General features: G+C 39.7%; 9 protein-coding genes across 17 annotated transcripts; 6 read left to right on the forward strand and 3 right to left on the reverse strand.

Annotated features, from left to right (window-relative positions):
* Positions 1-541: 541 nt before the first annotated feature.
* Positions 542-8,555, forward strand: amigo1 (adhesion molecule with Ig-like domain 1). Of its 2 annotated transcripts, none has more exons than XM_034695030.1 (2): positions 542-1,266; positions 2,370-8,555. In XM_034695030.1, the coding sequence occupies exon 2, from the start codon at positions 2,473-2,475 to the stop codon at positions 4,018-4,020; it is 1,548 nt and encodes a 515-aa protein (XP_034550921.1). In that variant the 5' UTR covers positions 542-1,266; positions 2,370-2,472; the 3' UTR covers positions 4,021-8,555. The 2 variants fall into 2 exon arrangements, with proteins under 2 accessions (XP_034550921.1, XP_034550922.1); XM_034695031.1 differs by lacking the exon at positions 542-1,266 and adding an exon at positions 1,612-1,826.
* Positions 8,556-10,543: 1,988 nt separating this feature from the next.
* atxn7l2b (ataxin 7-like 2b) lies at positions 10,544-15,908 on the reverse strand. The gene is given in 9 exon segments (XM_034696863.1): positions 10,544-11,718; positions 12,720-12,841; positions 13,282-13,453; positions 13,650-13,818; positions 14,310-14,554; positions 14,651-14,942; positions 15,060-15,095; positions 15,098-15,130; positions 15,764-15,908. Coding segments are annotated over 9 exon segments (1,809 nt in total). The 5' UTR covers positions 15,861-15,908; the 3' UTR covers positions 10,544-11,075.
* A 3,789-nt stretch (positions 15,909-19,697) lies between these two features.
* sypl2b (synaptophysin-like 2b) lies at positions 19,698-23,052 on the reverse strand. Its single transcript, XM_034695725.1, is given in 8 exon segments — positions 19,698-21,044; positions 21,137-21,325; positions 21,597-21,619; positions 21,622-21,681; positions 21,684-21,796; positions 21,911-22,029; positions 22,653-22,730; positions 22,864-23,052. Coding segments are annotated over 8 exon segments (756 nt in total). The 5' UTR covers positions 22,882-23,052; the 3' UTR covers positions 19,698-20,888.
* A 3,989-nt stretch (positions 23,053-27,041) lies between these two features.
* On the forward strand, positions 27,042-40,118 carry sort1b (sortilin 1b). Its single transcript, XM_034695727.1, is given in 30 exon segments — positions 27,042-27,727; positions 29,647-29,706; positions 29,825-29,898; positions 29,987-30,089; positions 30,229-30,292; positions 30,295-30,386; positions 30,719-30,783; positions 31,796-31,845; positions 32,319-32,332; positions 32,334-32,367; positions 32,370-32,393; positions 32,396-32,445; positions 32,832-32,868; positions 32,871-32,924; positions 32,927-32,974; positions 33,164-33,178; positions 33,181-33,318; positions 33,797-33,903; positions 34,179-34,281; positions 34,395-34,566; positions 34,964-35,154; positions 35,270-35,379; positions 35,381-35,460; positions 35,695-35,811; positions 36,474-36,493; positions 36,496-36,558; positions 36,561-36,580; positions 36,681-36,793; positions 36,936-37,065; positions 37,852-40,118. Coding segments are annotated over 30 exon segments (2,436 nt in total). The 5' UTR covers positions 27,042-27,454; the 3' UTR covers positions 37,867-40,118.
* Positions 40,119-42,903: 2,785 nt separating this feature from the next.
* ngrn (neugrin, neurite outgrowth associated) lies at positions 42,904-44,335 on the reverse strand. Its single transcript, XM_034695724.1, is given in 4 exon segments — positions 42,904-43,280; positions 43,283-43,590; positions 43,685-43,795; positions 43,890-44,335. Coding segments are annotated over 4 exon segments (894 nt in total). The 5' UTR covers positions 44,123-44,335; the 3' UTR covers positions 42,904-43,038.
* A 1,631-nt stretch (positions 44,336-45,966) lies between these two features.
* On the forward strand, positions 45,967-56,204 carry nfyal (nuclear transcription factor Y, alpha, like). Of its 4 annotated transcripts, none has more exons than XM_034696197.1 (9): positions 45,967-46,105; positions 46,889-47,000; positions 52,660-52,806; positions 53,011-53,142; positions 53,240-53,342; positions 53,459-53,610; positions 54,250-54,423; positions 54,962-55,072; positions 55,209-56,204. In XM_034696197.1, the coding sequence occupies exons 2-9, from the start codon at positions 46,920-46,922 to the stop codon at positions 55,272-55,274; spliced, it is 966 nt and encodes a 321-aa protein (XP_034552088.1). In that variant the 5' UTR covers positions 45,967-46,105; positions 46,889-46,919; the 3' UTR covers positions 55,275-56,204. The 4 variants fall into 4 exon arrangements, with proteins under 4 accessions (XP_034552088.1, XP_034552086.1, XP_034552089.1 ...); XM_034696195.1 differs by having other exon boundaries at positions 45,969-46,105; positions 53,459-53,628; XM_034696198.1 differs by having other exon boundaries at positions 46,101-46,682.
* A 1,010-nt stretch (positions 56,205-57,214) lies between these two features.
* Positions 57,215-77,108, forward strand: ahcyl1 (adenosylhomocysteinase-like 1). 4 transcript variants are annotated; one of them, XM_034696323.1, is made up of 17 exons: positions 57,215-57,927; positions 68,117-68,231; positions 69,903-70,046; positions 70,856-70,956; positions 71,131-71,233; positions 72,071-72,165; positions 72,284-72,390; positions 73,244-73,360; positions 73,469-73,532; positions 73,645-73,733; positions 73,917-73,987; positions 74,309-74,403; positions 74,971-75,069; positions 75,159-75,227; positions 75,320-75,398; positions 75,617-75,737; positions 75,844-77,108. In XM_034696323.1, exons 1-17 carry the CDS (start codon positions 57,736-57,738, stop codon positions 75,848-75,850), a joined length of 1,668 nt encoding a protein of 555 aa, XP_034552214.1. In that variant the 5' UTR covers positions 57,215-57,735; the 3' UTR covers positions 75,851-77,108. The 4 variants fall into 4 exon arrangements, 3 of the variants coding, with proteins under 3 accessions (XP_034552214.1, XP_034552216.1, XP_034552217.1); XM_034696326.1 differs by lacking the exon at positions 57,215-57,927 and adding an exon at positions 63,740-63,839; XR_004633062.1 differs by having other exon boundaries at positions 57,227-57,927; positions 75,320-75,737.
* A 409-nt stretch (positions 77,109-77,517) lies between these two features.
* Positions 77,518-81,121, forward strand: hspa1b (heat shock protein family A (Hsp70) member 1B). Its single transcript, XM_034696322.1, has 2 exons — positions 77,518-77,582; positions 78,550-81,121. Exon 2 carries the CDS (start codon positions 78,572-78,574, stop codon positions 80,492-80,494), a length of 1,923 nt encoding a protein of 640 aa, XP_034552213.1. The 5' UTR covers positions 77,518-77,582; positions 78,550-78,571; the 3' UTR covers positions 80,495-81,121.
* A 2,219-nt stretch (positions 81,122-83,340) lies between these two features.
* kcnc4 (potassium voltage-gated channel, Shaw-related subfamily, member 4) lies at positions 83,341-107,110 on the forward strand. 2 transcript variants are annotated; one of them, XR_004632905.1, is made up of 5 exons: positions 83,341-84,597; positions 99,525-100,452; positions 101,226-101,402; positions 101,682-101,756; positions 105,064-107,106. XR_004632905.1 is itself a non-coding variant. In XM_034695126.1 (4 exons), the coding sequence occupies exons 1-4, from the start codon at positions 83,980-83,982 to the stop codon at positions 105,129-105,131; spliced, it is 1,791 nt and encodes a 596-aa protein (XP_034551017.1). In that variant the 5' UTR covers positions 83,362-83,979; the 3' UTR covers positions 105,132-107,110. The 2 variants fall into 2 exon arrangements, 1 of the variants encoding a protein (XP_034551017.1); XM_034695126.1 differs by lacking the exon at positions 101,682-101,756 and having other exon boundaries at positions 83,362-84,597; positions 105,064-107,110.
* The last annotated feature ends 11,206 nt before the right edge of the window (positions 107,111-118,316 follow it).

Below are 118,316 nucleotides of genomic sequence, written 5' to 3' on the forward strand. Positions count from 1 at the left end.
CCTCATTTTGACAGATTTTTTTGAACTGCAACTGAATCACCAACCAATCAGTCACACATACACTGACAACAATAACCACATGTTTTACTCTTTGCACAGGGAGGATTAATCAGCCACAAATAGTCCAGTCAGATGTTACTGTGATGATGAAATGTGTCACTGCATACAGTATGTGGAACCACTCAGCCACATGTTAGCAAAATTGATGTCTTATTTTGGCACACACACAGACGAGAACTTCCAGCAGCTTTTCTCACCTAGACCTGCCAAATATTAGCTTTATTTAATGGACTCATAGTAAGTGGGGAAATGTTTCAGCTCATTACCTTTAATTAAAAGGTAGTATGCCCTCTTTATATTAGACCAAAAGGAGAAGTAATCTGTAGACATTATATTTCATTTAATTTCACATCACTTTAAAGTGACAATTTTAAGCTTTAGGACATGTTTTAAGAGAAGTAATATAATACAGTTTTATAGTTTAATGTGACACATTTAGGGGGTTAGGTAAAGGTCAAAAAGTCTGGGACGTTTAAATTTTCCCCGAGAGTGCAAATGTACCAATTTAACCATTTATGTATTTAGTTCATGACATAACCTTCAACGAACGCTTAGATGGTCGTTGTGTATTTATTTTGCGCTCTCGTGTTTTCTTTTTTAGGTAGTACATTTACGCAGCGCATGTTCGGTGCGCCCTTCTTGGCTAAACAGCGCCTTCTGGCTTTGAGCGCACTAACTCAGCCGAAAAAAACATACCATCCACTGCAGCAGCAGAAGGACTGCCGATAGACAGCAGCAGGCCAGTGAGGGGCCACAGGGAAACTCGTCAGCCACAGACCGATCTTTCCTTATTATCTCCACGACTGCTGCTGTGAGCAGACAGGAGCTGGAGCTGTTCAAACTGCGCCAATTATCTGAGAAGGACGGATGCGATGCTTTGTGGCCGTGTGTGTACCAAGCAACATGTCACATTAAAACGAAAAGGCTGACTGAAACATAGTCGAAAATCGGTTGTAGTTAAAAGGACATGCTCTCTGCTCTTTACGTAACCCCTTTTTGCGTAAATTAGCACTTGATGTCGCGTGGAGCTGGATTATTTTGGCGAGGATATAGCTCCGGTGCTCTCCATCCTCCCTGCTTCCGTTGTTGTCCTCAGCAGCAGCGGGCTCACAGACTCATTCAGACGGAGAATCTGAATGCAGGAGCATTGTAAACAGTCGAGGAGCTGTCTTAATGAAAGCCTGCATCGCTGAATCCCGCTCAAAGGTAGGAGTCTCCCTCCGGTTCTCTCTCCATCTCTACGCTCACGTTTCCATGATGTGCGCGTTTGTTTTCGGGCAGATTGGTGCAATGCATCGTTAGCACAGCTCTTCCTCATATGGACAGGGACATTTCAAAACATGACATAACTGAACATTTGCACGATTTCATATTTGGATTTGATTCATGTACTTGTTGGACTTTGGGTTTTAGTGTACAGTAATATTTTCATTATGCCTCTGAATGAAAAAGAGAGGGACAAAGAGGAGGAAATGGGGAGAGCAAAAAATTAAATGCATGTCCCCCAGAGTGTGACTGCACATGGGTTAGCGTGTGTACCGAGAGAGTGTTAGTTTTAAAGGAAGACGTGCACTGAGCAGAGCAGCATTAGAGATATTTTACTTAATACAGTATATGCATGAGGAAGCTGTGAGCAAAACATAATTATAGTGTTTACTGTTCGTGTTGACTCTGGGCAGTAAGAACGGTTCAATTTGCACACTATGATTATGACTTGGCTTATCGAGCAAATGGAGAAGATGCACACAGACATGCTGTGTATACACGTGAGGCTGTGGCTGCATGCTTCCTTATTTGCATATGAAGCTTTTACTTGCAAAATAAGATACGCTTGTGAAATGTGATCTATTTCTAGAGTCTAAAGTAGCAGTTACAAAAAGAACTACAGCATTAAAATACTAGTTAAAACAATGACTGTTTTTCTATTTACTAACATGTAAAAAATATCCTTGTAAGAAATATAATTAATGTATGTGTCATACTCATATTTATAACTGCATTTACAGAAATTAATGATGTAAAAATATTCAAAAGCATTTGAAATATCAGTTATCTTGTGGTTGCCAGTGTGGGAGGGACAGTAGATTCACGTGTTTTGAAATGTGGTGGTGGTAAGCTGGCACTTTCATTCACAGTATTTTTTGTTGGGGTTTTAGTACTATCCCTTTAAGACATGAATATGCAGAAGTATGTTTATCTGTTTATTTTCAAATCTATCTATCTATCTATCTATCTATCTATCTATCTATCTATCTATCTATCTATCTATCTGTAAATATATAAATTTCTTTTCATTGTCTTTGTTTCAGCTTTTCATCAGTGATGCCTGGGAATCCTGCAGCTGCTCTCCCATGCTGTTCTTTGAGAAAGGGATCGTAGTAAACCTCTCTGGGATTTAGAACAACTACTAGCATGTTGCAGCCCTCCACCAGAGCAGGTGACAACCTGTTGGAAGCAATACCTCACTGGAGTAAGCTTCAGAGATGGGCCCTCGCCTTCTCCCTCTGCATGGCTCTTCTCTGGCTCCCAGGGACAGCAGGATCCCCCCTGGGCTACCAAAAGACCTGCATCTGTGCCTCCAACATAGTGAGCTGCTCCAAGATGAATTTGAGCAGTGTCCCGACAGGTCTGCCACTCTACATGGCTGTGCTGGATGTCAGCTACAATAACATACAGCTGTTGAGATCTGAGTGGACCCCAAACAGCCTCCCAAAGCTCCATAACCTCCTGCTCAGCCATAATGGTCTCCATTTTCTGTCTTCGGAGGCGTTTGTATATGTGAAGTTCCTTCGCTACTTGGATCTGTCCTCAAACAACCTGACGCTTCTTGATGAATTTATCTTTGAGCCTTTGGTAAACCTTGAGGTCCTTCTGCTCTACAATAACCACATTTCCCAGATTGATCGCTCTGCTTTTGTAACCATGATCAACCTTCAGAAACTCTACCTAAGTCAGAACCAAATCTCCCGTTTCCCTCTAGAGCTGGTCAAAGAAAGATCCCGCCTGGAGAAACTTAGCCTCCTGGATGTGTCCTCCAACAAGATCAAGCTTCTACCCGTCGACGAGTTCCAGGTGCTGCCTGCCTGGATTAAAAACGGCCTCTACTTCCACGATAACCCCCTGCTGTGTCACTGTGACCTCTACACGCTCTTAGCCCATTGGTACATTCGAAAGTTCAACTCTGCATTGGACTTCAAAGACAACTACACATGCATTCTGCCCGGCCCACAAAAAATTACAGAGCGTGTTTTTGATCTAAGCGGCGAAAGCATGAACTGCAGCACGTTCAAGGAGAATGATGTAGAGGCTTTTCTGGAGCAACGGCTAATTCTTTACTGTGACACCAAACACAGGAAGATGTCAAAGACCTGGATGATGCCTGGCAATGTAATAGTGATGTCTGGGAGCAACCAGACAGCCAAAGTAACGAAAGAGGGGAATCTGCAGATTAATCCAGTGAGAGTAGAGGACTCTGGCACCTACACCTGCACTGCTATGAGTGAGGCCTTAAACGAGACCATCTACGTGGTGCTGAAGGTTCATAATATTACAATGCATGGGAATGGGGAGACCCTAAACACAGCGTACACCACATTAGTGGGCTGCCTGGTTAGTGTAGTGCTGGTGCTAGTGTACCTTTACATGACACCATGCCGCTGCTTCTGCTGCCCCAACAAAGGTAAAAACAGGGGTGAGGACAGCATCCACTCCTCCATGCTCAGCGTGACACCCACCCACGAGGACCCGGAGCTCAAGGCGGAGCTGAACCGGCACGTAGCGTTCATAGACTCAAAAGACCTACAGAGCCAGAACGGTAAGCTGAACCCAAATGGGGAGGAGGATGACGATGATGGAGATGACATGGATGCAGAGGCTGGTTCTCTTATGAAGGGGAAGAGGAAGAAGTCAGTAGCAGAGTCCATCAGCTCAGTCTTCTCAGACACCCCGATGGTGGCCTGAGAAAAGACAGGCAGAGACGATGGGTGTGACTGGATGTGAACAATACAACATGGACCATGTTTGGTTCATGTAGCCTGTGACTATGACTAAACTGAAAGAAAAGAAGGAAGGATTTTCATCTCTCTTTGCTGACAAGTGAAAATAAGGATCTCAAAGGGAATAAAATAACAAACTATGATGTTGTCTAAAATGACAACAAGCAAGACTTTTCCAGCATATTAATGTGTAGCACTTATCATTAATACTGTGAAGGAATGGCAGAGGACAGGAAAAGTGGTAACTACTGTAGTTTAACAAAGTAAAATGTAGATGACGTATTGTTAATATCAGCACTCAGGAAGTGATAAACAAACTGTTGAAGTGTGGAGAAATACATATGATAATAATGCACAGGTTTTAAGTAGATTTAAAAATAATTATTGAAACCATGGCTGGCTCATAATTGTATTTATATTACAATGACTAGATTAGACTGCATCTTACAACATTAGAACATAGATACTGAATTCCTCCTCAATCAAGGACTCAGACTTAGACAGCATGGCATTGACATGCTGCAAACACATCCTTACATCAAGCTTGAGTTGTCTATTAAAAACAGCATGTCACAAATCCACATTATGTGTTCCCGGGTTAGTTCCGTCTGACTGCTTAGCTGGTTCTTAGTTACACTGAAATATAATTTTTCAGGCTGATTGTTACTCAGATTTAAAGAGGTAGCTGTATTTTAAAATAAAAACATGGACAGTACAACAGCTCCCCCAGAGTGAAGGTGGAACTTTAGAGCTCCCCCTGGTGACTTGCTGCGGTATTGTAGTTTCATAAAGCCCACCTCCTCAATTTTAACAGATGGAAAATCTGACAAAATAGAAAATTAAAATACATGTCCAATACATTTTGCTCAAATATACATTCAGTCATAGCAGTTAGCTCTGTCCATGCAGATATGCGTATCACTTTTTCCAAAGAGTTTAGCTTTAATCAGTTATTTAATGTTTGAAAGAGTAAATGTGTCATCATTATTGACAGCTCTGTTGACAAATACAGGCTCCTGCTGCATTATTTACCAGATTAGGAGAGTAGAGAAGGAACTGCCGGAGAAAACAAACACAAGAGTTATTACATTTTCCATAGTCATGAGAATCTGCAAATCAACAGACAAAAATCAGTTTTTCTGTGGACTGGACTGACCTGAGGTATCTCTGACGTGTTATCAGTAAGTCTAATGTGTGTTTTGGTTAGCAGATGGGGATGTGACGTCAGTCCCACAGCTCCACCAGCCAGGCTGCTTCTGCGCATGCCTTGGCTCCAAAATACATCAAGAGTGCTACATGTCAACGTGTATTTAGGGGGTATGTTGGCCTCACTTTTTACAATCAGAGGAGAGAGAGAGATTCATGCATAAAAATATATAGTCAATAGTATTCCCATGGATATATAAGGGTGATATTTTTCTTACCCTCAATTTAAATATAGATGAGAAGAACAATAGTTAATCAGCTAAAAATCAGTCATTGTGTATCAAAGTAGTTTAACTGCTAGAGCCTTCCTCAAGCACTAAAGATATCTGTGTTGTCCTGACAGATGATGCACATATTGTCTAGCTTTAATATACAGATAGATACTAATGTCCTCACTAAATAAAATGGACTTGGTGTGTTGTAAAATGCCCCTTGCCCAAGAGTTTGAATTATTTCAGTCAAATTGGAGCATCATTAGCAGGAAGTTCAACAATAAGCTAGCACCAATGACTGCTTTAACTTTTATTTATCTTTCCTAGATTCAAAATAAGCACCTGGCATAAAATCTGCCAACAATTTTGATACATTAACAACAAAAAACATGAACCTATAGGTATTCCTAGGTTGTGTAAAGTTTAAAATCCTTGTGGTCAAATTGTAGTGTTAATAGCAAGAGGTAAATACCAAGCTAATGCTAAGTAATAGAGCTGTCATAATATCAGACCTGCAGGGGAAATAATGTTGAGTATTGTTCGAATGGAGAGCGCTGATGTTAGTTAGTCCTGCCGCTGTCTTTAGAGTCATTGCTGAATAATTGCAGATTCAATTTCAGATACAGGATGCCTCCTTTGCTGTGCACATTTCACTAACAAGGTTTTGAACAGAAGACTGTGTTTCTGCTCCAACAAGCAGAGATTTAATTGAACTGTGTGGTGTTAAACAACAAGGCTAGGTTGACATAAATGCTAATTGGATTTTTTTGATGGGTTGCAGCTTCCCTCTGTGTCTCTGTGAGGAAAGGTGTGTTATCACAGCCACACAATGCCATTCTCTTTGTACACAAACAACCTTGATTCAACCCAGATAGGTCTGCTTTGTTTGTGTTCCTCAGTCATTATGTGCCTGTCCTTATGAAGTTCAAAAGCAATCATTCAGCCAGGCCATGAATGTGATGCCCTTTAAATTGTCTGACATTTGTCTATGAGGGATACGCCTACAGCTTTTTATTGTACAATAGCTTTCCCACTAATACAGGTGGCTGGAAAGTAGAATGTGAAAATTTGGAAATGATAATGTTAGTTAACGTGCTTCTTAGTTTTCTAGAAAAGCACTTCTCAGTACCTAGAAAAATCAATAGTTGTCTAAAGATATATAAATTCTAAGTTTAATGTCCGTAGAGTTCTCAGACAATATGATGTACACCTTTCAGAGCGCAATGTGGTTTTTGAAATGTAATGTTATATTCATAGTTGTGGTGTGCACAACAGCATCTCTTGTGTGGGTGAAAAGAGGAAGTCACACTTATCAGAGAGGTTGGTGTGTGAATCATCCCATCCCTCACACATAGGAATACCAGGTGGAGAAAGAGAGCACAGCAAAAAATACCACAACATGCACTTAAATGAAGCCACATTCAGCACTACCCCAGACTGGCTGCAGTTGGTAGGAATCTGGTCTATTTTCATGGGATCCAGGCTCCAGGTTTTGCCCTATGGAATTGGTTTATACAAGCTGTTTCTCACTTTTTCATTCTGAGATCAATCTAAAACTCCTCTGATTTCACAGCCTGGCAACTCAAAGCCCCATGAGAAGCTACTGAATGCCATTAACCAAATATGAGACAGCTAAAAAGTCAGATCAAACACAGGTGTTAGGGGTGTGAGAGAGCACACATTGTACCGCCTGATTATCAAGGAATATTATGTTTGTTTATGAAGTCAGCCCGTATCAATAAAGTTAAATCTGCTGTGACTAATAGGGGGTCTTCTTCTGGTTGTGTCTGAAAATACAAGTTTCAGTGCTGTTCAAAGAAAAATAAATGCTTTGGGTCCTGACGTAGAGGATAAGCAAAGCATTGTTCTGTCCAAAGCAAATCTGCCTTCCTATATATATCTATATATACAGTATATATATATGTATTAAGACTCACTTTTCTGTGTTCAGTATTGATTAGTTGTGTTCGGCTATGTTCTACCAGTGTACTGACTGTATTCTTGTATAATCTAAAATGTTGTTGATCATTTTGAATTTTGTCTGCAGCTGTGCTACTGTTAGCTGTTTCCAACTTTTAGTCTTGACATAAATGTTTATTTTTTAAGCAGGTTGGGGTTTAGTTTTCTATTGAAATCGGATGTATTTCACACTTGATTCTGCTACAGAGTTAAGTTCAACAAAAGAATAACTACATATACGTATATTAAGATGTTTGAAAGAAAACTGCATGGGAACACTACCAGTTTTGGAGCTTGATGGGTCTTGATGGGCAGTGAGTATGTAGCCTGCAGTTACTTTCAGTCAGTATTTGACTTTGCTTATTAAGCCATAAAGAATTCAGGAGAAAAGACATCAATTGAGGTTATTAGGTTGTTGGCTATGGGTGAGTTTCACAATGAATAATTAACAACAATTAAAGCAACAGTTTTCTGTTTATAAAAGGCTGGAGGGTATTTTTACAAAAGCAAATACAACACAGTAAAAGCAAGAGCTGTTGATAGCCACGATTGAAATCCTGGAACACGACAGGGCTTTGAAAAGATCTGAAAACAGAGGGTAATTTAATCTCAGGAGTTATGACAGTTGTAGGTTTTAAAGTGATATAAAAACTTCATACTTGCATTTTCAAGCAACATCAATAAGACAAAACCTCTGGTTTTTAGATCTGTGCAGTTCACAGGCTCTTTGCTATTTGCAGTAATGGATCATTAACTGTTGTCTTAATGATCAGTTCAGGGAAGGGAGTGGTGTATCACTGCCGGCAAACATCTTTCTCCATTTGTCTCACTATGAAGTAGCAAATTACAGGAAAACATCCTTGAGGCGGCGGGGCTAAAGGCCCTCCACACATGAGAGCTTTTATCTGCATTAAAAGCTCAGAGTTTATTGACCACTGCTCTGGAGAGGAGCTGGTTGGTCATATTGCCATAACCTCTGAACGGTCTTGCAGCTAAAGTGGAATGGCTTTGCATGGTATGCTATAGAGCTTCTCAGACTGCAGGAGAGGTGACACCCTGTAAGCATTAAAGGTTAAGAACACTGATTTATCATGTGACTAAATAAAGATCAAGATTTACACTTTGGGCTGTCTTCATTATTTCTGCTGTCTTTTATTTTAAGAAATCATCTGTGATAGTGAAATACTTCATAAACGTTTTGACTAATATCTAATGAACTGTGCAAAGGACATTTGCTAAAGTCATTTTGACTAATACAAGCAGATAATATAGTAAATAAAGTGGAATATTCAGGACAAAAGCATGTTTCTTTGATTAGTAACAGACTGCAGTTTTTATCAAGGACCCTTATGTCAAGTCTGATGTACACTGATTTAAAATCACATATCAACTTCCTATTAGTAATAATTATCACTTCCTGGCACAGCCTTGAAATATCTGTGTTGATTCACAATAACTGTCACTTGACCATAATACAACTGAATAAATGGGTTTTGTGCTTGTATAACAGGATAGAGATGGTTGAAGGTCCTCAACATGGGCTTATTTTTGGAGAAGAGCATCTTGATGTTTTAGCATCATCTAGTGGTCAAATTAACTAATGTACTACTGCAGTTAACTCAACTCAACTCAAACTTTATTTATAGAGCAAGTTTAAAACATCCGGACGTTGACCAAAGTGCTGTACAGATCAAAAGCAGCACAAATAACAAACATAACATACAATACAATACTAAAATACATGCAAATATGTAATAAAATAAGATAGAATAAAATAAATTCAAATTTATTTAAGATTATGCCAGATGTCCACTCAACCTTGATTAAAAGCCAGGGAGAAGAGGTGACACTTAAGACAGGATTTAAAAACCTCAATTGATCCCGCAGAGAGGATATGTTGGGGCAGGTTGTCCCAGAGCCGCGGGGCCGCCGCCACAAAGGCTCGGTCACCTTTGGTTTTAAGCCTCGTTTTGGGAGTGTTACAATGTTACAATGTTACAATGTTACAATGTCATTTAGCAGACGCTTTTATCCAAAGTGACTTACATACGAAAACAAGTACAACACAAGCAAAGATCTAGACAAGAGGAAACAAGATCAGTAAGAGTAACACAGTGCTTTAAGTCAATTTGGGTGCAGGTACTGCCAAGCAGAGTAAAGGCAATGCACACAAGTAAGTAAGGAATTTCTTTTTTTTTTTTTTTATAAAATAAGGAACATCTACAATGAAGCAACCAAACAATTTAATACCTTCCATTATCATCATCAACTATTAACATCACCACAATAATGACTAAAGTACAAAGTGCTGGGTCACTCCAGAGCTGAACACAGATTCCCAGAGTAGAGCAGGACAGTGCGAGTCAACTGTAGCTGGTAGACATGATCTGCCATGTGGGACAACAGTGGAGAACAGTCTAGCTAAGTGCATAGTGCTTCCTAAAGAGCTGGGTCTTTAGCTGTCTTTTGAAAGTAGAGAGGGACCCTGCAGATCGAATGGAGTTGGACAATTCATTCCACCATTTAGGGGCAACAGAAGAGAAGAGGACCAACAACGACTGACTCAACGATCTCAGTGTTCTGAAAAAAAAAACTGTCTTTAACAAGTGAGCTTACCTGTTGATCAAATTACAGCCTGTCATCAAATATTACACCAAGATTCTTGACTGAAGACCGGATGTTTGGTGTAAGGGGGCCCAGAAAACCAGCTGGAAACATGACTGGACCACATCCAAACATTATGACTTCTGTCTTATTTTCATTTAAGTGCAGAAAGTTTGCAGCCATCCAGGACTTAATGACGTTCTGGCAGTCTAGCAATATTCTGACAGCTTCATTGGATCTTGAGGTTAAAGGTAGGTAGATCTGGACATCATCAGCAGAACAGTGAAAGGAAATGTTAAACGTTGACATTCACATTTGTTATTAATCATTGAGGCATTAGTAACCATATGACTTGATAGTGTGTAGTTTCAATCTGAGAAAACTAAAAGGCTTTCAAGTCAACCCTTTTCATGTTGATATCAGGTAAAGAGGTGATGAGTAGTCGCATCAAAACTGCATTTCTGTAGTCCTTTTTGTTTAACAGTAAAATAACAGAAGACACCGGGCTAAATGGATTCAAACCTTTTTTATTAACTCTCCATGAAATTGCTCAATTTTAGCAGCACAATAAAAAGAGTGAGGTATGTTTTTATTTTATACACAGGTTTTAAACTGAAACATTTATTCATGTAGAAAAATAGTCATTTTTACAAAATAACATCCATACAGTACCAAAGAGACAAATATTTATTCCTGATGTCTGTGCATAAGAATATAACAACAATCAAATGTGAACAGAAACATACACACACACCACACTCATTCACACTCAGCTGCCAACAGCTGTAGTCTGCAGACGGCCTCGTCTCCAAGATGTTTTTCCAAGGCCAGCCTCTTTGTAAGCTGTGAAGATGAGAGGTAAACAACAACTGTCATTTATTCACTGCTGTAAAAAAAAATAACCACTGACAATAAGGTGAAGATCAAGAAACTGTGTTGTGTCATTCTTGTCTTGTAAAGGGAAGGATCAACATCTTCAAAAACACTGTGATAGTATGCATCCTTCTGTGTGCTGTGGCCTGCTAGCCGACTCAAGTCTTCAGCAGTCGGATCTTCTCTCCCGGCCCCAAGCAAGCACATTTCTGTTACTCTCTCCCTTCAATGCGAGGATGTTGGAGCGGGGAGGTGAGGACAAGCGCTGACACTTGGAAGTTCTGGAAATTGGCGAGCTATGGGGCTTTGACTCTTTACTGCCTTTCTGCTTTTGGGCAGGACCGATGCGGTCACAGTCCATCACCTTCTGCTGAATCCCTGGGGGCTTCCTTCTGCTGCTGGGAGATTGAAGAGGAGGACATGACTTCTTTACATGTGAGAAGGAACCGTTTACTTGTCTTTTAGGGGAGGGGACGTGTGGCTGGTCCTTCTCATGATCCCTGATGAATTTTGAGGACTTGTCTTTGCTGTTTGTATCATGCGTTAGCTCCGCCCCCCTCAGCTGAGCCTTGCTGTGTCGCCCAAGAGGACTGCTGCAGGGATGGCCAGGACTACGAGTGGCAGGGGTGGTTGAAGGCTGTTTGGTCCTATTAGCAAAGTTCTCACTGCTTTTGGTTACCAGTGAGGTAGAATCGAGCCTGAGGGTGTGTGAGGATTTGGGGAGTCTGGTGCCAGTCCTGACAGGTGATCCTGCAGTTAGAGGGGCGTGATGACATGCACCAAGACCTGATGATACTTGAGGCATTTTCCTGTTGAAGGAAAAACATGAAGCTGTTTAGAAGTCATGTATCCCATTCTAATCAAATCAAATATTAATTAATGAGAAATATGTTCATTTTGGTGGTTTAGCTAATTTTGTTGAGACCGGGTTTAAGCAGCAGGTCTTCCCAAACATGACTGCAGCTTTTATCACTCAGCTGTGTGAAATACTTGATTTTGACTGATTGATCATGGCATCCCAAGGTCTGCTATCTCTCTGTACCGAACTGAAGAGCAGACTGTTGATATGGATGCTGCTCTGGAGGACTAGCTGTGATTATATCAATGTACAGAAAGAAGTCTTTCTAACTTGACATCAGTCTGTTTACTATGTAGGAAAAGAAGGGGAGGGAAAAGATCAAAGTCAGATGACACAAATGCAGGGCAACAAAGGAAGAATATCCAAAATAGAAGACAGCACATGTAGTAAAAACCTAACAGAACACAGGATACGACGATGTGATGCATCAGTGTTTAGGGACTTAGAAATGGAGAAGAAAATCTCAGACTCTGACAGGGGTGAGACAGAATGACTTATTTAGGTGCTGCGCTGCTCATGCTGCTCTGCTCACTTTGTTTCACTTCACCATCAGTGGTAATGTGCAGTTTAATGTGAGTAATAACAGCTAGCCTTGATCATTTTACAAAGGCTACAGAGTCAACTGTTACTATGGATGCAGCAAACACTGCGAGTCGGACAGACCATTTTTTAATTGGAGATGATTATTTCTTCATCTATGTGGCTTTATTAGATAGAACATCTGAAGACAGGAAATGTGGCGTGCAGAGAGTGGGGAAAGACAAATGAAAATGCAGCAAATAGTCGTGGTTAGGACTCAAACCAGACCGGATGTTGCAACGAGGTCTATAGACTCTGTACATAGGGTGCGTGTTTAAACAACTAGGCCAGAGGTGCCCAACAGGGGATTTTTTTTTTTAACCTGCTGTATGCAAATAGGTAATAACACTGCTTTGCGAGTCTGATACTCACTTCCACAGGTGTGTGCTGACATGGTGCTCCAACATAGCACTGAGGGCAAACTGCACGTGGTGCCATCGCCTGTCGAAAGTGAAGATGCTGCAACCCAAAGTGCGGCATCCAAAAGTGCAAAGCTACAGAAGACAAATGGTTTCAGAAACACAGGCACTCACATGTCCTCCCAAGAGGTGGGACTTTACATGTCTGAAAACAGGGAATTCATAGTCAAATGAGTGATCACTATCTTTTCTATTTTCATTGAAAAGAAAACTAACCTTGTGTCTCTCACTCAATTGGTACACCAAATTAATTAAAGTTACTTTTACTTTTCTTATTGCACTGGTCGCTGGTTTGACTCCAGGGCACCATGACCTTTTGCTACATGTCCTCCATTCGCTACCCCCTCTCTTCCAGTCTCTCTACAGTTTTCCTATCTAATAAAAAGCAAAACTGCCTGAAACAATGACATATAGTGACACACACATGTTTTTTACAGGTCCAAAGAGGACAGAAGAGACTAATCTCAATCTACAGGTTGCTGTGCTGCTGAACTTCTGTTCATTTCTACACTCACCCCTAGAGGTTTGGGATGCCAGGGTGTGGCAGGCAGGTCTGTGGCTTCCTCCTGATCGTCAGCTTCATCCTCATCACTTGAGGGCAGAGTTTGATTGAAGGGATAAGGAGGCTGCACCTCCACCTCCATTGTGCCGTCTCCTTCTTCCCCAGGGAAACTTTCTGATGGACCCCTGGACCAGTTAACAACACAAAAGCAGGAGTTAATGTGTGGAGAAAGACCCACATTAACATACAGCTGTTACCATCTAGATGATAATCTTCTACATTTGCATTCATACTATGTATTCTTCATATGATAAAAAAGTCCTCATATTACCACTTTCATTGTCCCTCATGAATCAAAATGGTGATGAAAATGTTTTATACCTGAAAATGTGACAGCTGCTGTTGAGCTTGTATTTACTGCCCTGAGTTGTTTTTTCTTTCAAATGTTGCGGTTTGTCCTTTGTTTTCACAGAGAGCTGCTCCATACTTTGTCCTGCAGAGGAAGCTCTTGGATTCTCTGATGTTTTCTTCTGCAGTGGATAGAATCGGTCTGCATCAAAAAATGGCAAAGGGAAAAAACAGATGCATTACATCCAATCTAAAACACATACTTTCTTAAAACTCATAACTCTGCCAGTAGTAAACCAAACAGAAATACTGGTAATAATTTTCAATTTAGATAACATTTCATGTCAAGGCAGTAAAACTTTACTTTGCAGTCAAGCTCCCGGCTGCATAGCTTCTTCCTTTCTGGATCAAGACCGTCGCTGTGTTTGTTCAGGTCAAATTCTTCTCTATGGGAAACAAAGCAAACACAGAAGTCAGTAAGCAGCAGCAGGACACAGAAAGCCACAACCATCCAAGCTGATGGAAAGATACAGACTACCATATGGAACTTTTCCCAAAACAAGTTTATGATCTCGTCAAATGATAATGCAAATACTGTATACCAAACCCAAACTAACACACACAATGTTTCAGGGCTCTTGGTAGAAAAGAGACAGGACAAAACAGCAGCTGGAAGAACAGATGTTTGCTCACCATGGCTGTTTTGGTAAATCTGGCTGTAGGTTCTTGTTCCCCGCAGAGGACTCTGAGTCTGACTGGACTGTCCAGCTGTGGGCTTCTGTGTAGAGAGTTTCTCTGGCGGAGATGTGGAGGGGGGACAGTGGCCAGGGGGCAGAGGTCCTGTGTGCCAAGGGGGAACCCTAGGGCGAGGCTTGGAGGGGGAGTGAAGATGGAGGGGAGGAGGGGTCTCCTGAGGGGATTTCTCTACTTGAGAAGAACTGCAGAGGTAGAAAAAGAAGTTCAGTTTAAAAATGTTCTATTCAATTTAGACAATTAAGGCACAACTCAAGTATAAAAACATCCTGAAACAGCACCTCTCTTTGTCCTTGGTAGGTCTGTTTCGTTGGACTGGAAATGGTTTTGAGATGCAGGCACTTGCATCTGTCTGCTTCTTGGTAGAGACGGAAAGATCGGAAGTAGAGTGGCCAGGGCAAGGTTGAGGCTGAGAGGCCAAATCAGATGGAGGGCCACACATGTTAGTGAGAAGACCATGCCGCCTTTCGCAGTGCTTCTCAAAGGCTTGAGGCTTCACCACCTGCCCACAGTGACTGCACACCACCAGGTATATATCATCGTGAGCTGGACAGTGACCATATATGTGCATGTCTGCAAAGGAAAATATTAAGTAGATTTATAGAGAAATACATTTCATGGGGGATCAACCTAAGATGATACTAAATGCACTCAGAGATTTTGCTTTTCTTGGGTCGCCCTTGTCTTCACCTTCTTTCATGAGGGTCATGGTTTCAAGCTGGTCCTCCCATGCTTGCTGCTGTCTTCATTATTAGAACTAGCTGCATGTAGAGCAAAAACAACAAGTATTATACACCGAGATGGCCTTCCTGTAGCCTTTAAAAAGACGCCTCTGGAATGCTTTGCTGATAAAAAATACGGAACACTTTGTTCACTTCTGTCTGTCGGCGTTTTGTCGACTTCTAAATTTACAATTTCAGGTTTTTTCCAACACACACGTGCTTTCTTATCCTTTCCTGTCTGGTAAACACAACCTTATTAACTGGTTCTGTGTGAGATGTTGGCCAGTAAAGTCTGCTGTTGGCAAACAGAACAAATCCTTCTTCTGTGTTGTTGTTGTGTTTGTGTGACAGAAGCTGGCGGGCTTATGCTAACGGCGCTTGAGCACAGGTAAACAGCTGTTCTTGTAGTAAATGATTTATTGAGCTTCTGTATTATAAAATACACAACAAACAATCACGTTTTTTTTAAAAAGGACTTCTTATACACTATTTTATTTCATTTATTTTTTCAGTTTACATCCTAAGCAAACTCACCCTGCACTAGGACCCAGTGGGTCTTTTGTTTGGGTCCTGCTTCATGCCGCTCTGAGTAACGTTCACGGATAAATAAATCACATATCATTAACATTATCTTGTAGTAAAACCAGGTGAAGGGCAGGGGATGCGACTCACCGTCAGATGGAAAAATATTTACTCCATCTACCCAACAACTCCAGTTTAATCCGACAAAATCGTCGAGATTAGGATTTGGCCGATCCACAGCGGCCATTGCTGCTTCTGCGCGTTCATGACACCGCGCGGGCACGCGCGAAACATGCGCGCCACCGAGCTCGCTCCGTTATACATCTCGTGTCGTGTACAAACAACACTTTATTTTTAACTAGGTATTTAATGATTGCAACACTGTCCTTAATTACAACTGAAGCATACGACCTCTGTCAACAGTTTGCTCAGTTTGTTAGCACCATCAGAAGCTGTTTATATTATAGGAATTTCCCAGTGGTGGACAGTAAAAAATTAAATTTACTTGAGTTCTGTACTTGAGTACATTTTTGTGTATCTGTACTTTACTTGAGTATTATTATTGGGGTCAACTTATTACTTTTACTCCACTACATTCAGAAGACAGTTACTGTACGTTTTACTCCACTGCATTTATCCCAATGCTCTAGTTACTCACTACTTTTGCTTTGAAGTCAGCTCATGAATTTCCTTCTCTTTTCTGAAATCTGATCCCTAGTAAAATGTGTTTGTCTAGTTCTATTTGTCTCAGTGGTTTAGACATACCTGTATATTGTGCTTCTCCACGGTTGAACGTGGAGCAAACACAGAGCAGATTTAATTCAGATCAGGCAGTTCATTTAGAGGTGGTAATGATGGCTATAATTCTCCACCTGAGCACCCATGGTCATATCTTTAGCCCGTGTTAGAGGTTTTTGAAATGAAGAAGGATACGTATCATTTGAAATGTTCTCCCTGTTCCCCACTCTGCCCAAACACACAAAAATTCACAGTCCAACCTGAGAAAGCGTGTTGAGCTACATAACATTTGTTTCATTCCAGAAGAACATTTCAAAGTAAGTTGTCTGTGCTTGGAGTAACTTAGTGTATGTTTTATTCCATGGTATAGTTTTTAGAGATTTCAAGTAATGGTTTCTAAATAAACATGATGTAACCGAATGTACTCCTATGTATTCTTGACTGCATATGTTTTGTGAAAATACAACGTTTTGAGTTTTTTTAAGAAGTACTTTGAATACTTAAGTATTTTTAAAAGCAAGTACTTCAGTACTTTAACTCAAGTAATAATTGAATAAACAACTTTCACTTGTATTTGAGTAATATTTGACCTGGAGTATCTATAGTTTGACTAAAGTAATGAAGATGTGTACTTGGTCCACCACTGGATGTCCCTCGTTTTCATTAGTTCAGACTTAAACCAGGGTTTGGTTTAGTCATTGTAAGATTCATTGAGGTAGCTCAACTATTTTTAATATACGATTGACCTTCTGGAAAGTTGAAGATCGAACAATACAAGTTTCTGTCCTAAAAGTAAAAACTAGCCATTACACAATAGTCACACAGATTCCCCACTAACCCCTTAGTTTAAAGACTAGACACATAAAGACACTAAAAAGACTCAAACTATTGGACATAAATAAATTAGTTATATTAGCCTTCAGATACCAATTACTGTTTATACTTCTGTCAATACTGTTACTCATGTATAATGTGTTTATATTTCTACTGGAGGATATACTTAGAGTGTATTATATCAGTTTCTTACTCCCTGTTGCTTTTTCTGAGCACAATGTTTTGCAGTAGCACTACGAACACCTGCTCTGTTTCCACCTGCACTGCCTACTGTGACTGCAGCAGCTCTTCATACTACACTTATCTTCAATCAATCAATCAATCAATCTTTATTTGTGTAGCGCCAATCACAACAAACATTATCTCAGGACGCTTTTACAAACAAAGGAGGTCTAGACCACTCTATGTCAAATTATGAACAGAGACCCAACTTCAAGACAGGGTAAGACTCGTCTGACCCCACCTTAATCCATCATGAGCATTGCACATCGCAGTATTTAGCTAGTTACAGTGGCGAGGAAAAACTTCCTTTTTAACAGGCAGAAACCTCAGGCAGAACCAGACTCATGTTAGACAGCCATCATGCCTCGACTGAGTTGGGACTGGAAAGACAGATAGAGGGGAGTAAGAGAGAGAGGTGATAGTGATGAGACGAGTAGTAGAAGCTGTTGCCACTGAAGTCCAGTACGTCAGTATCAGCTGGAGTCCAGAACGTCTGCAGCAGGAGGACGTCTACGGCAGCTCAGAGGAATCTACGAGACAATGGAGCTCAGGGACTCCAGAAAGGTCTATGGTTAGTAATTTTAATAGGACAGGCAGAGTTAAAGTAAGTGATGAAGGGGTTGGGGGGAAGGGGGTGAGCTAGGATCCCAGTGTGTTAGTGTGCCACTTCCCCTGGTAGTCTAGGCCTATAGCAGCATAACAAAAGCTGGTCCAAGCCTGAGCCAGCTTTAATTATAGCTTTATCAAAAAGGAAGGTTTTAAGCCTACTCTTAAAAGTAGAGAGGGTGTCTGCCTCCCAGACCTTGACTGGTAGATGATTCCAAAGGAGAGGGGCCTGGTTACTAAAGGTTCTACCTCCCATACTACTTTTAGAGATTTTAGGTACAACTAGCAAGCCTGCATGTTGGGAGCGTAGTGTTCTAGAAGGGTAATAGGGCACTATGAGCTCTTTATGATACGAGGGTGCCTGATTTTTAAGGGCTTTGTAGGTTAAAAGAAGGATTTTAAATTCTATTCTATATTTTATTGGGAGCCAGTGAAGAGAAGCCAACACAGGAGAGATGTGCTCTCTCTTCCTAGTTCCGGTCAATACTCGAGCTGCGGCGTTTTGAACTAGCTGAAGAGTCTAGAGACTTATTGGGGCAGCCTGATAAGAGGGAGCTAACCTGGAAGTAACAAATGCATGGACTAGTTTTTCTGCGTAACATCTTGGCATATTCAAATATACTTCTAACTGTTGTATTATACATTATAATTATGCATAACATTACATTACTTTGTGCTACTATTGCAGCTTGTGTGAGATGTTAAAGTGTATTTAGTGCTTCCACTTGTACATTGTGCAATAACAACAAAATCTACTCAAGACTGAAATTTTGATTATTAGTGTTTTAGGGCGTACTTAATGGTGTTGTTCTATCTTCCTTTGTTTTTGTAAAATAGAATGTGGACATTGAGGTCCTTTGAACAACTTTTTTATTTTGGTTCAGAAATAGGGATTCTATTATTGCCTTGTGTTCCAGTACCCTGACTACTTTTCAAATTGAGCAGCATTATGGATATTTGTGTTAAAAAAATTATCCTCATAATGAAATTGATTACACTGTAACTCTTCCCAATATTACAAAGCTCAAGGCAATGTAACCACATTCCAGCAGTGATGTAAAGATCTAAATAGTAAATTTGTCATTCTTATTCATCAGGTAAAACTGTTTTGTTGATCAGCAGTTGGGTTCTAGCAATCGTGTGTAAAAAAAAAAAGGATGACATTGAAAATCAATATGATTTTCAGCCCAACTTTTAAATACGCAATGTATGTAAGGCATTAAAGCTTAACAAATTTTAAGAATGTAAAGTAAGCTCAACAGCAGCCTCACAGTTAAACTGAGGTACAAGAAGAATGGATCAGGCACTGATGTTTTACAGCTGATTCACTGACAGACCAGCGCATTGTGTAAGTGACCTGCGTGTGACTGCACTGGTGAGGGTCAGGAGGTTCATCTAAAGCCTGTTGGTGCGTGTGTAATTTTGCCAGGGAGGGGCAGATTGTCTGCCACCTACTGATTGACATCTGTATTGAATGTATATGTGATATATCTTTAAGGCTGGCATTGGTTTCTGAATGCCCCACAAGACAAATTATTTAACCACATACATCAGCTTCTCAAAGGAACTAACAGTAGGTGTGATAGTGGTGTCAGTGACATTGTGCGCTTGTCCAATTAAAAAAAACACTAGTGAGCTGCAAACAATGAAACAATGAGGCATTAATCAGACACACAACAACTGATCCAGTAATGGATTTAATGCTGCACAGCATTTTATGTCCAAGCAATATCTTCCTGGTCTTTCAAAGGAACTTCAGTCTCATCTATGTGACATTTATCAACACAGTGTTTGATCCTGCGTAAAACTGTGAACCAAGCAGGGCTGTATTGAAGAAGGAAATAATAATGATGCAAGTAACAGAGGAAAACAGCTTGCCTTTAACAACAGTAACTGAGGCAGGTTTTTTTTTTAAAGACAATTGATGGTGCAATCAGTTAATAACAGGTAACAGATCAGTCAATTATAACAGCAACTATAAATTGTAACAACACTATTTAGCAGATAGAACATTTGGCGTCGAGGACCTTGTTTGGGTTTTGTCTTTCATTAATTAAACATATCAACAAGGCAGAGGAAAAAAAAAAACCGTCCTCAATGGGGAAAACATCACAATTTTCTACCTCAGAAGTGTTATGTGTTTAAATGTTACAATCATAAGAGGTGTTCTAAGCAGATATGCCATTACATTCAATATACTATTCAGCTGCTAGGTCACAATGGTGGCTTAAAGTTAAAGAGTGAGATGAAGAGATGTAAAATGACACAAAAGGCACAATAAGAACTTACAGCCATTATAAGTAATCTCATAAAGGCAACTAAATGTAATTGTTAACTATTTGCCATTTCATTTGTAACACAAAATTCTGATGCCTACAGGTGTTTAAGGATGGAACTGAAATGTGATTGTACTTGTGTTAATAATGGTTTTCTTTGAGTTTTTATATAACCAGGTATTTTATTATTCATAAACTGAATGGCCCTGAGGTACATTTTTTATAAATAGCTAATTCAGAAGGGATGTTTTGTGCAGATATATTTTTGGCTGTAAACAGGTTGACAAAGTAATGCTTCATTATGATTAATCACAAAAAAAATACTAAATCCACATCTGTCTTACATATGAGCTACTTGACAGGTATTTTTTGTTACCAGGGTTAAAAAAAGTCTTAGGGCTTTTTCAACTACTACAGTTTCCAGTAGTTGTTTGACTACTAACAACTCGTTTTTACTTTCCAAATGGATTGACGTCAACACAGCACTAAATATAAAAGATTACAGAGCAAAAAGGAGCCCTTGGTTTTGAAAATATAAATTCATAACCTTAAGTATTTTTCTTTGAATAATTAGTACCAAAATGACTCAATTAATAACACTACTTGTTAGACTTTAGAAATGAGGAAGCATTTACGATGGTCCGACTCCCCCCTACCGCGTCTGCTGGTTGGTCGGCTGATTTGTGGAAAGGTGTTTCCTTGTAAATGAACCAACAGTTTCCACCCCACAGGATGAGGTTAAGAAAACCAAAGATCTATCACAAAATAAGACAGAAGTCAAAATCCCAGGCTGTTTGCATGCACAAGATTTTCATGTCAGAAAGAGACTCATTTTCACACAACTTACCACAGAGGCATTTAGACGGCCCATGGAGGGACAGCACCTGGGGTGCACTTGTTGGGATCCTGGCAAACCGCCGAGAAGGGTTACTATGGTTGAAGGACTTGTGGCCCACTTCACATCCGATAAGCCTTTAGCCCACGCAGAGGAGGATGCCAACCACAGGAAGGCAAAGGCCCCAGTTATCAACAGGTCCTTTGAGAAAAAACATGAGCAGTAAAAGTAAAGCTATTGAACTAGCTAGTACAGTTTAGACACACGCTCTTCAATGTTCCACTTACACAACTGATAAATGCACTCGGACCCTAGAAAGATTTTAGGATGAAGTGACTCCCAGCTGATGCCAGATGTAACATTTTAAACTCAGAAAATTAATTTTAAATTGCCTGCTCTTATAAAATTCCATTCATATCAGTGTTGTCAGTCCTGAATTTTACAGCTGGGAAACATGTTTATGTAAACATACCACAATGGGGCCACGACTAGATCTCTATATATGTGCTGGTAGCCTAAGTAGAGGACCAGTGTAGCAGTACAGTAGAGAAGGCCAACACTCCAATACAGACGAAAAACTGTGCAGAGGATGTGTGGTCTCCAGTCAGGTAGGCAACACTGGTGGTACTTGTATTGCTGCATTCAGGAATATTATATGGGTGCTGCATCAACCTGTGTAAACACAGATAAGACATTTTTAATTTATGCAATCCTAAAAGTAAACATATGTTCCTGCTCACTGTTAACAGGGTGTGAGCATGTCTCTGTTTGCTCACACAGACACACCTGAACGGGTAATTAAACTCTGCATGTATTTCTTGACTGTCCCGCCCAAGACACTGGATAAGGATGCTGGTTGTGCCGCTGTAACCTCCTGTTGTAGCAAAGGCAAATATGGCAAACACCTGCAGCCACAGACACAAGATAAGAGGACACAGTTAGGACAGAGGACAGAGGGCTGAGTAAACCATCACACATGCACACTTCCTTTTATTTCATGAAACACATTAGACAGGAAATCCTTGTCATACTCACAGGATGTCTTCACTGTGAAAGGTGTGCAAAGCTAACACAAGTATCACATCCTTAAGGCAGCACTCTTAAGAAGGTTAAACTTCTTGCTACTGAGAATACAGAGTTTAATCTTCAAGTGGAAGACAACACAGTGATATATGTTTGCAAGTGAAAGCTATAACATATGGCGTTATTGTCTTTCAAGTATTTTTCTTCATTGCAAGACAGAAGTATCACTTTAACCGAGCTAACTCGAGTTAATGTGTTAATAGGTCAACATTTAAATGTGCTTATCTGACAGAAATATCTCGACTGATAAACTAGTGTGCATAACGTGTTTGAAACGGTGTTACAGCTCACAGGATGAGTCGCATAGCTTAAACAGGCGTGCAGTGGGTCACAAGACAAGCAGCAGAATCAATTTGAAAGGTATTTCTGCTACCAGGGATGGAAAGCTCACGTAGATGTTACCCCGCCATTGACCATATGGTAAAAAAATTTGAAAGAAACATACCCATTCTAGCACACGAATGAAGGCCAAAGGCTCCTTTAAAGGCCCCAAGTCCAGAGTGAAGCCCGAGTTGAGCACTTTCTGTAGAGAAATACAAGTGCAACATGTAAAATGACGCCGTTATACAGAGAAACAAGTCACAACTGATAGGTGTGTTTGGTATTAGTATGCGCCATTGACCGTTCTTTCACTCTTCGTGTCAGCGCCATTATACCTGTGCGACGGATTCCATGGTTAGTCCGGAGGAAACACACCGCTGGTATCGATTATTTGTCTCCGAACTGAGCTTAACTCTTCTTTGGTGCTCCTCTTCTTCGGGCTTGTCAAACTTTCTCAAACTTCAGAGACTCGTAGTAGGAAAAACGTGATCCGTGACGTCACGACGTTGATAGGGGCGCTGCTGCTGGGACAGAGAATTTACAACAGCCGCTCCTCGTTTACACCTAAGTGTGTTTGGACCACTCAGTAGCTACTTTCTGTACAACTTGGATAAGTAATATAAAGTACTTGTTTATTATTGCAGTATGTAGTTTGTTATGGTTCGTATACAATTGCGTTTTCTTGCAGTTTTATGGAAAGGCTTCAATATTTAATTCATTTTTTTTGGAGACGGAGAACAATAACAGGACAGATTCGCTCATTCTTTAACTCCTACTTGCCCTGGAGTCCAGAGCATTTCCATAACGAGCGACTGGCTTGACCGCAGTGAGAATTTTCCATTTGAAGAGTTCATTTGCAAAAACAGTTCACTTACTTTTGAAAAATTTTAAGAATATTTCAAAACACATTTTTTTCTAATACTAGCTTTTGGTAGGATCAATCAACTGAGGTTGGGTGGCTTCTACTTAGTCAAAATTACTTTACTAATCAGAGATATCTTGAAAATGTAACTTTATTAGGAATCTAATCAAAAAAATGTGTTTTTTGAAAATGTATAAAAACGGAGTTAGCTGTTTTTGCAAATTAACCCTCATTTACAAATTAAATTATCCCCACAACAAATGTCTCCCCGTCGAACAATCAAGATATTTAATATTCAAAAGCAAAGCTCTGTTCATTGATGGTTTGGTTAGAAAATATATTTGTTGATGAAAAAATATTTTAAAAATGGCATGTGTTCACTTGAATAGAAGTCCTCAAGAAATATGGGATTAGATTGACTCCAAAAGAGTTTGCAATAGTCTTTGAATATTTTTTGTGATAGATTATGGAAGAAGTCAATAAATGCACCCACAATCATATCAAAAGACTTGCCAGGTCCACAATTCCTCTGCTAAGTAATTCTGGGATTTCCGATTTGAAAATATGAATTGGAAATGAGTATAGAATATGCATTCTTTCAAAGTGATGTTTCACCAACAAAAAAAGAAGAAGTTGTATTTTAAATCATAAATGTATAACTTTCTCATTTAGGCCTATTTTCTGAATGTTTATGAAGGAAATTTTTGGCTGGAGTATCTGTTCAATACACTAACTTGCCTGAGTATTGAGCTACAATTAAGAAAAATAGCTTATATTTTTATGAAAAGAGAAATGTTCATTGTAGAAACTGTTTGTTTGAATCTGTTCATTTAAAATAGAAGATTATTCACAAATGCAAATGAACTGGGAAAACCCCCACATACAGCGTTTTAAAAGAAATGAGATATGTGGACTTAAGAACTGTAGCTCTTCAAACCTTATACATTATAGGGATATTGTTCTATTATATCATAGTTATTTTGTGATACATGATACCTCTTTGTTTAAATGTTTTATTCAGTTTTGTTTTATTTCTGTTTGTTCAATTTAGTTGTGTGAATGTTTATTATGTATTGTTGTTATGAGTTTAATTTTTGTTTCTTTTGTGTTTTGTTGGTTATCAAGATTTGGTATACTTTCTGAATAGATATTCGACTTGAAATTAGAAATAACTTAGACTGACATTTAAGAAAAACCCCACTTTGTTTACAAGAGCAGAAGTATTTTACATGGAACAGTCAAAAGACTGTGGAGGTGAGTTTCAGAGTCTAACAACCTCTGTTTTGCCTTAGGCCGGTTAATTGTTTTTTCTGGCCATGAGTATATTTGCAGAAAAAAACAACATGAACAATAAGGATGGTAACTACTGAAAAGAAGAGAAAAATACACATTTTTCAAAAGATGAAATGTCACAATTTTATTTTAAATTGCAACTTGCTAATCTTTTTTATTTTTTTACTGAACTGTTCAAATCTAACAAACTTCACTTTTATAATATTGTGGGGGTTGTCTTAATAATATATTAAATGGTGACAAATTGTGATTCCCTTTTAATTTTTACCAGTTGTTAGTCTAAATGCCAATAAGTGCACCAGGAATCATTGTGCAGTAATGGTAATAGCCTATCACTAGAGGTCGTCATTTCCACAGTCACTGATAGTAAACTAACCAGCCAAGCATTGGCAGAGTAACCTATTTATGCACAGCAAACCATGTTTCCCATGACTGTCACCAGTGTAGGCTGATCTCATTCACACACATGCCCTCAATGTAATTCTTTCAGTTTAGTATGGTGGGAATGCTTGTTAATGAGTATGCAGAGGAATTTTGGTTACACTTTGGGCCGTGCCTATAATTTTGTACCTTCTCTTCATGTGGTTGAAAGCAGAAAGTTTTTTTTTTTTTTTTTTTGGAAAGGCGGATTTCTTTCTTAACTGGGAACATCTCGAAGGAATAAATGTGGCTTTGTTCTCCCCTTTGATAGTGGACTGGGCTGCCATGGGGGAGGGCTGCTACTTCTTTGTACAGTCCATTTGTGGTGGAATGCTGCACTACAGATCAAATTGTTTAGCTTTCTCAGTGAATCTTGGAATTTAGGAAAACTCATGCAAAATGTAATAACCATATGAGAGATTCTTGATCTAAAAAGGCAGATTTGAACATGGCTAAGTTGTGAGTTCCAAGTGCAAGAGTTTTTAAACTATGAAACTTGCTCCACAGCTTTTTATTTTTGGTAGAGATCATGTGTCACCTTTAATTGTTGTAGACCCTCTAGGTTGTCAAACAGGTCAGACTACACTAAACAGTCAACATGAGACTAATCAAATATCCAGCAAGTCGATCTGATCAGTTCCTCCTCCCTTCTAACACAGTTTCAGTTACCAAGCCAGCATGACAAAGCTACCATTTCCCACCATGAATAACTGGAGTTTTTTCAGGAGAAGATGAGGAAAAACTAAAAATGCATATTTCTGTATTCAGTCCAAGTGTTTGCAGGTTGAATTTGGTCAGTCTAGCCCATGGCAGCTATGATTATGGAGATTTTTTCCCCTGCAACACATGACCAGTAGTCATGGGTTTGTTGTGACCCACTGCCCCATCACATGAATACGTTTAATCAAGACACCAATATGACCCATTTTAACCAATTCAATTAAGATATAATTTGGGAATGCAGCGCTTTACACAAAACATTCAGTCTAATAAATTTACCTATCCTAAAATCATATGATAGAAAGGTTCATGTTCCTCTTTGACACTGATTTTCTCAATGACAATGATCAAACAAGTCCTACAGGTTTACTTCAAATCGTAGAGATTGTGAACTGAGCCTGAATGGGAAACACAGTTAAATACTATACTTAAAATCTAAATGTTTTGAAATACTCCATCCAAAAAAGCCTTGATTAAAAAGGAATGGTATCATTTTCTTCAACTAGTAATATATATGTTTGCAGAAACAAAGTATTTTAAATTCCCTCGTGCACTGGATTCAATTAATTGATTTCAGGACTTGTCCACTGATAGCAAAGCATTCGTTAAGTAATTTAATCCCTTGTTTGAGCCTTGCAACACTGGGGCAGATGCAGGTGTTCAACCCCTCTAAAGCCTCGGTGTTCCACTTAGAAAGATAGGCTTGTGAGACACAGCTCAGAGAGCACCCTGATCTATGTACATGTGAAATGTTTCCCAGTGTCATATTCATGTGAATTGTGAGCTATTGCACCCATCACAATAATGAATAGTTGCTACTTTACACACACACACACACACACACACATATTAATATATATATTATATATATATAAACGTATTAGACCTATCACTTTCTGAGTGTCAGAGCTTGGTGTGCGACCTAATAGTGCTGAGCCAATTAATTATAAAGCAGCACATACGCAATTAAAAGGCACTTCTCTGCTGTTAAAGTGTGTCTGATATTGTCAACCCTCAATTCTATTTGTTAAAATAAAATAAGGAACAGTTCATAATGACAGGAAAATGCAGCTTTTCCCATTTTAACTAGGTTTAGGGTAGTTACATGAAGTTATATGATAGCGCGCTCAACCTAGCTTCACAGGCTTTGGCATCTAATTGTTGGCCTCCTGCTCTCCTGTTTGTCACCGCCTTCTTCAGAATCTAACCAACCGAGAAACGGCAAGGTGGACCAGAAAGGAAGGCCAGCCAATCACAGAGCCGCCTCCAAGCACAGCCTGCTAACGACCCGCAGACACTATTTGCGTATTCGTTACAGTGTATCATGTAGGGGAAGGAGTAGCGCGAATAATTGATGTGAAATACTCCGGTTTATCTGGGAAATTACGTTCTTGTCTGTTTGCACAATTCAACCGCAACAGCGCGAGAAAACAGCCGGATCTTTGTGGGAGCTTCGTGTTTTCAAAGCCTTTTAATAGTCGCTGTCAGGACTACTGTTTTGTTGATGTCATCCGCGGCAGTGCTGTAGCGACCTTCAATTTCAAGGCAAGCCCGGGATAAACAAAGACTGGTTTTGGCTGTTTTTTTCCCTTTCTGTTTTGCTTCCTTTGTCAGTGACACTAGCACCAAGGATGGGACTTTTGCTGCCCTGTCTCCTGTTGTTATCTGTTTCCACTTTCACAGCCGGTGTAGATTTTCAGCAGGGATCCAAAGCCCTCGGACAGTCGCTTTTTGTAAGGCGCTCATACATCAAGGAGAAAGCTGCGAAAATCGTCAAGAGGTCTTTGCCTGCATGGCTGGCTGCATCACCAAGTCACAAGATAAAACGCAGAAGTACTGAGCAAGGAGACTCCTGCCATACCCTGCAAGGATATGAAACCAAGTTAGCAGACAACACCCACCATGTAAGTTACCCATTGAGGTCCTGTTACTCTTCACACGTCTCCCTGCTAAATGAGACAAGAGAGGATGCGCAGGTGCTAAGCAGGTGCATGAGAGGGCTTAATCAGCTATGCAGTGTATGCTTGGCTGTCTACATTTCAATTATAAGCCTTGAACCCAAGAATAACACTTGGCCTACATCATTGTAGATTTATTTAATACAAGTATTATCATCAAAAGACGTGCAGGGTGTAACGCCGTGGCCTTCCCCGAACCTCTCCCAGTCAGAAGCAGTCAGACGCACCTTTTGGCACTTTCTGTCCACCCGTTTTAGACTGCCTTGATTATTTCCAAATAATTGGCTCAGGGTAATACAACGTAACCTTCTGAAACAGAAACAACGCCTATGTTCCTCATGCTTTCAGAGCTACGTGTGCTGTATTGAAACATAACCAGACCGGTTTACCTCCCAGATGCTCCACTGATGGATGTGACCTATATCTTATTATTCTCAAAGATGTAGCTGTTTTCTGTATTTAAGGATCCTTCTTCTCTCTGTCTTATTAAAAGTGAATGTTGACAGGGAAATGTCCCCTGAGGGATCCATGTGACTGGCTGTGTGGTAGTTATTTTGTAATTAAAAGCGGTGTGTGTGTGTGTGTGTGTGTGTGTGTGTGTGTGTGTGTGTGTGTGTGTGTGTGTGTGGTGTGTGTGTGTGTGTGTGTGTAACACTACAAGCAGGCAGACAGTGTCTCTGAATACAGTGAGATGAGTGTCTGGTTTTTGCTTAAATCCTGGATAGCAGAGTGCTAAATTTAGTTTCACCAGATGTGTAAAGGATTTCACTGTTGTAGCACAAAAGGCAGAGAAAGCACAGAAATAAATGCAGCTTATGAAGTATCCAAGCAACAATGCAATGCTCTCTCTTTTTTTTATAAACAAACAGTACACTGACCCTGGCACTGCCCTGCCCTGCTTATTTGTCTAGCTTGTCATAGCCATGTGATCAACTTTGCATTGCACTCTTTGTATAGTTGCTCCAGTAATCTAAAGTCGACTGAATTCCAGAAAAGGCTCAGCCACTTCACTCCCCGCAAGGTTTCTACTACGGGTCACTAAATGGGTTCTCAGAATCAAGACTTTTACATCAAACAGGCAGCTGAAATCTGTGTTAACAGAAAATAATTTTCTCAGAGCTGCACAGTTTGATTGACAAAATGTGCACAAAATGTGATTTTTGACCTTTGTTTTGAAATGTGGTATCTTTATTCAGAAGTCTGCCCTCAGAGCTACTGGCTTGGAGCCACATGCTCACTGAAGTGCTTGTCTGGTCTTATAAGTGGTGCTTCACGTTTTCACTTTGTCATCTCTGCTCAAGCACATGCTGAGAGGAAACACGGTGTCTATCAAAGCAGAAATACAGACTGGAGGCAAAATTCACAACCAGGCTTTGACTGCACTTTGTAACTCTGTGGTGTCATCACTTTTGTCAGCAAAAAAAGTCTGTTCCTTTTCAAGCTTTCACAGCTTTTCACTTCTGAACTGCTACACTGAGTAGTTTGGTATCGGCCACTCACACTGCCTAAAATGTGGTATCATGTGATGGCGAGAATGCCTCTCAGCGGACTGATACATTACCATAACCAAGTAGCCTCCCAAAATATGAACTACTTTCAGCTAAATTGATGTGTGACAATGACAAAAAATTGAGTGTGGTCCTAGAAAAGAGTGTATTGTTAGACAAAGGTCAGCAAGAGGTGTTTTTCCATCAACATTATGCATGTTATTTTATTTGCACCTCATAGGATACTTGGTATCTGCCAGTACTCAAGTGTATGTGTTAGAAAGGGAAGTAGAAAAGTGATACCTGAACATCTCTACTGCTCAGTATGATTACTTAATGTATTTGACTTATTTTTTACATATTTTGCTATTTTCACAGTACTCCTTCAATGACCTCAGTGGGTCAGTGTCACTTGCCTGGGTCGGAGATGGCACAGGGGTAAGTGTAATTCAATATTTGCTGAATTGTTCAGTAGGCTGTGTGAAAGTGACAGATTCTGAGCCTCTTCACATCATGCATTAATACTTGATCTTTGCTCTGCCTTCTGTCTCTGCAGGTGATCCTGGCTCTGACTACGTTCCAGATGCCCTTCTTCATGTTAAGGTTTGGGCAGTCCAAACTCTACCGGAGGTAAGTCTCATGATCTTACATGTTTGAAGAAGCAAATGTTTATATTTGATTTGCATTTCATTTGTTTATAACTTTGTCTGTCTGCCAGTGAGAACTACGGGAAGTCTTTCCAAGATGTGACTGAGCTTATCAACAGCACCTTTATCAGATCAGAGTTTGGAATAGCTATCGGGCCTGAGAACTCTGGAAAAGTGAGTCATGACCTCTTCAAGCTTTATGAAGCCATTCAGAGATCTAATAATGTAGCCCATCTGTGATGTCTTGCTCTCGTTAATAACCTTCAACACCTTCATCTTGTACAGTTTAATCAGTCTGAATTTTGACTCGTAGGTGATCCTGACAGCAGAAGTGTCTGGGGGTCTCGCGTCTCGGATCTTTGTCTCAGATGACTTCGGAAGAGTTTCATCCCCCAGGACTTGCCCTTCATCCCCATGATGCAGATCACATACAACCCTTACAACTCCAACATGCTGATGGTCTCAGTAACAGTGTAAGAATAAAGTGAAAGAAAGGCTTGTACTAAGGGTAACCCCTCTAGATGTAGGTTAGCAAATATTTATAGACTTGATAAGATATGAATTTATGTTGATTAACTGACCTGTTGTAAAACTCTCAAGCAATCACCCTCATCTCACTTCCTCATAGCAGGAAGAGGCCCTTTGAATAAGCCTTTTTATTTACACAGGGTGCATATATTGTCACGGCTTTGGTATTTATGGGCAGCTCTAGTTTACTGAGTCCTGAGTGACCTAGATATGAACATGGTGTCATTACATGTTAACAATCAGTGAATGAGTCAGTCTTTTCTCTGTGTCTTCAGAATGAACTTTGGCTGTCTGAAGATTTTGGCAGTAACTGGAAGAAGCTGCACAACATGGTGGTCTGGTGAAATGGTAAGAGAGGACACAAACGGATGAAATTAGCACCTGTCTTTGGTGTCTTGGGTTATTCAATATCCCTGAGTGTCTCTGTGTCTCAGGGAAATGTTTCCTCTCAGTGAGATTAGGGAGGAGTGAAAAAACATTCATGTTGTCCTGGTATGTAGCAAAGATTTCTGAAGAGATATGGTATTTTTAATTTGTTCTTTTAAGAATTAGTTCCTCTGAAGAGTTACATATTACAAGAAATAAAAGGCAGAAGTTATGCCAATGTTATTAGGGTAACTATGATCGAAGCAAATAATGTTTAATCTATTTTTTTTAGCCACACCCCATTACTCCACCAGATATTCAGGTTTAAGATAGTCATTGTGTTTTTAACACGAGAGGCATGTTAGCAGTTTTTCTCAAACATATTATTTCTGATGCTGCACCCTTGCAAAATAGGTGGAAAATGTTCTCTAATTTGCTGACTGTTTAACCCGATCTGTTGTGACCAAGCCCTCACAGTGCTGTGGTTGTTTTGAAGGAACTTCTTAGTATTTATTTCCGTCTAACCTTGGCAGCTTTTTAGTTTCAGTTTTAAGGCTGTGTGATCAAGGTCACCATGTATGAGTGAACCGGAGTGAACTCTATGTCCTTCTGAAACATGATCTTTTGTTGCTGTCTCAAAGACAATAATCCAAATAGTTAAAGTTTGGAAGCAGCTGTCTCGTTATGTAAAAAAGTTAAAACACACACTCAAAATAAAGTACATATTTAGGAAAGGCATGGCTGTGTGCTGGTTTTATTTGATAAGCCAGGTCATGTGCTCAGTTTCACAGTGAAGCAAAACCTATTATGCTCCTAAGCATTGCCTGTTGAGTTTATGTTTTTTTCATATTTATCACACTTACAGCGGTCACATCCTCATTAATAAATCAGTCTTTATGCATTTTCTCACATATCCTTGGCTTTTTTGGACTCAAATGTGTGGGTGTGCTTATATTAAATTTTGTTGCTTCTCCCTCTGATTCCAGGGGAAGGAAAAATTCCATCTTTTTCACAACCAGCCTCAACGGATCCTGCAGTAAGTAAAAGATCCTCTTAGATTCATTAATATTTGATGTACGTGTTGTTTACTGAGAAGCAGCACATGTAACAAAATAAAACATGTTTCAAATCCAATACCGGTGTTGGTGTGGCTTCTGATGAAGCCTAAAATGTGGTTGAGAGTAATCCATGCAACCTGTCAGCAATCAGTGTTTCCCCCACCAACACTGCTTTCACATGTTTGTCTTGGATCATTTCAAAAGTGATATGTCTGTTTAAGTGTTCCGAAAAGTAAACAATAAGATGTTTAATTGAGACACCTGTTGAAAAATCATCCAGAGATTTAAAATATATAAAGATAACAGATGATCATGGCAAGTTGGTGTTTATATTTATATCCTTGTTCTTAAATTGTAGTTCCATATTTTTCCTAAATACCTATTTGTAATATAAGCCTCAGTTGTAAAATCAAATTATTTTACCACACTTTTATTTCTGTGTTTTTTCCAGGTGATCGGGGAATGCCTGGAGCTGAGGAGGACAACAGATTATGGAAAAACATCAAGACTGTGGCCACTAAGATCTATCATTTGGCCTGGGTGGACGTTTCCTCTTTGCCTCTGTAATGACAGGCAAGGTCAGTGTGCAGCAGTCCAAGTTACCAACAGATACAGAAACATGATCCGGCCTCCAGAGGCACGGTATGATTGTTTAAGCCTCAGTGTTTGTTAGCTTTAGTGTTATCAATTTCAAATGGAATATGCTGTTGTATCCATATTTTAAGTTATTGCTGCCCATGGATAAATATGGTGTTTTAAATGGCAACTTCCCTGATTGTGCACACCATATTCTGTTTAAAGGTCTTAGGGTCAGGGCTCTAGTTCAGCTACCTTTATTTTAATGCTTTCAAATTCTTTATGCTTTATTATCTCAGTTAGCATATTTGTTAAGTGGTGTTTAGTTGTTCTATCTATTCCCTGTCCATTCCCTTATTTGTTTCCTTTACCTTCTCCCTCCCTGCAGGGCACCCTGAGGATGATCTACGTGTCAGTGGACCACGGGAGACGTGGAACATGGCCCAGCTACCACCAGTGGGTCATGAGCAGTTTTACTCCATCCTGCAGCTAACGATGAAATGGTCTTCATGCATGTTGACGAGCCAGGAGGTCAGTCTGAACAGAAACCTCACATTTTTACTCCTCAGATTGTGTAGCAGTGAGAATGGTTTTCCTGAGTCGCACAAAAAAGAAGTTCAGTGCATTGTTCTTCATAAAATATGTATTTTCATCAATCCAGTATTTCAAATGACCTGCTTTTTGACTACATTGTGTGGTAATATTCTCCACCTTCCACAGATACAGGATTTGGTACATTTATGTATCAGATGACCGGGGCACTGTGTATTCCAAGTCACTGGAGCGCCACCTTTACACCACCACAGGCGGCGATACGGACTTCACCAACGTCACCTCCCTGCGAGGAGTTTTCATCACTAGTGTCCTCGCAGAAGGTAGATCTATTCATGTGCCTGTACTTTGATAAAAGAATATCAACACATGCCTGTACTCAGTTCCCATCAGAAGACACACATATACGACTTCTCCATTACACACCAGAGGGAGGGGGGTTGGGTAAATATTTAATTAGCTGTTCAGTGTTAGATGTGTTGTCTGTGTGAAGCGGCTGGCTGACACCCGAACAGCAGTATTTCACATCACCATCCACATCTTAACTCCACTGTCTTCCACTCACTATATCCTGTAAAAATCTGTTGATTTACTTGTTTTCACATCCAAACTCCTGCACAACTCTTCCTGATTACATGATTGTTCAATGGCAGCATGGTCTGACACTTGGATAGCTTACCCCAATCACTTACTATTTTTTGAAGTGACTGAATCTAAGCTTTGTTTGCACACATTGTTTTCAAGGAGGGGTATTAGTATAATGCTAACTGTAAATGTTTTGTCTCTCTGCTGTTGTTACAGACAGCTCGGTGCAGTCTGTTGTGTCCTTTGATCAGGGAGGGGAGTGGGTTCCCCTGCGGCAACCTGCAAACAGCAAGTGTGACGCGACAGCCAAAGACCCAGATAAGGTAAAGAGAGGAAACCGATGTAAAATAACAGAGAAGTTAAATTTGTCTAAATAAAAACTGTGTATGTTTATATTTTGTTGGCACAGATTATATTTAATTTTATTTTTATAATAAATCAAGTTTTTTTTACAAAAGTGTTATCTAGTTTATAGCACCAACAAGATAAAAACACAATACCTGTATCCTGGCTTATCTATTTCTATTTTTTTTTGTCTCCTCTGTGTTGTTCCTATAAACAGTTTGAAATCACATGCTGCTTGTGTTTGTGTTTATAGTGCAGTCTCCACATCCATGCTGCCTACAGTACAGCCATGAGGCTGAATGTCCCCATGTTGCCTCTGAGTGAACCAAACGCTGTGGGTCTCATCTTATCTCATGGTAAGTCTCTGATCAGAGCTTTTACTTGTGTATCCCCCAAACCAGTTTATAAACTCAACTGTTTTAGTTGCATATCCATAACACATATTTATTTTGGACCTGTATCTGACCAGGGAGTGTTGGTGATGCCATCTCAGTGATGAAGCCTGATGTGTACGTGTCTGATGATGGAGGTTACTCCTGGATAAAGGCTCTCGATGGGCCCCATCACTACGCCATTCTAGATTCTGGAGGTCTGCTGATTGCTGTGGAGCACAGCCCTACCCAACCTATCGACAAGATCAAGTGAGTCTCATTTATAAACGGGCATTATCTATTTTAATATCTACTGCTACTACTGGTAAAAACACAGAGGCCTATGATGTTGAACCTTATAACAACAACCAAGTCTGTAGGATTGTTTGTGTGATTATCTCAAGCACTGTTATAGTGTGCACGAGTGTACTTCTTCACTTCACAAAGACACCTCTCTGTAGCCTGTGCACTGTATCTAGTTTGGGTTGATTTTTGATGGAGAATCAACTCGAGTTATGAAAAGTACTGGTGCCAAAAGTCATTGCTCTGTATAGACAAATTGTTAAATTGTATAGGTAACAGTCATGCATCAAAGCAGTCTTAATGCTGCCTACTGATACTTGTTTAAGTCAGTCTAATATCTGTTCGGCCTGTCATGTTTGTACAGATTTTCTACAGATGAAGGACAGTGCTGGGGTGTGTACACCTTCACCAAAGAGCCCCTCTACTTCACTGGTCTGGCCTCAGAGCCGGGAGCTCGCTCCATGAACGTCAGTATCTGGGGCTACAGAGACTCCCTCCTCAGCCAGTACTGGATCTCCATCACCATCGACTTTAGGGATCTGCTCACCAGAGACTGTGAGTCACACAGTAAAACAAACTCATTTTAAAGCACTTGTGTAAATTTCAAGATAATTTATCAATGTTTGTTGAGATAAGTTGTTAACAGATCCAATGATGTCTATGTATGTAGGTGATGACAATGACTATGTGCAGTGGTTGGCCCACTCTGATGACATCAGTGACCCCAATGACGGTTGCATGCTCGGCTACAAAGAGAGGTTCCTGCGTCTCAGGAAGGACTTCCGTCTGCTGGAACGGACGAGATTATCAGGTCAACACTCAGCCAACGCCGTGTCCCTGCACCCTGGATGATTTCCTGTGGTAAGACACTCGCTCTATCACAAAATAATCCAACATACTGTTCTTAAAATGTATACTGCACATTAATAATCAGAGCATTAAAGCTCACATTCACCTTGACAAACGGGGATCAAACGTACTCTGTTGTACATGTTTCCTTTAAGAGAAGATATTTAAAACCCAAACTCAAGAAGTAAAAGTGATGAGACAAAAAAGTTATAATTTATGATCCCATCATCTGCCATCTCCTCACAGTGACTTTGGGTATTACCGTAAAGAGAACAGCTCGGAATGTGTGGAGCAGCCGGACCTGAAGGGCAAAGTGTTGGAGTTTTGCCTGCAGGGCAAAGAAGAGCAGCTGCAGACCAGTGGGTAAGACTCGAGCTTCAGTCTGAAAGGCCAGCAGATCTCTGCGTGTCAGTTGTTTGTTTCTTCATCTCATTGACAGGAAATGTCGTTTGTGACAAGATGTAAGAGAGAGCAATGAATGTGATAATGCTGTGTTAATGTTAGTGCATTTTTTTTTTTGGGCCGTAATGATATAAAAAAAAGTAGTCCAGTTCTTCACCTGACAAGTGGTGAAAATGTGGAAGTCACTGTAACAGTGCAAACATTAGAGGAAGTAGGTCAAGGCGAGAATGAGTGGCATTTTTACAATGAGGAAGAGTAAATGCTGCCAAAGTTGCAAAGTACATTTTAGTAACTTGTGCTCACTTCACTGCGTATAAACTGACATAAACTGTACAGAATGTGAGGATGGCTGTGCCCATAGATTAATTACTATATGTCATTATAGTAAAACATGTGAAGTTGGTAATATTATAATGAGCTTTGTTAGTTAGTCTAGTATAGTTTTACAGGAGCAGATATTCATTCAAGTTTATTTTTAATGAACTTAATTTTATTATTTCCTGAAATAAACTAGCCTCAAATATATCATGTTACTGTTGGCAAAATGAATCTTTTAGCTTTGAACACCATGCGCAGATCAATGGTCATGCAGTCTCTTGATTGAATGTGTCTGTGGTCCACAGATATAGGAAAATCCCTGGAGACAATGTGAGGGGGGACGGATGCCTGAGCGTAAAGAAATCGACCTCAGCAGGAGGTGTGTGAGCGACTGATTGGTCCAGAACTGACGGTCAGTACCTTGTCCTGCTCAGATTTCCAGAAAATCTTGCGAACACAGATTTTTACATGCTTTTTGTCAACTTGAAGTCTATCTACATATGTTTCTACAGGTAGACAACCGCTCGTCAAAGTCTATCCCTATTGTGATCACAGTCATTATCATCATGCTGCTGAGCGTTGCAGCAGGGGTCCTCTTTGTTAAGAAATATGTCTGTGGTGGCAGGTTAGTGTTCCTCTCTCACGGGAAAAACATTTTTAAAAGAGCAAACTATCTCTTTTGCTTTTATTGTCTTTCATTGATTATTTTTCTTCATGTTTCAGTTGATTCACATGAACCTGACAGTATTTTGAATGTTCCTTTTCAGGTTTTTGGTTCACAGGTACTCTGTGCTGCAGCAGCATGTTGAGGACAATGCTGCTGAGGGGGTAGACGACCCACTGGAGACCAACCACACTCAAAACGGCAAGATCGAGTTTCATGATGACTCAGACGAGGTACAGTGAATCCCTATTTTCCCTCATAGGCAGGCTGTGACAGAAACGTGGCTTACAGGCTTTGTTTTCACGGTGAACCAAAATAAATGTTGATATTTTAAACTTTACAAGTCTTACTTGATGTTAATGTTTTGGTTTATAATGTTATGGGTCATTCTGACTTGTAAGCACAAGTAGTTACAGTGTAAAAGTGAACAAAACAAGAAAATATAGCCTACAATGGTAATGAGATATATGCTAATATTCCATTTCACTGTCAGAACTGAAGAAAACACATTAGCAGAAGAAACCCAGTGACTTTATGTTAAATGTGCTCTACAATAGAAAAACTGCATTACCTTAAACATACTTTCCCCATTCTTAAACTGCATTGTCATGTTGCTTATCAGCTGACACGTACCCAAGACCAGAACAACTCTGATATGCAAATATTTGCTGAGTCATCATCCAGAAAACTGTTAGATATCAAGACTCCTGGGAGTAAACAGTCATGACCTAAACTATTATCCGACAGCTGTTTGATTTATGCTGTCACATATCCTTTTATTTAAAGAATACAACATGGTCATTTCTCAGCTGGAGTATTGATTCTAGCCTGGTGTTCTTTTCTTTACACCAGAGTCTGGTTTACATTTTTGCTGTAAAGTTAGAATGCTGACATTTAACCATAAACTAGGTCATTTAAGGATTTGTGCTAGGTGTGTGTGTGTTAACATGATCACAATGGTTTGTGTTTTGCTCACTTCTGTTGGTTCTTCATCGGCATCCTATTTTCTCTTTCTACAGGACCTGCTTGAATAACCAGCACAACCTGTTGTGCAACTAAGCAACAGATTTCCCATCCGCCTCCGTGGCTGGCTGCTGTTGCCGTCCCTCTCTTGTCTCCAGCTACTTCTTCCTTTCACCTCCTGGTTTGCACTCAGGCCTCGGCGAACAGACGAAGAGTCTGTGCGACTCTGCTGTCATGTATGAAGAAAAATGAATGTACTGAGGCTCTGTGGGACTAGTGTCACCGATGAAAAGAACTGCGAAGGAGGTCTAGTAGTGTTTGCTCCTGTTATTGATTTTATTGATTGAGTCTTGGTCTCTGGGTTATTTATTTTAGGGAACGAAGAACTGATGCAGTAATTCGATCTGCTAACAGAGGCGGAGTAATGGGTTTGAAGCAAAGCTCGTTGTGTAAATCTGTCACTGTTGCATTCAGGGTTCTGCTTCTCCCGTTACCGGGGAGTGCTCCTGCAAATAATTCTCACCTCTGTTGAAGATCTGTGTCCCTTTCTCCACATGCACTTGTACATACATCATTTTCTTTGCCATCTTTGATGTGGTATCAATTTGGTTGGTGTTGAAAAGGTTGCTGTTGGTAACTTAAATACTCTCCCTTATACAGACTCAATCCTTACTTTTATTAAAGTATTTGTTGGTTAAAAAAATGTGCCCAGGACGGACAAGAGTTTTTAAATTTTAGCTTTTTAGCCTCCTCCTCATCTGGGCACTGACTTTAAATTCCCTTTTTTAATCTGTATTTGGATCATAATTCTGAATACCTTGTCCCTCAATTACATTGAGTTTAGTAAGATGCAAGTGGAAATGTCAATTTGCATCAGGCTCAATAGCAATAACATCTTCAGAGTGTACATACACGTAAAGTAACCCTACTGGAACAAATTGTCTGATGTATGAATGGAGATGTTGTTGAGTGAAACACATTCATGTTTGTGTCGGTCAGGTGTGTCTGTTTCAGGACAGAGTTTGTTTAAAAAATGTCTAAAGCACAAGGTCCTTTGTATGTTTAGAGTTTGTAGTTGAACATTTTTCATAAATGTGACCTAAGGATTAACATGATAAAACTGTAAAAAAAAATCACTGTACTCACAAGTCCTGTTTATAATAATTTGAGCAGCTTTTGTACTAATCCACTTTTGAACTGATGTAACAAATTTGCATTCAGTAAACATTGGTTCAAAGATGCTAAGAAACAACAGAAATAAATCTAGTTTGATATTAAATATCTACAATATATTTTCCATCCGATTCAGATGAATACATCAAAATCATTTGGAGATAATGCAGGAGCAATGTGAAAAAGAAATTGAGTTATGTAAATGTTGTATAGCATTTTAAACACTGTAAGCTATAAGGAGAGTAACAGACATGGTTGCATAATATGCAGCAATATTTTTTTCTTATTGGTACTCGCATCTAAGGTGGAGAAAATCTTGAAATAATGTAAAGTTCCTCATCTATGTCAGTCACATTAACTGCTGTTTTCTTTTTAATCATGCTGGTACTACTGTCATTTTAAAGCTACATTTGTCTCCAGAGCTGTCTGGTATATTATGTTAAGTCTAACAGGCTTTTTTTCTTTTAATCATTTATTGCACAATTATGTGTCTGCTGTGTTTTAAATAAGTTGCTTTCATATGGGATTTATTTATTCTTGACTGGCGGGTTCAAGAGTGCAGTAAAATGGATGTGGTTATACAAGTGCCTGGTGTGAGGATATGATGTGATGCCCTCCCAGTGTGTGGCCAGCATCTATTTACTGGTAATTATTTATATAAACTGCTTTGCATCCAGCTTCATCCAGTTTGTCAGTGACACCCTGAAGTTGCACTCATTGCCAGAGATAAATGCTTGAGAAGTAAAGGAAGTGTTGGTTTCACTGGAGCTCTCATTAAACTGCACGTTAACTTTCAATATAAATCCACAGAGCTTTAGCCCACAGTAACCTGGCTATTTTTGTCTTTTATTTTCTGTCATTGGACTTAATACTGGCTGTGATTCTTGGACAAGAGAGTTGAAAACACAGATTGGACAGGGTTATAATTAAGCTGCTTTGCACTGGGAGACACTCTTATTTAACGACGGTTTATTGCATTACGTGAAGGTAACACATTTTTCTGACAGTTTTAAACTGCTGTATAAATTAAAGTCATTGTGATGGTTCTGTAAATATACAAGGCTACATCTTTGTATCTGCTATGTTTCTCTTTTCTGTATATTTGAAGCAATTTTCTTTGGGTTCGCCAATAAATTCATATGTTCCTTTATTTTTCTTGTCTAATTATTATTTCTTACAAACAGCTGTGTTAAAATAGGAGCTTAGTAAATGGTGCCACGTGCAAAATGAAAAATGGATTTGTTTTGCTGTGGCTTACCAACATACTTAAAGTGGTTTTACTCAGTTTTCATATTTGGACTTAGATCACAAAGGGTTGAGTTACTACAAAACATTCTGGCTCAAGAGCTTATGTAGGCATGATAAATGTTTTAAGTAAAACTTTCAGTAAAATCTATGTTTATTTTAATTTAAAATATATTGGTATATATTAATATAAGTTTAAAAGTACATGGAAACTGTGTAAATAAATAAACGCACAAGGGAACAAATGCTGATTTATTAATTCTGAAATTGTTTTATTTTGCCTGTTTAGTCTGCTTAGTAACATCTGTAAAGACAATCCCTGTGCAGGGTATTATCAAGTGTTAAATAAAGAAAGCAAAAAGTCCAAACACAGGAAGACGTCAGATTCTGAACAAAAAATTGCCCTCTACATCAAAAAATTCACTCCCAACTTGCACCACAGGTGGAGGTTTATCCATATTGATATACTGTTCAAGTTCTTCCTCTGTAAACACTTGTCCATCCCAGCAATCTTCATCCTCCTCTGTTGAATTTACCCCTGATGTTGTCACTTGGGTCTCTTCATTTATACCAGCCATAAGCTGGGTGGCAATAACAGTAGCAGAAACAAGTATTTTAGCCTCTGAGATTTTTTGTCGGGCGGTTTTACGGTTCTTAAAATCAACTGGGCTGTATGCCAGACTGTAAGTAGTTGCTATACCTAGCCTGTGGAGGGCAGCATTACACTCCCCAGTGTACAGCCTGCCGGAACCCCATTAGAAGAAGAAGAAGAAGAAGAAGAAGAAGAAAAAGAAAAAGAAGAAACAGCCTCAGACTCCAAACTCAACCATGGCCAAGACCAAAGAGCTGTTGAAGGACACCAGGCAGAAAATTGTGGACCTGCACCAGGATGGGATGAGTGAATCTACAATAAGCAAGCAGGTTGGTGTGAATAAATCAACTGTGGGAGCAATTGTAAGAAATGGAAGACATACAAGACCATTGATAATCTCCCTCGATCTGGGGCCCCACGCAAGATCTCATCCCGTGGGGTCAAAATGATCATGAGAACGGTGAGCAAAAATCCCAGAACTACACGGAGGGACCTGATGAATGACCTGCAGAAAGCTGGGATCAAAGTAACAAAGGCTACCATCAGTAACACACTACGCCGAGAGGGACTCAAATCCTGCAGCGCCAGGCATGTCCCCCTGCTTAAGCCAGTACATGTCCAGGCCCGTCTGAAGTTTGCCAGAGAGCATATGGATGATCCTGAAGAGGATTGGGAGAATATCATGTGGTCAGATGAAACCAAAATAGAAATTTTTGGTAAAAACTCAACTCGTTGTGTTTGGAGGAAGAACCTCATGCTTTGGGGCTGTTTTTTCTGCAAAGGGGACAGGACGACTGATACGTGTTAAGGGAAGAATGAACGGGGCCAAGTATCGTGAGATTTTAAGCCAAAACCTCCTTCCATCAGTGAGAGCATTGAAGATGGAACGTGGCTGGGTCTTCCAGCATGGCAATGATCCCAAACACACCGCTCAGGCAACGAAGGAGTGGCTCCGTCAAAAGCATTTCAAGGTCCTGGAATGGCCTAGCCAGTCTCCAGACCTCAACCCCATAGAAAATTTGTGGAGGGAGTTGAAAGTCCGTGTTGCCCAGCGACAGCCCCAAAACATCACTGCTCTAGAGGAGATCTGCATGGAGGAATGGGCCAAAATACCAGCTACAGTGTGTGCAAACCTGGTGAAGACTTGCAGAAAACGTTTGACCTCTGCCATTGCCAACAAAGGTTATGTTACAAAGTATTGAGTTGAACTTTTGTTATTGACCCAATATTTATTTTCCACCATAATTTACAAATACATTCTTTAAAAATCCTACAATGTGATTTCCTGGATTTTTTTTCTCAGTGACACCCTGAAGTTGGTCTCATTGCCAGAGATAAATGCTTGAGAAGTAAAGGAAGTGTTGGTTTCACTGGAGCTCTCATTAAACTGCACGTTAACTTTCAATATAAATCCACAGAGCTTTAGCCCACAGTAACCTGGCTATTTTTGTCTTTTATTTTCTGTCATTGGACTTAATACTGGCTGTGATTCTTGGACAAGAGAATGGAAAACACAGATTGGACAGGGTTATAATTAAGCTGCTTTGCACTGGGAGACACTCTTATTTAACGACGGTTTATTGCATTACGTGAAGGTAACACATTTTTCTGACAGTTTTAAACTGCTGTATAAATTAAAGTCATTGTGATGGTTCTGTAAATATACAAGGCTACATCTTTGTATCTGCTGTGTTTCTCTTTCCTGTATATTTGAAGCAATTTTCTTTGGGTTCGCCAATAAATTCATATGTTCCTTTAATTTTCTTGAGTAATTATTATTTCTTACACACACCTGTGTTTAAATAGGAGCTTAGTAAATGGTGCCACGTACAAAATGAAACATGGATTTGTTTTGCTGTGGCTTACCAACATACTTAAAGTGGTTTTACTCAGTTTTCATATTTGGACTTAGATCACAAAGGGTTGAGTTACTACAAAACATTCTGGCTCAAGAGCTTATGTAGGCATGATAAATGTTTTAAGTAAACCTTTCAGTAAAATCTATGTTTATTTTAATTTAAAATATATTGGTATATATTAATATAAGTTTAAAAGTACATGGAAACTGTGTAAATAAATAAACGCACAAGGGAACAAATGCTGATTTATTCATTCTGAAATTGTTTTATTTTGCCTGTTTAGTCTGCTTACTAACATCTGTAAAGACAATCCCTGTGCAGGGTATTATCAAGTGTTAAATAAAGAAAGCAAAAAGTCCAAACACAGGAAGACGTCAGATTCTGAACAAAAAATTGCCCTCTACATCAAAAAATTCACTCCCAACTTGCACCACAGGTGGAGGTTTATCCATATTGATATACTGTTCAAGTTCTTCCTCTGTAAACACTTGTCCATCCCAGCGATCCTCATCCTCCTCTGTAGAATTTACCCCAGATGTTGTCACTTGGGTCTCTTCATTTATACCAGCCATAAGCTGGGTGGGCATAACAGTAGCAGAAACAAGTATTTTAGCCTCTGAGATTTACTTTGAAGCATTACAGTCTTCTCAGCCCTTGGTGCCACTGCATCTTGTCCATTTCCTGGTGGAAGCAAAGCTGGTGTGTGGTTTCCAGGTAGCTTCAACCTATCTGACCCTGTCCCAGCATCTGAAGGCAGCACCTTCTGGCTGAGTCCTGCCATTATTTTGGCATCCTGCTTGGCTTTTCTTTGAGGACTGGGCAAAAACTTACTCCTTAGGACTCTCAGGATGACATCTGGGCTGACAGAGAAGCCTTCAGCCAGCCGCTCCACTGTCCACTCCTCTGGTTGCTCCTGCTTCAGATATCTGAGAAATTGACCAACATATTATTTTAAGCCACAGTTCATCAGTTCATTTAAACTTTCACTCATTGAGGTGGAATGTCAACAAAGCTCCTCACCTGATCTGCTCCATAGCATCCCAGGTTAGCTTCCTCTGTGGAGCTCCTGATAGAGTCATCTTTCTTCTCAGTATGTGATATTTCACAGACCTCTGTCTTTTTCTCCCCTCACTGAAAAACATAGGAGAGGTGGCTTGATTTCCCATACAGATATTCAGCATTAAGTATTTATACACAAGATTAATGTACGATTTCTGACACTTACTCAGACAATGCTTGAAGCTCGTCTTCAACGTCCTCCAGACCAAACTCTTCATCGTGGTCGCTGTATCCTGAAGCTCTGTTTGATGATCTGTCTCTTTGATTATGGCTCTGTCCCATCCGTGCCACACTAGCACCTTTACTTGCAAATCGAGAGCCACTAATATAAAACTGAGGACCAACGGAGGGAGCACAGAACCTGGAGAGGAACGAGAGAAGCTGGAAAGGTCGGGCCATGACTGCCCCCTCTTTTTGAGTCGATATGATCAGCTAGTTTTTGGGTGCTCTAACAATCAGACACAAGTTAAATTAAATAAATAGATGTCCTGTAGTCAAATTGACCTCTACTTAATTTCAAAGATACCTCCAGAGCCATGCCTGAAAGCAGAAACTGTAACCATGTACTTCCGCAAACACGGGTCATAGGTGTCTGGCGGCGCAGTACTGCCACCTATCGGAGGGAGTTGTCGTAAATACATTGGCTTGGACTAAACACTTAAAAAACTCAAGGAAAAATCAAAATATCAAACTCAAACTTTAACCAAACGTGCACCAGTGACCCTTTATTAATTTTAGTTAAAGTTTGAGTTTGATATTTTGATTTTTCTTTGAGTTTTTTTATGACAAATGGCCCCTTATTAAGAAAAAACCTTAGGCCCACTCAGGTGCCTGCTGGCCTTCTGCCACCTACCTACCTAAATAACCTCAGGTGCCCACAGTTCCTAATTACCAAACAAACAAAAGAAATACTAAATAAACAAAACAATCTAAATATACTAAACAAATGACTACCAAAATTACCATTACCATTTCTATTTTACTCCTTTATTCAGCTGTTCCTCTTAAATTGTCTTGCCAGCCCATATATCCCCCCATGCTTTGTTTTCTTTATTGTGGGTTTTTATGATGTAAAGCACTTTGTAACGTCGGTTTTGACAAGTGCTTTATAAATAAACTTTATTATTATAATTATTTAGTAGGTTATATTTTCTCTTCCCTTTGACAGTTCATTAGGAATAAATTATTTCTTACATGAAAATATCGGTAAGACTATTTGGGTATTTATAATCAGAGTTACCTATGTTATTATACGATGTTTGAAACAATTATTTTCCTTTTTTCATTTAATAAATTGTGTTGGAGCTATTTGTTTATTTTTTGTATTTAGTTCTTTATTTATTTTAGTAATATACGTAGTATTAGTTGTTAGTTTTATCCAAAACTTTCTTTTTATAGGTAATTTAAAACAGGAGTAATGTGCTCTCTCTTCTTGGTTTTAATTAAAAATCTTGCTGCTGAATTTTTGTACCACTTGTAATCTATTGATGGATTTTTGAGTTAAACCTGTTAAAAGCCCATTACAATAATCTAGTCTAGAAGTAGTAAAAGCATGAATAATGGTTTGGGTGTCATTAAAAGTCAGCATAGATCTTAACCGGGCAATATTCTTTGCCATATTACATTATGTTATATTACACTTTGCCATATTACATTATGTTATATTACGCTTTGTCATATTACATTACATTATGTTATATTACATTATTATTGTAACTACAACTCATGGTCATATTTATTTCTATTTATTGCTTAATCTGTCATTACCAACCATAATCACACCATGTCAACCTGTCACTACTGAAACATTTTTAATACTGCCTGTAATTACTTCTATTTAATCTAAATTCCATTGTAAAATTTGTATATATCTAAATTGTACTCTAGCTTTATTATTATTATTTTTTTTTAACTTATTTTATTTTATTTGTATTTTATTCTATTTTATTTTATTTTATTTTATTTTATTTTATTTTATTTTATTTTACCTACTGAAACTTCTTTCTTGATTGTACTCATGTCTGGGTCGCAGTAACAAGTGAATTCCCCCCCGGGGGATCAATAAAGTAATATCTTATCTTATCTTATCTTATCTTATCTTATCTTATCTTATCTTATCTTATTCCTAAAGTAATAAAAGCCAGACTGGATGGTGTTATTAATATGTTTTTCAAAAGATAAGTTGCTGTTCATTAGCGACATCTGCTGGTCACCGTGTGAACTGTACCCTCCTCTGTCCCAGGAGTCATGTGTCACGCAGCTATGCACCTCCTTCCAGGCGCCGTTGTTTCATTTGCGCCATTTTGTCCGCTCACTTTGTTGATTGGGCTTTAGCGAGCTGTACTAGAGCCAATCAGAGGGAAACCGGACAGCGAAGATACGGTAAGGGAGACCCTATTGAAGGCATTGGTAGTTGTCAGCACGGATTGGTTTGCTATGGACCAACCAAATTACTAACCCTGCTAAGTGCAAAAAAATGGAATGGTGGTTTGATTAGGACTGCTTCGTTTCAGGCTGGTTAGGCTGCGAATATCTGTGTGCTCTTAATGTCGGCTTCTGGGAAGAAACATGATCTCTGGATGCAGACGACGAGCCTTAGCTAACGTTAGCTAGTTTGCTCAAATGTTGGATCCACTAACAAAGGAGTGGTTCAAAACGTTCACCCGTTTAGTACATACCGCCTGGTTGAATATCACCAGAGGATAATAAACACAGACACACTAACAAAGTAAAATTGGTCGACTACCTGAGAAACCAACCCACGCTGTATTGTGCTTTTACCACGCTTTTTTTCCCAGCTAACTAACGCTAGCTGTGTTAGCTTTTACACATGTAAGCTTTTCTACAAACACCATGTACAAGCCAGGGAGCCAACAAACACCATCCAGTGTTGGGCTTATTTATCTCATGATGAGATATCTCATCATGAGATATTACACATTATCTCCTCAGTAAGCTTGTGAGTTGAAAAGAATCCCCCCCCCCCCCAACGTCATATTAAGATAATGTCTCGCATTGAGCAGGTATCAGTAATGTTGCATGACGTAAGCTGCTGGGAAGACAAACAACCTTGTTTATTTCTGCATGGTCAATAAGGTGGAGGCTGTATCTAACATATAATAACACTTTTCCCCACATCATCGCCAACACCTTTTCTTTCTTTAGTCTTTATAGAGGATTGTGACAATAACAAGCCATGGAGCAGTACACCACTGCCACCACTGCGACCGGGGAGCAGATAGTTGTGCAGACTTCCAATGGACAGATCCAGCAGCAGGTGAGCCCAGAGTTTGTTCATTAAACGTTGGTTTTGATATGTTTTTATTTATTTATTTATTTTTAACCCATAAGAACCCACCGTGACACAGGTGTCTCCGCCCCTTTAAGCCTTGTGGGCAGGTCTTCAAAATGCTTAAATCTTCATTTTTTTCCCATAAAGTCCCTAAGTGACATCTACCCAACTTCCTGTTGCAGTCATGTGACTCTGCCTTCATTGTTGTGCCAGTGACCTCACTTCCAATATGACTGTGCACCAGGCTAATGCATGAGTCAGATCTTGCAAATTTTGGAAAGCTTGATTTGTGTGTCAAAGGTATGTTTCAACCCCCAAAAAATATGAATTTGTTAAATTAACATGTTCTGTCATACATTAGACCAGTTTTAAATACATTTTTTGGAAAGCTTTACATGAAACAAGAAGAGATAAAATCGCTGTGACAAATATGTCACATCAGGCTTTTATTCCTAAAATTATCATGGAAAATCCCATGTGACATATTTGTCACAATCAAAGAAAATGGTAGAATATTGCTAAATTACTTGAGCAAATTAAATAATTGTTAACCAATGTATTCATTACAGTTGAAGCCAAAGAATATTCATACAAATATGAACAAAAATCTCTTTTTAAATTCATTAAATTAGTTCATAAAAATATGTTGAGAAACTTTTCATGCAAAAGTTTTTAAGCCTTTCCCAAAAAATGTAAGTCAGCATTTATAGAGAACTTTGATTAGTTACACACACAAGTAAGATGTTTTTCCTATTTTAATTCAATTTCATTGAAATTTGATTGTAGTATGGATAAAAAGAAGCAATACAGTCTTCAGGATGCTCTGAAAATCATCACTGGAGATGACAGTGATTTTGAGGCTTTGATGTGAAGATAGCTCAGATGAAGATCCTGATGACCCTGATTATACCCCCAACAAAAAAGAGATTGAGACTGAAGAGTCAAGTTGCTCTAGTGATTCAGACAGTGGCGAATCAAGTGATTTGGATGAACAGCAACCAAGCGTGAACCCGAGGCAGCAAGCAACAACTGTCCAAAGAAAAGAAAAGGAAGAGAAGAAGACATTTTCCTGGAGGCAGAAATCTTTTGAAACACCTGATTGCCCATTCAAAGGAGAAGATGCCAGTCTACCTGACACTCTCCATACTCCTCTGGAGTATTTCAGAAAGTTCATCACAGCAGAAATGCTCCAGTTACTGAAGGAACAAACAAACTTGTACAGTGTACAAAAATCAGAAAGGCACAGCAATGTTAACACTACTGTGAAAGAACTGGAAATACTAATTGGCCTCTATCTGCGTATGGGCCTTTGCCAAATGCCTGGGAATCGTGCATACTGGGAAAATGACACAAGATGTTCCATGGTGGCTGACTACATGTCTCGCAACCGTTTTCAGACCCTGCTAGCACACCTGCATTTCATCGACAACACTGATTTGTCAAACAGGCAAGCAGGGGATAAGTGTTGGAAGATCCGTCCATGGCTCGATATGTTCCGCAAACAATGCCTGAATGTCACTCCAGAGGAGCACAACTCAGTTGATGAGCAGATGGTCACATTCAGAGGCTCACACAGTCCAATAAGACAGTATGTGAAGGGCAAGCCCCACCCATGGGGACTGAAAATTTGGGGCCGCTGCTCTTCCTCAGGAATCCTCTGTGATTTTACAGATGATGTTCGAACTGACCACATTGCACACTGGCCTGGGAAATGTGAGAAACGAGGTCGTTGCAAACTCTGCAAGGTCAATGCAACCACCACCTTCTGTGAGAAATGCGTCGTGCGTCTTTGCTTCACAGAGGAGCGAAATTGCTTCAAGTCATACCATTTGGCCTAAGCTAATCTGCTAAAAGGAAGTTACTGTGAAAAAACTGTTCAGAAATGGTGCTGATAATGCAATAGAAGCGTTATTTTTCAGCAGTCCTTTTATTTACTGTTCTCAAAAACATGTTTTGGCAGGTTTTCTGCGTAAATCTGTTATTTATTGTTCAGTTGCTCTCTAATGCCCTAAAAATCTGGATTGAGAACGCCAAAATTGTTATTAAACCTTTTGAAAAGGTATTGTTTCTGTTTAAATGCAAATAAATGCAAATGTTAGTTATTAAGCAACAAAAGTTTGTATCTCATTCATTTTCAAATGAAGAAAAAAAATCACAGTAAACACCCAATGTGACAAATTTGTCACTTTTCAGATTTTTGACACAAGGGGGTGCTATTGAAAAAAAAAGTTTAGAAATGTGTTATTTGTGGTCCATTTGGTCTGTTCTGTAACACACATAATTTTCCTGAAAGGGGAAATGGGTGTGGGTTCTTATGGGTTAACTTTGTTTTAAATGTACATAACAAACAAAGGGTACATTCAGAATGAGCATCATACATAAACAATCATTAAGGACACAGAAATAATACAGCTTGAGTTGTTAATTTAAGGCAAATGAGAAATTATACATACATAGAAAATAAATCATAAAATAGTTGAGTATGGAGAGGGAATCATTTTATAATTCAGTGGGGGAATTCTTTTAGGGAATAGTGTATTTTGAGTTTTTTTTGGTCCTTTCATTATTTTCAATGATTTTAGGTATATATTTTTTTAGGTATATTATATAAAGTGTGATTTTAGGTACACTTGTATCATATTATTTTATCCTGTACATATTAGTCATGCCTATTTGTTGTTCTTTTGTATTTATAGCTGATGTTTATAGCTGACTTATTCTTATGCCTTGTACATAGAGAGCACAGTTTTACCTAAGTCAAATTCCTTGTGTGTTCAAGCATACCTGGCCAATAAAGCTGATTCTGATTCTGATATTTGGAATTCATTTAGAAAAACAACAAATTTGGAGGGAGATTTCATAGTTCTGTTTTTATGAATGAAGAATTTTGAGAGGCACAGGATTATGTTACAGCAGATTTCATCACTTTTATTTTTTAATATAAAACTGAAAGTTATGTCATTTATTGAAAAGGAAATTGGAATGGATTTTATTTTTATTTTTAACCATTCACGGATATCGGCCCAGAAGGTTTTCACAGTTTGGCATGAGAAGAAAAACAGGGTTTGTCGACTCAACTTCATTTTCACAAAGGGGGCATAAATTGTCTTCAAATTTTAAGTGTGCACAGAGTAATTCTTCAGAAGGATAAATATTGTTTTTAATTTTAAAGTGGTTGGTTTTGATAAGTAAAACTACTCAACTCAACTTTATTTTTATTGCACCTTTCATACATAAAGACATGTAGCCCAAAGCGCTTCACAGAATAACTGAGAGACAGAAAACAACAGCAATGGTAAATTATAAAAGGCATGATTATAAATAAAATACTTACAGTATTAAAATAAAATTAATAAAAAATGTAATAGTGGAGAAAAAAGTTGAAAAATAAGATAGCGTTACATATAAATGTACATATAAATAATTAAATCAGATAAATTAGATCAGTGATGTATGGAGGAGCAAGGCTGTTAAGAGCTTTAAAAATAACTTTAAAATCAATTCTAAAAGAAACAGGGAGCCAGTGCAGAGTTTTAAGAAGAGGGGTTATGTGATCAGTTTTCTTTTTCCTTGTTAAAACTCTACAACTACTTCTGACCACACTATCTAAAATTTCTTTGTGAGCTCCCAGGTTACAGGTACCCAGATGGAGAACATTCCAGTGGATTCAATAACCAATCTTTTTTCCTGATCTTTACTTATCTGAGACTGTATTGTCCTGCCTTACCTGCAGACACAGGGCACAGTGACGGCTGTGCAGCTACAAACAGAGGCGCCAGTGGTGACGGCCTCTGGCCAGCAGGTGCAGACACTCCAGGTAGTGGTGTCATCGCCGCCCTGTGTCAGTGCCATGACAGTGTTGCAGCCTGCAAGTTTGCATGATCCAACAAGGGCTGTTTTTCATGACCCATCGCTGTGCTGTTTGGTTCACCCCCCCCCCCCCCCCCCCCCCCCTCTTGCATGTCTTGCAGCTGCCTGAACTGCATGTTCGCCAGCACAGTGTTATGTATCAGCCTCGGGTTTCCGCTTGTGCTATCATGGCATTCAAAAGACCACTGTTTGTCTGAGTCGTGTTTGTCTCTTGCTTTTAAAAGCAAGTTTCACAATTCAGACATTGTTCCTTCTGATGAGGACAAAAGCCATTTGATATGAGTCACATGGTTACGTGTTTTGTAGAGAAAAGAACCAGAGACAAACAGCAGGGATCCATAGTGATGTCTGCCTGTCACTTCTCATCATCAATATGTTTCTTTTTGTCTTGGTGCAAAATTACAGTGGCTTCTTACCTGGTGGTATAATTGTTTTGTGTTATGTCTGACATGGGACCACCTTAAAGTTCAGCTAACCAGTTTCTTTGCAGACTGAAATACATTGCAAATGAAACTGGTTGAGTCAAGTGGGTCCTCAATATTGTCTCATAGATCAGTGTTTTCCAACCGAGTCACACAACCAACCAACCAAAGGTTTTACAAAATGACACATTTAGTCTCTCAATTCATGAATCTATTTATCTGAGAGAGGGACTTTGGCTACTTCTTTAACTGTGTCAGGGCAAGCATCTTATTTACAATAGCTTTTGCAGGTAATATTAATGTCTCTGCCACAGTTGATGGCTTTTTGATTTGGCTACGAGTTCAGAGCTCTCACAGACACAGTTGTAGTTTTTCTCATAAAAGTTGCCTTTTCGACCACCCATATTACGCTCTTCATCCGGGTTAGAATTTTGTCCAGGGCCCAGTTTGGAATTTTCATTTTTCCTTTTTTGAATATTTATCCATCGCTCTTGTGCGCCTACTTCTTGTCACATACACCTCTCACGTGCATCATTAATTCAATTGTCTTAAATTAACAAGATCATAAGTGTGCTTTATTGCCACCCAGTTGGTAGGCAGCGCAGGTCAGTACATGGACAAGTATTTAATTACTCCGCCAGTCACTGCACTGAAAGCACAGTTGCACTATATGACAAATTATTTGCAGTATATGTATAATATTTTTTGGGACTAATTAAGGGAAAACTGATAATGTCCCATGACACACCTGACGATCTGTCACGGCACACTAGTGTGCCACGGCACAGTGGTTGAAAATGACTGTGATAGATCACAGGTCTGTGTATTGAAACAAATCAAAATGGCATTGTTGCACTGCAGGCTCTGTGGTATCAGCAATACTTTACAGATTTTCTTGTAACCAATGATATAAAGGATGTTCTTGAAACTTATTATTTACAACTCTAAAACTGGCACAGGTTACCAGTCGTCAGTCATGGTTGGCATACATTTTTGGATGCACTATTTTTAGTAAAGTCATAAATGAAGTTGCTTTAATCAAATGTTGTGCTTGTTCAGCAGAACTGCTTCAGTAACCTCTGTGTGCAGAGGACTTGTGTTAAGTCAATGACAGAAATACTTGACAATATAGGGTTCAGCTTGGATCCACTACGAACTTGTGTTGTGTCATCCCGAATTGGAAAAGTTGACAACAAATAATCATGTACTTTCATCCACGATCATGTGCCGTTCTGGATGTTCCTATTTTGCCATCATTTGCCTGCAATCATATGAGTCAAGCAAGCCATACTTTCCTGTAAGCATGAAACTCTCTTGACACTGCTGTGACAGCTTTCTGTTTCTCTCTGCAGGTCCAGGGACAGCCTCTGATGGTCCAGGTGAGCGGTGGGCAGCTCATCACATCATCAGGACAACCCATAATGGTGCAGGCCATGTCAGGGGGTCAGGGCCAGACCATAATGCAGGTCCCTGTGTCTGGAGCCCAGGGACTACAGCAGGTAAGGGATGAGGCTCCATTACTAGATTGAAATCAGAGTTCAAATTATGCTGTGTTATGCTGCACAAAGACCAAGTGTTCTGTGTGTAATAGTAACCACAGACAGGAGGGTTTTTCTTAGTGTGGTAAGTTCTTTGAGAATTTATTGTCAAGCTGGGAAACGTAACTGAAGACAATCTTTCTGGGATTTTTTCTCCGTGTTTAGATTCAGCTGGTGCAGCCAGGTCAGATCCAGCTACAAGGCGGCCAGACTCTTCAGCTCCAGGGCCAGCAGGGTCAGCCCCAACAGATCATCATCCAGCAGCCCCAGACCGCCATCACTGCTGGACAGAACCAGGTTTTAAACAATAAACAGCTGACTTTAACATCCATTTAATTTGACCATTATTTATGTGAATACTGAATGTGTCTTCCCCTTTCATGTGTTCCTACAGGGGCAGCAGATCAGCGTGCAGGGCCAACAGGTTGCACAAACAGCTGACGGACAGACCATTGTTTACCAGCCTGTCAATGCAGATGGCACCGTCCTGCAGCAAGGTACACTCCCATTTCTCCTTCTTTTTGTGTGTGCCTTCTGCTCTGAAGACTCTCTTAACACATGCACTGTTGAGATGTCTGTCTGAATAATAATTGTGATTATAATCTGTTGTCAGGAATGATTACAATTCCAGCTGCCAGCTTGGCAGGTGCCCAGATTGTACAGGCAGGGGGTGCCAACACCAACACCACTAACAGCGGCCAAGGCACTGTGACCGTCACCCTGCCCGTCTCCGGTAACATGGTCAATGCAGGTGGAATGGTCATGGTAAGACCCTGTGCAGAGGTATCAGCATCTTATTCTCTTTCTTTTCTTTTGTTTGGTTGTTTTTTCAGTCCAGACTTAATCAAGGGTGTGTAGTGTTTCTCTTTTCCACGTGAAACTAAATGTCAAGAATGAAGTGCATAGCTCTGATGCCTGAGCTGGCAAGTTGTATCAAATCGATGAAAGACAAGCATTCAGCTTCCGTAGCACTATGACTGAAACATTTTAGTGTTATTTCAATGTTTTTAACAATACTGTGATATGCAGGGAATACTATCACATCTTCCCTCTCTAATTTCCCTCTTTTTTGCTTTATGATACCTCCTTATGATACCTCCTCTACAAATCAAAATGGTGTTTACAGACTAATTGCAGCATTTCTATCACTTCAATATAATTACCATAATTTTTAATATCTCAGCTTAATACTTTCTTATATAGACCTGTAAACAAGGCTATTAATGACTGAGAACACCAGTGTAGGCGTGCATGGTCTCCAAAAAGATCCTTGAAACTCGAAGCTGTATGTTGACATAATTAATATTTTTATTAGATTTCAGCCTTATATTGAATGTAATCTGAATGAGCTCTTTGTGCGAGAGATTCAGAGCACTGCGTCTCTGTTTTCTGTCTCTCTGTCAGATGGTACCTGGAGGTGGTGGAGTTTCTACAATGCAGCGTATCCCTCTCCCAGGGGCTGAGATGCTTGAGGAGGAACCTCTGTATGTTAATGCCAAACAGTACCATCGCATCCTAAAGCGGAGACAGGCCCGGGCTAAGCTGGAGGCTGAAGGCAAGATTCCCAAAGAAAGAAGGGTAAGACTCATCGGTAAAATTTTACTACACACAAGCATGGAAGTTTTTCCTCCTTACTACTTGGTTGAATAAATTAGGTAAATGCATTTTTTAAAGCCCTCATTCCTCTCTTCACTATTTTATAGCTCACTTGTTTCTCCAAAGCAGCTTGGACTCTGTTGTCATCTAGTTGGTTGAATATGGCTGCAAATTGTTTTCTTTTGGGGAAACAATAATCTAAAAGCTGATAAGGGCTGCAGAGTGGGGTATAAATTGCCAAAGGGAGCCTTGAAAAGAGAGTTAAAAGTTAAAATATATTTGGTGAATGATACATTTATTTTTTTGCCTATATGGCATTATTCTGTCATGTTATCTCAGAAAAAGTTTTAACTCAAAACCTTGACCGATTCATATACTGTATGGCTAGATCTCATGAGGGGAAAAAATATTTTTTGGGTTGGGTCTTGTGAGTATTCATCAAGTGCTCATACTTAGATGACACAAAATACATAATGTTGAACTGGCGTATAATCTAATACATCCACTTTTACTCTGGTAGAAATACCTGCACGAGTCCCGCCACCGTCATGCTATGCAGCGTAAACGAGGAGACGGAGGACGTTTCTTTTCACCTAAAGACAAAGAGGAAATGGCTTTGGCTCTGGCACAGGTAAAATAAATACTGACTCCAGCCTGTAAGTTTGTGAACTTTCTGATTTGTGCAGACATAAAATCACTCATAATATTTTTTAATATGAAGAGACTCATAATTAATATTGGTGATCTTCTCTTCTCTTCTGGTGCAGCAACAGCAGGAAGCAGCCCAGGCAGCAGCAGATGAAACGGTGGCTCAGATGATCAGAGTCTCATAGCACTGTAGCCAACATCACCTCTTTCAGCCTGAGACTCATCATCCTTTTTTACCCATCTACCAAACCTCCTTTCAACCATCTTACACCAAACTACAGCACTGCCACTTGGGTACCTTTTGTCTTCTTCTCGCTCTTGTGCTGGTCTTCCAGGGAGCTGGCCACATTGCAGCTGAGGCTGTGGACCTTTTTTAGGTCGTCCTTCCTGAAGTGGCAGATGCTTCCAACTCATCTTAACTGGTCAAGCACGTAAGACTAGAGTTTTATCCTCATAAAACAAAAGGATTTGTTTGGACATTAAGGACACATTCATTTTTGTAACCCGGCCTAGTCAAGCAGAGGAGGCTGTGAAGCCATTCTTTCAGATCCTGAGCTGTTTGAAAGATGAATATTTGTCACCAGTGGATTCTTGTTGCTTTGAATATTTTTTTTTTGTAAATGGTACATAATTATTTTAAGGGACATTAATTGAGTGTTGATGCTACACTTGTGTCCTAATCTTTTTAAGTCATGCCTTGTGTTTTGACATTTCATCTTTTCTACTTGTGTACTGGGGGGGACAGATTTAACATCAAATCCAGTGAACAAAAACTGAAATGTGAAACCAATGTGAAAATATTGTACAGAAAGTCTTTTCTTCCCCAACGTGTACTTAGTATTATGCTCAATTCTGTGGATGCGTTTTTATAATATTCTGTGGTTAGAAATAGTGTTTGTTGGAAAAAATAACTTGATGTGGCTTCATATTACACATTCTATTCATGTAGGCATTACTTCATCAGTGAGTCCGCATAAGTGTTTATTTCATCGTAGTTACTAGGTTTTTTTTACCCACCAGATGCAGTTATGTAATCTTTTTTTTTTCTACGATGAAAAAAGAGGACATTTGAATCATCAAACATGTCAATTAAATTTGTATGTGATTGAAGGTTATTGGTGTTTACTTCTCCCACAATTTGTCATTCTAATCTTTTTCTGGTTTTCATTGGGGTGCAGTCAAAACTTCATGGAAGCTGTTTTGTAGTATTTAAATTCTTTATATGCCTTATAACATTTTATTTAATAGTTATTTAACAGTTGATAGTAAATTCACAAGTATTAAGAAACTAAATATTTGTGTCGATGTATGCAGTGGATTACGGCTTCAATGCAGAGCCTTGCAATTTATCATAAAATATAAAGCAAAGTACCTAAAGTATGGTCTTGTAAAGTGGGGTTAAGTATTTAAAGCTAGGGTTGGTAGTCACAGAAAACAAGCATGAATTTGAATGTAGCATTTTCTCAGGACTCTGTCTAACCCCTTGCTTGTCAGAGCCCCCGTGAGAGCTTTTTAGACTCTGATCTGGACTACACCTCATCGGGTCAGAGGAGGGGACAGGCCCGAGGTCGAGCGAGAAGTGCAGTAAATAGAGGCAGGGGAAGTAGAGGCAGGGGACAGGGAGTGCACGCCGGGACGGGATTTGATTGGTTTCATAAATTTGACCCTAAAGGCAGGGATTGGTTGGTGTTTTCCCAGGTTTACTCCGGCTGTAGAGAGCAGCTTTTTTTTTCACTCTTTTTTTAAGAACACATTATGTATTGATTGCCATTGGGACATAATGATCATTTTAACCAGTATAAAAAAAAGTGTCTAAATCTGACTACCAACCCCAGCTTTAAATAACAGTTACCCTCTGGCGCCTTCTTGTCAGAGATTTGTGTATAGGTCTATTTTTATTCAGATCAATGCTGCCCTTTGAAATGGTTGCGTAAGTCACATTACCGTATTGCTGTTTAATGTTATGTAACTATTTATTTAATTCCCCTCTAATGTGGGACGAGCAGATCAGTTTTGCACTGATTGTACCTCGCAGGTTAAATACTGTCCCGAGCAAGCTCTGCCAATCAGAGTTGTTGGTACATCAGCCAGCCAATTAGAACGAAGGTAGGCGGGACATGTGCTCAACCTCGTAGGAGACAGAACTTTGGAGGCTACGCACATACTGCACCTCCTCAACAGAATCAATGGTTAACGTTATTGTAGCCTGCTGATCCTGCTCTTTTTGCGCCTTACATCATGTAAGAAACTAGCCTCTTCCTCATTTCCTCCACACAGGCGCTGACTGGCTGCTCACCGCCCACACACTGCCCACTAGCTCAGGTGACAGCCTCAACAAAGCGCCCCCTCCCTTTGGAGATGTAGCTGTCTGTGGATGACAGCAGAGCAAGAGGACAGGAACTAGAGCTTGCGCCGTTCTTCCGTAAAGTAGACGAAATAGAAAACAGGTGTATCTCTCCATTTATCATTGCTCCCCGCTGAGCTCTCGAGGAAGTGTTTGACCGGCGACGTTTTAGTCATTTTAGTCACGAAGCTGAACAGAGGGAGCAAAGGAAGGAGGTGACACATAAAGCGAAGTCCCGTTAACTCAACCCTGCACCGGCTTCTTCTTCTCTCCTGTAACTGTATCCATACAACCTGGATGCAATGACGGACTCGGTGGTGGACAGCAAGACGGAGGTTAAACAAGCCACGAAATATGTCAAAGAGACTGAGAATGTGGCGGAGAAATACTCAGCGATGACCGTGAGCAAAAACAGCAGTGATGTGAATATGAATGTCGGGGAAATGCCCTCTGCAGCATTCACCGCAGTCCCCACTCTGAAGACCGTCAAGAAGGTAAGATACCAATGTGATGCTCACCATCAGTCACTGACAGAGAACACACTGTAGAGAGACACCTTTACATTACAGCTTACTGCAGTGAAGTACTGTACACTAGCAAGGCCGGGGAATCTACTCGTGCTGAAGCCAGATTCTGCATCATTTTCTTGCCAAAGTTGTCAGCAGCAGGAGAAGGTTAATGCATTGTGGGGGGGTGATACTGCTGCAGCGTCACACATCACAGCCATCCCACTCAGGGATCACAGCATCCAAGCTGGGCTGCAAAGTAAGAATGACATTGGTGAGATTAAATACAAAAATCTGAGAAGTGAGTTCAGAAAGATAACCTTCAGTTCACATCCTCACGGGTGGTTTATTGTGTAGTCACAGTTTTTACAATATAATGAAGTAAAGACATAATCAAAAAGGTGCTAGTTTATAGTTGAAGTTTTTCCTGGAGCCCGCTGTTCAATTAAAATGCCTGCATCATGCCAAAATCATGTAGGCAGGAAACGACTATAAGCCAAGTTGAGCTCTTAAACCTCTGATTTAAGGCCTCTGCAAAGTAAAGAAATACTCAACATACATGAGCTTAGACAGGGGGTCTGCACGCTAAGTATGAGCTATTTAAAGAGGTGCAGAGGCTTTGCAGTGTGAAGAATTGCAGTCTGTCATGAATCGCAGCCACACAGCTTTCAGGTCTTGAAGGTGTAAGGTCAAGAGAATATGATTAGTCAAAATGAATCACGTCTGTTCCCAGTGAACTCATTCCTTCGTTCAATCATCCTTGGATTTGAGCCGGAGCATGTGGGCATCATCATTGTGAGGAAACAGAACAGCTTGATGGAAACAATGCAGCACAAGGTGCACCTGTGAGAAGAGGCCTTGGATTTCTTGGCTGTTACACAACAGCAGTGAGCAGTCATCATAATGAAAGAGGCCCTTGAGGTGGCTGTCAGTATCATTACAGATCCACCACAGTGCATTAAAGCGGGCTGCAGACGGTGGGTACAGGGAACAGACAGCGGATTGAAGGACTCTTTTGGGTTTCTCAGAGCTTTTGTTCACTCTTGAGACTTTTATCCTTTGCTCTGGCATTGAGGTATAAGAGTCTTGCTACACTTTTTGGATGAATACCATGCTGAACATTCTTGAGCCTTTTTGATACATTGAAAAGTTTATTGCACATTTTTGTCATCAGTCCTTTATATCCAGGCACTTTGTGCTGGCATAATGCTATTGTGGTTGAAGGGTCAAGTATTATGTGTTTGAAAGTATTTATGACCAAAAGTGATTTAAGACTGTCATCAATACTGGAATGTAGTCATGCGACCAGATGTAGATATATAGGGTTTCCTTATGTAAGGGATAATGTATGGTTAGCAGGTTGTTATGGGAAGAAGAACCCCTTCAGGGTGGTCAAGACCCCCCCCCACTTCATGTCGGTTCCTTGTCTCACCCTGTCGGGATTCTTTTCCCCCATAACAACCTGCTAACCATACATTATCCTACTTATTACTCAGCCAATAACTTAAAATACAAACACGTTGTCAAAAACATTGATTAAAATATTATTTTATTGATTTAAAATATTTATGTTTACAGTTTAAAAAAATAATAATCCCAGTGATTCCATGTCAGTAAGCATTCCATGGTGATGGATTCTTATCTGCCTGTTAAATGTGACCGAACTCTTTTCAGTGGATTGTTTTGACATGAATGCATGCGTTCTAACATGTTGCTCATGTTAGTGAATGTTAATAACCGCTGTCAAGGGGTTTTGACCAATCAGAATCAAGCTTCTTACACAACCGGAAGATCAGTAAGAAAGCCAGGTACTAAATTTGATTAGAGTTCAAATATTCTTTTTCTGTTTTTTATTTCCTCTAAGGCTGTACAGAATGCAATATTATGGTTACATCATGACCATCCTCATACATTCCTTCAAAATGAAGCTTCAGATTGGTGATAGACGTCACATAAAATGATTTCACTGCTCAAAAATATTAAGCGTCTGATTTTATGTAAACCTCACATGCAGCAGTGGTCATCATTAATACAAACTGCAAACTTCCCCAATCTAGCTTTTACAAATGTGCTGATAATGTTATAGAGGATTTGTCCTTTTGAGGCTGTTTTTGTGACATATTTAAAAAAAAAATTATGTTCTTCTTTTCACGCAAGCATGGCCACAACGTTTGGACAAAATGATCAGGATAAGAAAAAACACATTTTCCCAGCAGCAGGGTTCACAGACTTCACAATATTAGCTCCGACCTCCTGTCTGACAAGGCAATAACGTGTGCACTGTGAGCCGCCTCAGGGTGCTTGATTGAAAATATATTGGGTAGTAGGAATGTGCACTCTGCTTATGAAAACAAAGCAGTGTGTTATGAATAAATGTGAGAGCCCTGTGTCAAACTGTGCCACCTGTTTGCACGGAGAAAACAAAGGAGGAAAAGAAATACTGCAGACAAGGAAAAAAGCTCAAACTAATTAGAATCCCAAATTACAGCATAGAAAAGTAGAGTAGCACATCTGTTGAGCTGAGAGTGATGCATCATCACATCATGTACAGAACAAAGTCAATCAATGCTACAATGCTACAAATTAAAATGGAAATGAATGTGTGTGTATTAGAGAGAGAGAGAGAGGGAGAGAGAGAGGGAGAGAGAGAGAGGGAGAGAGAGAGAGAGAGAGAGAGAGAGAGAGAGAGAGAGAGAGAGAGAGAGAGAGAGAGAGAGCGTGTGGGTGGGTGAGTCAAAGAACACCACTGCCATGCCTCCTCTCTGCATCCATCCAGCAGTTACACAACACGCCGCCCTGGGAATGGGACTCACTCTGAGTTTGTTCATGCATCATCATTTCTGTCTCCTCTCTGTGGGCTGTTTTTCATGGATCCTCAGAAGTGTCTCATTCATACATGATTTTCACTGTCTCATCTTCTTTCACAGCTGACTCTATGGCAGGGTTTCATGGAGGTGAAAAGTATATTTGTCCTCTCTTTGCCACCCCGGCAGGTTTAAAAAGGATGTGGAAACACGTAGTACAGTCAATGAAAAATCTCTTCCCACAGCTTATGACCCTTAGGCTACAAACTAATAGGGTAGGGTCAGATAAAAAATGTGAACCCAAAGCTTCTAAAGCAAAGCTATTCAATTGTTGCCTCGTTTCCTTTAATTTTTATTACAAAATGAAAGATGAAAAAAAGCATTTAAAATATATTGAAAAAAACTGCCCATGATGCAAATGGGGTTTGATTTTTGATGAGATGATAATTCTTCAGTAAGATGTTAAGCCCCTTCAGTATTAATACTAGTATAAAAAATGTTATGTTTGGTGAAGTTTTAACACACAATATAAAGTGCTTCTGTATTTCATGTCAGCATTGTTGTGATTGGCTGAAGACAATCACAACAATGCTGACATGAAGTGCACAAGCTCTCTGTCTTATGTGATATTGCTTTTAGACAGCAGCTCTACAAACAGCATATACATGAAAAAGTAAGGAGCTATTACATTTTTATTTTTGTTTATCAAATTATTCATTTGGTTCTGCCAACAAAACCTGGTCCACAACTCCACTGGCACTGGGCTGTTGCCAAGCAACACCGAAACCTTTGTCCTTGCCTTTTGGCTACTTTTTGTCTGCACTTAACTGCAGACTAGCTTTTTTGTATTATATAAGTTCATCTTTATTTTCTAAGTGTCATACACCTGGTGAAATACGAGTCTGTTGACATTTGCTTTAGTGGCATGTGTGATTAATCAATGTAGACCTTTTGCTTATGATTAACTGTATTCTATTTTGATACTGAGGAGTGATAATCTGATATAGAGTCCCAGTGCTGTTATACTCAATATAAGAACTCTTATCCACTCAAATGACTCTGTATTAACCAACTGTTGTGATATTAAGAAAATCTACACCTCTTGATAAAAAAAAATATGAATTGCTAAACCATTTGTCTGGTTTTACAGGTCTGACATAGGACATGTAAATAAATCTCATATTCAAATCTGGTCCTTCTATAAAGCAATATGAAAAGCATGCCTTAGAGCAGCCCTATTGAATTAGCGGCTCACGGGCCACATGTGGCCCGAAAGCAACTGCTGAGTGATTGTGACTTGGGTCTGGCAAGAAAAACACATTTTACTAACATTGACAAGTGCTGCTCTTTTATTGTGTTTTTGCACTTTTGGATGTGGCAATACGTTAATAAACATCCAGTGTGTTTGTTATCTTATCTATTTGTTTTTCTTTTAAATGGTTAACTTTTGTTCACTGTCTGCTAAAAATGTCCGGCCCAGCTCATGTCCTGAGACCTTAGTCTGACTTCAGTGACCCCTGGTGGTAGGCCTGGCTCTGAGCCACAGCCTGGAAGCATATCATATACTTCCCCTTTTAAAAAAATAAATCCCTATACTGTATATAAATATATATATTGTAAATTCAGGACTTGAAAACAAAAACTTATCACAGCAAGCTAAAAAATTTCAATTAATTTAACACAGTGAGGGGTTGACCCCATCTCCTTGTTACTATATTTTGAATAAGAAAATGATTAATAAGAGTATTAACTTATAAAAGTAAATCAGTTACATCCTCGTCCTCAGTAAGATATAGTCTCTCACAGTACATGTAAGTAAAGTGCTGTGTTTTTGCTACAAGTAGGAGAAATATTAACATTGAGGGAAAAGTCACCATAAGCTGAGAAATCTAACACATCTGTACTGAGTAGTTTCAGTTCCACCATTGGCACTTTAAGAGGAACTTCTAAGTATATCTACATATTTGTTTTCAGCATTCGGGCAGTCTTACATTTGCCTCCTTATTTCACAGTTGTATGGACAGTGTAGCTGGTAGGATTAAATGCTTTGTGTTTGTTTTTGAAATAGAGTTTGAGGTTACTGTAATATTCACTGAAGACTGGGTATATGGTAATAACAGGAAGATATAGTTCCTGCTAAGGTCACATAGTTCTGTAAGAAGGATTAGCAGTCTTTATGTTTTTTACACAACACTGTGTAATCCGACATGCATGTGTTGATCTAAACAGGCGCCTTTGCAGACAAAAGGAAATATCAGCTATTTTCGATCGACACCTCTAGCTGTTTGAATGGTGCATTGCTTCACAGTATTTTCATGATTTGTACTAAATTGAATTTTAGAAACATACCTCAGGCAATCTGTCTTTCACATGTTGATCCAGATCTCTGGGGATTAGTCCGTATGTCTTCACTGTTAGATGGCGCTGTATAGCATTAGTGGTGCCTGGCTAAGTAGCTAATGTCACCTTATGCCAGGTCCTCATTGAACCCTTGTCAGTCGCCAGTCGACAGCCACACCGCAGCTTAAGTCTGTGACCTGGCCTGCTATCTGAGAGAGAAAAAGGGTATTTTTAGCAGCAGGATGGGACTGAATGGGCTGGTTATTGATGCAGCAGAAGGCTAATGGAAACAAGGTTTAATTTGTCCTGACAATCCCTTTTTTATTTAGACATGCAAATCTGGAGTACAGCATCAAAGTGAAAATGTATGTGTGTGTATGTATACATGTGCAAGTTTTAGCAGCATTTAGGCATAAGATACAACCTCTTGACTTTAGCAGCTAGTTGTCAAGGACAGAATCAGAAAGAGAGAGTGAGAGAGAGAGCCTCAGTTGGACCAAACCCCACCTTTCTGTTTAGGCCTCTCTCGCTCTCTCTCTCTTTCTCTCCAGGTTGGCCATTAGAAATCAGGATAATAGGTGGGAACCTCCCCCCAGCTCGGCTTGGGAGTGTTCTGAGATAATAGCATCAGGGACACCTAGTACCATCTCACAGAGGACACACAGGCAGAGGGAGGTAGGCTGGAGACCTGGAGAGAGAGAGAGCGGGCAGAGACTGGCAGACATGGCACACAAACATGGGCATGGCAGAGAAAGGGTGAGTTGCTGCTAATGCATCACCTGGAACTTATCCAGCAGGCACACTTATATCCACCACACAGATGTGCTGAAGTCACTTTTGGCAAGTTTTCTGTCTTCTTTCTGCAGTTTTGTTAGAGTGTTTTTCTCTGAGCTGAAATGAAGGCAGAATACTGATTTTCTCCTCAAAAAGCAGAGGTGACCTGTGCTCACCTGTGCTTGGTTTACTGCCTCAGAGTTGCAAGCATCAAATTATGTTTCAATCTCCTGTGGGTTTTTTTTTTGCTCGTAATGAAAAGGGCTTAATTCAACGTTGACAACTCTAGATGACCCACAAAAGCAAACAAGACCATCCGAGGGAAGACAGATTACATCTAAAAATTATTTTAAATACTCGTCAGCCATGCCAGAAGGTAGGGGTCAGGCGAAGTCATAAACAGCACACTGCCTGAATAGTTATTTTTTACTCATTCCAGTCCAGATATTCACTGTGAGTGGCAAGTCAGACTTTTAAAATGAAGAAGTATGAGATGTTTTTATCAGCAAAGAGATAAAATGTAATGCTTTGTCCATGGGGGTCGCCATAATCAGCACAAACCAAGAGTTCCTTTAAAGTAACACAAAAAAAAAGACATTTAATCAGAATAATGTTTTGTTTTCCTCAGTGCTGTAAACACTGTAACAGAATGAGTCTGTTTTTGATGATGAAGAACAGTGAAAGAGACCATGCACAACCTCAACTGAATCCTCCAGAGTCTCAACTGATGCAAAGCAAACATAAAAGAAGTATTTTGCGAGTGTGTGAGACGGAGAGAACTCTCGATTGTGAAAACAGAGACACGCAGAGAGCTCCAGAGTTCACACCGTCTCACAAGCTTCTTGAGTTTCTTTATACTGACACAGAAGATTGTGGAAAGCACAGTTTCACTGTGCATGGGAAATAAAGGATTGTAGGGTGTAAATTCTGATGAGTAAAGCTGTGTTAGCTGTTTCTACCACAGTTACTTTCATATTTAATGAATGGAAGTCAAGTCAAAGCTGTTATTTTCCAATTTGGGGTGAAAATTAACTATTTTAGTCTCACACAAGGCAGATGTAGAACAGTGATATAAAGGCATTGTCCTTAAAGTTGTTAAATTATATAAACTACATTCAATCAACTAGGACTGTCTGTAGCTCAAAGCTTTGTTCACTCAAATTTCTTTACAGTTATTATTCATTAAAGCTTGTTCATATATCTCAGATTATAAAACCACTGAAATGAAAGACTACTCATAAGACATGGTTGTTGGATGTCCCAACATGCTGTGAGCACAATCACACTCAAATGTTACCTAACTCACCGTTGTTGGTCACGCTTTTATGTGTTCCCGGATTTATCATCTGTGTGTTGTGTCAACTATGCTGGCTGGCACGTTAGTTTGCAGTCCAAACACATTCTATGGACATCTAAAATAAGACAACAAGGAAATTCAGCAGCAGTGTGACAGTGGACAAATACATTTAAACTGGATCATCAGTAAGGCAAAACAAGTGTTGAAGGATGAGAACAAACAAGTTTATGAATTTTAGGCTGGCAGAAACTGAAGATTGGAGCTGAAACCTTTTAGTCTTAAAGTCACATTAAAGCTCATGTGAGGAATTTTGAACTGGTTATAAAACAGACTGAAATTAAACGTGGTGCCTCTTAATGACCATCAAAAGCAAAGAAGATTATCTGCAACAAAATGTATTAATTTTTATTTTGTTAGTTTAGATGCCTTTAAATACTGCTGCATGGTAGGTGTCAGATAAGGCGAAATCCAACATGCAGCTGACAGGCTTTGATAATGTATTTACTGTTAAAAGACAGCAGGGTGACATATCTTTGTCACAAAAAACTACTTTCAACATGTCTAGAGCAAGATCACAATAGTGACTAAATGTTGGCTTTTGTCCAAATAGAGTGTTGTGACTGTTACGACATACATATCAAAACCAATACAAAGTCCCTCACAGGAGCTTTAAATTAAACATTTTGTGTAAGTCAAATAATCAGGAAAGAGGAACAATAAGACCTTTCAGTGGGATACTAGTGCTTTAACATGCTTGACCCCTATAAGCACAAGTAGAGTCATTATAAAAACATCATAACAGAACATCTTCAACTTACATTTTCTATTAACAAGCCACAAGGATAGAAACGTAATCAAGAAAGAAAATAAAATGTGTAATCATGCATTCAACATCATACACTGATCCACCATAGCATTATGACCACTGACTACCACTGACTATCTCGTTACAATGGCACCTGTTGATGAGTGGGAAACGTTAGGAAGCAAGTGAACATTTTGTCCTGAAAGTTGATGTTTTAAAAGCAGGAAAAAATGGCAGATATAAGGATGTTAGTGATTTCGGCAAGGACCAAACTGTGATGGCTGGACGACTCGGTCAGAGCATCTCCAAAACTGAAGTTCTTTTAGGGTGTTCCTGGTCTGCAGTTGCCAGTATCTAATTAGTCCAGTACCAAAGTGGTCCAAGGCAGGAAACAGAGGAACCTGAGTCATAGGTGGCCAAGGCTCATTGATGTTCATGGGGGAGTGAGAGCTGGCCAGTATGGTCTGATCAAACAAAAGAGTTACTGAAACTCAAAGTGCTGAAAAAGTTCTTACTGGTTCTGATAGAGAAGTGTCAAAACACACAGTGCATCACAGTTTGTTGTGCATGTATCTGGGTAGCTGCAGACCGGTCAGAGTGTCCATGCTGACCCCTGTCCAAGGCTGAAAGCGCCTACAATTGACATGTGACCAACAGGACCGGACAACGTAGCAATGGAAGAAGTTGGCCCAGAAGAACACAACACCAGGTTCAAGGTGGTGATTTGGCCTCAAAATTCTCCAGATCTCAATCCAGTGGAGATCTGTGAGATGTGCTGGACAACCAAGTTTGATCAATAGAGGCCCCACCTCGCAACTCCTAAGAATTTGCTGTCAACATCTTGGTGCCAGATACCACAGCACACCTTAAGAGGTCTAGTGAAGTCTAGGCCTCATCAGGGCAGGTTAGGTCAAGGCTGTTTTGACCCTGATGATCGGTGTAGTGTTCTATGAAACAAGAGACACAACATCAGTGTTTGGGTTTGGATTTTAGCTAGCACACATACCACTAAGCCTTAAAGACACCTGTAGGATATCTTAGGCATGCAGAGAAAGATGGGTCATAGCAGGTCTCTTTTAGTTATTTGAAGATAACAGTGGTTCAAAGTCGTCTTCTATCTCCATCTCCATCTTAAAAACTCTTTTTTGATTAAATGGGGACTGAAAACTATAGAACACAAGCTCTGAAAAATGCTGAGTAACTCCTCTACCTGTGACCCTGTCTGGAACAGGCTCTTTTTTTTTTTTACAGTGCTGGTTATTTGTAGAGCCAGGTCTGAGCACAACAGAGGCAGCATGCAGCCCAACTCAGCTTGTTTTTCTACTATTTTAATTATTGTCATCAGCAATTTAGTTCCATTATTCTGTTGGACCTGTGACTAGTGTCTCTTCATGGTCTGTCCTGAGTGGCTCAAGACCTCAGGGTTCATTCTTTCTACTGTTTCATCATTGACATCTGTCTGCTTCCTTCTGTTTTTACAGCCAGACTGTCACAGTTGACAATGAGTGACAATTTGTTGGATCATAAGTGCAACTGTAGCCTGCCAAGCCCTGAATGGTAACAAACTTACAAGAGCCAAAGGCAATGAATAATATCATTATAAATATTTAACCAGCTTCTTTCTCTTGATTTAAGAATCCCAGATACTGCACAGAGGAGACTTTAATCTTTGATTATAGGCTAGTCAAAAAAATAATCAAGCTAGCTGTGTGCTGGTCCACTTTATGTGTGTTCCAAGTCTTTGATCTTGGGCCCTTTGAAGGCCTGGATTGACACGATGAACCAGAGCAACAACCGGAGCCTGTGTATTTGAACAAAGCATAAAACATAGAGCAGGACAGAACGTCTAAAAATAGGCAGCCCCTCCGTTCTTCCTGATCAACCTGTGATGTATTGAAACAGGCTCAGGTGGTTTACCTTTTGAGAGGACAGTTTTAGGAGTTAAAACAGCAGATTTATTCAAAATATAAACTTAAAGAGAAAACATTATTAAAAAAACTAAATGGGGGTTTTATCACTGTTGATGTGCAATGATGGTGTTGCATTGCTCTCTCTTGATTCTCATACAATTTTATTGACAGAAAAAAAAATCAGAACCCTAAGTAAGTCATATCTTTGTTTCATTTACATTATGTGTGTGCATTTTATTCTCCACAGATCCAGTTTGCTAATGCGGAGGACAAACAAGAGTTCAGCAAGTACCCTACCAAGGCGGGTCGGCGCTCCCTCTCTCGCTCCATCTCGCAGTCCTCCACAGACAGCTACAGCTCAGGTAGTCTATTGAACACCTTAATGTATTATTCCACTTTCATTTTAAAACCCAGATGTGTTTTGATGGACAGACAGTAATCATTAATGATTCCTTTTGAGATATCTGATCGTTGTGTGATGTGTAGATGTAGAAGGAATCTTCGTGACACTGGCTTGCTTGCATAGTAATACGTTTATTACAAGAAACAACACCAGTATCAAACAAGCACCTGGAATGCATGGGAGAACAGCTCTGCAAATCTGCTGACTCCCTGATTGCTGTTACAGACGGCCCTATATAGGAATGCTAGTGACCTACTATACACACCCACAAACTTTTCTTAACATCTGGTCTTCTTTTAGTACTGTCCCCCAGCTCTGTTGACCTAGGGGTTGCACAAACTTGTCCCTGTAAGTCACAAAACAGGAAAGGGGTCTCTATCTAAATGTTCCTGGGAGTCTGAAACAACATAGACTTCTCCTTGACTTGTTTTATGTCAGATACTTATTTTTTGTCAGATACTTTAGTTGTTAGACCTCTACCCTCGTTTTTTAAATCATCATACTACCATTTGCAATGAAGTATGCACACACACCCCACATGAAGCATTATTTTTTACATATAATTTAGGGCGGTCAGTGTCAATGCAATAATTGCAATGTGGTTAAGGTTCTTTTTTGAAAACTACATGATAGTAAATCCCTTTTGGTACACCATAGTTTAGCAGCCGCAGTGTCTTCCTGCTTCCTGCTGCCGCTGTGATGGAAAAATAATGATACAACTTCACTTTCTACCTGGCACGTATAACTTATAAAAACTCCCAGACAACTCAGTTGACAATTGAAAGTAAAATGCACTTTGTGTCTAATAGAATTAAATATCTCCAAAGTAAGATAAGATAAGATAAGATAGTCCTTTATTCGTCCCACAACGGGGAAATTCATGGAGTTACAGCAGCAAACAAAAAAGTGTACAGTACAATAATTTCAACAAGAATATATATAGAAAAGAAATGTTCATCAAAGACGACAGATTGGCCATAATTTTCCTGTCAGCCACCACCTCCACAGTAGTACTGCAAGGTGCAGCTAATCAGACTGATGTCAGTGGGCAGCCACATCACAAAAGCAAGCAGAGCACTACTTTGAAGTGTGTGATTTGCTACAGACCTGTGGATGAGATTAAATTGAAGAAGTTAACTGCAGTGCTTGCCAAAAGGGTGGCACCTGATTGGGGGCAAGCAACAGCCCATGTTAATGTAGCAGTGCAGCTTTTATTTGAATAAGAAATCTAAAAGTCAAGATAATAAAGCACATTTACCAGTAGGAGTTGGTTTACATTGTTGAAAACCAATGGGAGATGCAAAATAATATAATTTTAAACATGTTTAAAAATGTTATTCATCATGATTAAAAAAAAAATCATTTGACAGCCTAAAATAATTTCATTAATATCATATCTTTATAGCTCAAATATTTATGTAAGTATCTGCCTCAAATATCTGATTTTGGTCTGGATGTAATTGCACTCTTGTTGGCAATAAACACACTTTGTGTACACACACACACAAACAGACAAACGCACACACTCGTGCTCTGCTTCTCACAAAGTGGATTTGAAGTTAATATTTCATAATTGGCTCTTTTGTGTTCTTTTCTACAATAGTGACCTTTTGTGTTCTCTGTTTCCCAGCCGCATCGTACACCGACAGCTCCGACGATGAAACCTCCCCACGGGACAAAGCGCAGGTCAACACGCACGGCAGCACTGACTTCTGCGTCAAGAACATCAAGCAGGCGGAATTTGGCCGCCGTGAAATTGAAATAGCAGAACAAGGTATATCTGACTTCAGCAGCACAGGAACATTTCACAGATTATCAATGTTTTCCCATTTCTAAATATAAGATAGTATCTCATATCATGAAAGATCTTTGTGGTTATACACTCAGCACTACTTATTTTTAGCAGGGAAATTTTGAGCAAAGGGGCAAGAGTTCAGCCAGGATTTGCAATGTGCACAGAGAAGCTTGTGCATGTAGTATCAATCTTAAAAAATGGTCCTACAGTTTCTCTTTCTGTGATTTTTGTGATACAGACAGGAGGCTATAAGAGACATGTCATCGATACTGTTTGTACAAAGAGAGCTTTGTGCTACCTGTTGCGACTGTTCCTACATACATATCAAATGGCGTCTCTTTTTGCTGCTCAGACACTATTTGATAAAGGTTCTCTTCTCATGATAACTAAACGCTCATGACCTCAGGTTCGGGCTGGGTCAATATTTTTCTGGAAACTTTATCGGGGTCTTTGTCTCACTCCTATTCATCATTTGTTACTCTCTCTTTCTGTGATACCTCTTCTTCCATCTTGGGTAATTTGTAGTGCATTCCTCTTTCTCTCCTGTCTCTTTGGCTGTTTACATTGCTCATGTGAGTGATAAGTAGGAGTGAGTGCCTGACGAGTGTTCTTCAGGCTTAAAGCCTGGGCAGTAGCAGCTGTTGCTAGCATGCTGCTTAATCAGTCTCCATTTTTCATGACATTTAGAAAGAACTCATTTTGTATTCAAAATAATCTGCTATTCTTATCTCTGCACAAACAAAAACTGACCTTTACTCTCTCTCAACTTTTTTCCTCCCCCTCCTCAGATATGTCTGCCCTGATCTCCCTGAGGAAGAGAGCCCAGGGGGAGAAGCCGCTGGCTGGGGCAAAGATAGTGGGCTGTACCCACATCACTGCTCAGACAGCAGTACGTCCTCTCATTCTGTTCATTGTGATTGTTATATACTCAGGTCTCCCTTGGAAAAGAGATCTTTGATCTCAATGGGACCAACCTGGTTAAATAAAGGTTACATAAATATCTTTCTCTATCTATCTCTGCTACATGTTCATGTATCTTTATTTTGCATTTTCTTCCTATCAGGTCCTGATTGAAACTCTGGTAGCCCTTGGGGCCCAGTGTCGCTGGACAGCTTGTAACATCTACTCAACTCAGAATGAGGTGGCTGCTGCTCTTGCCGAAACCGGTTAGATCCTCTCCTATTTAAGACCATTATTCCAATACATGTTTACAATAGCTGTTGATAACCAATTTCATTTAGAAATCCAGAGTATTATTTGCCTTTTATAGATGAAAAATTTCACTAGATATCCTGTAGGGGTGTAAGAAAAAATGGATACACATCAATCACGAGACATTTAATGTTTGTGTGACTTTATTTATTTATGGCATTGGTTTTGTGATGCATTTAAACCCAAGGTAAAAAGCAATGTTTGAAACTGTCTTCAGCTATTCCACTCATCCATTCCAACGTGACAGCAAAACCATAGAAAGGAATTACAAGTTATGAGTACACACTTTGGCAGAGTCAACCCAAAAAGCACAGGTCTAAGAAATAGGCAGTCATAAACGGTACAATATGTATACCATGGAAGTATAGTAAAATATATTGAATTCTGATCACTTTTTTTATTTGCTCTTGATTTGTGCTAGCAGTTTTATTATATTTTTTTCATTGTTTGTTGATTTACAAAGATAAAAACAACAGATGATAAATAAAAAAAACTTCACCCTAGATTTAATATATTAATAATAGACGAATTAGCTTAAAACATGCTAATCATTGGTCTATATAGTGATAGTAATAAGTGGCTCAGTTACATTAAAAGAGTTCTGGTTGCATTTGTATACATTTTTTTAAAACATGTATAAGTTTTGTTTAATGAACGCTTATGAAAAGAGTAAGAGTGCATGTGTGTTCTCTTTCTAACACCACCCTAATGAACCTGTTGGACATGCAGCTGGCTGGTCCCTTTCCTCTTAGCCATGATGTGTGTTGTGTGTGTGTTTTTGTTTCCTGCAGGGGTGCCTGTGTTTGCCTGGAAGGGTGAGTCAGAGGATGACTTCTGGTGGTGCATTGATCGCTGTGTCAACACAGAGGGCTGGCAGGCCAATATGGTAACCACCTGATGACCTGACAATTGATCTAACACCAAGCTTTGTCTGCACTCTACTTTGCTGTCATACACAGTGTGCACAGCGCAGGTGATCTTAAACTATTGTGTTTGTGTCTTAGATCTTGGATGATGGCGGAGATTTAACCCACTGGGTGTACAAGAAGTATCCCAGCGTCTTCAAGAAGGTGCGGGGCATTGTGGAGGAGAGTGTCACTGGGGTGCACAGGTGAGATGGGTATTGAATCGGATGCAATTAAGGGTTTTATGCAAAAAATAAAAAATAAAATAAAATGATTTATAGAAAGTTTGATCACAATTTGAAACACAAGAACTCCATTTGATTTTGAGAATTTAAGTGTGGATCAAATTTTGACTGGTTGGAAAAAGGGCCAAGAATGAGCCAAACTTACAGCTTTGAATTGTTAGTTGCAAAGTGTATGAAAGCCTATAACGACAGCCTTTTTAATTTATTACAAGTGGGATAGTAAAATTTGCTTACTTGTCACATTAAAACATTTAAATAACCTGAAATAAAAAATACCAAAGAAAACAATGAAAATGCTTGGATTAAATGTCTAAAAAGGTTAATCGTACAACTTTTTTTAGCCATTTAGCAGCATCTATTTCCTCCTTACATAAAGTGTATATCCCACTTACTGTCAGGAAGTTATACCAACTGACTATTATCCCTCTTTTGTCTATGCTGCATGTAAAAAAATCATGTTTTTATTCATTTTCAACCATTTTCGCTTACCTGAAAAAAAATTGCAGCCAAGCCTCCTGTGAATGATGCTGTCAGCGCAACCAGTATCATAGGCAGTTATATAAGCAATAGCAGTATCAATACACAGTGACCGGATAGTTTTGAAAGGTCAGCAGCTTAATCTGACTGAAGAGTGTATGAGAAACATGACAGAGCCGAACTCCAGGTCACTGCAGCTGTGCACGTACAACTCTCAGTGGAATCAATTAGTCAGACGCTCCAGAAAAGGAGAAGGTCACACAGGATTGCTATTTGTTGATATGGGTGCTGTGATTTTTGCCTCTGCCTGAACATGTTTCCCCCTGTGTGCTCCCAGATTGTACCAATTGTCTAAGGCAGGCAAGTTGTGCGTCCCTGCCATGAATGTGAACGACTCGGTGACCAAGCAGAAATTCGACAACCTTTACTGCTGCCGTGAATCTATCCTAGATGGGTGAGAAGAATAACCACACAGAAAGATAACCAGTGTTTGCATCTCTGCAGCTTTTTTCTGGGTTGTGCAGATGCATTAAGTGTGTGTCGTCTTTCTTTTCTCTGGCAGCTTGAAGAGGACCACAGATATAATGTTTGGAGGCAAACAAGTCGTAGTGTGTGGTTATGGAGAGGTGAATCATTCTTTTATTTAAAAAAATTAAGACTGGATTTTAAAGGTGTGACAGAACTGTGTATTTAACTCTGCTTCTGTTTACAACTACTGTGCTGTCCTGTGGTGTGTAGGTGGGGAAAGGCTGCTGCACTGCTCTAAAGGCCCTCGGAGCCATTGTGTGCATCACAGAGATTGACCCCATCTGTGCCCTGCAGGCATGGTGAGTCACTATCCATTAGCATTCAGCACTGCTCTGTTAATGTGCTCCTAGAGTTGTGCTTTTGTCTCTATGTTGTGCATCCTGTTAGCTGTGATTCTAAAAAGACAATTCATCATCAAAATGTATTTTTCACTGTATTAGAACTGCTTAAATAAAGAAAATACTCTGTTTATTTTCATTCAGCATGGACGGCTTCCGAGTAGTCAAGCTGAGTGAGGTGATCCGGCAGATGGACGTGGTGATAACTTGCACTGGTACTGTTGCCCCTGCAGTGACAAACATTACTTCTGCCTTGATAATCACAGTGTTTCCTACAAATGAGTGCACGCCTCACTTAAATATAATAATTTAAAGTTAAAAAAAAATACTTTCCATCTGGACCATGACAAGCTTTTTGCTGGACATGTGACTGCAGACACACCTTGTATATGGACGTAGATTAGATTTTATTCTTTTAGCAGTTATGTTATCATATTGATTTCTCTGTAGTTATGACATGTTTTTAATAATGATACCACTCTGTTAAAGCATGCATCTACTGCTCTTTTAAAAGCTTTTTTTTTTTACTTACATAGGAAACAAAAACGTGGTGACCAGAGAGCAGCTCGACCGGATGAAGAATGGCTGCATCGTCTGCAACATGGGACATTCCAATACTGAGATTGATGTGGTAATGATTCTACTCACCATCATAGCTCCATGTTTGATGCACCTAAATGCACCAAATGTTTTTGGGCTTGGCTCCTAGTAATGATCAGTCATATGTTTTTTCTGATCAAAACTGATGCTAAGGTCAAGGATTACAAAACAGTATTTTCATCTTCTATGTACAAAAAAATCTGTCTCCGTGTATTACCAGCATTTTTCAACAAAATATTGAGTATCAGTGTCTCCATGTCTTAAAGTAACCTGTAGTTGCACACAATCAACAATTTACTGTTCTTTTCTTCTGAAAAACTCCTGTTTTTTTGTTATTAATGAAGTAAAGGAAGCAACTGCACCCTTCGATTTATTTTTACATCTTGAAATGAATGTGGAACTAATCTTTGTTTGAACTTTATTCGTTTATTTTTCATAGATGCTCTTCTACATGGACACACTTGCAAACCAATAACACTCCCTTTATTCCACAAAACCTTCACATCTCTGTTTTTTTCCCCTGTAATCCTTTTCTTTTTTCATCACGGTTCAAGAGTTCTATTTGGTTCAAGACTGAATCTGTCTCTTCTGTCCTCAGGCGAGTCTTCGCAGCCCTGAGCTGACCTGGGAGAGGGTCCGCTCTCAGGTTGACCACATCATCTGGCCAGATGGGAAGAGAGTTGTTATGCTTGCAGAGGTAACATATTCCAAACTGTGTCACTTAACATCTGTGGATCGCGTGACTTCCTTCAGTTGAATTCATACCTTTTCTCTGTTATTCCTCAGGGTCGCCTCTTAAATCTGAGCTGCTCCACAGTACCTACGTTTGTGTTGTCCATCACTGCTACAACTCAGGTTAGTGGTTTTTCTGTTGACTCCCGTGCAGACATGGCCCTTTTATTCTTAAGTAATGTGAACATTCATTGTCTAGCCTTTGTTGTCTGCAGGCCCTGGCCCTGATTGAGTTGTTCAACGCTCCGGAAGGACGTTACAAACAGGATGTGTATCTCCTGCCCAAGAAGATGGGTAATAATAAAGACTCATGTATATGCTGTTATTCAATCATAGATTTACCATGGAAACCATCTTATACAAACGCAGTTTTCAATGCTTGCTGTGGCCAGTTTCTCATGCTGGCCTTATTTGTTTTGCTCACTGTTGCCACCTTGTGATTGACCTGAAAACTACACCATTCAGTGAACCAGAGAACCCACAGTGTAGAATCAATTCTGTCTTTCCTTCAGATGAATATGTGGCCAGTTTGCACCTACCAAACTTTGATGCTCATCTGACGGAGCTCTCTGACGAACAGGCCAAGTACATGGGCCTCAACAAGAACGGCCCCTTTAAGCCTAATTATTACAGGTAGGTGTAACCCTCTATCACTGCAATTCTCTAACTTATCTTTTATTTGGAACACATACATTTGACAAGCTCCCATGTAAACGACAACACTGTATTTTGTTCACAGGTATTAATACGAGTGTCTGATGGCAAGATCTTCAACTCACAGTTGCCCTGGATAAACAGAGATATCTATTTTATTTTCTCAATCGCAAAATGAAGGAATTATTTTACTTAAGCTGAATGTAACTTATTAATAGCACTCCAGACATGGTGTTACATATTAATAATAACATTAGGAAACACAAGATGTATTGATAACTAACATTTTACATGTCTTGTCATGTGTTTATAGAAAAGCTTGCTTGCATGCTTTCATGTGTGTGCTAATTTAGTCGCTTATGTTACTAGATCACAAAGTTACTGATTTATTTGTTTACCCTATTTACGCATTGTGCCAAAGGATACTGTAAGAATGGAAAAGAGACCATTTATGTTTCATTTTAAGATTTTCAGAGTACATTCCATTAATGAGGGTTTAGGTTGAGCCAAAAATGTCTGTATTTTCATGTATATTGTGTTAGAAATGTTTAAAAGCTGTGTTAAATTATCTGACTGAACGGTATCTGCATACATGTCCTAAAAGGTAACATCCAGTCGTGCTTTTGACTACACAGAGTGAAATGATGAATTGTATCTCTAGCTCTATAAACAATATGACCCGATTTGTTTATCTCATCTATAACAGCCTGTGAAAGGGTAAGTGCATATTATATTCCTGACTCTTGGTGTTGGCATTAAACACTCATCCTAAAACCATCTGAAAACACAGAAGTCTTCTTCTGTTGTGTTATGTTGCTGCAAAGATAACAACTTGGATCCATTCCTTTAAAGAACTAGCTTCATAGGATGAGAACAAGCTTGTTACATTTTCAAACTACAACTCCCCTCTTTTAATACCAAGTGTCCATTCACTCATTCAGATTCCTGTTGAGATGTGTGGGACTGAAGAGCAAGTGGTTCTTATTTATGTACTGACTGGATACTACCTTTAAGTATGGTATTGTTGTGCCTTTTAATAATTTATGACACATAAATATCAGCACTGACCTTAAATGTATGGACATTCCTTTTTTGTAAAACCACATCTATTACTGGTACATTTATTGTCTTCCTTTCACTGCTTCTGGTGTTAATTGTGACTCTGCTGTATGAGCTATATGTTGAGAAAAAATATTAGACTTTATGTTTGCCATATAACTGTCGCTGTCTTAATTTGATCCAACAGGGTCACCTTGAGTTATACTTTCTGTGATCAAAATGCATAAATGTATAATATGTATGTAAAACAATGCATCAAATCAGCAATAAAGCAAGTCCATCTAACAGAGACAGAGATTCTCAACTTGTTTCTAGTGGGGAACTGAAAGTAGAGGATGAGGCCTCTTTTCTATTTATCAGTTTGAGTTGTTACTGTTATTATTCATTATTTTGGGAATACATTTTGCATTCATGGCCTCTTACACTTTCACTTCTATATGCTACATTCACTGTGTTCCCACACAGTCAGCCCTGCCTGCAGAGAGCCACTCTGCTGTCCTGCTCTGGAATATTCACCGTGTCTCGCGCACTGGGCCTGCTGCAAAAGCTGCTAATATTATCAGTTGAGTCACGGAGCTGTGAGGAGGGGGTCAAGGGGGGTACTGGAGCCTTCTGGAAACATTTTAGTAACTATATAAGCAATGGGCCAGAGCCAGAGCAGGCATCAGAAGAACCACACAGTCAAGGAAGTGACACAGGGAGAATACTGAAGGAGACTCAGCGGAGAGACAACATCTTTGAGCAACAGAGAGATTATAACTAAAAGTAAGTAGAATCATTTATTTTTAGACTTAAAGTACCTTAATTTGAATTAGGGTTCTAAGGCCTTTGGTTTAAGGTGCAAGCTAAAAACTTGTTTTATTCAGTTGTTGCCTACTTTTAAAATTTTCTAAACTTTACCCATAAAAGACCTAATCACAACTAAGCTGTAAAAATGCCTCACTTCTTCCCTATATGTACTCATTGATTGTAGTATGAAGTAGATTTTTTTTTTTTTTTTTTTTTTTTAAGTTATATATTTTTGGGGCTTTTTGCCTTTATTACATAGGACAGCTGAAGAGAGACAGGAAGTATGGGGAGTAGAGAGTGGGGGAGGACATGCAGGAAATGGTTGATCAGTCGGGAATCAAACCGGCGACCCCTGCGACGAGGACTGTAGCCTCTGTATGTGGGGCGCCTAGACCGCTAGGCCACCAGCACCCCAGTATGAAGTAGATTTACAGTACATTAAAGAAGTTCAGTTTCTAAATGAAGAAAGGATGTAAAATAATCTCCTGCTTGTGGTTTTTGTTTTTGTTATATTAATAAAACCGGGCAACAAGGGATTAAATTTGTGCTATTTTCTCTGATGAGTGTTTGAGAAAATAAGCACACAGAAACTTTTATTTTGCAATTTAATAATGTTAAAATAACAAAGGACTCAGTTGCAGTGGCCTGTGCTTTCATGTCCAGCTGTGGCTTAGGAGGTTAAGTGTTTTTTCCACTAAAAAGTAGATGTGTGCTTTGATCGCACTCCTCCAGAACCAAAGCTATTGGTGTATAAGAGTGTGAATGAGCTAGATCAGATCCCAGTGGGCAGGTTGATATTTTGAATTGCAGCCTCTGCCATCAGGGTATAAATATGTGTGGGTGGATAGCTAAAAGTAGCAAGATGAACGTCTAGACCTACACAAGTGCAATCCATTTATTATAAGTAGCACTCTAAAATTAAAATGTGATTATTATTTTCTAGGTACTCTAAAGTATCAACCAAAATGTCCTCAGCTAAGGGAGTATCCATTGGCATTGATCTGGGCACCACCTATTCTTGTGTGGGGGTTTTCCAGCATGGCAAAGTGGAGATCATCGCTAACGACCAGGGAAACAGGACCACTCCCAGCTATGTGGCCTTCACTGACACAGAGAGGCTCATTGGAGATGCTGCCAAGAACCAGGTTGCCATGAACCCCACCAATACAATTTTTGATGCCAAACGACTCATCGGGAGAAAGTTCAGTGACTCTGTTGTCCAGACTGATATGAAACTCTGGCCTTTCAAGGTGATCAGTGATAATGGTAAGCCCATAGTCCAGGTGGAGTACAAAGGGGAGATCAAGGCCTTCTACCCAGAGGAGATTTCTTCCATGGTGCTAGTTAAGATGAAGGAGATTGCTGAGGCTTACTTGGGACAGAAGGTGTCAAATGCAGTGATCACAGTTCCAGCTTATTTTAACGACTCCCAGAGACAAGCTACGAAAGATGCTGGTGTGATCACTGGACTCAATGTTCTAAGGATCATCAATGAGCCCACAGCAGCAGCCATCGCATATGGCCTGGACAAAGGCAAAAGAGGAGAACGTAATGTGCTCATTTTTGATCTGGGTGGAGGCACCTTTGACGTGTCCATCCTGACTATCGATGATGGCATCTTTGAGGTGAAAGCCACTGCAGGAGACACACACCTCGGAGGAGAGGACTTTGACAACCGCATGGTTAACCACTTTGTAGAGGAATTCAAAAGAAAACACAAGAAGGACATCAGCCAGAATAAGAGGGCAGTGAGGAGGCTGCGTACAGCCTGTGAGAGAGCCAAAAGGACCCTGTCCTCCAGCACCCAGGCCAGCCTCGAGATTGACTCTTTGTTTGAGGGTATTGACTTTTACACTTCCATCACAAGGGCACGCTTTGAGGAGCTCAACTCTGAGCTCTTCAGGGGAACACTGGAGCCGGTTGAGAAGGCCCTTTCAGATGCCAAGCTGGACAAGTCCAAGATCCATGAAATTGTCCTGGTTGGTGGCTCCACGAGAATCCCCAAAATCCAGAAGCTCCTGCAGGACTTTTTCAATGGCAGAGACCTGAACAAGAGCATCAACCCAGATGAAGCTGTAGCCTATGGAGCAGCAGTCCAGGCTGCTATCCTCATGGGAGACACTTCAGAGAATGTCCAGGATCTGCTGCTGCTGGATGTGGCCCCCCTGTCTCTGGGTATTGAGACCGCAGGTGGAGTCATGACCCCTCTTATCAAACGAAACACCACCATCCCCTCCAAGCAAAACCAGATCTTCTCCACGTATTCGGATAACCAGCCAGGTGTGCTGATCCAAGTGTATGAAGGTGAGAGGGCCATGACCAAAGACAACAACCTCCTGGGAAAGTTTGAACTAACAGGTATCCCTCCTGCACCTCGAGGCGTGCCACAGGTGGAGGTAACTTTTGACATCGATGCCAATGGCATTCTGAATGTGTCTGCAGTGGACAAAAGCACTGGCAAAGAGAACAAAATCACAATCACTAATGACAAGGGCCGCCTAAGCAAAGAGGACATAGAGCGGATGGTGCAGGACTCTGAGAAGTACAAAGCAGAGGACGACATCCAGAGGGAGAAGATAGTGGCAAAGAACTCTTTGGAGTCATATGCCTACCACATGAAGAGCAGTGTTGAGGATGAGAGTCTGAAAGGAAAGATTAGTGAGAAGGATAAAAAGATGGTTGTTGACAAGTGTAACCAGACAATCTCCTGGCTGGAGAACAACCAGCTGGCGGAGAGAGATGAGTACGAGCATAAGCAGAAGGAATTAGAGAAGGTGTGCAATCCAATTGTGAACAAGTTGTACCAGCAGGGGTCAGCACCGTCAGGAAGCAACAGCAACAAGGCTGGGGGTAGCTCTCAGGGCCCCACTATCGAGGAAGTTGACTAAAATGATGGATTAATGATATTTATTTTACAGAGACGTCCAGGCTTCATCATCACTGTTCAATTGTCGTAAAATTATGTCATTTCATTGTTTTTTTTCTTGACTTGTCTAAACAATTTTTTTCTTTCAAATAACACACTCACATATTGGTCTCTTGTTACTCGTATGGATGATTTATTTAATTTTTCCCTAAAAAAATCGATAGATCACATTGTTTCACTTTTTAACAAAACAAGACAATGACAACATTTTTCAACACATACTGTAGGTGACTTACAGTACTTGATCCTATCTGCAACTTGTAGGTAATCAAAGCAGAGGTATTTGTAACATAAAGTACTGGCTAAAGAAAGCATCAGTGTTTAGCTAAGCTTTACCAACTGGACAACGAGATTATGTATCTTAATTCATCACAAATAAATCAGGTGACAATTTCCCCCATTTTTTTTTTAACCTTTGTGCCTCTGCACTACCTTGAATACCATATACTCATGTTGAAATTATACAAATAGTGTTCAATATAATTTCATAGTGCCTTGAGTAATTTGTTTGTGAAGCAAGTGTGAAGTTGCCTATCTTAATTCAAAACAAAACAAAATACAATTTCAAAATAAAATGTCCTCTTCAAGAAATAAATGCATTGAGTCATTTGTCTGATGACATTTCATTTACCTTTGTACAATACAGCGCATAAACACAATGATTACAGAACGGTAACACTGTTAAAGCCTTTGTAAAAGCTTGTTAGCTTATTTATATTTTTAATTGTCTTTTTAGAACATATTTCACTTTTTTGATGTATTATATTGATTTGAAAGTTGGAGTCATTGCTTTCTTTTCATTTCATGGCTGTGTATACCCTTAAAGGTGTTTTTAATACCTCACTGATTAGACCTTCAGTCAGGTGTGTCCCTTCTAAGACAATATTTACCAATCAGAAAAAATATATATAAATATGCGAAATGGAGTTGTAAAGTAGACCAGGGTTGTACATTTCCACACGGGTTTACAGGCACACAAACTAACACAACCAGACATGTAAGTAAGTCACCCATAGCTTTATAAATTACCTATTTGCCCCGGACAGTTAAGATATTTTTACTGCTGGGAAAATTTTACTTGACACCTTACCTTTGAAAATGTGAGACTCCATTTATGGACAATTAAGTGTGGAAAAAGTTAAAACTGATGCAGCAGAGGCAGAGTTATGAACTATTTAATTCCACATGTTCATATTATTCCTCAATAAAACATGTTTACATTAGTGGAGGACGATGCAACTCTATTTGGCTGATTCAAATGTGTTGTGCTAAAGGCAGCTAATGTACTGTAGCCTCAAGCTGTAAGTCCAGGTGGAGATGAGTGTCTGGTTACACAAGTCTGGTAAGTCACTTCTTAACCTCACACCACAAATTAGTTTGCATATTCAAACTTTTTGTCTCCCGAACCAACCATATATGAGATTTAGAGAGATACAGAAGTTGCAAAAGGCTCTATACTTTACTCTTTTACATAACTAATTAATAGGCATATGCGAAAACAATTGATTAAAGCTGCTGTTGGTAGTCGTGATATAAACATCAGTTTGGAGAAAGATTTTGAATGTCAACACTACCCCTCCTCACCAGATTTCCCCTACTTCTCGTGCACGTTCTACAAGGAAGAAGTGCCGGCTTCCCAGCCAATCAGGATGACGTAGTAGGGGCCACCACTTGACTAATGAGGACAGGGGGTCGAAGAGTAGCTCTGATTGGTCCATGATAACGGGACGAGGGGAATAATAACATTGCTTGAAACAAAGGCATTGGAAAACATGGAGATTTCGCCATAATCTCAAATTACTTCAATTACTGATGAGTACCGATGGGTATAATGACTTTTTCCCAAACCTAGCACAAAAAAGTATAGTTTTTTACCCCATTCCTACCAACTGCACCTTTAACTTCAACCCCTGTTAAAGACTTTAATGTGTAAAATGAATATTTTTCACTCACAAACTACTTTCACTCATTTAAATGTTGCTACATTTTGCTGCCATATAGTTTTGTAGCCTACTTACGAGGAGAGATTAAACGCTATACGTTTTTTTTTATTCTGTACTGCTTGCTGGCTCAGTGTTTGTGTTTGTCACACGTCCACTATAACATCCACTAGGTGGCGGTCTTAGGTTATCTCAGTAAGATAATTCCGAGTGTACTTGAGGTCTCAGAACTACCTGTTGGATCACATTTTCGAGTTACAGACACAAAATAATCTTAGCCTTCTATAAGGATTACAGTAAAATAAAACTTGTATTTTATTATTATTTACTGTGGCTGCAATTTCAGACTAACAAGTTTTGTATTGGCCGACTAAGTAGTAATTTAAGAAGTAAATCAGTGTAGATTAGTTTTATTAGGACTTGTGCACTTATTTTATTGACTCCTAGATCCTATGTGTCCATGAAAACTATATCCCTTGCATTAAAATATTCAATAATTGACATATCCTATACAACTTACATCCTACACCATACCATTGGCAGTGCAACATTTGCACAGTGGATCAGAGCAGTGCCTTTTGGCTATTGGTCCTCTTTATTGCTCATAAATTAAAGATTTATTTAATTCAAACAAACGTCATCTGACAGGTAAACATTTCCCCCATGATGACACATACTGAATTATATAACAGTCTACCAAAAAAGTATATTGACAGCTGATGAAATATCTGAGTTATTTCTCTTATCTCTCTTATTCTCACCCTCTCTCACACAGAAACACACACTTCATCAACCCATCTCTCTGTGTGATTAGAGGGAGTGGTTCAATATTGCGCCGACCTCCAAGCAACCAAAGGGTTAAACCGCCGAGCCTGTTGCTGAACGCACCATCCAACCGTGCTGTGTCGCTAAGGGAGGATAGGCTACTTGTGGAGAAGGAACAGATCTCCAGCTGGAAAACAAGCCCACATCTGTCTGCATGGCACGAGAGCTGAGTAGCTTCGGCAACCAGGTCTCGAGGGATATCTGATTACATGCAAGAGCGGATTTTTTTATCAGGTGTCATCTTGTTGTGCGAGGAAGGGAAAAGTTGTCAGGAATAGTTGTGCGCTTTTGCGTTGCTGAATCTGGGTGTCAATGAAAAATTGTGAGGGGTGACACGTGAATGTTGCCTCCAGTTGAGCGCGTGTCTTATTAGTCAGTATCTATCTTTTAAATCAGCCTTGTGTTCATGATCGGGAAATCAGTGCAACATCTGGAAGCATCTTCAAGTCCCCCTGTCAAACATTTAAAACAAAGACTGTCTTTTTCTTTGCGGCACCAGGCCGAGTTCTGTAACAGGTGGTTTTTATTGCGCGTCTCATTTTGGACTATTTGGTATTTATTTTTTGTTAAATGAGACATGCACGTCATTATACGGACTTGGGTGTGAAATGACGGCGCACTTTTCGTTGATTTTCTGATTTTTGTTCGAGTGGACACCAGTTGGTAAGGTCCCTGCTTCTCAATGATAAGCTCGGTGTGTGTTTCGTCTTACCGAGGGCGCAAGTCAGGCAACAAACCTCCGTCGAAAACATGTCTGAAGGAGGAGATGATCAGAGGAGAGGACTCGGAGAAAATTATCATCAATGTGGGTGGAACTCGACATGAAACCTACAAGAGTACCCTGAGGACCCTGCCAGGGACGCGCCTGGCATGGCTGGCAGATCCAGAACCCCAAGTCAGCTCGGACTCGGAAACCCCTGCGCCCCCGAGTTCCTCCGAGTTCTTCTTCGACAGACACCCAGGCATCTTCGCCTATGTGCTGAATTACTACCGGACCGGGAAGCTGCACTGCCCGGCAGATGTCTGTGGGCCCCTCTTTGAGGATGAGCTGGCGTATTGGGGTATTGATGAGACTGACGTGGAGCCATGCTGCTGGATGACCTACAGGCAACACCGGGACGCAGAGGAGGCCCTGGATATATTTGAACCGCCAGAGCCGGATGACACAGACGACGAGAGAGAGATGCCGAGGAGGTTCGGTATCGAGGACTGTCCGGACAGGTCGAGAAACTGCTGCCAAGGTTGGCAGCCCAAGATGTGGGCCTTGTTTGACGACCCTTACTCGTCAAAAGCTGCCAGAGTGAGTCCTTTGTGTGTGTTCTTTCATTTGAGTGGTTATTGCACAGTGAGACCATAGAAGTTGTTTCCTGTAAAGGGGGCATGAGAGCTCATGCTCTCCTGATCAACAGGTGTCCCTCTATCTTTAGCCAATCAGATTGCACCAGCATAGATAACCATGTGCACATTTGTTTCAACTTTTCATAGCTATTCTATGGTGGCCCTGAAGGACAAAACAAATTTACAAAAGATGGAACAGCAACACAAAGTTGGAGACAAATTTACATTTTGAAAAACATCTCTTAAAACAAAATTACATCAGCGAAACACTTTTACCAAGGCCAAAACAAATTTACATTTAAGGAAACAAATTTACAAAAGATGAAACACCAACACAAAGTTGGAGACAATTTTACAAATGATGAAACACTTCTACCGTTAAGTCTGACTCCGTTTATCCTTAGGTTATGTGGTCTGAGACTGTTTTATCTGAATTCTGACACATGATGAAGGTTTTGTGGAGATATGATGGAGCTTTTCCGGAGACATGATGCTTTTTCATCTGAGGACTGACACCTCTTTCTGAGACCCGAGGATGTCCTAATATGTAAACCATGTTGCTCAGTTTAGTTTCTCTCCATCCAAACAAACTAAATGACCCCTCACTCGATCACTTACGGATCGGTACATTCCCTTTCCGTAAAAATGAAATGTGAATTTGTTTCAGTCATTTTCAAAATTGTCTCCACCTTTGTAAAAGTGTTTAATCTTTTGTAAATTTGTTTTCTTAAATGTACATTTGGTTTGGCCTTGGTAAAAGTGTTTCGCTGATGTAATTTTATTTTAAAAAATGTTTTCCAAAATGTAAATTTGTCTCCAACTTTGTAAAAGTGTTTCATCTTTTGTAAATTTGTTTTGTCCTTCAGGGCCTCCGTACTATTCCCCTCAGGAATGATTACAACTTGCCAGATGTTTCAATCAATGAACTTAAATTCACCAGGACAGTTCACCTATAGTGCTAATACTCACTGAGCAGTCCTTTGTACAAATAAATCAACACACAACACTTTAACATTGATCATATAAAGTTAAAGTAACAGTATGGTTTTCATGTGTGTAAGAATCTACAAACCAAACAACTTCTCTCAGACAATGCTGCTGGTGATGACACTTTTCACTCACTTCACGTCTTAAGCTGCACTTTTCCATACTGCTAATGCTAACCATGCAAGTGTGAGAATGACTTAATTCAGACATTCAGTTCTCAAGCTGGATTTCTTGGAGTTTCAAATGATCCCTCAAAGTTTTTCTTGGTTGAACTAAAGTTTTCTTCTTGCATCAAGGGTTTTTAGAACATGTTTTCCTTCTGGCCACAGTTGGTATTTCCAGTCTTTTCCATTGACTGTGTTTCCAGCAACAGACACTCACCCACACAACATCAAGTGCTTATTGAAGATGGGAACATCCTTTTAAAATAAAGCATAGTGAACATCCTTTCTGGAACGATCATGTTTAAACAACAGTTTAGAGGAAGCTCATACTCCCACATTCATTTTGTTGATTTGTTTTGGCTGATTACCATTTGAAAAAGATAGTGGCTGTCTTTTTGTTGTTAGTGCATCAGCTTGGGAAGACCCTTTCCTATTTCAGCACAGTAACCTTTTGAGTAAAGCCAGATCGTTGACCTCAACCCCGTCCAACTCCTGAAATGCAGACTGAGACACAGACCTTGTTGATTATTGTTAGATGACATTTTGATTTAATGGCCCCTCAGTTTGGTCAGTTTTTCTCAAAACAATTAAAGCTGCAATTTTAAAAAAACATAATTTTGGTAGAAAGTGTTTGTCAATCACGTGTGTTGATTGTCTCGTCAACTACATAAGCTTTATTTCTCCATTGTTTTATGTCCTAATAACTGTCAGCGTAAAAAGTGGAATAATAGGAAGTGAAGTCATTTTTCATATATTTTTTTTGTTTTTTACAGAAATGTACAGTAATTGGTCATTAACAGTCACCTATAGATTCAAGGTTAGATAAACACACATTTATTCCACAGAAATAACTAGATGTCCAGTAATTGGGGTTTTGGGTTTGCAGAGCTTTACTAAGAAGTGCAGTCCAACTCTGTCACAGATAAGAAGCCTTTGAGCACAAATAACTAGGCTTGGGCATTTACCACAGCCTCACAATATGAGTATTACGGTAAACAGGCCATGATACCTTAACTATTTTGATACACATTGATTTTTGATCGTGAAACTGTCCTACACAGAATTTACTACAATAACTGTTCATTAATCTTTCATATTCACTTCAAATTCAGCCCCTGAGAGATTCTGAATGAAATGAATATATTCTGTTTGAATAAATTCCATTATGGTGCAAATCAAATATTGTTTTATCATAAGCAAAACTAGCCTATTATGTTGTCTCCATTAATTGCTGTTTTTTGATGCAGCAATAATATTGTGGTTTCACTTGAATTTTATATTAATTTCTATTTGCTGCAAGAATGTCCTATGACTTTGCCAACCAACCAACCAAAAACTAACATGCTTTTTTCTGAGCCCTTTGAGAAGTTGAGGGAAATTTTGAGTTGAACACTTTAGTCAATGTTTGTCTGGACAGCACACACTGGCTCTGTGAAGCAGGTCTGTTGCTAGTGGCTGAATGGAGTTTTGTCATGTGTAGTAGGTTTGTCATGTTGCTGCAGCTTTTACTTTGTTTTTGCATAGCTTGTATATTGCATGACTCAAGTTTGACTCCAGACCTGCTGCATCATGTGGCTTCTACTGTCACAAATGGGCTTTATTTTGCTCTGCACAACAGGTGGTTTGTCTTTTGAAACTGCCATCACAGCATTTGCCACTGTATCATTCTGTATCATGTGCATTGATGCTGCATTGGCAAGGAATAGGTGACAATCATCAGAGCCAGCCTCAAGCGGACACTTGTGAAACTGCAGTTGTTGTTTTTTACACTTCCGCATTGGCTTCAATTCTCGCGGCCGGAGGCTGCCACTTGGTGACAATATATTGCTGTATTAATTTTTAAGGACAGCCCTATAATGAATCATATTTCCATACCAGATTCTTAGTCAGTTCAGATTGAATCATGTTGATAAAATATGTTTCAGTCCATGAATTTGTTTTTAGAAACCATGGAGAATAATTTATTCAGGTCCCGGATAATTCAGTTATACTTCCAAGATAACCTAATGTTTCTGTTAGTCATGTAAAAAGTCAACTTTATGTGCTCTCTAAAATGTATGGTTTGAAATTGTATCAAAATGCTGGGAATAGAGAAAATGCTGTTTCATAGCAGAAACACTAAAGTGTTCCCACACATCCTGTTCAAGGTTCGCACTCAGAGGTCCTTAAAACACGAGTGTTTGAAAAGCAGCTGGAGAGTACAGCTATCTACAGAAACACATAGTGTATATTGAACAGGTTTATTTCGGTTAAAGTCTCTAATCTCGATGGTCTTCAGTGGTCTCTTGCTCCGTTAAAAAGTACTTAAGATTTATAACAATACAACTTCTTCCCAAAATGTTCTGTCTCATTTAATCATGACAGACGGAACAGGATACCCTTCTGTTGGGTCTATCAATGAAATATATATTACTGAGTTGTATGAATTAAAATCTCATACTACTTCCACAGAGGATATCAGCAAGCATTTGGAAGAATCCTGCACCTAATGGCTTAGCAACAAAGGCAGCAGAGTGCTGCAGTGAAGTACACGTTGAATGTGAGTATCAAGTGTCACTATGGCTGGATTGTCAGGCAAAGAGCCAGGAGCTTTCATCAGACAAAAAAGAAAAATACATTTAGTCCAGAGAGAAAGAGGCTGGTGCTCTCTCTAATTTCTGTTTGTTAATTTGAATAGTCTATTCAGAGACTCTCACAGAAGTAGTGAGTGCTCCTATTGCATGCTAGTCACACTCAAATATGTTTATTTTAGCTTCTGGTGCAGGTGGCGTTAGCCGGCTGTCACTGAGTCACAGCTGCTGATGCTCTGGTGCCATCTGAAGATGACCGCACCAGTTTTTCATGTCTCTCACCACTGAAGATTTGTAAATAATCATCTAGGATTTGAAAAGTTCCATGAGAAATTGCCAAGTGGATTTCTTTGGCAGTATATCTTAATAAATGAGTGCAGATTCATATTGACCCATCCATAATGTTCTTTGTTCATTTCCCGTCCGACTGATTCATGTTCCTATGTTTGCTCTGTGTTTGTTCTGTGAGGCTGCAGAGTGCTTATTGAAGGGGTCACGTTACCTTTATGGCCTTTTTATTTCAAAGAGCTTCTCAGCTCAGCTCAGGTAATGTGATTCCTGAAAGCCGGTGGGAAGTCAATTTGCCCATCGTTTAAGCCACATCCTCCCTGCTATTAACCCAGGCTGGAGCTACGGCTTTGTGAAAGGCAGTATCTGAAATGTGTGAGGTCCCCACACTGATGATGGCACCATTTGAAATGTAAAATCATGTACTTGGAAATGTTTAAATCAGCAAAACTTTCAGAAGAATATTTTCTAATTTTAAGTAGTGATCTTGATACTGATCACAACTCTCAGATCAGAGCCGATCTGGGCATTTTTGAATTGATCTGGAATTGGCAACAGTCCAACAGCTACTTGCAGTATATGCAGTACAGTCATTTCCTGAGGCCGTAGTAGTAGTAGAGATACATTCAATACTTCCAATTTGATATGCGCAAAGGGCAGATGATCTGCAACATCCCTTGTATTCTTCATCAGGAGATTAGGTGCAAATGCAGAAATGATGCATCTTGAAAAACACATGCAGAGGACCAAAGCAAATGCAACAGCAGAAACACACTGCACTGACACCAAACACACTCCAATTCACAAATGATGCAAAGCTACAGACAGATGTATAAAGCTGTGTCACCCGGCGCCCCAGAGGCCTGGAGCACTTCTGTTGTCAAACCTCAATTTCGAGCATTGATGCCGGTGTTCTATGTTTTAGTGCGCTTTTGGCTTCATTTGTGTATTTGGAGCATGTTTGGTGTCCATGCAGTTATTTCGGCTTTTGTAGCAGTTTTTTTTAATTTGCAGTGTTTTTGCTGTGGCTTCTTTTAAAGCACATGCAAAAGTTCAAAGCAAATGCATAATTTCTGCATTTCTTGGCCACCATAGATATGACATCTAAAAATTAAACATGCAACAGAATTCACGAAAGCAACAGAGGAAGGACTGCTGAAACAAAGCAGTGGTGTCGGGACTTCAATATGTCCTCAAGAGAGCAAAAGGGCCAAAAAGATTACAGAGAAGGTGGTTTTATTTATTTCTGAACAGCCAGCTCTCTCTGGTAGAGAATGCACGTTTTTGTCCTCATTTGGATCCATGGTAGGTCCTGCTGGCTTGACACAGTCATTATTATTTTATGCCAAAAACAATGCATGTCCATTTCAACAAATCAAGTGCATTGTGAGAAAGAAAACTGTCGTTATATTGGGTAGATAACTCCTGTGCCTTTGATTTGAAATGAAATATTGTCAGTGAAATTGAACGGATGACTCTCAGCTTTAGTTTGACAGCGTTCTATAATGTCATTTTTAATGCCTGAAATTGCTGCTGCAGGGTAGGTGTCATAAGAGGTGATTACAGCATGTTATAGAAATAGACTTTTTAGAATGAGTAATACGTTTGCCTGAGAAAGCAGGATGAGATTTTCTGTGTCAGAAAACACTTCTTACTCATGTGGACAAGATCAGCAAAGAGAGTAGAGGTGCTACTTTGTCCACAGGGGGTGCCAAAATCAACACAAACCAGAAGTTCCTCATAGGAGCCTAACCATCTAATGTAGCCATGCATCTTCCCTCTGTCAGGGGCTTTATTCATTGAGACTGCTCTTCACAAAGTCAAACATGTTTTGATTGATTGTGGTTGGATGAGTGTCGTTGCCAATCAAAAACATGCTGTTTGTCTTTTAATCTTTCTGGGTTTTCTGCCTGTGTAGGATCACTTATCTGCCACATATTTCAGTATACAACTTATACACTTCGGATAAAAATGGCTGTGATTTCTCATTTTTGATTGCACCGCACCATGCAATAAGGACCCACTACCTTTAAAAATGTTTTGCTTATATTTGAGTGAGTTTTTCCCCTTTCAGCCAAACAGCTGAGGTGGAATGCTCAAACAAAAAAAAATCAACAAATGAATCATTTTCTACCACAATGCAGAAAAAACAATACAATAATACAATCATCACTGTGGTAATGTTCTGTGAATTGTTATCAGTGGTAAGCAATTAAAAGGGCATTTGATCCCACATAGAAATTAAAAAAAAAATCAATAAGCCTTGAAACCGAGGGATCGCATGATGTGGGAAAGTTGATATGTGACTGATATTATCTGGTGTAAACACCCCATCACCAATTCATTTGGCCATATAAAATGCTTCTGAGCTTTGATTGCTGCAAATTGACTTCTAAACTTTTTGGCTGATTGACATATTACGATAAGTTTTAATAATGGAATACATTTTTTTCAGGTGTTGTCTACATTTGCAAGTATTAACTGATATTAATACATTAATTACATATTAATAATTGTTTGGGAAATGGTGACCTAAACCATTTTCTTCAATGAATCAATTGTATTCAAAACAGTGTCAACACATCTTCATCAACACCTCAATTTAGCACCAAGTACAGGGATGATGATAAAGAAAGCAATAAATATTGATTTTAAAAATATTACAAAGGTCAATACCTTCAAATAATGTGCTCTGCTGGTTGCTGAAAATGAAACCTATTCTCACACCTCATTTGTCTGGATGTGACACCCAACTGATAAATAATAAAAGAGTCTTATGAGCAGAACCTCATGTTCCTCTTGGCACATGTTTCACAGCGCTGACACCTTTCTCTGCTGCGGTGTTCATGAAACACAGGGTTTGATTTTTCACACATGAGCAGAGCAGCAGAGACTCGTTAAGGAAAATTTCATAAGAGTGAGTTCTATGTGAAGGAGGGATCTAATCCTATGTGATTATGCTGCTTGTTTATTCTGCTCAGTTTCCAAGCTGTTTGCTGAAAATAGATCAGCAGCCTTACTTTGAGATCAGTGAATGCATCACAATGTCTGCACAGAGTTGCAGCCTTTTATATGGCTGATATTAAAAAGTAACTAAATAATCACACATTTATAAAATAAATCATCCTGCTCCAAAATAAATCAAAAAGCACATATCAGTGTGTGAGCTGGACATAACCGATATACTTAATTAAAGGGAGATGTTAATTATTAGTATTAATTATCATGAAGAAAAGTGAAATCTTTGAGTGGGTATGCACCTTAAAGGAAATGCCATGCACACAATAACATCAAGGAGAATAATGAAACAAAATGCACATGCAAATAAAAAGTAAATATATGCAAACATGGGAACAGAAGCCACATGTGTCACATGCAAACCCTGGCACTGCAATAGCAGTCAATGCCTTTATAAGAACTAATTTACAGTTTAGATTAGGTAAATTAATACTCCTCTTTTGAAATTTAAATCAAGACTAAAACAGTTCAACAATATTAAAACACTACAGCATTTCAGTAAAATCTCTAATAAAAAAAGTCAGTTAGATACATGCTTATTAAATAAGACTTCTCTGTCAACAAGCACAGACAAAACCATGGAAAGCAGCAGTGCTGTTGACTATACTTAAAATATAATTTGGACCCACTTCACTGAAAGTCACCTGATCAGATTATGGCTTTCAGAAAGTATTCATGTTAGTCTGTGGCCACTGCTGAAAAAACGTTAAAAAGTGGTTTAAAAAACCAAACGCTTTTTACTGTTTGACCTCCGGTCTAAAAATATGAGCCCAATGCGGAAGTGTTAAAAACTGCAGTTCATCGAGGATCCGCTTGAGGCTGGCTCCAGAAGTACCGGAAACCACATACACACCAATTCAAAAAAGCCGATCTTTACGAGTCTTCCAATGAGAGGCGGGAACACTGTAGCTGTTGGCTCAAAGCCCGTCCTTTATGTCACAATCGTCGACAGCAGCAATATGGCTGCCGCTGACGACTGGCTTCAAAACAGCGCTTCAGAAACAGATGGGTGACGTCACAGATACTACATCCATATTTTATACAGTCCAGGGTTTGTAGACTTTGATTCAATGACTGTTGAGACCAAATTTCACAACAGAATCTGCTGTAGCTCTCAAAGACCTAGACAGCCGGTGGCGGCTACTTGTTCTTAAATGTTTGATAACTTTTGAATCACTAATCTTATCAACAAGCTTTCAAAACTCAGTTACAGTGGATATTCTCAGCTTTCCATTGATACCACATCTCTTATTCAGCATATTCAAAATGAATTCACGAGAGTCTGGCACCCCCAAAATGGTCTAGGTCATTAAGGGTTAAGACTCATCACATATTTACATTGACTTTGCAACTTGTATGTACAATGGCTCAAATGATTGTGTTGCAGTGCATCAGAGTCACCTGTAAAAGCATTTGGAAGATGTAAAGTGGATTTAATCCGGCAACTAGCTAATCCTGTAAAAGAGTAAAAGAGGTTTTTGGAATGTGGCTGATTTAATGTGATTTAAACTTTTGAAAAAAGTAGTTTGTTTGACAAAGGAGAGTTCGCAGCAGTGGAGGTGACAAATCCATGCTCATTACTGCAGGAAGTTACTTGCAGGACGTGATTCGGTTAATTTGATTTTTCTTGGTCTTCCTTCAAGCTGCAGCAGTGCCTGGCCAAGTGGTGTTTTTGGATGAAGCAGTTCATTGATGGATGATGAAGTTCGAGAGGAGCTGAAAATAGTTCCCTGTTGTACAGTTTGATACCACAGAATGGATAATCTTCCTCGTTTTTTGCCTAGTTCCATTAAATATAAAAAAGTTATAATTAATTTCTTCTCTGCAGACGCTCAGGAGAAGCTCGGCTGACAGGCTGAGGAGTGGACATTAATCCTCCTCCGTCCTCAGGTGGATGAATCAGAGCGACATGAAGTCTTGGAAAACATTGGAAGGGACTGCTCATATTGGTTTTGCTGCCCCTGACTGCTTAGACAACCTGTTGTTGTTGTTCTTGCGTGTTAGTAACACCGGCTTATGATGAACAGCTGGAGGTGATGACGGCTGTGATGGGACTCCCCAGCTGCTGCTTGCTGATACACACACTGCTGCCTGTCGTGTCTCGCTTCATCTCGCTCTGATTTTCCCAGCTGAGACAGGGCGCCGCTCCCTTGGGGGGTTCTTTGCTCTGTCTGCTCACTGACACCTGGCACTGACACCTGATGACCTTGGATTTATGTCTTTTTGGCACCACAGTTTGCATTACATGTCCTTAAGGGCCATGCTTCTATATAGTCTTCCGTTGATGTCTCTTGTTATTATAGTGTATATCTTAAGTATTATAATTCGTACAAATAATCAATTGTTGTTCTCCTAGCTATTGAGGCGACATCTTAATGGTTTTGGTTCAGTCTCATTGCTCTCATAGCAATGTTTTGTAACCGGTTTCCCCGAACAATTAACATATAAGCTTTGCATGTCGCCAGAGAACATTGTGAAATATTTGGAGGTTGGTGGGGACCAAAAACAGAGCTCAAACTATCAATGTCATCACAATATGAGCATGCCAAATCAAGAAAGACTGCTTGGAACAAATTAAATAAGAATCAAGGTGCAACAATTATTTTGTCAGTAGCTCTAAAATACAAAACATTTTAGAAAACTAAACTGTTTTAATTTATTTATATCCCCAAGTGCCTTTAGGGAGATATTCACTTTTTCCTTTCTTTCTTCAAGTGTTGCAAAATGAGTTAGATATCAACTGATGTGACAGGTCAGATTCAACAGATGCATAGGTTTGTAGCAAGAGGCAGACCCTGGTCTAAAAATATGAGTCCAATGCAGTTCATTGAGGATCCGCTTGAGGCTGGCTCCGGAAGTACCGAAAACCCCACACACACCAATTCAGAAAAGACGATCTTTACAGCAGAAATAAACATGTTTACAGCCTGGTACAAAAGATAAGTGTAGTCTGGATAGCTCATTTCTCGATTGGCTTGCATTGTACGGGGGGTACGTTTTTTTATAACGCGGCAATTTCGAAGATATTGAGATTACAAGTCTTTCAATGAGCGGCACAGATGACTTGATTGGCAGGCGGGAACACTGTAGCTGTTGGCTAGGAGGCTCAAAGCCCGCCTCTTTACGTCACAATCGCTCGACAGCAGCAATATGGCTGCCGCCGCCGATTGGCCTCAAAACAGCGCTTCAGAAACAGATGGGTGACGTCATGAATACTACGTCCATATTTTATACAGTCTATGGTTAGTAGTCAGTAATCAGCAAATACCCCCCATGGACAGAGCTTTGAAACGTCAGAAAAAAATGTTGGATTGATATTTAAACTTCAGTATAAGTGTATTGCATGACATGTCTTCAACACAAAGTGAACAATGTTTAAGCACATTGCAGCATATAATGCATACCTACTTGACAGAGAATTATTATTAGACTTAGTAGACTTAGACATATATAGACATAATCACAATTCCAAATAAATGCTATTTTTACTTTGAGCCTTCCTAATGTGTAAGTAAACATCTGTTCAGGTTCACTTTAACAACTTTATGAGGTGATCCTTTGTCACTGATGTCTCTACAGCTTGTTTCTGATGACCCCAGTTGGACCAATGACCAGCTGCTGCAGGTTTAACAGAAAGTAACAGTGACATCGTATAACTGATGTTGTGCTTGAAGTAGTCGACATCCTCGTAATGATAATTGTGTAACATCAGCAGCCTTCAGTGACAAACACAGAATCACTCTGTGGTGGAAGAAAGATCTCCTGGGGATTTCTCCAACGCTGTGACTGTGTTTAAAGTTTCCACTGCTGAGCTGCTAACAAGACGTTGTGATATGTCTTTGTGTCAGACCTTAAATATACAACAGAGACTAATTGAAATGCTCTAGGATGTATTGAACAAAACAGAGACTGGCAGACATGGACACAAATAAAAAGGAAACAAACTGAGAGGCAAACACTTTGAAATACTTTACTGACATACTCACACAGATGTCATGAAATTGTTTGTCTTTCAAGCAAATTGTATTGTATGTGCCAGGACCTCCTGCAGCATCCGTGCAGAGGTGCGCCTGATGTTGAACTTAGCTCTGTTTAGTTCTTGGATAAACCGTTTGCTGTTCGAGTAAACTGAACACTGTCAGGCCCTGTTGGACTCCTCAAGAGGGATCTCAAGTTTTTATTCTGTTGCTGGCTTGTCGTCATACCTGCATAGCTTGTTGTAGGGACGTTTTTGTGTGAAAAGCCAGATCGGTAGGAGAAGCAAATTAGTTTGTTTTTTCACTGATTAATTATTCATTACAAGTGTAAACTATGCCCGTGTAATTTTGGAAAGCATGACTTATGTGAAACACACTCCTAGTCCTTGGCATAACAAAATATTTCATCCTTTACACGTCATGGTCTGTTTAATTGGCTGTTGAATTAGGTCACAGGGAAATGTATTATGTATTATTAAACATATGAGATTATGCTCAAAAGAAGACCAAATGTATGTATTTTTAAATAATACCATGTGTGTTATGTTCCATGATCAATGTAATACATTCTTACAGCAACCTCAGAGACATGCAAGAGCAAAGATTGCACTGTCTCCATGTCTCCGCTGGCTTCTTAAGTTTTCCATACTGAATACTCACTGTGTCTTAGCCTTGTAAGAAACACACAAACACTCAGACTAACACACATTTTAGACAGCCTGGGAGCTGATGGGAGAAACCTGTCCATCAGGGGATCTCTGAGCTCCTCATGGGGTAGAGTTAGAGCTTCATGGCCCTCCCTTCTCCTCCTGAGGCTCAGTCCGGGTTCTCTGCTGGGATCAGAGCCGTGAGCGCCTCAGAGCTCTGCAGGGGAAGAGATGCAGAACGTTGTCATGGTAGAAAGCTGCTCATCACCAGGGTGTACATAACAGAAAAGACCAAACATGTATTTCACTGTACATGTGTTTGTGCGCAGTATCTGCTGCTTGTTTGTTCCACATTGAATTAGTGTCCCTATTGGCCGTTAAATGCTTTATTTGTTTCTCCCAATCAGGGACCCAAACACTGTAAAACCGAGTGATATGTGAAAGGCCTGGGGGGAGAAAACGGTGAAATGCATGCAGACACAGGTACATATTTATCCAGCTGCAAGATTAGAAAGGTTAGAGAGGCATTATGATTTGTTCAGGCTTAAATAGACAAAGACCGATCAAGTATCAGCAAGCACACAATGTTCACACAAACGCAGACAACAGGCATTGTGCTGGATCAAATGAATGCCATTTAAGGTACATCCCATGAATCATAAAAGGAGTTTAACTCAGCCGCCATTTTGCTCGGGGTGGTATCTAGAAGGCGCTTTTTAAAATCTGCATTGTATTATAAATTGTTGTAGTAAAGGGAACTCTGACACGAAACAGGTCTAACCACCTGGTAAAGACTTCAGGACTCCCTCTCGTGGTTGGATTCTGGTCAGAAAAGGCAAAGCTTGTTTTAACCAAAAACCTCCTTTTTCAGACAAAAAAAAAATTCACAAGGCTGCTTTTTTCTCATGACTCATTTGAAACCCGACTCACACAGTAGCACTTGTGTGTTTTAATAAGTCAGTCCTGTAGTGTTACCACCCTGTGAGTGCTCCCTGCTGCTTGTGGCTGGCAGTACACATGATAATGGAATCACGTTTTCCTCACAGCATGACTCTGTCTGTGTGCTCATGGAAGTAATTGGTTTGAAAATGGTCAATTTTCTCAAAGAGCATTCGCTTGGCTCTCCTGTTGATTTGGTGCTTTTCCAAAAAGAAAAAAAAAAGTGCATTTACTAATATCCCTACTACATCAACCATTGGATTAAATTATCTGAAAGAATATGACTTGAAGAGCAAAATATTGGGGACTATTTATTTTCTTTTTCATTATGAACTGGAGCCCAGTTATACCAAAATAATGACACTCATTATTATGCAGGTTTTCACACTCGCATCTTCCTTCAAAAACCGAGGAAACCCATAGACTGTGTAATTCATGGACACAGGCTGTTTTTGAAACGGCCTGCTACATACTACCTAAGGATGTAGTACATACTGGATTTGGACTTAGTATGTAGTGTGACTGTTCTGCTCGATCTGTTATGCAGTGCGCTGGGCCAGACGCCACTGGATTTCCGGTTTGGAAAAGTGGAAGTAAACAACGACCAATAGAGAAACTGCTGCTTTAGCATCACTTATGATTTAAAAAGTTAAGAAGGGGTTTATATGTGATTTAATATTTTTCACTGCACATAGAAAGTGAGTGCTCCCTTCAAAAAAGAAGAAAAAGAAAAAGCAGAACGAGCGCTGTGCATTGTGGGTAACAGTATGGGAGGGAGACTGGTCCAATGCATACTGTGAAATTTTCCTGGATCAGTAGACATCCGGGGACTTTTGGCATACTGCAGATTTTGCTCTTTTTCACATACTACATACTACATACTGAATTTTTGCCCAAATCAGTACATATTGCTAGTATAGTCGGCAGTTCCAAAAACAGCCATAGTCTCTGTGACGTCATCCATTTGTTTCTAAAGCAGTTTTGAAGCTGTATTGGGAATGCTTACTCAACCCAACTTTCAGTCAACCTAGCAAGAGGCAAGGAGGCAGAGTTGAGGTGGGCCTTTAGTCTCCTCGCTAACAGCCACACTGTGTCCGCCAGTCAGTCAAGTCAGCCGTACCCTTGATTATGCTTAACACTTCATTTTATTATGGAAAAAAAAACGCTCTGTTCAGTGTATGCAAAGAGAGAATTAAGCTATTCAGACCAAAATGTTTTGAAGCAGGCTTTTAAACATGTTTATGTTGGCTGTAAAGATTGACTCGTTTGAATGGATGTGTATGTGGCTTCAGTGCCTCTTCGTTCAGGCCCCAGTGGGAACTCATGGAACTACAGTTTTCAGCATTTCTGAATCGGCTTCATTTCTCAAGACAGGAGGTTGCCACTTTGGGTAAGAGTTATGCATTAGGCAAAATTAGGGGCATGACTTATTTTACTGACAGGTGGGAGCATTGTAGCTGTTTGAAATACTGGTGGCTAAGCTATAACCTCAACTCAACCTCTTTGCTTTGTCAGCCTAATAGCATGTTTTAACCTTTGTGTGCAAAATCATCAACTTGAATCACATTCTGCCTACAATCAAATTGTTTCTCTCAAACATAAAGTCACTCAATTTTTACCAGCTTTGCTTGTTGCTAAAGTTATATTCAGGTGTTTTACTTTTGCCCCTTACCTGCTTAAATTTTAACAAAATACTAATAATGATGCTGGTGATGGCTAAAGGTTTGCCAAAAAGGAACCAGGCCACCTATTTTATTTTTGTAATAAGCATTAGGTGCATTGATATTGGTTCACATCCTCCATGTAGTTAGAGAAATCAGGGTTTTTTTCGTCCTCGGAAAAAGCTTTGAGCTTATACATGCAAAACTTACCTTACAGGCAAAGATCCTCCACAACAAAAAAAATACAATTTTCCTTGATGTTTTCAGAGTATGTGTTGTATTAGATTTCTATGCTGCTCATATAAGTGTCCTGATATGACTATGTTCATATACTAAATCATTGCTTACTGTCAATCATCTGACACTCACTGCCTCTGCTAGAAAATTATCTGTCAAAAGATGCTTCACAGATTTGATTGGCACATCCATGTCTTTTTATTGATAATACTAGAGTGTGTTAGAGTAAAAAGAAGTATTATTGTATAATTACATGGCATGGATTAAAAACTGTTTTCTGAAGGCACAGGTTTTGATTAACGCTCCTGATCAAAACTAGTTTGATGACAGATAATTTGTGGCTTATTGATTTGTGAGAAGACATGAAATTGTGCTGATTGTATTTTTCCTGTCTCATTCAGGGAGTGGCATTAGCCTCTCTGCTTTTCATCCTGGTGTCCATCACCACCTTCTGCCTGGAGACGCATGAAGCCTTCAATGAAGTGAGGAACCAGACAAAGCGAGTGGTTGTGGGTAATGTTTCCCGCGTAGAGGAGAGGTCTGAGATGGTGACCAAGCCTATCCTCATCCTGGTGGAGGGCATCTGTGTGGTTTGGTTCACCTTTGAATTCCTGGTGCGGATCATCTGCTGCCCAGACAAGGTGTTCTTCATCAAGAACACGCTCAACATCATAGACTTTGTGGCCATTCTGCCATTTTATCTGGAGATGGGCCTGAGCAGCCTGCCATCCAAAGCAGCCAGCGATGTGCTGGGCTTCCTGCGTGTGGTGCGATTTGTTAGGATCCTCAGGATCTTTAAGCTGACGAGGCACTTTGTTGGACTGCGTGTGCTTGGCCACACGCTGAGGGCCAGTGCCAATGAGTTTCTCCTCCTCGTCATCTTCTTGGCACTTGGTGTTCTCATCTTCGCCACCATGATCTACTACGCCGAGCGAATCGGAGCCACGCCTAGTGACCCCAACCCCACACACTTCAGGAACATCCCCATCAGCTTCTGGTGGGCCGTGGTCACCATGACAACGCTAGGATACGGAGACATGTACCCACAGACGTGGCCAGGTATGATGGTGGGGGCACTGTGTGCGCTGGCTGGGGTGTTGACCATCGCCATGCCGGTCCCTGTGATCGTCAATAATTTCGGGATGTACTACTCTCTGGCCATGGCCAGACAGAAGCTCCCAAAAAAGAAAAAGAAGCACAACCCCAACCCTGACGCCCCGACAGACTCTGCATCATTTGGGAAGTCGGAAACAAATTCGCACAGAGACAGCACTCAGAGCGACACGTGTCCGCTGGCTGCAGAGGAGAGCGTCAGCAGGAACCGCTCAGGTCAGGCTGCAAAGCATAATTTAAGGGTCAATTCATCTCAAATGTAGAAAAACGAGTTAGCTTATCTTTTGTGGTACAGAAATCATGCATACAATTAATATAACACAATAACATTAGTAGGATAATATTTAATATCACATAACATTACAATTTTAAAAAATTTGCTTAATTTAACCCTTATAAGTTGTGATAAAATTTTTTCTTTTACTTCAGATAATAGGAGATTGATTAGGGTACAGTGCTCAAAAAAATATGCTTTTATTTACACACCAATCACTCATACTGGAAGCTATATTCTCACACTCTTTACTGAAAAAAAAAGGAATCCAAGTATTTTTTTATTTTGCAAGTATAACCAAAACTGTCTGCATGTATGCATACCACATGAGGTTTGCAAGACTTTGTTTTTGTAAATGACCTCTTCCCCAAGGTCCCATTTACCATTCTGTTTTTGTCTGGAAATGTTAAATTGCTTAACCAATTTTTCTGATTGATGTCAGATGATGGACTGGTCTTGGGTCTGACTGCAACAGAAACAGCCGCTGTATTTTTATGCTTCCTGATGCTTTTTGCCTGACAGATGAAGCTGGCTTAGTCACAAAGACTGAAACATATGGAGATCAAATAACTCCATATAACATCTCTGATTGAATTTCTCCACAGAAAAATAACAGATTTCATGCCATATACCTTTCCTCTTGTCTGGGTCCTCAGGGTAGTCTCAGTAAAAGCTTTGGCATTTATGTTGCAACGTGTTTTTGTCTTCTTGTCAGACTCCAAACAGAACGGAGATGCTAATGTGGCCCTTTCAGAGGAAGAGGGCTGCAGCCTGACCCAGCCGCTATCCCCCAATGAAAAGTGGACTATGCGGTGCTCTCGAGGGCGAGACAAGACGAAGAAAGAGGCCACCTGCTTCCTCTTAACCTCTGGAGACCCCAGCGTCCATACGGGTAAGTTACATACAGAAAATCAGCACTGTTGAATATGAGTGTTGTATCTTAGCTGAAAAATGTTCCTTACTGCACAGCTGATCTAATCACTTTTTGATTATTATTAAATGTAGCTCCGTAGGTATATTTTTCATTTTCTCCTGTGTTGTTGCTTTATTAGTCATGACAGGCACAGTTTGTGCAAGTATTTCCTGTAAGTAAGCACAATTGTACTAAAACGATGGACTGATATTGAAATCCTTTCTCATGTCTATTAACCATATATGATTTCATTGCCAGGACGCAATTAGCCAAGCCGTCAGAAACGGCAGTTCGGAAAGCAGTCAGAAACAGCTTGCCTGGCTCTGTCTATAGGTAAAAACAAAATCACCCCATGAGAATCTTTGAAGTTCATAAAGGGTGTTGTTAACATGTTAAATCCAGTGAATATGTTGCTTTATATTTTTCTTCACCAGTAAATGTTAAAAACTTGATTAGTATGACTTCAGGGTTGTGAAAATAGATCTACGATCTACGGTTAGCAACATGGTTTAATGTTGTTATCGTGGCTCTCTGGCTGTCTGGTATAATTCTGTCATTAGTTTGGACAGGTACAAATTTGTATACATATATGTGTGCTAATGTGTGCCTAGGACACATTTTTGTTGTAATACAGCCAATTGTGGTTAAAATATTGCAATAAAGTTTGTATAATGTAACTATTAGGCAATGTAGTATTGATAAAAAACGTTTTAAAAAGTTTAATTAATTTTAAAAACATGCTAGCTGCTCTCTTAAACTGTCAGCTAAGTGCTAACAGCTAGTAAGCTATCATACTCACAGTGACAACATGTTTTGGTTTTGCAGGCCTAATTTTGACATCTTATTTGTGTGTGCATTATCTTATTTGACTGTGGTTGCATGATCACATTTGCTTATAAACCACAAAACACAGAGTGCATTGTGATGATGGGAGTGTAATTTGTTTTGAAATATTTGGACAAATTAATCATGTTGACTGGTTATGGGACTACGTCAACAAGTAGATGATGGTTAAAGTCAGAGAGGCTTGTCCTCTAAGAAACATGGAAGTCAGGACAATGTTGAATGCAAGTCAGTGCAATTTTGGTTCAAATGAATCATTTTAAACCAAATGATGCTGATGAAAAAATGCCACTAAATTCATTTTAGCTATGCCTCCAGCAGCCATCTGGGTTATTTTTTTTAAATGTCTTGAGACGCAGAAAGGTTCGAGTGTAGGGATGTGAGATACATACTGTGTAGAGAAAATGTTTGCTTATGTGGTCAAACTGCTGCAGCTGGAAAGAGACACCAGGTTTTAATTAGAAAGTCAAACATGTAGTCGGCAAAGTGCTTACAATGGTTTGTTTGTTACTGTGAAAAATACAACATGAGCTATCAACACATAGGTATGAGAAGCAGCAAATATTGATTTTGTTATCTCTTTTTGAGTTAGCTATAGGCTTCCATTCTTGAACTTCTACCATCTCTCTCACAGCCTCCAACCTACTTAAGGCACATTTTACTGATTGTTCGCAGGGGAGATCAAAAGGAAATCAATGGAGGAGCTTTGTGGTATTAATTGCATCATCTATCTGTCTGTGGAAGCTTTCCTTCAATTATTTTCTTCTCACAGCACTATTAGGTTAGGGTTAGCTGTAACACAATATACCAGACAACACTGACTATACCAAGAATAACTGTTTCAAGACACACCCCCAATAGTCTGTTATTTTGACTCTTTGAAAGAGCTTTCTGAGACAGGTGACCATGGTCAAAATAGAGACAATCCTCTTAATTATTTTAATTTACATCCACTGTTATCTCCCTCTGCTTGGACGCCTGCTGCTTCTCACATCTGAACTTCCCAAAGTCTCCTTGTGAGGAGGTCTCTAAATTTGGCAATCACAGGTTCATTCCTGACATCCTGAGCTTGCATCCCACCAACTCCACATCCTGATTCTCATCTACTGTATGTGCAAACAGTGAAACAACACCGAAGGTGTTTTCCTGCAAAACTGCACTTTTCTGAGATGTTAGGTTTTTTTGCCACTGGAGCTCATTAGCACATCACAGTCTATTAGAGTATTCATCCCACCTTTTTGACAGGCCATTACCAGAAATGGTGTTCGAACATATTTCCTGAAAGCGTCATCCATCTATGAACGAGTGTTTTCAGACTGGTGTGGGTTAATTGCATGTTGTCACATGCAGATGATGAAAAGAACACATGCAACCTCAGTAAAATCAGTCAGACAGCTGAGAAAACATGTTTTCACATGTTTGTGGACACACAGTGACGCTCAGGGGAAGAAACTATAAGATATCCCCAGTCTAATTTCACAGCAATTTCCCTCATAATATGCTAAATTATGTGGTCAGTTCATGAACCACAGAGCGAGATTTCTCCTGATCCTAAACACAAAATCAACGGGGAGCTGAGCAAAACCAGAACACCTCAAAATCTTTGGGAGAGAGGAGGGGGTAATTCAATCATGAGCACTGTGTCTGGTGAGTTTGTAGATAATGACATCCCAGTCTATTACAGAGGAATATCACACATACACAACACATTGTAGAGCGCATTACCTGCAAAAAAGGCTGCCACTGGACCTTCCCTGTTTCCTAATAGGGTTTAAACTGTTGTTGGGAAGTTAAATCTTTAAAAGTCTGCTTTTTTTCTCAAACATGCAAAAAGCAGCAATTTTTATTTGATTAGCTAGAGACAGATTAGCCCTCCATGGTTCTGCTCTTGCCCACAGGGAAAAACAGGTTAATTCCAGGCTTACAGGATATAGGCTGGGGATCATATTTCACCATAGGGCTACTGTAGAAGACAGAGAAAAGGAGGGATTCATACAGCAGGTCTAAAGACGCTCAGATGGTAATCAGTGACAGGAAATGGTCCCGACCCCCCATGGTCCTGAAGTGATTAAGGTCGTCATGGGCAGTCTGTAACAGCATTCACTGTCACAAATTACACTTAGGAAGGCATTGTGTCCAGGTTAAGAGTGCATTTTCTCAGCGATGTGACAGCCACACTTGAACACTTTGCTACACCATTATGCACTCATCGTGAAGAAGTTAGCAGCTGCTGTCTATGGATGCAGGGGGGTGGAAATACAGACAGGCAGAGAAAAGGCATCTATACTCACATGAGCCTCTGGTTCCCAAGTGACTCCTCTGACACTAATAGGTTTCCATTAACAACATGGGCGGTCTGGACAAAAGCCTCCTGATGTTTAGATCTGCATGATATCTGTCAGCGGGGTACAGCTAAAACACTTTCTGATTAAAAAAGTTAAGAACATGAATTCACATGATCTCTGATTTTATCTATTTATTATCTTGCAAGAAAGCTGTGTCCTAAAAAAGGATTTGGCTGCATTTTGTATGATAGCTAACTGAATATATTAAGATTTTCAAGAATTGTTTTCTGCGAATCACAAATAAAAATGTACCTTAGGGCTCAATTAAATTATAGTGGATATATTTTACTTGTTATAGCATGTTACAAAATGTTACTTGATGATTTGTGCTTCCAAAATAACCCTGAATTGAATGAATCTGTAACACGTTTACTTCCAGAAGAGGGTCACCTTTGAACCTGCTTTATTCTATCTATTTCATGGTAATCTTGTCCTTCTGTGTATCCTCACAGAGAGCTGTAAAGACATCCTTGCTGCCACTGGGAACTACGCTCAGCCAGAGGTCACCACTCTGACCTGATGCTGATTGGCTGTGAAAAGGAGAAAGAGCATGAACTGTCCATGGAGTAGATGATGTGCAGGGCTTCAACTCTGATCCCTGCTATCTTGAACTTTATTGAACTGCAGACTCAGACTGGATTATTTTTTATTTTTGACAATATTTTGTTTATGTCGTCTGCCAAAGCCCTGTGGTACAGAGTCAGTTACAACGCAGATCTACCATATTAACAGTCATCTAGGAGTTACATTTGCATGTATTGCATGGACCAGCATTCTATGAACAACATAAAGACTGGCTCCAAATTAGACTTTTGATTTAGCAACATAACATTGCTTATCTTGAAAGTCCTGGAATCGTATGGATTACTTTTGTTTTCCAGCTAACACAACCCCACTTAAACACATACTGTCTGCCAAAGTTGGAAAATGAAACTGCTCGTTTTCATATTTCAGACTCCCCTTTTTAAAATATATATGCAGTATATTTTCAAGAAGGAAAGGGTAATGCAATAGTGCCATGCTCCAGTCAGGACGGAGTAAAATTTACACCAGAGTCTTTCAGTCCTTGGAGGGATTATTGATCACCATCGATCAAGTTTGATTAAACTACAACCAAACAGTCCTCATAAGCTGCTTTGGGGTTGTCATCCCTAAACAAAACAAAACCATTTTAGTGCCAGATTAACTTTTGCTTTAGTTATTTAAGTTGCAAATATTTAATGTCTAAGAGGAAGATTAATAATTGGAAAATATAGTTTTCAGTCATTTTAAATGATCTAGCAGCCTTTTAGCTAATTAGATACTGCGTTGGCGTAATTTTCTTTCTATTCTTGGAGTAATATACATAAACAGTTTGAGCTCCTGTTGGAACTGAAAAGAAAACACCCCTAACTTTCTTTGCTTTATTGTCTTCTAGCCATAGGCGCTATTTTCAAGTAAGAACACTAAGACATTTGTGAATATTGGTTTGTGTAGTCACTGTAACTGTGAACTAGGATTAGATGAAAACTTGAAATCATAATTACCTGCTCTCTGCTTTCTAACACTGATCACAGGGACAACATGCAGATTGTCTATCCAGGCAGGACATGGTATGAATGGTGCTCAGGCTACACATTGTTTGTAAATCCTTGTACAAAAAGAGTTTTAACAAAAGCAGAGACAAATCAATGCAGCAGTATTGTTTTGTTACATTAGCTGTATACAACTGATGCATCACTGCTGGTTGAGTCCGGACCAAATGTACGCTCTATTAGATTACGTGGTAGATTTTCAGTACTATTGTTAGTAAAAAATACATCCAGTACACTGCCATTAGATCCACTTGTGCCTCATGTTGAGTAATGGAGCTTAAACGTGTGCAGTAATGTCATTAGATTTATTCCTTAACACTTCGGGTGGCGTGGGATCTGTAGGAAACTGTGTTTCCACGTGGAGAGAAGCAGTGGGAGTGTGGTTTCTTTCACATGTGATTATAATATATCCTCCTGGTCTACCATAGTGGCCTTATGTTTAATAAACAAAGGGAAAGCTCATTTCATCTGTATTAGACTGCAGCTCTGTCTCTACGCTGACCCTGCGGTTATGTAATTATGTATAAGCACAGATGTACGTATGTAGCACAGTAGGATTATCTTGATTGTATTTACATAAACTATTTTCTTCTGTATATGACATGTTATGCATCATGAAATATCTGTTATCAATGATGAAGGATTATTATTTTGATATTTTACCTATTACCCTTATTCTCTGTTTTCACTGTTGCATATATGAATGTGATGGAGATGCAAACAGCACATCAGATTCATATCTCCTCATTATGGATTGTATAGGCGACTGTGATGGATTTCAATGCAGTCCAACTGTCATATGTTGTGTGTGTGTGTGTGTGTGTGTGTGTGTGTGGGGGGGGGGGTGATGTATCATATAGGCATGTGTTTCTATGAAGAAACAGAAATAAAATCTATTCCCCCCTCTGGTGTTGACGATACAATCTTATCGTTTATGCTCATTCGGTTTTTATTTCATTCACATCCTGCTGTAGAATCTTCTCTTTTTTCATTGACAGCTGTGTTTGCCGCTGTCTAGCTGCTGCTGTCGTCTCATACTGATTTTGTACTTCTATTTATAGAGATGACACAAGTGTTAACTGCTGGTTGATCTTGTCTCCTTGCCTAAAGTGGTGAAACGACAGTCATAGCCATGCCTCCTGTTCTCCTGTTCCTCCATGATTATGTAGCTAAGGTGCACATGGCTTACAGAACTTGTCTCCATGGTGATTCTGGATGACAGGCTGCCTCTCTTCTCTTCCCCTGTCTTTCACAGGGAAAGAAACACCACTTCTGTCACACAGGCACACACACCTCAGCTCAACCTCATTGCCCATGAGGAGCATTTGATGTTTAGTGATGTACTGTGCACTGTGGCAGGATAAGGTGTCACCAGTGAAAGGCAGCATGACTCTGAGCACAAACACCATGTGTTTATAAAAAGCTGACACATTCTTTAACCCAAAGTTGACTGATCTTTGAGAGAGAGGAGGGGGTAATTTAATCATGAGCACTGTGTCTGGTGAGTTTGTGAATAATGACATCCCAGCCTATTACAGAGGAATATCACACATACACTAGATATTGTAGAGCACTGATGACTGATGAGTCAGGTAGACAGCCCAACAACATGAGAAAACAATTGTTCTTACTCTTATATGGTGTTGGACCACACTGATAACTTAAGGATACAAACATGTGAACACAGAACATTTATGTTATGTTTTGAGGCATTTAGGCCTTAAATGGACATGACAGCTGAAGAGAGACAGGAAATGTGGGGAGTAGAGAGAGGGGGGAGGACATGCAGTAAATTGTTGAGGCCAGAATCGAACCTGCAACCTCTGCAATGAGGGCTATAATCTGTGTACATGGGGCACACGCTCAGCCTGCTAGGCCAATGGTGCCCTAACACATTTTTCAGCTTATCATAAAGTTAACAGTTTGTTGGACTTGTGCTTTTGACATCTGCCATATGATGACATTTCAAGACCTGGATCAGAAACCATGAAATCGTCAGAGTATAAAGATACATAGAACATGAGTGACCGTTGGATCTTTCATATCTTTCTTATTAAATACTCGGATTGAAAGGAATTCATTTCACTAATATTTTTTTCAATAACATTGGAGGTATGGAACCTATTGGCCAGTGCTATATATCAAATATGAAACATGTCTGTAGGAATAATTTTGCTATTAGAATTTTAATTTGGGGGGGTGATTAATGGAACTGGTGTTTTTCAGCTCTCTACAAACTGCCTTTTAATGTCTGTCGTTTGTGCTTCATTGTTATTTGAATGCCATGGTCATACATCAAAGGTATCATTATCACCTGCTTTAAACATCTGAGGTTACCTCAACATCACAGGAAACACAATGGAGGTAAAACACAAAATATCCTTCAACTAAGGTGCAAACATCATCTTCATAGTAAATCCAGAGGGAAATACCACCCTGAAAGTGCTTTTGAAACTTGTGTCCCTAAGCTCAGAGGTGATAATTGCCCAGCTGGATCCTTTGATTTGGCTAAATGCCACATCCTAATGACTCTATCAACAAAAAGCTGTCATTATGCATGTATCTGAGAGTGTATACACCTGAATGACTCCATCAACGAAGGAGCATCTCCCATTTGGGGGGTCAGGTAGAAGTGATTGACAGATCTGCAAAGCTTTGGTTCATGAGACGAGATGAGCTCAGAGACAGAATCAGTGTCTGGGAGATATGAGAAAGAGAATGTCAGGGCTTGTCCTGTCATCCTTGATTACTCCCTTTCTTTGTTTCCCCTCTTTCCTTGTTTTTTTCTCTCCTCAGTCGAAGGTTGTCATGACAATTGAACACAGTTTCCATGGAGAAAGGCCTAAGCCCTGAGTCATTTCATTGGTTCATTCATACGTGCCACACTGTGGAAGAGAAAGCATCTTGACTTCTTATCCTGCTGTTGTCTGGTGGATTAACACACTTTCACATACTTGTGGCTTTATGAGGATGTGATTTATAGATTGGGCTGTCTGAGGCAATATGGACTCCTCACCATATAGAGGAAAAAAAGAAAATCCTGTGGCCTGTAAATCCTGAGAGCATAGGGACATCTTGATTTGGATCAATATATATTGAAATCTGTGTCTGTAATGTCTTTGAACCTAAAAGATAGTCCAGATATCAGTTCTATTTGCCATTTCTTATAACATAGAGATATTTTCAAACAGGACTGACACTGAGTTTTACTTTTATCTTAAATTAACATTTTAAGTTGACAGTTTCACACTTGAATGTTTTAAGAGGTCAATCAAAAATCATCTTCAAACCACCAACGAACTTTACAGTTCATTGTAAAGCCACAACAACATCGATCATGTCTGAATTCTTGTGTTCACCTCGTTCATAAATCCAGCTTCTTATTGTAACAAATGAGAGGAGGCAGATGTGATGTAGTTGACGTGAAGAAGGACATTTGAGGCTCTGTTTTTTTTTCTTTTTTCGTCTCTCCACTCCCAGAGTTCAAAGGTCATCCCTGTTTTGAGGGCTAACCTCGATTAGCCTTCAGAACTTGAGTGGATGTGAAGCCACAGGAGCTCTTCACTGCCGCCCTGTCATAACAGGAGAACAAGAGCCTGTGTGTCATGTGGATTATGCACTGGGCTCACAACTCAAAAGTCACGTTATTCTTATATTTTGAACAGATTTAGTTTTGATTATTTTAAACAATGGAGTTAATTTTTTTTTCTGCATCCTGAAACACTCACAGTTTTTTCTCTCAGTCTTTTTTTAACCGTTCAGAACGATTTTCTCTGACATTTTGCAGACTTGACATTTTGACAGACTGCCGCCGTGGTAACTTATTTTAAATCCCTAGTCGTTTCTAGAGCTGGAAGATGCTTTCAACCCATTTATACTGGTCAAGAGGTTTTTTTTTTTCTGCACATTCATCTGCACTAGATGTTTTTTTAACTTTTGAAGTCCTCCTCACCATCTGCAATTAACTTGGTGAGAACAATGTCCCCATAATTTGTTAAGAGTATGACTAAATGAACCAATGGGAGCTGTCTATTTACTTGAACTGGAATCTTAATTAAAACCAAAATGCTCTTTTCAAGCCATAAAATCATCAGAACTCCTAATGTCAACATATCCTGATAACACTGTTTTGGCACAGTGCTTCGTGATCACCACTGTCCTAAAGTGAAAAGCCCACTAACCATGACAACAAAAACTCCCAAAATAATAAGTTAAGCCAATTTGACCCTGCAATCGAGGATGGAGACGTAATGATCTGCGAAGAGCAGGAGAATTATTTCTCAGCCAACCATCCTAAAGGGATTTTCCCCCACCGCAGGAGCATTATGTGCTCAGCAGGCCGGTCTCCTGTGGGCCACTAATGGACAGCACTCTCACCAGTGTGTGTGTGTATGAGTATCTCAGTGTGTGTGGTAGGTAGGGGCTCCATCATCAGTGACCCCAGTGGACTACACATCACACCAGATCCCCCACTCACCACCTTTACACAATGAATCAACTACGAACAACACGCAGCTGAACACAGGAAACACTATGTTCAGAAACTACATAGCATTTTATTCCAATCACCAATTTAATCCAGGCTAGTTTAAGGGTTATCTACCACCAGTTAAAGATGGATAAACAGTAATGTGTGATGATTAGATACTACAGATGGCAAACAGACTGAGGCACAGATATCATGGACATTGCAATGTGAGGCTCAGTAATTGACATTATGTGTTTTGTTTTTGGGACTGAATATAAAGGGCTGTTTTTGAATAAAATAGCTGATTTGATTCTATCTTCTCTTGAGAAGACTCAGATGTTGTGTTTCTACATCCATGATCACAGAGCAGCTTGTAGGCCATGGAAAGCCCCAGAAGCCAAGCAGCTTCATTATAAATGAACCTGGTCTTCAACTGAGGGTGGGAAATAATAGAACATGGTGTGCAGACTTTTCTTTAGTGAGGCCATCAGCAGAGACTCCAAGATGTAATGGAACTCAGTCTGAAAAAATGTTAAGCCCCATAAAAGTGTTTCTGAGTATATTATCTGCTCTATGACTAAAAGAAGGTCAGCAAAAAGCTCAAACTTGGAGCTAACTTGCACACAAACACATGTCATAGTGGCCTTGTCTGTAGAGGTATATAGATTAGCTTCCAGGCAGTACACATACTATATATGTAATATAGTATCTCTAACCCCACTTAAAAAACTAAACTATCCCTTTAAACAGGATATTAAAATGCACAAGGCTATACTGTACTTTTTTAAAGTCATGTGGATGCAGTCTTATGAGTTTCTTCATATCCTTTGTGATCACTTATATAGTTATGTGTCCAATCAACAGAGCATAACTCTGTACAATAATCCAGCTGAGTAACACTGTGGTATTATGTCGCTATAACTCTTCTTTTTCTATGTTTGTTTTATTTCATGTATAATAATTTCTCAGTGCTATAGTTATTTACACTGTGTCTTGTTTTTCTAGTCCATCCTTTCACTCAGATATCTCCCAGGTGGATTGTACGTGTAAACAGTCATTGGGGGGCTTTTCCAAGAACAGTTATGTATTTGGAACAAACATACAAGCAAGATCATCAATCACATTGACATGTAACACAAATAAAGATCTAACTTATATATTTTTGGGATGCATTTCCGCTTCTGATCTAATATTTGTCTTGACTCTTGGCCTGCTGTTTTGAAGTGAGCCAAACAGCAGGAAAGTTTAAAGAACTTTGAACAGCATTTCTTTATGTACAGCTTCTCATAAAGCTCTTTACTACCATTTAGAGCATTCATGTTCGTGGAAGATGGAGGATGTCTTGTGTAAGAGCTTGGCCATTATACCCAGAGACAGGCGGGGAAATAACATAGCCATTAGTATGTGCATTTGCTTCTCTCTGCTTTCAAATACAGGGTCCATTTAGATGCATTCCCATGCTGTCATTTCCTGACACTTTGAAAGGGAATAATTAAAATGTGGATAATAGATCTTAAAAGCATGGGCTCATGGGTATTTCTCATTTCTGTGGCTTCTTTCAAAAACATTTCTGTATAAGTTAAGATGTGACAAACTCTTTATTGTTTATGCAGAAACAGTAAACTGCAAACTTCTGATGTTACAGCAGGCTGCTCATTACCTAAGCATAATGAAGTCTCTGCATCATTGCGAAATCAATGCAGGGTTAGAGAAAGAGAACATGCAGGGGTCGGTCTAATCAGAGCCCATAGCTCTTCAGTTGTCATTACAGACAGGCCGTCTCAGAGCTGCACTCCAACACAATGGTTGAATGGGTGCAATCATCTCTTCTGACTGGACCAACACACGCTAAATGGCTTATACATTAGTGATGAAGCCTCCCACAGGTAGGTGGAGAATTATTAAGGCACCAATGTTATTCAGCAAGGCTTTATTATTCTACCTTCAAGTTGTAAGTATAGAATGTGAACTTGTTAAATATTTAACATTACTGTCTACTTACAATTGTAGCCTTTTCACGTATCCTTTGACAACATGTGGGTAGATAATCTGACTTCTCTCTGGGTTTGTGGAGACTCTTGTGGAGGACTCAGCAACAAGAGAAAAAAGCAGCAGACTTTCACAAAATGTCAGATAATTCCGGCTTTGAAAAATGAAGCCAATGAAGGAGTGATAAAAAATAGAAATAATAGTAATGCAGTTCCTAGTGTCCACTTGAGGCAGGATCCAAAAGCTCAGGAAGACCCGTTGACATCCATGATAAATTGCCCATTTTCACAGCAGAATAAAAAATCTGTTCTCTGTTTTTGATCCATAAATATTATCTGTTTTGAAGATACTGAGGGTATAAGAGTTGTGCACAGATTTGCATAAATTGGCGTGTGACTGATATCACTGATAGGTGTGTGTGTAGTAGCTGTTTACCAGGATGCTTCTGCTCTTCCCTTTTTTCATATGATTAATTCATTTTTCTAAAAGGGACTAAAATGTATGTTTTACTGGGCAAGCCCATGAAGCAAAACAACCAATAAAGCTGTTCAAAAAAGCAACTATGATATAAAAGAGGTATAATACAAACATATTGACAATATCATATTTATTGCCACACAGCAATACCTAAGTTAACTTTGCTAACATTAACCTAAGTGAGCTGCATGCCATATTAGACAAAGTGAGGTTACAGAAAAAATCCAGAGTCGAGGCCCTCAAAGTCTAACTTTTAGTTAAAAAAACTATTAAGAATAAAGTCCAAAAATAGCCTCTCAAGTTTCAAGTTGTGTCCAGCTGGTCTTAACGATAAGAGTTGAAATAAACAGCAACAGCAAACAAATCTTTCCACACACATAGATTAAGACTTGCTAGCTAGAAGTGCCACAAAAACCTCAATAACATCCCTATCACTGGACGACTGCTGCTAAATTGACCTGAAAACTAAGAAAATCGAAAAAGACGAGACATCAGGCCTACCAGTAACATCATGCATGCACTTGGGCTACCAAGAGCTGGGTGATGTCTGTTGCTGATTTTCCCCTCCTTGCTCACACCACCCTGATGTGGGAAAAGTCCTTCTGTGAAGCATCAACAGACAAATTTAATGTAGACCTGAAACCATAGCAACCAATAAGGATCTCTATAGAAGCAGCTTAAATCAATGCCGTGATCAGGCTCATCAACCATCTGTGGACCTTACAAAGAAGACCACAGCACACCTTACTGTGGTTGCTGTGAGATTAATGTCTTCCAGCTCAGGGATGGAAAAAAGTCAATATGGATGGTCCATTCATTTTTAAAATACCTGAAGCACAAGTCATTATTCACCTCAGCTTCATAAATGTGCAAATATTAGAGTTTTGCAACTCAACTACAAACCCATTCCCATTCGTAAAATCCAATTTCTCACATTTCTGAAGCGGAGCCCTGCAGGGAATCAGAGGTAAAGATAATTCAAGTAGGAAATAAACGACACATCTGCTTTTGAAATTGGTTTGAGCTGTCACTGTCACATCACGTAGGACATTTTATTTTCAATTAAGATGCTTGATTAAGTGAAACCAATATCACAATATCATTGCAAGATGATTCATTTCTGATGCTGGATGAATCTCAAAGAATAAAATAATTCCAGAGATCTTACCTTTGCTTCAAGGTCCCTCCATATCCTTGGAAGCCACAGCAGTATTACCATCCTCTCAGATTTGGCCTTAGCTTTTAAGCAATGGTGTTTCTCTTCTGATTAAACTTTATTTTGATGTTGTCTTACTAATCATCCTTAAGATCTTGACGGCAATAGTTTTTATTGTGAGAGACATGGCTGCAAAAGAGGCTAACACTAGATTTCACAGCACAGAATTGTACAACACTGCTGTTGTTAGAGGTAGCTGGTTGTCAGAGTATGTGTGGGGCCGTGGCCACCTCAGCCATCTAATTGGGATCCAGGAAGACAAGGTGCATTGTGGTTAAGCGCTGCTAGAGTGTGGACATAATTGCTGCTGTCTGTGTTCTCTGAGATAGTCAGTGCTGCAGGATCATGACCTGTATTCTTCACATTGCTTGATATTCCCATGTAAAGACCACTGTCTTATCTGATCCTACTGGAGGAAAGACGAATGTTCCAAGATAGTTTTTGGGTGTTTCTGAAAAATTGTCTCTCCGCTTCCTGCTTCCCTCACTTTGCGTCAGATAACTGACCCCTCTGGCTCTCATGAGCCTCGTACACAACTTGGTGCTCATCCAACAGGAAAAAACAAACCAAGTGGAAACAGCCGTCTCTCCTGACATACTCTACCTGTTTCTGTGTGTTTGAATGGTCTCATAGCTAATAAGGACCACTTTTTATGTACCTGCACTTAGAGGATGGATTGCAGAAAACTTGAGTAAGAGCACATGGCTGTATATTTGAAGTAATGCGTGGATCTTTATGGATATGATGCGTTTGGGTTAAATCTTGATTCTGATGGTGACACAGAGGATGATATGATGTTTACTGTGAGCAGAAGTGAATACATTTATAAACCAGAGTATACAGAGGAAAAATGAAACTCAACTAACTGAGAGAGAGAGACTCAGAGTGGATCACATACTGCTTTAGTCTGCATCACTCACTAACCAGAGTTCTCCACTGAAAGCCGCTGTCTTACCCACTTTCTTCAATTTTCTGAAGTTGAATCAGAAAATCAGAAAAGCCAAATGGAAATTAGTCTTCAAAGTAATTCAATTGCAAAGTAAAGCTATGGAAACACTAATGTTTGGGTCAGAGTTTCTTAAATCAGATACTTGTGTGGTAAAATCGACCTGGTCTGCAGCAGGTGATAGCCGAACTTCTGAGCTGGTTCCCCATTCACTTCTTCAACAAAGAGGCTGAGCTGACCGGTTTCCCTTGTGGGCAATACACTTGCTATAGTCAAATACCTCCTACAACCTCACTTAAAAAACAGAACTATCCCTTTGAGTCACTATCTTTCCGTTTTCAAAGCAAAGGTCCGGTAATAGCATCTGCCTGGATGACAGAGGGCTCTGCACAGTGATGTGAGCTCTTAGAGGAGTCTATATAGCTAAATGCTAACATCAGCAGGCAGACAATGCTAACAGATTTTGCTAAAGTTGACTCTGACAACATTTCAAACATCTGTCTTGACAAGTTTCTTGAAATCAGCATCGCAACACATTTGCTTGCTGCACTGGCAGCCGTTTGTACTCATTACATTAAATCTGATCATTTTAAGTGTTACTAAACTATAGCTGGGAATGTCATCCATTCAAGTGGAGTTTTCTCAAAACAAAGTTTTGGACATATTCAAATTTTGAGATGTTGGCACAAGAAAACATGTCAGGGGATTTATCCAGGTTATTAGAATCTATCCTGAGGTTAGAGAAGAATGTCTCTTCAGCCTACCGCCTTGTAAGCTTGCCATGATAAAAATGAACATGTTTCGCTCAAAGCCTTAAAATAGATTTGATCAGAGGATGGTGAGAAAAAAACAACTATATCTGTATCACTTTCTGTCTGTCTACAGAGCAACATGTGGCCTCGTTCACTAAAAATACTGATCAAGCCAGGCCTTGTTTGCAGTAAGACTGTATGGTCAAGCAGTAATGAGCTGTCAGTGCTCTTGGGTCAGTCTGCTGAGCTGACAGCAGCTGAAAGAGCCACGAGAGAATATGACTGATGGACCACACAATCCCAGTCTGCCAGGAAAACACCGCTCAGAGTGTGAAATATGTCCTCCGACACAGTCTTTTCCTGGATCAGGTGCTGGAGCAGCAGGAAAAAGGGAAGCAGCGTCTTGGCTGTATGTGTGTGCTGTTTGTAGATAAACATCTATAAAGGAACCTGCAGGTGGGATTCTCATTAGTGCGTGTGCACATGTACACTCTTTGTGTTCTTTTTATGTAACCTGAGCCTATTTGTGTAGCTTGTGTTACAGTGTGCTGGGAAATGATTTGTTTACAGGATACAGAGTTGTGAGATATTCTTCAAAGTGCACTGGACACCTGAAAGGAAGTGTGACGCAGCTTGGAAGACAACCAGCTTCACATTTACGCACACAAAACAACACAACAGCAGCAGTCCTTACTTCATCGGAACTCTTGAGTGTATGTTGTGCAATATCAAGTGAGATCACTGTAGACTCCAGGATGGCCTCTAGGAGGGAAGGAGCTTATTTTTTAAAACCACTTCCCAGGAGAAGTGAAGCTACAGTTAAACCAGAAAATCTCATCTCATCATCTCAGTCATTTTTCATTTTCAAGTACACAAGAGGCATGTGTTTACAACCAGCTCCAAGGATTTTTTTTTACATCACTGTGACTGATGTCTCTGTCATTTGACCCTGATGCTGATCAGTACCATGTTACTGCACTTGTATCCACTATTAGCTGCCAGGAGCAGCTGTAAAGAAGCAGCAGGTGATGCACCAGGCAGCTCAAAGGGCAGATGATGTGTTTCTGTCGACAGTCTATAATAAGTCTGTGTTGCGAATCATGTATGAGTGTGTACAGCCTTCTTCTTGGCAGAAGGCCCAGTTTGTGTCAGTGCTGCCATATTAGAGGTGGCTGAACATGATTTGTGCTGCTCGACTCAGCATCTCTGTAGTTCATCTCATGGTGGTTTAATTGGTTAAACTGCACAGGGTGCAAACCAGCATGGGCTACTTGACCAAAATGACTGTCTATTTCTGACCAGCCGCATGAAAAGCAATCTAGTAAATTAGTTGTGGAGAAACAGCCAGAGCAAAGTGCTTCAGTGGGTCAGAGGGAGCTATGAGGGGCAGGAAATGCATTTTGAAAAATAATACTGATGTGAATGAATGTAACAGTTTTCACTTAAACATGTAGAGTGGACCTATGAACAAATAACACTATACCATGGTATGACTGTAGTCACTGGTTCCTTTGTAGATGCCACCTTTACTTTTAGCTCAGGATAATAAAATTATGTATGACAGGTAAAAAACATTCTTAATGAAAATAAGACCTTTTAGTTTTGTATCTTGTTAAAGTATATTCAAAATTTTTAGACTTTTTTTATTGAAGATAAGTTGATGAATTTGGTCCAATTCCTCACTTTCTGGATGCAGTACTTAAAGCTCCTGTGAGAAATTTTAGCTGGTTATGAATTAGACTGAAATTAATACTGTTGCCTCTTTATGAAGGGAAGAATTTCTGGGTCATGTTTATGGTTTTTGCTTTGCATGGTATAGTTCTAACCTCCATTTGTGGATTGCACTACAAACTGTTTTCACAGACAATAGTTTTTAGATGTGATTTAGAGCCCATGCAGTGATTTCCACTACAGAGTCAAGTCTGTTTTTAATGCAGTACCACCTGAGGGCCCAGAGATCACAACCGCTAAAAACATTGTTCTGAAATTTATGAACTACTTGCTCACACAGTCTCACAGAGTGGTGATCCTCTTCATATACCTCTGTAAGATTCAGCCTCTCTGGAATGCCCTTTGTATCCCAAGTAATGTTACTAACCTGTTGCATCCATCCATCCATCCATTATCTTGACCGCCTATCTCATCAGGGGTCACGGGGGGCTGGAGCACAGAGAGACAGACAACCATTCACACACACACACTCACACCTATGGGCAATTTAAAGTGATCAATCAACCTGGTGAGCATGTTTTTGGACTGTGGGAGGAAGCTGGAGTACCCGGA

Source organism: Notolabrus celidotus, chromosome 11 (genome assembly GCF_009762535.1).
Source record: "Notolabrus celidotus isolate fNotCel1 chromosome 11, fNotCel1.pri, whole genome shotgun sequence".
NCBI lineage: Eukaryota > Metazoa > Chordata > Actinopteri > Labriformes > Labridae > Notolabrus > Notolabrus celidotus.

Excerpts from the sequence above, each read along its gene's own strand:
- amigo1 (XM_034695030.1), top strand. The coding sequence starts at position 2,473 with ATGTTGCAGCCCTCCACCAGAGCAGGTGACAACCTGTTGGAAGCAATA.
- nfyal (XM_034696195.1), top strand. The coding sequence starts at position 46,920 with ATGGAGCAGTACACCACTGCCACCACTGCGACCGGGGAGCAGATAGTT. Across the intron at positions 53,143-53,239 it reads TCACTGCTGGACAGAACCAG|GGGCAGCAGATCAGCGTGCA; the intron begins GTTTTAAACAAT and ends GTGTTCCTACAG. Across the intron at positions 55,073-55,208 it reads TGGCTTTGGCTCTGGCACAG|CAACAGCAGGAAGCAGCCCA; the intron begins GTAAAATAAATA and ends CTTCTGGTGCAG.
- ahcyl1 (XM_034696323.1), top strand. The coding sequence starts at position 57,736 with ATGACGGACTCGGTGGTGGACAGCAAGACGGAGGTTAAACAAGCCACG. Across the intron at positions 70,957-71,130 it reads ACATCACTGCTCAGACAGCA|GTCCTGATTGAAACTCTGGT; the intron begins GTACGTCCTCTC and ends TCTTCCTATCAG. Across the intron at positions 74,404-74,970 it reads CCAATACTGAGATTGATGTG|GCGAGTCTTCGCAGCCCTGA; the intron begins GTAATGATTCTA and ends TTCTGTCCTCAG.
- hspa1b (XM_034696322.1), top strand. The coding sequence starts at position 78,572 with ATGTCCTCAGCTAAGGGAGTATCCATTGGCATTGATCTGGGCACCACC.
- kcnc4 (XM_034695126.1), top strand. The coding sequence starts at position 83,980 with ATGATAAGCTCGGTGTGTGTTTCGTCTTACCGAGGGCGCAAGTCAGGC. Across the intron at positions 100,453-101,225 it reads CGTCAGCAGGAACCGCTCAG|ACTCCAAACAGAACGGAGAT; the intron begins GTCAGGCTGCAA and ends TCTTCTTGTCAG. Across the intron at positions 101,403-105,063 it reads AGACCCCAGCGTCCATACGG|AGAGCTGTAAAGACATCCTT; the intron begins GTAAGTTACATA and ends GTATCCTCACAG.